At 45.7% G+C, this 144,179-nt stretch overlaps 1 protein-coding gene across 1 annotated transcript; it reads left to right on the top strand.

The window, feature by feature from the left end:
• The first annotated feature begins 5,540 nt into the window (after window positions 1-5,540).
• On the top strand, window positions 5,541-113,613 carry CYRIA (CYFIP related Rac1 interactor A). Its single transcript, XM_060027069.1, has 12 exons — window positions 5,541-5,654; window positions 54,756-54,907; window positions 86,182-86,261; window positions 98,027-98,148; window positions 99,351-99,456; window positions 101,293-101,429; window positions 102,107-102,184; window positions 102,349-102,465; window positions 102,556-102,635; window positions 104,052-104,178; window positions 108,133-108,203; window positions 110,303-113,613. Exons 3-12 carry the CDS (start codon window positions 86,192-86,194, stop codon window positions 110,364-110,366), a joined length of 972 nt encoding a protein of 323 aa, XP_059883052.1. The 5' UTR covers window positions 5,541-5,654; window positions 54,756-54,907; window positions 86,182-86,191; the 3' UTR covers window positions 110,367-113,613.
• The last annotated feature ends 30,566 nt before the right edge of the window (window positions 113,614-144,179 follow it).

A 144,179-nucleotide genomic window follows, 5' to 3' on the forward strand; every position in this document is an offset into this window, starting at 1 on the left:
AAAAGAAGCTATTTGTAAAGAAAAGGGAAATCTGGTTGTCCAAGGAATTCAAGGCTGGGTCCTAAACTGTAATCCATGACACCTATGTTTTATTTTCATGGCTGTGGCCAGGACTCAGCTGATGCCTTGAACAAGTTCCCCCAAGCTTTCATTTCCCCGGCTATAAAATGTGTATAGTCAGAAGTGACCCCTACTTAACTGTTTGTGATGCTGCACAGATGACTCGGCTATGCCTATAAAATGCTCTCAGCCTTTGCTCAAAGGCCCTCTTACACGTGTCATTACTTTGTTTGTGGTGATTTTGGAGATGGTGTGAGCTTTGCAGGGTGACGTTGAGTCCCCTAGACGGGCTGACTCATTTGGTCAAAGGTGCCAAAAGTTGATGCAATCAGCAATTTCTGGATTTACCTGGTCAGTTAAAGATACAGATCAACTGACCTATGGAAGAGTATCAAAGGGTTTGGACTTAGAAGAGAATGGAAGTCATTATATCCTTGCAAATCAGAGAAGTAAAAGAGAATGAAAGCAGAAATAAGTTTATAATGCAAATAATTAAAATCACTTCTAAAATTTGCTAGCTGGGTTAACCAGGCACTGCTAGGTACTCATTCATTGTCTGCACTTTCATTGTCTCATTCATGCGTCTATCTGGCACCCAGTAGACACCCAGTAAGTATCAGTTGCATAAACAATCCTTTACGGTAAGTCCTGCCATCCCCCCCGCCCCATGTTATATACGTGAGAAACAAGGAAGAGGGAAGTTCTGCCCAAAGTCATGGTGCCGTAAGTGGAGGAGAAGAGAGCAGATTTAAACCTGACCTCACTGCAAAACTCCTGCATGGCCCTCGTGCCTCCCTGCCTCCAGGTGTCCATTTTCTTTCCCTATTATCACTCTGTATTTCACCTCTGTGCTCCCTTTCAGTTTCTGAACTATGTAATTTTTCTCCATTCTTGACCATCATTTGACACTATTTTTCCAGACCCTGAGAATTTATTGTTCCTCCTCATTTTGTGGGGGATGGGTGGATGGTGTTGTTTATAACATTTTACGCATCTTAGAAGTCAGTATCTGTATCATCCAGATATGCCACACGTGAGGGCTCCGCTTCATTTGGAATGTTCCTTGCATTTGAAAGCAGGACTATTCTCAAGTAACTGACAGGAACCTAATCAGGTCCTTGACATTCATATGGGAGAAGACTCGAGACGTTTTGCTGCTTTGTTAATAGAAGTTTATAAATGGTTGGGAAAATCTCTAAAGAAATGGACTGAATGTTTCAGTCCTTCAACTGGCATTTATTATGCATCGATTTTTTTATGTATCAGGAGCTCTTTGAGGTGCTGGAAAGATACAAAGACCAATAAGACAGAGATTCTGGATGCAGAGTTTATAGTCTAGCCTGGAGACACATACAGCCTACGTTCATTATTTGTGGATTCTGTATTTGTGAATTTCCCGACTTGCTGATCTCAAAATCACTACTCTTGGTACTTCTGTGTCATTTGTCAACATGCACGAAGCAGCGAAAGTTTGAGTCACCAAGGAGCGTGTTCCTAGCTGAGGTTGACTAAGGCAAAGTTCTGCCTTCTTATTTCAGCTCTCATACTGTAAACAAGTGCTCTTTTTGTGGTCTATGTAGTACCATGTTTTTCACATTTTTGTGCTTTTTGTTGGTAATTTCATGGTCTAAAATGGTCCCCAAGCAGAGCGCTCAAGTGCTGTCTAGTGTTCCTAAGTGTGAGGCTGTGATGTGCCTTACAGAGAAAATATGTGTGTTAGACAAGCTTCATTCAAGCATGAGTTACAGTGCTGTTGGCTGTGAGTTCAATGAATGAATCTACAGTATATATTAAATAGATGTTTTTAAGCAGAAACACACATAAAACAAGGTTATATACCGATGAGTTGATGAAAATGTTATCACCAGAAGCTCACAGGAACCTAACCTTGAATTTCCCCTAGGAGCAATGGTTCGGTATTTGCTAGGTCAGAGTTTGTGGTGACTTCATAGAACATAGTTACTGGGAATAACAGAAATCAACCACATATAAATTTATCAGATCCACACAGCTTTATGAGTGATATGATAAAGGTATGAATGCAATATCATGAGAGCCAGCAAGAAAGAACATTTGACTTGGCCTTGGAGAGTTGAAGGAGGCATTATAGAGGGGTTGCTTTAGAGCCAGGATTGTAAAACTGAATAGAAGCTCAGTGAATGAACCAGGATGGAAGGTCATTTAAGGCAGAGGAGAACCATGTGCAAAGAAAGGGAGGTCTGAAAGAGCCTAACACACTCAGTGATTTAAAAAGTGATGAATTCAACTGTGTTAAGTCATAGGCTCCAATTCAGCCACAGGCAAGGATTTTCAGCCATTACCAAGTTTCTCTACGTAGCTTGGGCTGTGACGTTTTGCAACAAGGAAGTGTGCAGTGTGTCAGCCATGAAAATTGGCCCAATATTCATCATCAAATCTACTATGCTCCCTCTGAAGTCTAGGCCACGTTTCTGTAGAAACCTTTAGTTACATAAAGGAACCCTGGCCTGTAATTGGCAAGAAAACCCACCAGCTTTGGAAGCCATTATAGTAATGCCAAAGGGCAAGCACTGTAGAATTCCTGGGGAACCAAGTGAAGTGGAAGGGCAAAATGAGACTCCTTCCCGTGGAGTAGCAAGCAGAGAGAACTGTAGGGGTTCAGCCTCCACTCGAAGTCCTCATCTATGAATCAACCCACCAACCACCAAGTCTGAAATGAGCACTTACTGTATGGCCAGCATTATTCAAGGCACTAGGAGGCAACACACACACACACACGCACACACGCACACAACTATTCTTTCTTTCACAGCTACAAAGAGTTGACATCATCCCTCACATCAACCTTCTGAGGTAAGTCTTATTAGTATAATTTTAGAGATGAGAAAACTGAAACTCTAAAGGCCTAAGTAACTTGGGTTCACACAGCTAGTGAGTGACAGAATCAGAATTTATGCTCAGCTTTGACTCCAAATAAAATGGGGGTTTTATCTGTGTCTCAGATAAGGTCCTTGTCCTCAAGAAACTTGCATATGTGATGAATTGAGGAGTAAGTGGCTCAGATTGTCAACTTTATAGGAATTCAGAAGAAAGAAGTGTGAGCCTGTACTCCACCACTGTCCTGAAGGCATCATTAGCATTGGAACCAGTGGTCTTTAGTAGCTGGAGATGGAGGAGGGAGACATCCGAGGTACGTTTATATTTATACACATGAGCAAAGGTTCAGAAGCAGAAATGTCTTTCGAAGGAAGAAGAGGAGCTATGCTGCGAAAGGGAAATCTAATTTGTCCAGGGATTTAGAAGGAATGTTCCACCTGTCCTAGGATCTCAGTGGATGGAGAGGAGCCCTGGATGGGATCAGCCCTTGTTGTTTTGTCTCCAGAGGGGATGCCCATCATTTGCAACCTTATTGTTCATTCAGTAAATATTATTGTGTACCAGTTTGTGCCAAGTATCATTCTCAGCACTGCAGATGCTTCAGAGAATGCGTTTCCAAATGTGAAGGAGCGGAACCTGGTGCATGGAGAGCGGCGCTCAGCCCCTGGTTCATGATGGTAGTTCTCTCCTGATCATTCTCACTGCTGCCTCCTTTTCTTCCCCCAGCCCCCTACCAGTCTCTTTACTTGTGGCTCCAGTCAAGGCTGTCTGGGCCCCGGGAGCTCCCAGGGTCAAGTGCAGCCTTCTCAGGCTGCTGTTCAGGGGCTCTACTCTCAGCCTCACTTTGTCCAGCCCTTGGTACTGTGACCACACCGGACCTCTTCCCACCTGAGCGCCTCCTTTGTCCCTCCACCTGGAGTGCCGTTGACCCCATTTCCTGCCTACTGAAGTCTTATCATCCCTCAAGGTTCAGCTTAAAAGGATCTGAATCCAATTTTCCCCAATCACAATGAACTCCTTCTTGTCCTGAGCCCACAGAGCAAATACCTCTATCTTAGCCTGTTTCCTATTCTGCCTTGTCATAAACTGGGCTGGCAACCAGTCTGTCTACTCCTCAGGCCAGGGACATGTGTCCTGATTCCATCGTTTAGCACTGTGCCTGACACTTTGTCCAAGCTCAAGACATCTCTTTAAAACAATAAATACATGACAAGGATGTCCTTGAAATTAGAACAGTTGGGTTTAAATTTAGTTTAATTAAGACATTAAGGTTCATTTTAAAAAATGTATATTGTGAATAAAAACCACTGAAATTTAGTCTCAACCTACTTGCCCCCTCATTGACAGTTTAATTTCACTGTCATCTTTATCATGTATGGTGGTGTAGCAAGAAGGATTTTTCCACAGAGCCACCCAAAGTAAAAATGGATCGTCTTTGCGGGGATTCACAACAGGGTCTGGTCCAGGTACCGGCACCTTGATTGACACAAATAAAAAATGGGGACGTGTTCATTCTGACCCGAAAGACCCCTACCCATTGGGAGACTGTTTCATTCTAACTAGACCATGCCCTCCTGGCCCTTGTCTGAATTCTTGCCAAAACTCAGAGCATGAGCTGTGCTGAGCAGCTCATGGAAGCTCTTCAGACTGATTGTCAGAGTCTGGAGGAGGCTGGGTTGGCACATCAAGTCCTGCAGGGGACCCTGGAACTCAGAAAGTAAAAGGACTTGGCCAAGGTCTCCTAAAGCTTTCTGCACTCCAGGACCTGGGCGCCTTATGTTGCAACCCGCACATTCCTGCAGCAACTGACACAGCCCCCAGCATATGGCTTGGCCCATTGTAGGGGTTTGATAAAGTTTCATGATTGACTGGGAAAGGAAGCAGAAGAGGCCTGGGCCTCTGGAAGGGCCCCCTCAACAGGAGCTCTGACTCACAACCTGTTTGGCACTGCGCAGCCCTCTCTGGTTTCCTGAATCTCTCTCTCTAATGGCAGATGTTTTAAAACAATGATCATGACAACGACACTGTAATCCCCTACTTTCCCTTGCCTCATAGAATTTTTTCAAGTGTTTTTGCAGACTTGCTCTTAAGGGTAATTACATTTTTTGGACTAAGTATTTGCAAAAACTTCTTTTGGTGGTCCCATCAGATAACGGCGGCCCCCAGGGCTGGGAATCTGTTAATAGTACGTGCGGGGAGGACAGGGCAGAAAGCTGGGATCAGGAGTCAGACTAATTAGGGAGTGGGGTGGAGCTTGGGACGGCTTGACTGGGTGCATGAGCAGTAATGTGAGGGCGGGTGTGCGTCCAGGGGTGGATCAAAGGGCCTTTCTCCCGTCTTTTTTTTTTTTTTAGAGGAAGAGTGGGTACGGAGGGATTCCGTGTGTAGAAGCAGCAGGGGCACATCCGGGCTTCCTCCTGGAGGGCAAAGCCAGCGGCCAAGGCCTAGAAAAGGGCAGGGGTTTCTGCGTGCGGAGATGGTCTGCGCAAGGGATCTGGCGCGGGTCTGCGGACCCTGCCTGGAGACGGCGGGGGTGGGGCTCCCCGGGGGCCGGGGCGGGGCGGCCGCAGCCGGCGGGGCTGGAGGCGGGGCTGGAGGCGGGGCGGGGCGAGGCGGGGCGGGGCGGGGCTGCGGGGCCGTCTCGCAGGCTGCGGCGGCCGCGGGAGAGGCGTCCACAGCGGTGGCGGCTGGGGCAGCGGCAGACCGGCGGCCGAGCAGGGCGGCGGCGGCGGCACGGGGTGAGCGGGGCGCGGGCCCGGCGGGGACGCGGCGGGGAGCGCGGCCGGGGGCCTGCAGGGAAGCGGGCTCGGGAGGCACCCGGCGAGCACTGCCATCCTTCCCCAGCTCCGGACGCAGCCTTCGGGGGAGGGCGGGAGGGAGAGCCGAGGACCCAGTCCCTTAGCCCTTCTCCAGAGATCGCCGTCCAGATGTCCGACTAGGCGCCCCACTGCCCCTTCTCCCGAGGACAGCCTCCTGCTTGTGTTCCAGGTCACCTCCCTCGCCCCTCAGCCACTCAACCTCCTCCCCCAACCCCCAACGCCAGGTATCTTCAGCTCCAAAGCCATTCTCCCAGGAGACCCCCGATTTTGCTTCCCCATGCCCACCACCAGAGGCCCGGCTCCCCAGCACTCTCTACAGCCCCAGAGGCAGAGATGACCCCCGTCCCTAGGGCCTGCACACCTGGACTCTAATGCTGCCACCTGCCAGGGACTCTTCCTAGCCAGCCAGCCAGCTGCTGTGCACCGCACCCAGGCCTCCTTGCCATCACTCTCCTCCATCTCAGAATCCCAGTCTGAAGAAAGGGACTTGACGGATCCTGAGCTTTGGGAACAATTTGACCCACTTCCCAAAAGGCTGATTCCGGGCCAGCCCGGCTGTTTGGTGGAGACACCTGTCTTGCCTGCCAGCCGAAGGACCGACCGGTCTCTGGCAAGACGGGCCAGCGGGTCCCTGGGTCCTCCTCCAAGCTGTCCTGACTTGCTGACGAGTGACCCCAGAGACCAGGACCAAGAGCTTTGTCATTTAAGACCTCCAGGTCTCTTTGCTGACCCCACCCCCAGTTCCCCAGAATTCCGCCCCTGCTGGTGGGAGTGCAGGGTCCACCATCCTGGCCCTGGCCTCCCCTCCCATGCCCTTGTTTCCCGGCTGCCTGCTCCCGGGGGAACCCAGGGCAGAGTAGTGGAGCTGGGATTCAGGGCCTCGGTCTCCCCCCCCAGCCCTCTGGCCTTCCTTCCTTTCCCTGTTAGAAACTTTTCCCCTCTTTTGCTGGTCACCATCACTCCGGTTGGGCCTGGGCCATCTGCACAGTGCTGTGTCCCCAGGGCACAGAAAGCTGGGCTGGGACCACGGAGGGCTGGGACGTGTGCTGGGCCAGCACGAGGAGGGTGGCTGCTAGCCAGGTCGGGCTGGGCGTCTGGGCCCGGGGGCCAGAGCTTTAGGGTGGGTCGTTGGCTTTCACTGAGCCCCAAAGGGGGTCTGAGGGCTTGCTTTGCTGTGAAGAGAGAGGGCAGAGCAGGGGCTGTTTTTCCTGCCTGCTTCTGTCTTGTGTTGCTATGGTGACAGTTTTGCCTCTCTTCCTTCTTCTGACTCTTCTGGGAGCTGGTTTTTATTGGTCTGTTGTTCTGTCTTTTATGGCTCTAATTTCTCCTTTCTATTTGCTCTGAAATAAACAGTCATAAACATGGGCGCTGGGCCCAGGCTGGGGGCTGGCAGAACGTCACCTCTTCCTGGCCCCAGGCTCCTGTGAGAGGAGAGTCGGGGAAAGAGGTGGGGACAGACCTGGCCACACTCCCTCCTGCCCCCAGCTCTGGGAGGGCGGCAGAGGCATCACAGTCTCAGGCACACAGTGGGTAGCCCGCTGCCTCGGTGCTAATAATAGACCCAAGTGTGATGCAGAAGCCCGTTGATGTTGATTTCCTTTCATCTTCAAGGCAGCTCTGTGGGGTAGGGGCCGTCCCCACTCTGCAGATGACAAAACTAAGCTCAAAGTGAGCTATTTCCCTCAGGTCACTCTGCTTTTAGCACATCGTCCGTGCTGAGATTTTGTTGAATGCATGGAAAAGTGATGGAGCTGGCGTGCAAAAGCCCAGCTCGCTGCCTGGCCACCCCGAGGGCTTCCAGGTCCTGCTCCCAGAGGACCAACAGAGCTCCCCCAAACCCATGTGCTGGGAGACTCATTGAAGGGTTTTCCCCCGTTTCCCCACTGGAGTCCCATGGAGGCCACTGCCAGAGAGCGGCCTGTCAGGTCCCTCGCACACCTTTGACCCCACTGTTGGGGACTCAAGTTGGGAGGAGAGTCAAGGCACTTGTGACTTCCTGTTTTTGCTCAGCACCCAGAAGCGTTCAGTTTGCTTTTACTCTCAGGGCTTAAATGCAGCCGGGTGAGCCGGGGACACTGAGAACCCAGGAGACCTTCCCAAGTCAGCCCTGGGCGAGGAGTTCAGAGCTGTCCGGCCCTGGGTCACCGGCGGTCAGCTGTCAGCGACACCCTCCAGAGAAGCTGCCCCCCTTTTCCCTTTTATTTTTCCCTTCACTACACACTCTTTTCTTTCCCATCCCTCCCCTTTCTCCCTTCACATTGCCAGTGCTCTAGGCCTGTTAGTAATGAGCTGGAAAAGCACCGTGGTAGCATGAAAAAACCAGGGAGTCAGCAGCCTCATTGTCCAATTCCAGCCCTGGGGCAGTCAGTTCACTCACATGGGCCTCAGTTTCAACCTTTCAAATGGGGTTGATAGCATCTGTCTGAATGGTTACATTTGCTTGTTTTTGTAGGATTGAATGGAGTAGTTTACAGGGATTGCTTTACAAAGTTGAAAGCCTGAAGGGCGCATAATGTTCTTCTCCTGTTGGGAGGTGTCAGTGTTAAAGAGACCCCAGACCACCGCCCAGAGATCAAGAACTGATTTAGGAATAATTAAGCTATAAAATCTCAGGAGTGGAGGCATGCTCTAGTCATCTTGTCCAGAGTTGATGCTGAATCAATCCATTTCTTTCTTTATGCACCTTCCATTAACTGAGCATCTACTCTGTACCAAATACACTTTGGGGAACTGGGGATTTAAAAAACATGAACACTATTCCTGCTTTCAAAGAATGTAGTCTGGGGGTAAAGACAGTCATGAAAAGAGATCCTTATGACACCTTCGAAGAAGTGGTGTGATCGGGAAAAAGGCAGGGAGATGTGAAGCCCAGAGATGGTGACTTGACTAGCCACCCACCCCTTTATGGTTGAATCAGGCAGCCTGTACTTTGCGGCTGAAATACAGCTCTCTTAGCACCGCCCACCTGGCAAGCCCTCGGTCAGGCCCTCGCAGCGATGGATGGGTGATGACTCCCGAGCCCCTCAGTTCTGTGAGCAGTGTCGGGGGAGAGAGGCATGTGGCAGGAGCCAGCCCTGCTTTCCTTGCTGAGTCTTTTTTTTTTTTTTTTTTTTAATTTATTGGCTGCGTCGGGTCTTCGTTGCTGCTCACGGGCTTTCTCTAGTTGCAGCAAGCAGGGGCTGCTCTTCATTGCAGTGCGCGGGCTTCTCATTGAAGTGGCTTCTCTGGTTGCAGAGCACAGGCTCTAGGCGCAGGGGCTTCAGTAGTTGTGGCATGCGGGCTCTAGAGCACAGGCTCAGTAGTTGTGGTGCGCGGGCTTAGTTGCTCCGCGCAGCACGTGGGATCTTCCCGGACCAGAGCTCGTACCCATGACCCCTGCATTGGCATGTGGGTTCCCATCCACTGCGCCACCAGGGAAGCCCCCTTGCTGAGTCTTCACTCATCCACTTATAGTAGCCTCTGGCTCCTATTTCATCTTGGTCAAAATCCTTTCGCAAAGGCTACATGAATTACCTGACAAGGCAACATGGTGTTTGGGAAGAAAGCGGACTTTGGGAACCAGCCATGAGCTCAAACTGTACTACTACTGTGTCCTAAGTGTGGGATCCTGAGGGAGTATCTAACCTGTCTGAGCCTCAGTTCTTGTACCTGTAAAATGGCAATAATGAGACTTGCCTTCTAGGAAGTGAATGATCTTATGTATTTATAGGGTCTGGCATGGGGCCCACTTCACACTTGCTGTTATTTAGTTATACTGATTAGGAAAGAGTTCTCAGTTACTGGGCCTCTGGGTCCTCTTAGAACCATGGTGGGGCGCTCTTTGGACTAATTCTGGCCTTCAGAGATCCATTCATTATCTGGGAAGGTTAAAGATCGCCCACGCTCAGGTTCTAAGCACTGCTGGTTAATCTTTGAGTTATCTCTCACCAGATAAAACAGTGTTCTACAACATGGCGATACTGCAAATCAGCAACACTTTGATTTCCTCAAAGGGGAACAAATTTGAAATGGCAACAAACAGGCTGAGTTTCAAAAACATGTTACTCTGAGAATACTTTAATTTGATGTAATCCCACTTGCTTATTTTTGCTTTTGTTTTCTTTGCTTTTGGTGTCAAATCCAAAAAAATCATTGCCAAGACCTACATCAAGGAGATTACCACCTGCGTCTTCTTCTAGAAGTTTTATGGGTTTAGGTCTTGCATTCAGTCTATGTTTTGAGTTACTTTTTGTGTATGGTGTAAGATAGTGGCCCAGTTTGGTTCTTTTGCACGTGGCTGTTGTTTTCCCAACACCATTTATTGAAGAGACTGACCTTTCCCCATTGCATGTTCTGGCTCCTCTGTCAGACAATACTTTAACATGAATGCTTCACATTTTTTATTCTGGGCATGTTTAGCTTCCTGTTCTTTTTTTAAGTTACCCTATCTATGGATAGACATTTTCTCAAACCATCACTGCAACTCTGTGACATTGGTATTATCATGCCCTTTTGACAGTAAAGGAAACGGGGAAAGGTCCCTTGCACAGAGTCTGGCGGCTAGCAAGTGGCAGGGCCAGAATTTAAAACTGGGCCCGACTTGCTCTTCATGCTGGCGTACACAGCCTTGTCGTCTCCTTGGCTGGCACGTCAGTGATTTAAAATAATTGCGTTTGGAGTATGCAAGCAGATTCTAACGGCGGTGGAACCGGTCAGGGCTGTGACTCGGACCCACAGTAAATATTTAGAGACTTTATTAGGGTTTTGTTCTCAGCACAGCATGAACGAGGCTTTCGGCAGTTGACTGAGGCTTGGTTCCTAGAAGTGGTGAAGAGAAGAGGAGTTTGGCGTGTCCTAGTTCAGAAAACATGTTTGGTGATGCTCAAAGTAGCTTCCTTTGCCCAAGAATGGGTTGCTAGTTTGTCGCTGAAATAAATTCAGTTGATCTTAGAACTGAACGTATGAACGGAAAGCATGACAGGTGCACCCCAGGGATCTAGGAACAGAAGCAAGAAGGTCAGAAAATGTGGGTCAGTGGCCCTACAGATGCAGGGGTGGTTGGGATTCCGTCTGTCAGTGTAAGTCATGTCTAGGAAGATGGAGGTAGAAAAGCGATTACAGAATGGCTCACTCCTAGCCTTTCCTGGGTCATTTAGAAGCCGAATTTCCCTGGTCTGAGAACCCATTGTCCTGAAAACAGTGCCATGTTTGCCAGCAACACGCTTACCTGGTCCAGCTTAGCTCTGCAGACAGATCCGTTTCTATTGGCAGTTATCTCAGGGCCTGAGTCTGGTGTCCGCTTATTTAATGACTTCATTGAATGAAACTGGGGATATGGGGATATATGTATACGTATAGCTGATTCACTTTGTTATACAGCAGAAACTAACACACCACTGTAAAGCAATTATACTCCACTAAAGATGTTAAAAATATAAATAAACTGGGGAAACGGGATGCCCCCAAAGAGCTGAATTGCAGTTTTATGATGGATCAAGCATAAAAATAAGATCATTCACTCATTTGCTTAGCAAATGTGTACGGGACAGGCTCCTGCCTTGTGCTGAGCTAGATGGAACGCAGCGATCGAGATGGCTTTGTCCCTGGCCTCAGATAGCTCTCACTCCAGGCAGGAAACACACACCTAAAATGGAGCTTGGAGAGTGTCGGGGAGAGCGGGGAGGAAGGGGGAAGTCATTGTTTCACCTCTTACGGCAACACCGCCCCCTCCCTCCCCATGGGTGTTGTCTGTGGTGCACCTGAATCGCACCTGACACGTTGCAGGGAGAGGAAGCCTGAAAGAGAAAAGTACAAGCCTGGACGGCGAAAAGCAGGCTCTGCTCTCAGCCCTGCCCTCGCTGCCTGCGTGGGGGAGGAGGGACAGGCACGGTGGTCCCCCCACCGCCCCGGTTTTAGGTACCCACGGTCAACTTCGGTCTGAAAATATTAAGTGGAAAAGTCCAAAAATAAACAACTCAACAGTTCTTTCTCTGTTTTTTGCGGTACGCGGGCCTCTCACTGTTGTGGCCTCTCCCGTTGCGGAGCGCAGGCTCAGCGGCCGCGGCTCACGGGCCCAGCCGCTCCGCGGCATGTGGGATCCTCCCGGACCGGGGCACGAACCCGCGTCCCCTTCATCGGCAGGCGGACTCTCAACCACTGCACCACCAGGGAAGCCCAACTCATCCGTTTTAAATTGTGCACCGTTCTGAGGAGCGTGATGAAATCGAGCACCCTCCCGCTCCGTCCCCCCTGGGATGTGAATCATCCCTTTGTCCAGCGCACCCCTCCTGTGAGTCACTTAGTACCCATCTTGGTTATCAGATAGACTGTGGCCGTATCACGTTGCTTGGGTTCAAGGAACCGTTGTTTTACTTAATAATGGGCAAGAGTAGTGATGCTGGCAATTCGGATGCGCCGAAGAGAAGCAGTACGAAAGGAAGCAGTGCTTCCTTTCAGTGAAAAGGTGAGAATTCTCAACGTAATAAAGAAAGAAAAACATCTTTGCTGAGGTTGGTAAGATCTAGAGTAAGAGGTTCATGCTGGTTTTGCTGTGACACCTCGTACGGCAAAAGTCACGGCTACATAAGGAGTGTTTAGTGAAGATGGAAAAGACATTAAATTTATCTAATAAGATACTTTGAGAGAGAGGCCACATTTACGTAACTTTTATTACAGCATATTGTTATAATGGGTCTATTTTTTATTAGTTACTGGTGTTATCTCTGTGCCTAATTTATAAAGTAAACTTCATCATAGGCATGTGTGTATAGGAAAAACCATAGTACATGTAAGGTTCAGTACTATCTGTAGTTTCCACTGGCGGTCCCGGAACATATTCCCTGAGGATCAGAGGAGACCACTGTACTTCACTTTCACTGTAGGTAATACGGGAAGGTTGGATTTGGTAACTTAGAAGCGTGCTTCCAACACCTAGCAGATGATTCTAATAAACCCTTGGGCTTCTGTCCCAAAGTGACAGGTGAAGAAGCAAAACCTGGCAGCCTTAGTCAGCAAGGTTTCAGAGACAGAGCTGGGATGGGGAGAGCCGAGGGTGTTTTCAAAAAACAGAGAAACCTTGCGCCCCCTCGTAGAAAGGGAGCCAAGTCTGATTGAGCATCCGAATAAATAGTTGAAAGTCAAGGCTATCGACAAAAGGGAGAGCCAGGAGGGATGCAGGAGCTCAGCAGCGGTGGGAAGGACCGTCACCAGCTCACTCCCACGTTCCAGGATCACCACCGCCTGGGATGTGGAGGGTTGACCTCAGAGATGCTTTGGTCACTGCAGAATGCCCTTCTGTTTTAAGTTAATGTCTGTTTTAAAAAATCATTTGGTTTGATGATTTCCGGGTTTTAGAATAAATTAAAATGCATAATCGTTTTAGGACCGTGAGGAACAGTGCCAGACACACAACTATCTCAACACAGCGTCAAGCTGTCTCATTCCCAGTGGCATCCAAACTCAGGCTCTTCCAGTAGCAACGGTGAGGCCGGATGCCTGGCACCTGGAGTAGAGAGACAGAGAAAACCCACTCGAGGCAGCCTGGGCTTTCGCAAGTTACGCCATCTCTTTGAGTCTTGTGTTTCCTTGTGTAAAATGTGGGTGGCAGCAAAACCTTCTGAATAATGAGCATTTAATATCCACTTTTAGCAATCCCCTAAAGAGCTTTAAAAAACAGATATTCCCATTCTGTGGATGGGGAAACTGAGGTCCACAGGTGTTAAGAAACTTGCATAATGTCACATCATGAGGAAGGTTGCACAGCTGGCACCTGAAACCATGTCTGTGTGCTTTCAAAGCGTGGTCTCTCCTTACCACCCACCCTAGGAAGGAGAGGATGCCAACGCTTTGAGATCCAGAGAGGTGACATGTGCACCTAGAAGTTCCGTGAGACCATCCCAGGGCTGCAGGGTGAGTGCATCTGAAGCCCACAGACCTGGCTGGAACCCTGGCTTTTCCCTTGGGCAGATGTCTTAGGCTTACTGAGTTTTCTAATTTTTGAACTGAAGTTAATAATATTTGTGACCCAGGAATATTGCAAAGAATACAGGCATACCTCATTTTGCTGCACTTCACAGATATTGCGTTTTTTTACAAATTGAAAGTTTGTGGCAAGCCTCAGTCGATCAAGTCTGAGCCATTTTTCCAACAGAATTTGCTCACTTCATGTCTCCGTGTCACATGTTGGTAATTCTGGCAATATTTCAAGCTCTTTCATTTTTATTATATTTGTTTTGGTCATCTGTGATCAATGATCTTTGATGTGACTGCTATAACTTGCTGAAGGCTCAGATGATGGTTAGCATTTTTTAGCAATTAAATTTAAATTTTAAAAATTAAGGTACGTACATTTTTAGACACAGTGCTCTTGCACACTTAATAGTCTACAGTTTAGTGTAAACATAACTTTTATATGCACTGGGAAACCAATTCATGTGACTCGCTTTATTGCGGTGATCTGAAAACGAACCCACATGATCTCCGAGGTGTGCCCGTAAATGAATTAAACATTGTCAGTCTCCCTTTTTGCCTGATCTTTTAAGAAAACGTGTTTGAAAAGTTCTCGATCTACTTCCTTGAGGCTCCTTTTTATTTGTTGTTTTAAGTTGGAAACAACAGGGAACTTCTTTCTCTGACAGACGCATTCCGGAATTGCCCCGACAAAGCCCCCCAAATCCACTCTTCTGGACCTATACTTCTAGCTCGTAAGCCTTCATTTTAAACTTGAAATGAACCTGGCCGTGTTGCTTACTGGAGTGTAATAAGGATAAGAATTCCAGTCGGCATCCAGCATTGCACCTACTGTATGATCCGTCTCCCATCCTGTCTTTCCTATAGTTTGTAAATGCACGTGTATGTTTTTTTTCCCCTGAACTGTTGAGGTTTGAAACCTGCGCCCTTGAGTACTTTCAGAAGTAATCAATGGAGCCGTAAGCTATTTTCTGACATTCCCTTATTTGCAATTCCAAAATCCAAAATGCTCTGAAAATGCAGTGGTTGTTTTTTTTTCATATCTCATCTGGAGGCAAAAGCTGGCCTGATGGTACCTGAGACTATTTTTAGTTTGTATTTATCCCACTCAGGATGAACAAGTTTTTCATCAGAAGGATGAGTGCTCCAGACTGGGGGTACGTATAACATGCTATTATCTGTACTCTATTACCTTTCTAAAATCTGAAAAATTCTGAATTTGGAAGCACATCTGAGCAAGGAGTTTCAAAGAAGCATTTGTGAATCTCCCTTTCTAAAAGCCCAAAGGAACTCACAGCACCCCTGGGATTGGGGCGTTGGGGAGGCACCAGAGGGACCCTCCAATGTCTACCTGATACCAAATGCTGTGGTGACATGATTCATCGTGTACTCATCAGAAGCCTTCATGGCCAGTTTTCTATTTCCTCAATTTAAATAATAGGAAATAAATGAGCAGGCTTGGCACAAAAACAAAACAAAAACAACAATAACAAAACCTTTTAAAAGCGTGGGTTCCAAAGTTTCATTGGGACAAAGTAGTTTTTAAAAAATTCCATAGAACTAAAATAAGCTGGGAATTTTTGATCTAGCATGGCTTATAATCGAGTTTCACAACTGGCCTTTGGGGGGAAGATAGAAGGGAATTTTGAAATCCTACTCATCATTTTAGCCTTGGGAGGAGGAAGCAGGGCTTGGAGAGCGAGCAGGAGGAAGTAAAAAGGCCCGAGTAGGAGTGAGAAGGTCTTGGTTCTTATCTTGGGTCTGTTCTTGACTTGTTGAGTGATTTGGGCATGTTGCCTCCCTTCTCTGGGCTCTAGGAACTCCGTTTTGAAGTCATTTAATTCTTTCTGTCTCTCTCTGGAGTCTAGGAGTAGAGGCTGGGGCCCCCAAAGCGAGTGAAAAGCACTGAGCTGCCCCCCTGGCTGCATTCTCGCAGCGTCCATCCATCTGGCCTCCAGCCAGACTGGAGGGAGGTGAACAGCTTCCTCGTGCTCTTCGTTGGTCTCCCCCAGGTCTTTCCTTTCTCCTGCTCTCACAGCACGACCCTCTGACACTGTAGGCTGGTTTGTGTGGGATTCACTTTGTCCCCAGCACCTCCCCTGATGCCCAGGGAGGGCTCACGGGATGTTTAACCGAGCACTGCAGGTGAAACTGCCCCGCTGGTGATGGCCAGCGCCGAGGGTTGCACTGGGGCTATGGTCAAGGCCATGCTGGGCACTGCTGAGGGGGTGTTGGGAAGGAGAGTGGCAGTTCCCAGTTGCAGAGCACAGGACCAGTGCAAGTTCTGCCCATGGAGATGGAATAGGTCCCCGCAATGGCCTGTGTGGGCGAGGGGTTGGCATGTAGCGCATTGAGGTAAAGGGCGTTGGGGACTCATCTACCTCCCTCTCATTTTCTCCCTCCCTCCCTCCCTTCCTTCCTTCCTTCCTTCCTTCCTTCCTCCTGCCCTCCCTCTCTCTCTCTCTCTCTCTCTCTCTCTCTCTCTCTCTCTCTCTTTCTTTCTCTTTGGAATTTACTCTTAACCTATCATAATTCTGACTTTTGCCGGGTTGAAAGTTTCTGGAGAATCTAACGAGGTTTAAAAAGTTGGTGATTCTGTCTGTCTCAGAGCCCCTGCCCTGCCCACCCAGGAGATGCTCACTTAGCAGTTACCCACGATAGGAACCGGGCCCCTGACCTTGGATGGGGGTTTGCACGATGGAGAAATGACCTTGACTTTTAGGGTCCTGAAGCCCTTCAGTTCGCACAGACTGTGGGATCCACCGGGCAGCTGTAAATCTGGTTGACAACAGGGCACACTGAGAGGAGGGCACCTCTGGGGGTGGCTCGTCCTTATAAATTAGCGAGGCCTGGCCTCCTGTGTGTGCGCGTGTGAGTGTGAGTGTATGCCTGCTATGGGGGTGCGTGAGCGTGCACGATGTGTGGTGTGTGCGCGGCATAGGTTGTGTATGTGTGAGCAGGTGTGAGTGCGTGGATTCCCGGGTCCTTACAGATCCTGGGAGGCGCTACCAAGGCCCGGGCCTGGCGTTGTCCGGTCGCGGCTCCCTGCAGCCCGACCCGCGGCCTCTGTGTGGCTCCAAATGGAACTGACCACCTAGCGGCTCCCTAGGGCCTGAAGGACCTTTAATCTTTCAGAGACCAGTGACCACCGACAAAGGCAATTCGGAGGTTAACTGGCAGGAAACAACTAAATTATGTTTTCTTAGGGAGAAATATCTAATCCTTCTGCTTTGGAAACCCAGAACCCTGTCAAAGCTGATTTTATACATATTTGAAAAGACACAAGTCATTTGAGCATGAGACTTTAACAGTAAAGATAAACAAGAGAAAAGCCTAATATGGGTTTTAAAAAATACAGGACTAGGGATACGGTCAGTTTCATTTGACAGCCGGGTGGAGGAAGGTAGGAAAGGATTATGAAAGCGAAAAGGAATGGAAGGAGAAAGAGAAACACAGAAGAGAAACCGTTTGAGCTGCCTTCGCCCTGTGACAGGCGCCGGGCCCGTCTCCTCGTCCCGACTCTTCCAGGCCAAACCCAGGCCGGGCTTAGCAGAGTCGGCAGGCTGGAGGGGAGGGAAGCGGATGGATAGAAGAAGGGGGCTGAGGATCCTTGCACTGTTTGCTTACTAAGCTCCTGAGATCAAGAAGACTTCTCGGGGTGGCGGACAGCACCCTGTCCAGGGAGTCCCCTGGGAGCTGAGGTCTCTCACTGACCCACCTAACCTTCTGTAATCCCGTCCCTCTCTGCGCCTCAGTTTCTTGGCCTGCAGTTGCTGTGGCCGAGAACTCTCTTGTCCGTGTGTGCAAATCGGGGGCTTCCTCCCACGTAACTGGGGGCGAGCGTGCAAGTTCCTGCTGGTGGGGATGAAATGCTCTGTGCATCTCCCCTATTGTTTCCTCCTTTTAAACCACCTGTGTGTGAAGTCCCCTTTCACGCTGTCCACTCAGTAATCTGCTAGTAAGGCTGTGGGTTGTACAGATATATCTGTTCCACCTCAAATTCAGGAAATGATTTGAGTAGCTCCTATCAGCTAAAATAGCAACAGTGTGCTCGCGATTTCGTAGTATGTGCGCTTGAGTTGTTTTTTTCTACATAGTTATTTCCAGGTTACCCAATACCGACACGGCCCCTGATTTTTCAAAGTGTACCATATTTTCAGTTGTGTTCATGACACTGAATTGTGATCTGCAGCATGCTTTTAATACCTGTCAGTTCTCTTTTGCTAGTCTGTTTGTACACATCCCTCACCCTACAGACAACCTTGCAAGGTAGATATATTTCTCTCTCTTTTGCAGATAAAGACTGAAGCTAAGACAGTTTTAAAAACTTGCTTTAAGGACATAGGATTGCAAATGGGGCACCAGGATTTTGAGTCAAGTCTGTCTGGCTCTCAAAGCCCTACAGTTTCCCACACCACATAGTTCCCACTGCTTCCAGCCCACAGTTTTATTTTTTTTAGGAAAATCAAATCTTTTTTTTTTTCCTGCCATGGTTCTACTTAAGCCTCAGAAAATGCAATCATAGCTGGAGTTCTTCGCCTCCTTGCAGAGTGGAGTCCCATGGTTCTCCCTCCCATAATGTAAACTTCATGCAAATAATATATTCCACATAACACACTTTTGCCATGCACTCCTCAAGTGCCACACACTGTTCTAGAAACTTTCATGTTTCATTGAATGGGAGATGTTATGGACTTTATTTTATAGAGGTCAAAACTAAGTCTCAGGGCTTCCCTGGTGGCGCAGTGGTTGAGAGTCCGCCTGCCGATGCAGGGGACACGGGTTCGTGCCCCGGTCTGGGAAGATCTCACATGCCGCGGAGCGGCTGGGCCCGTGAGCCATGGCCGCTGAGCCTGCGCGTCCGGAGCCTGTACTCCGCAACGGGAGAAGCCACAGCAGTGAGAAGCCCGCGTACCGAAAAAAAAAAAAAAAAAACAAGTCTCAGAGAGAGGTAATTTTTTACCTGAAGACAGCACATGGAAGGTTGTGGCTTGCTTTGTGAATTAACAATTCAGAATATGGTTCTTTCGGGGGCTTGGGATTTCACCTTTGGCTGAGGACCGAAGCACCCCTTGTTGAATCATGAAATGGAGTCCAACTGACCCACCCAGCTCTCAGCCTCATTGTCTCTGCTGCGGTCAGAACCCGATCTGGTGGTTGTGGAGAAAGGCATGGTTCCTCTTGTATTTTCCCATCTTGCATCAGCCTGTACCATCCTTGGCTTAGTTGAGCTGGCCCCAGCTCCTGTTCTAGTTCCACGGCTCATCACAGACTTACCAATGTTATGCATTAGCTTCATATTACAGAAGAGACCGCGGTAATGCGATTTACCCAGGATCACACACGAGCTATGCATGCTCTTTCCAAGATGCTCTTTCCTTACCAAGACAGATTCTCTGAGATTTACTTCTGGTGTTACATTCTCCTGGAAACCTCCCCCAACTCCCCATCAGATTCATCCATCCGTCCATTCTTTCGTCCATCCATCCATCATCCAGCCACTTATTCAACAAATATTTATGGAGCACCCCGAATGAGTCACTTCTCTGGGTCAGTATCTGGAGAGTCAGCAGTGAACCAAACAGACAAACTCCCTGCCCCCGTGGAGGTTATAATCTATCAGGGAAAGATGGACCATAGACATATAAGCAAGTAAAATGGAGATGATGTTAGACATCACATGTTGATGAAGGAAGATGAGGCAGAGATGGGTGTACAGAGTGAGGGGTGTGGGGACAGGGTCTGGGGGGAAAGAGTTGCTCCTTTAGGTTGGGTGGTCAGGGAAGTCCTCAGAGAGGATGACAGTGGGGGAAAGGCCTGCAGGGAGTGAGAGGGTGAACCACACAGCTCGCTGGGGGAAACGTGTTCCAGGCGGAGAGTCGGCAAGTGCAAAACCTCAAAACCTGGCCCGGGGAGAGCAGCACGGAGGCCAGGGCTGTGGTTGAGTGGACAGGTGGCAGGTGGGGAGGTCGGGGACACAGCCAAGGGCTGGCCAGGGACTTCGGTGCTCTCCTGCTGCCCCTTCTGACTGAGAACCTTTGCTGTATGTCTGCAGTCTCCTTTTCCACTGGTCTGTCCTCACACTGGCCTGTGCACCCTGGAGGGAAGGCCTCACATACCCTTAGTTTTCACATCCCCAGCACCTCGCGCCAGGCCTGGAGTAGCAGGAGAGTGCAGCATTTATGATAACTCTGCTCCTTATTTTTTTCTTTTTATTTAAGTTTAAAACTTCTTTTATTGAAGTATAGTTGATTTGCAATGTTATGTTAGTTTCTGCTCTACAGCAAAGTGATTCAATTATACATATATACATTCTTTTTTTAATATATTCTTTTCCATTTTCTTTTTTTTTTTTAAGCCAAGAATGTTAATGAGGGGCTTCCCTGGTGGCGCAGTGGTTGAGAGTCCGCCTGCCGATGCAGGGGTTCGTGCCCCGGCTGGGGAGGATCCCACATGCCGCGGAGTGGCTGGGCCCGTGAGCCATGGCTGCTGGGCCTGCATGTCCGGAGCCTGTGCTCCGCAACGGGAGAGGCCGCGGCAGTGAGAGGCCCGCGTACCGCAAAAAAAAAAAAAAAAAAAAAAATGTTAATGAAAGTTTATTTGTGATTCTTTTGATAACATGGGGAGTTTGAAGGCATGCCACTTCTAAACTCCAATTAGCAAGTTCCTTTTTGGACAACCTTCAAAGGGTTGCTAGGGAAAGAATGAGGGGCCAGGAAAAAGCTGGAAGTGGAAGCTGTGGCGAGGAGGGTGTTAAGTGGAGGAAGAGGGCTTCACCAGAAAGCCTGGGATTAGGGGGGCTGCCAGGACCCCTGCTGGGGACCAGTGTTTACAAAGGGTGGCCAAGGCTGGAGCAAGGAGCTCTCGGGAAACCCTCAGAGTGTGTCGGGAGTCCAGCCAGGACTTTCCACTCACCACTTTGCTGACTCAGAGGGACCTGGAAGGCCTTGTCTCTAGAGACCTTTCAGGAAAGAAAAGAGCATTCTCCCTGCTGGGGAGTTTCCCTCACAGAGCTGAATACTGGTCTCAGAGGACTGGGCTTCTTCTGAGGCAGGGAAAGAACCTAGGAAATGCAGATCAGCTAAAACGGGGGTGAGAAGAGGGCTGAGCAGACACACTTGACCTCCGTGTGACTCGTCAAGGTCAGGGACCTCCTCTGGCTGTCAGCTCCCACCTTCACATCTGCTCCCAGTCCCAATCCTGCATCCTCAGGACAAATGGAGGCTCACACCTTCTGTGCCAACTCAGAGCAGTTGGTCCAAGTAGCTCAGTAGGGTCGGAGCCCTGGGGGAAGGGGTAGCGATTAGTGGATACTGAGGCTGGAAAACATTCTGAAGTCCTTGGGAAGCCATTAGGGCATTTCAACGAGGCAGTGATGAAACTGGGTTCCCAGCCAGAGGTATGTGTGTGTCAGAGTGTGTCTGACATAGTTATAAAATGATGGAGTGTCCGTCATGGAGAGATGGGGAGGGAAGCAATTCCTTTTCCACTGGTGTGTCAGGTGATGGGTTGGTTTAAAAATTAAAAAAAAGAAAAAGCAAAGATTTGTCTTGCCATTACTGAACAACTCTCTCGACGATGGGCTGTGCACAGGTACCGAGCTGGATGCTTGTATAGACACAGCAGATCAACACAGCCCTTATGAAAAACCATACTTCAGAGCACATGGGATAAGATCCCTTGAATGACCTGGCTGCAAATGCATGTTGCAAAGATTTAAAGGTGGGGAAATAAAAAGTCACAGTACCTGATTTTTAAAGGATGGCGAGTTACTTCTGTACCTGCCAATGATCTGTGTAAAGCAAGTGACAGTCTCTCTGGACCTTCGTCTCCTCACCCACCAATGGACTTGATCTTCAGCCCTCCCAGGGATATTAGAACACAGCAAGCTTTGCCAACACGTAAAAAGCTCTGTACGAATTGCAAGGTGTTGCTTACATGGCCGTGAGGGACTTCTGTTAGCAATGTGGTACCTACCCGTGAGAGGTCTGGATGAAGTCTAACATTCATTCACAACTTAATTTTTCTAAACTTTGCTTCTCCTGGTATGTCTCTGACTGCCTGTTTGGGCTTTCTTCCAGCTTTCAGAATTGTTTTTCCTGATTTTTTTATTAGTGTCTGGTTTCTGCAGTTCAGTGGAATGCTTTAAAAATGTATACGTGTGTTTACCTAAACACTATGGGGCCGATGGTTTTCTTTGGCTGATATTACACTAATGGAAGAAAAAGGCCAGGATAGTTGCTCAGGATATGAAAGGCCTTGGGTGCTGTATGAAAACAGCATCTGTGGGTAAGATAGGAGGAGGGTGTCAGAAGTTGGCCTTGCATGGGTCAGGGTAGGAAACCGGCAGTGTGAATTACCATGAAAAAGCACGCAGGGTGCCAGCTCTGTCAGACCCCCCCCACCCCACAAAAAATAGCTGTTGAAAATTGAGCTGTCTCGTGAAAAGATCAGCTGCTGCAGAATGTAGAATGCTTTCCTTATATGTCAACAAGCTGGGACAGAGCTTTGAGCCAGCCTGAAATGTGTCTAAATAAATGATTAAGGTGACTCACTCATTCGCATTGAAAGGAGCTTTTTTAAAAAGTGAAAGTAAGAGGGAAAGAAGGGAATAAAGCAGAGGCAAAGAACAATAGGATTTGAATTTAAAACAATAGGAACGAGAAAATTGAATTAGTCACTTATGTCAGATCCTGTGAGCCTCTGTCCTGAATGAATACCTCCCCATAAAGGTTTTAAGGTCAGGGTCTCTTTATGTTTGAATTTCCTGGTGAAATAACACACCATTCCCTGGGCAGGTTCCAGGCCTGTGATGGGCATTCTGGGGATATTTGTCACGTAGCTGCTGCAGAGCTACACTGTCCAGCTCAGGAAGCCTTCCTACAGCCAGGGAACAGCCTCTCAGCCACCGGCAGAAGGTCTGAGGCTAGGATCCCTGTCAGTTCAACGGAGATGGAAGCCCTGCCCTTCAGTTCTGCATTTATTTTATTAAGTGTCTCAAGTACTTTTGCTACATCATCCCTGATACCAGGAACTGACCCAGAGACCAGTGAAATCTTTATGATTGGCTAGCGTTTGAATTGATCTGTAGTTTGCAAAAAAAAAAAAAAAAGAGAGATTTTTACCCTAAAGATGAGCCAGTCTTGTTTTTAATTATAATCAGGTATGATAAAGTATATAGTTTTGTTTCCATGGCTTTCATCTCTTTGCTGTTTGATTCTGGACCATCACTTAACCGCTCTTAGGTCTTCGGGACCTTAGTCATGGAATGGATGTGATTCCTTCTTTGCTGACCTCAACATAATATCTGTGAATATGAAATGACTTAATATGGCGTCAGGTGGTGTATTAGTCAGTTTTGCCGCAGTAAGAAATAACCCCCAAATTTCAGTGGTTGGTAGCAATAAGTCTCTCACTTATGTCACATGTCAGGGGCTTCATGGTACTGCCCCACATTTCTTTTTTTTTTTTTTTTGCGGTACGCGGGCCTCTCACTGTTGTGGCCTCTCTCGTTGCGGAGCACAGGCTCCGGGCACGCAGGCTCAATGGCCATGGCTCACGGGCCCAGCCGCTCCGCGGCATGTGGGATCTTCCCGGACCGGGGCATGAACCCGTGTCCCCTGCATCTTCAGGCAGACTCTCAACCACTGCGCCACCAGGGAAGCCCCCCACATTTCTTATTCTGAGACCTGGGCTGAAGGGGCAGCTGCTTCTTGGAAAGTGTCCTCCTCATGACAGGGAAGAGAGTGACCGAGGTGGCAGAAACTTGAGCTGCTTCTTGAAACTTCTGCTTTATTCTACTCACATTCCATTTGCTAAACAGGGCCAATGGCCAAGTCCTATATCAATTGTGACCGCCTGCCACGGGAGGGGAGGAGGTACATACAAGTCACATGGCAGCCAGAAATATATTCTTGTTACAACCCATATACTGTAAACATGTTAAACAGGATGTGAATGTTCTTAGTAAAATAATATTTGATGGCCTAGTAGGAACTGAGCTCATATCTGATGTTGATATTTAAGTCAACTAGACTACACTGCACCAGCCAACATTCAATTACATTGGAACGTAGCTTCTCCAGGATGGAAGAAATTTGGGGTCATTTGCCTACGCTAGGGGTAAAACCTAGCAGTGTACCTGGCAAATAGTAGGCATTGGATCCATGCTGGCTGTTCTGAGTAACTCCATGAGGTCACAGCTGCTCCAGTGCTCTGGGAGCCCAAGAGTCAAATAGAATTAAGGTTTCCAGTCTGTTTAAGATGGGAACATTTGACAAAGCATGTATTTTAACTGTATGCTAGATAAACAGGTTTATCAATTTAGTTCTTAAATTCAAATATAATTACATTTCTGAAGCCTTTTTGCCCCTCACACTGGAACTCATATCATGACATCAAAGAACTCTCAGGGTGCAAACGTAACTCAGGGTCCCCAGTATTGTTGATGATCACCGTACTTGTGAGGGACAGTAATAACCGCACTTTTGACTGTTGTTGTGTCTCTCTTTGGAGCTTTCCAAAACATTTTATTTTGTTGTTGTTATTGTACCTTCCTGTCTTGCTGGGAGCAATGGTAGTCTCTTAAATTTAAAGAAACAAAAACCAAGGCACGAAAATGTGAGGGCAGGGCCAGAGGCCAAGCAGGAGGCGTGGACCACCACTCCTCCCCTCCACAGCTGTGTGACCTTGAGCTAGTTACTCAGCCTCTCTGTGCCTCGTTCACATCTGCAAAATACGGATGGTAATAACTCCATCTTCCTCCTGGAGGTGCTGTGACAATTTAATGGGGTGATGCCTGTGGTGTGTTCGGAGCCACGCTTGGCACACAGTGGGGGCTCAGGATCCGTCTTCGTTGTTAGCTCTGGGCACAGGAGGGAGAGCGGCGCGCAAAGAGCAGCCGTCTGCTCCTCGGGCACCGTCCTCCGTGTCGCTGGTCTTTGAGAAGGGAGAGCACAGGTAGCGGGGAGGCCTTGGATTGAGGCCGGGGTGTGGGACTCCAGGGATGGTGAGAAGGAAGGGACATGGCCGCGCTCCTGTCCTGATGTGGTGCAGAGAGTGGAAAAGTCTTCAGGGCCCTTGCCCCTGCTGTACCTGAGCCTGAGTGGTCAGGGGCCCGCTGGGCTTCCTGGTGGGCAGGACTTCTCGTCAGTTCCAGTCAGGGGCCTCAACCTGCTGCGGTGCTGACTCAGGCAGGAACTTCCCAAAGCAATGCTCACTGGAGACACAAGGGACATTCATAGGGACGTTTGTCCGGGGCCCCTGATCGTGTCTCGCTGACGCCGTGCCGGGCCAGCCTGTCGAAGGCATGGGGTCTCTATGCATGAAATGCAGCTCAGGAAACACACTGCAAGCCAATCGCAGGCAAGAGGGGACCCACCGGACCCCAGGGGGCGGTTAAAACACAGGTGAGCGCCCACACAGCAGGCGGCGCTTCTCACGTGTATAACATCCTCTGGGGGTCCTGGCAAACCATCATCGTCTATTTTCCCCTCAGACCTCGAGAAGGCACCTTGTGAGAGGCCAGTGTAAACTGCATTTTTAACTTGCAAATAATGAAACGTCGTTTTGCTTTTTATTCTGTAATTGAAATTTACCTTTTCTCTAATGCCTTTAATGTAAATAATTTCATCCTGAGTGTCCAGGAATTTCACAATCCACTTCAGCATCTAACCCTTTCGTCACCAGCATTAACAGGTTTTCGCAAGACAAAACAGCTCGTTTAGAATGCTGTGTTCTAGTAATAATGGGGAAAATATAGGCCTTATTGACATCTTAATCGTTTTCCTTTCTGGGCGTTAGTGGGGGAAGACGTTCTGTGTGCAGCTCCGATATGTGTCATTCAAGTTAAAGGACATGGATTTTCGGTTTCCCACCTGCATGGTCTCCCTTACTCTTCCTAGAAAGCACACCTTATTACTTATGCCCATTTTATGGAAGAGGAAACTAAGGCTCAGGGCCTCATAGGAGCACTTGGCTCAGGTTATGATAACTGGTAAATGGAGCGGCCAGGACTTGAACCCAGGTGTGTCTGACTCAGAGCATGTGTTTTCGGCACCACATAGGATAGTGGTCAGTTGTGTGATGACTGGACCAAGCTTTCTGAGGACACATTATCTCCCTGGCTGCTTAGGCCAAGGAGGGTGAGGATGTGTGTTTATGAAAACCTTTCCAGTGTGGCTCCAAGTGCTTGTGTGAGGGTGGTCCTCGTGCTCAGGAGAGGTGGTCCCCCGTACAGAGGCCCTCTGCACCCAGCCGTGGAGAGCAAGGAGAGCTCAGCGTTAATTAAGCCAGCTGGGGCTCCCCAGTGGGTGAGTTCCTCCCATCCACACCGTGTCATCAGCTTCCATCCAAGACTGAACACCTTGCTTTTGTACTTCTGCACATGTGCGGTGGCAGCGGGCCGTGATGACTGAGCCTGACTCCTTCAGTCCCTCATTCCATTCTGTCAGCAGACATTTATTGAGCACCTACTATGTTGCTGGACTGAACAGTACAAAGGCCCTGCTGTTAGCTTGCATGCATGCATACACACACACACACACACACACACACACACACACACACACACACACACACACACACACACACACACACACACACACTGTTAGGCGGTGGTGAGAGTTACGAGGAGAAGTAAATCCGGGTAAAGGGGGTAGAGAGTGAAGAGGTTCATGTTGATATGGGTGGTTCAGAGAAGGCAGTCTGATTAGCAGATGCCTGAGAGAAGTGGGAGGGGAGGCACATCCACACCTGCAGGAAGAGCGTGGATCGTACAGGCAGAAGAAAGGGAAAGGGGGGCCACCCCGAGGTGAGAGTGTGCTTTGCCTCATCAGAGAAAAGAGCCTGCGGTCTGTCTGGGAGAATAAGTGAAGCGGGCAGCGGGGAGGGGTGAGGTGGAGGCCAGACTGCATCCGTAGGGCCTTGTAGGATGATGGGTTTTTAACGGGAGGCAGGAAGCTGACAGTTACTGACACCCATTGTGCACTAACCTCTGAGCTGCCTCTAAGCTTTATAATAACGTGACAAGAGTATCTGGTACTGGTGTTACAGGTGAGAAAACTGAGATGCTTACTTACCTGCAATCAGGCAGCTCACAAATGTCAGAACCAGCGTTTAGACAAGGCCTTTCGGATTTCAGAGCACATCCCAGACCTACTTCAGATTTAGACATTTGTTAATGATTTATGACATTTGACATTTATTTAGACATTTGTGAATGTATTCGAATATATGTGTTCATTTCTCTGCTTCATATCAACTGTGATGACACAGGAAGGCTCAATGTCTAGTCACTCATTTACGTTAATACATTTAATAACTATAAAACATCTGTTTGGAAGGGAAATTGTACCAGATGTAATTTCATTTCTTGAGCAAATTAGCATGCCATGTTACCTGGTATGTGTTAGTTCTCCAGAAAAACAGGACCAATCGATGTATATTATATATAAATGTATAATATATATCTCCAAGAAGTCCGAGACCTGCAGTCTAAAGGTTGGAGACCCAGAAGAGCCGATGGTATAGTTCTAGTCTGAGTCCAAAGGCCTGAGAACCAGGGGAGTTGATGATGCAAGTCAGAAGGCAGGAGGAAAGCAATGCACAGCTCAGAGACAGAGAGTGGATTCTCCTCTGCTCAGTCTCCTGCTCCATCCAGGCCTTTAATGGATTGGATGAGGCGCACCCACACTGGAGAGGGCAGTCTGCTTTACTCAGCCTACAGAATCAGATGCGCATCTCAGCCAGAAACGTCCTCAAAGACACACCCAGGATAATGTTTAACCAAATATTTGGGCACTCTGTCATCCAGCACGTTGACACACAATATTAACCATCACAGAGACCATTTTTAAAAATATAAAACCAATGAAAGAAAACGGAACATTACAATGAGGAGGCTTCAGCACTTTATGTGCCTTACTTGGTCTTCAAGGGAGGCCAGAGCTCACCTGCCAGGGCTATGCCCAGAGCCCTAGCCCCCCTTGCATAGACCAGTTTGGCTTCTGCTTTTAGCCATTTCAAAACCTCTCCATTTTCAGGGCCATACTCAAGCTCTGCGTGATAGGTTGACCAGACAAGCAGGATTCTTTGACATCATCTAGACTAGGGATTTTCAAAATGTTCTGTTTCATAGCCACATGGGAAATGGTAATATTTGTACAGCACAAATTTTAAAGGATGGATGAGGAAATGGATGAAGCTGCTTGTGGCCCCAGGGGCGTGGCCTGGCCACCCTAAGCCCATCAGCTGTCCCCCTAGACTAAGGACGTAAATTAGCACGTGTTTGCCACATGGTTGGATCTGTTTTACAGATGGGAATACTGGCACCCAGGAAGGGAGAAACCAGAGCTCCCCGGTTACTACTTGAGACCTTCTTGCACACTAGTGACTGCACTCCATGGCCTTCCTTGCCATTTCAGTCACTCCAGATTTCTGAATTATCCATCAACCATTTGTTACAAATTGTCAGGGACAGCTGACTTGTGTATGTGTATATAGACGACTTCTTCCCAACTGGGTTATTAATTATCTAGAGACAGGGTTTTTGTCATGTTCTCTTTCTTTTCTTATACCCTCCAAATAACCAAGCATAATGGCTTGGACTTTTCTATGTATTAAAGTATAAATAAACCGTCCTCCATCCTTATCCTTCAAAATAAACTGTGACATCCTGTTCCGTTGAGTATCCATTCTTCCAGAAAGCATTTCCGAATGTCCCTGGCTGTAAATAATGTCTGCCTTCTCTGACCCTCCAGAGCATTTTCTTTGTGATGTCTTAGAGCTTTCACTAGTTTCTCTCTCCCGTTAGAGTTGTTGGTGCATGTATTCCAATCTCCCTTTCCAATAATATAGACCACTTTGAAGTCAGAAGTACATGTGGTTCAAGTAACAGAGTAGCATTTACTTAACAGGCATTCAATTCAGATTCAGTGTTGCTCCAGGGCCTGTGACATATCAGATGCTGTGCTAGGTCTGTAAGACAGGAGCTCGTGTAAATTTCAGCAGCCATGTGACGTGGGGGTGGCGCTTAGCTTCATTTTACTATATGAAGAAACTGAGACTCCAAGAGAGGAGGTGCCTGTTTTAAGACTGTTTAAGTTGAAGCCAAGGCCCCGGGCTCCAAATCCCACACGCTTTGCACCACCCAGAACATGTCCTTGCTCACCTCAGCTAATGTTTGTTGAATAGATATACAAGCCAAGAAGAGGGAAGTTCATTAGTTTAGAGGCTCATAAATGCCGGGCATAAGGCTTGTGTGATTTTTCTTAGTGGCCGTAAGAGTACCCTCGTCCTGGAAAACAAATGAAAGGAATGTTGGTTCTCATGAATGTGTTCCACTCTCCTGCCAGTGGCCCCCAGAACATTTGCAAGTTCAGTTGAAATATGACTTTCAGATGAAAGAATGTTCTGGCCCAGGTCTTCCTGCCTTGATTTCTACCACAGTGAAAATGGGAATTGATACTTTTTCATTCAGCTGTTAATCAGCTTCCTTGATAATCAGTTTCTTTGGTAGATGAGGTGAATCTGGTCAGCTGCGACCTCCAGGAGGCTTAGTGGCTGTGTGTGTGTGTGTGTGTGTGTGTGTATGGGTATCAGGACTTCTTCAGCCCCGTTAATTCCTGACTCTGTTCAGAGCCCAGAAGCCCCTAATCGTGCTTCTGAGTTTGGTATGGCAAGTGTCTTCACAAACATCAGCGAAGAAAACATGCCTCGAGGAAGCTTCTGTTGGACAACAGTAGTTAAGCCACAGCATCTGCTGGACAGAGGCATCTTGAATAGCAGGAAAAGCCCCATCTCCCTGGGGGACATGGCAGGGAGCCCCCGGAGAGGAAATGGTCATCCAAGGCTACAACTCAGTGAGGTCAGTCTTCCAAGGGGCTTACCAGTCCTCACGTGACCTGCTGGTGTGGTAATTCCCTTTTTACAGATGCAAACACTGAGGCTTCTGTGACTCAGCCCATCCACTAAAAGGACTCCTTGTAGAGTAGAGCCTTTCTGATTCCAGCCTTAACCTCCCTGGATGGCAGGGTGGACACCACGCCCAAGTGCTTCACACCAGCTCTCCACCCTGGATCAAATCCCAGCAACAGAGTAGAGATGCTGAGATGCCAGCACAGGGTCAAGAAGATGTACATTAGCGCCCTTTCCCACTTCCAGGTCTGCATGTACAGTAAGTCCCCTACATGCAAAGGGATTCCGTTCTGAGAACACTTTCGTAAGTCCGATTTGTCCGTAAGTCCAACAGAGTTAGCCTAGGTACCCAACTCACACAATCGGCTATAGAGTACCGTACTCTAATAGGTTTATAACACTTTTCACACAAATAATACATAAAAACAAACAAACACAAAAAATAAAGAAAACAGTTTTAATCTTACAGTACATACCTTGAAAAGTACAGTAGTCCCAGCTACATCATGCTATTCTGCTTGTTTCCAGACATCCTGGGCTTGAAATAAAGACACTGCACTACTGTACTCTGTACAGTACTGTACAGTAAAGTACACAAAAACACAACCCCTGGTAGAGGATGTACTTACGTGATTGGACATGTGAACGCACATTCGCATCTTTGAAAGTTTAAAACGGGAAGGTTCATATGTAGAGGACTTACTGTAGATGAACTTGACTTCTAGGCACTGAATCCTTCTTGAATGTCTGCTGGAAACCAGGCCCTGGGTAAGGCGCTGGGTGGAAGTGAGGGCTGGTGTATTTTCTGCCTTGAGGACAAGTCTCAAGGCGCATTCCATTCTTTCTCAGAATATATTCTTACATCGTGGAACTGGTCCTGGCAGGAGACAGTCAGAAGGCATTTATTCATGTCTTCATTCATTGAACAAATAATTTTAAAACACTTACTATGCCTGGGTGGGCACAGAGGGTATGACAGGGAGCAGAATTGACATGGGCCTGGCCCTGAACGTGTACTTACAGGATGTCTAATTATGGGTGAAAATGGATAGAACCAGGGCTAATGTCTTTGTAATATTTTAGCGGGAAAAAAAGTGAGAAATAACGTGTAATGTAAATAAAATTGTACAGGGGGTGTTTCTACACAATTATTTACCAACTTTCGTGTCTTCCATTTCCATTTTGATTGTATGTCTTTTTCACAAAGAAAACATAGCTGTCCACTGAAGTCCCTTGAAAACGTTCTTGGCTGGTACAGACAAGCTGAAAACTGCTCAAGTCCGGCTTCTTTCATGGTTTTGCATCCCGCAGGCAGGCTTTTGCGACACCGTTGCGTCTGAAGGGGTTGAAGAAGGTTCTCTCTATCTCTAGGGCCTTGCTCCTCCAGTCACCCTACCTACAGATGCCTTTCAGCTGTGGTTGCCTTTCTTTGAGGCTAAATGCTACTTATTGTTTAAGCTACAGTTCAGAGGTCATCAGCTAAAGTCATTCGTTCATGCATTTGACAAATATTTGTTGAATGCCTACTTTGTGCCGTGCATTGCTCTAGGCACTGGGCATATGAGACATTAGTGAGAAAAAGCAGATAATAAAGTTATTATAACTCAGGCAAAGGTAATAAAATAATGTTTATTGCTTTCTAGTTTACTAGGAGGTCAAAAGAGCATGGGACAAAATGAAGCAGAGTAAGGGGGTACATTTGGATGTGTGCTGGATATATTTTAAGGGTAAGGCCAAAAGAATTTCCTGAAGGATTTGATGTGGGATATGAAATAAAGAGGAGGCTAAGATGACTCAATATTTTGTGCTAAGAAACTGGAAGGCTGGAATTGTCATTAGCTGAGATGAGAAACACTGTGGATGAAGTAGGATTGGCAGCAGAGACGAGGGAGGAGTTCAGTTTGGGGCCACTTGAAGTTTGAGTTCGGCATCCAAGTGTGGGTTTTGAGCAGGCTGTGATTAGCGCAAGCAAGGGAGAGTTCAAAGCTGGAAATAGGCATTTGAGATTTATGAAAACATAGGTGATATTACAGCTGTGAACCCGGGTGAGATCACCGAAGGTGTAAGTCCTGATAGGGAAGAGAGAGACGGAAGATCTGAGCCCTAAGGAATGCCGATGCCAAGAGTTTTGGAAAAAAAGAAAAGGAACCAGCTAAGGAGACTGGGAGGGAGCAGACATTAACTAGGAGGAAAAATCAGAGACTGTGCTCTCCTAAGACTCTCTAGAAGGGATGAGGACTCAATTCTGCACAATTGCTGATGGTCTAGTAAAGACGGAGACTGAGAATTGACCATTGGATTTATCATGATGGAGGTCATTAACATCATCCACCTCTGACCCCGGCCCACCCAGCTTGCCTCCCCTGCATACCTTAGGGTCCTTCAATGATGCGTGTCTACACTGCACTCATTTGATCTCTTTAGATAGCTGTGCTCCCACAAAAGAGCCAGACGTCTGCAATCCTGCAGCCTTCCTCTCCACATGTGAGTCACTTATTTAACATAAATGAGCATCTCCTATGTGCCAGGACCGATCGAGATAGGATAAACCTGCTAAGTCAATCGAGCAGTCCTCTGCCCTCCTCTTACAGCCTAAGGAGTGAAGCAACACTTACAGAATCTGTTTTCTTCGCAAAAGAATGCGATTGACATGGTAAAATGATGGGAGGTCAGAGGACAGAGAAATTTTCCCTGGGGGTCAAGTTGGAGACCACGGTGAAAGTAGCCTTTGAATTTGGTCTTGAAGGATGAATAGGATTCAGGAGATGGAATAGAGAGAAAACTATTTTAGACAGAGGGAGATGTAAGCGCAAGGGCATGCAGGTGGGACAGCTGGAAAGGTGACACTGAGCTGGAGGGTAGGGTGTGGGAAGGAGAAAAAGCAGGTGAGGCTAGAATTTTGGCCGGGACCTACTGAAGAAGGCCTCAAAAATTAGAAGCTGGGCTTTGTTTCTTAGTCAATGGAGAAATCGTTAAAGGTTTCTGAGCCATGGAGTGACGCAATGATAGCTGTGCTGCTTCAGGAAGAGTCATCTGGCTGCATGTGCAAAACCATCCAACAGAAAGATAATAAGCACCTAAATCAGGGCAGCAGCAGTGGGAAGAGGGGGCAGGGGGCGACGTGAGACACCACAGACGTGGAATCCCCAGGACCTAGTGTTGGAGACTGCAGGGTGCATGGACTCTGGGCCCTCCCTAGAGACCGCTAAGCCTCTGCAAGTGCAGTGGCCTCGGCGATCACTGTGCTTATCACCTCCACCCCCATCCTCTTCCGAGCTGTGCGGTGCTCGAGCTCTGCCTCATTAATGAGATGAAGCTCACTTATTTTTGGAACTCTGTGATTCACACGGTTTCTGAAGAGACAAAAGAACTCTGTGCATTTCAGGACTCTCCACTGCACGGTGCCCACTTGAAAGAGGTCACTGTGGACGTATGAGCAGTGCGAGCTCTGGCGAGGGCCCATCCAGGTCACCTCCAGCCTCCAATCTTTGATCTATTGCATCTGATCTGATCAGATGCATACAGCATTTTCAGGAATTGTCGAGCAGAAGCAGTTTCCAAAGCCTCAAGAGGATGGGGCTTCCCTGGCAGTCCAGTGGTTAAGCACTCTGCGCTCCCACTGCAGGGGACAGGCGAGGGTTCGATCCCCGGTCTGGGAACTAAGATCCCCACATACAGTGCGGCACAACCAAAAAATAAAGAAAGATTAAAAAAGAAAAGCCTAGAGAAGGTAATCCACAGTGCCACCCTCACCAGCAGTGCCCTAGGAAATGCCAAGCGACCAGATGGGGTCCAGGCAGCCTGCCTGCTCCTTTTCCCCGGAAAATCCAGCCACGGGAGCATGGCCTTTGCACCAGAGGGTGGAAACCCTCCCTCTGCCCTGCGACTCTTTTAGCATCAGCTCGAGTGCGCTGAGACATGGCAGGTAATGGTGCCCAGGGGGATCGTCGCTGAGTTTGATGAGGTTGGAACCCCAGGCTATAGGGGAAGGGCCTGGCCCGCAGCCAGTCACAGGATCCCAATTCATGTGGCGGCGTAGGGGGAGCAGCCTTTGTGGCAAGGCTGGCTTCCTCCTGAATCTGCCCATAAAAGGATAAAAGTGCTGCTATCTAGTCGGCATTGGGTAGCATTGCTGATGATAAATTTTTTTAAAGTGTGGATTTTTTCTCCCTTTTCGCAAGGATTGTGTGTGTGTGTGTGTGTGTGTGCCTGCGTGCGCTCTTTCACACAGTTTGCAGCCTGTCTGTATGTGTTAACAGATGGATTCAGCCTCATCTTTATCTAGTGTTACAGAAGATAAAACTGAAACTGGATGATATGCTGCCTCTTCTATTTAAGAGAAAAAAAAAAAAAAAAAAGCTCTTTAAGGGAAGCCCTTATGGTAGAAAAGAGTCGTCCAAAATATGGTCTGGCTTTACTCAAAAGGCGAAGCACAGCTGAACCATTTAAAAGTGATTTTTCTCTTTCTCCCTGCCCTCCACCTGACGGATCCAAAATATATGATCTCTGTGTCAGAAGTAGGCCAAGCTTTAAGGCTATCATGAATTATATATCAAGAGACATCATTACCCAGGAGTCTTGAACAAATGCCCCATGGTTTAAATTTTATAGACTTTTTTCCCCCAGTAGCAGCGATTTCTCTTGCTGCATTCCTCCTGAGATGGAAAAAGCAAGTGTTTTACAAAACGCAGGACGCGACGTTATGCTAATAAAGGTAATCGTGGACCGGTTGGAAACGACTCCCCTCTGAAGGAAGCTTTTCTCCCGCTACGCACCGGCCCTGGCTCCAGGTACTGGGGCGGGCAGTCTGCTTTGTCTTTGTCTTGCCTGATTTCAGTAGCAGTCAGACATCCCAAGAGCCAGGGCTGATGGAGAGGAGAAACAAATCAACTGGGCGGTTCTCTGCCCACCTTTTATGGCAAGGACTTGCCATTTCATCTGAATAGCAAATATGCTCTACCCACCTATGTATTCTCTAGGATTCAAGCAGGGCTTTGTGAAAATAATTATTTTATCTCAAAATGGGAACATTAACTGGATAAATAAGACAGGTGGGTGTTTGGTGTTTAGTTTTTTGCCTCCTTATATCTGTCCTGCGAATCGGAAAGTGAGTCCTGAACACGGGCGCCCAGTGCAAGCTGCTGCCTGGATGCGGCGTGGTGCAGGGCCTTCCAGACGAGAATACCTGCGGCTGCAGGAAGTGATCTCCTCTGCTCTGTGTGCCGTGATCTCCTCCCAGGTCATTCTTCTGGGGTGCATGTTTTCATATTAGAGTGCCTTGAGAGAAGCCAGCGATCATTCTTCATATAGGCTTCTCATCTTTTTTTAATCTTTAATAGACCTTTTATTAAATATCTCATTCATATAACACTTCTGGGATGTGGAGCACATCATGTTTTCCCCATTTTAGAGATAAAATAATTGACAGCCAGGATGGAATAATATGTATGCTCACACACACACACACACACACACACAGAGATACGACATAAGATACAAACCTGACAACAGCACCCTGTCTCTGCCAAGTAGTGAAAGGGGAACACTGTGATCCAGCTCCCATTTGGAGGATGGATTCGTTTACGAGGCTTTGCTGGCCGCCTGTGGTCCAGCTCAGCCCTGGCCTCCAGGTTCAGTCCAGGCTTCCCTCCCACCTGACCCATCATTTTCTCACAGTCCGGCCATACCCAGCTAACATAGTTCCTTACATCAGGAATGCCATCACTCCTGTCCATTTTTACTGCCTTGTGACCTCTGCCCTCCTTCCCCACACTCTCCTTCTCATATCCCCCATTAGCCTGGCTAAGTCCTGTGTGGATTCCAGACTTAGCTCAGACATTGACCCCTCCACGAAGCCTTAACCGACCAGATCCCTACCACATGGGTGGAGTTAGATGCCCATCGTTGGTGCTTCCACCTCAGCCTGTGCTTCCCGTTACGGCAACAGCCAAACTGATTTCTAATTGTTGTTTCATGTGTTTATCTTTTCTGGTAGCTCATGAGCTACCAGAAAACACAAGGGAGGTGCCGCACTGTATCCTCAGAATCTTCGTCCCTGAAATGGAAGAAATACAGGAACCTAGTGATAGGCTGCAGGGTGGGCCTCAGTGGGATCCTTCCTCCTCATTGCTGTCCGTCTGTCTGGATGCACCCCAAACAAGGGTTCAACCCGCCAGGTAGGGTTTTATCCTACCTGGTTTTGTCCTGTGTGTCACTCAGGTGTGTGGCTGCATTCAGACCCCAAGATGAGGTCACGATGGCCATCTTACTTACCACCTCCACTGACCCAGGCCCTTGACACCACATCTAGAAATATTGACCATTTTAGTATGAGAAAAAGTCAAGCTTGCCATCCAATAATTCTGGAGATTATTAGTAATTATTATTATTATTAAATAAAATATATTTATATTATGTATTATTATTATTAAAACATAATAATATATGTAAGTAATGTAGCAAAATGATTTTGCCATTCCTGAAGAAGTTATCGTATTGTTGCTTTCAATATTAGGACTTGATAATGAAAAAGAAAAGAATTTGTTTAAGGCAAGAGCATCAGAATCAAAGGGATTCACTAGCTGCTTGGGCGTCAGCACTTTCTTTACTCCTCCTAGCCTGGGTCCCCTTACCTCCATTGTGGGCAGAATAAGACCCGTGTTTTCGGGTCATGGACATGAAGAATGAATGAGAGGTGAGGATCGAAGGGGCCAAGTTCATCCAATGATGGAGCCAGGTTCTCACCAAGTAGTTACTTTAGAAATTTCTTCCCCTGAAGCTGTCTTACATCCATCCTGTGGCCCCAGGTCCTACCTGGATTGTAACTAGCTTATTCCTGAGCTCCAAATGAGCTTTAAGGTTTAGAGTTCAGAGACCTGAACAAAAAAGAGTCACTGAGCGCTCAGAAAACTACACTCGACTAAGAGTCAGTAAGAAACTCCACAGCAGGTCTGGGCAGTGTGCCCCTTCCCCTGGCCCAGGGGCCCACATCCCTGAAGCAGAGTAGGGGAGGAGAGGCAGGCGCTCAGGTGGCCTCCAGCTCCGGCATCCTGTGAGTCTAATTTGTAGTTGAGTGAGTTGTCATCATTCATAGACCAGGAGGGGCAAAATTACCCTCATTAGTCTGCTCACAGGTCTGGTGCCAGAGAAGCTGCTGGCTTCTGCTGCATCTAGAATTAGCTCTGAACCCTTGGGCTTTTAACTAAAGGGCTTTGTGAGTCAGATGGTTTACGGTCAGGGAGACACGGAGGGAGGTCCTGTCCTGTCATCTACTCCCTGAGAAATGGACTGCCTCTCCCAGTCCAGTGCAGGGCCGGGGGGCTGAGAGTCTCACGGGGGGGTCTTCCAGGAAAGGCTTGTGGCGAAGCTTCGCCCCACAGCCCTGCTGACTCCAGGCCCCAGAGGCGTGGGACAGTCGGTGGGTGGCGTGTCATCGCTTTTTCCTCGTGTCTGGGCCGTGCCAACCTGGTTCCCTGTGGTTGCCGCAGTGCCTGGAGTGTTTCTTAACCAACACCATTTCCACTTCGGGTGGTTTGTGCTAAATGCATTTGCAGTCCCAAGTGGTGCAGGGAGAAAAGGATTGTCTAAAAAAACAGTGGTTTCTGAATGTGTGGAAAGCAAGACTGCCTGCTGTGTGTTTTTAACAATTGACTCCCCAGAGAGGGTTTGAAAACCTCACCTTTCAAGATTTTTCAGCTCATATTAGAAAGTGACTTAAATAAAATTGCTCTCTGACCGCTGCTGCTGTGATTGCCAGGCCAGTGATGATTTGTCTGACCCGAGTCCCCAGGGCTGGGATTTCACACCATTTCTTCACATCTCCCTCCCAGAGGAGGTGAAATCCCTCTTGTCAGTTTCTTCTACCTGGAGTCACTGTGAGGGGGAGTGTGCCCACACCGGAGTGTGGATCTGCTAGAGAGAGTACATTGTGGTTCCAGCTAGACTCATTGCTTTTCCCACAAACCATTACTGAGCACCTGCTCTGTGCCAGGCACCGTGTTAGTGCAGGAACTCTGTTGCATCCTTGTGCTGTCGCCCTGCAGCACATGTCACAGTGTTCTGCACCCACTGACCGTCCAGGGTTCCTGCGAATTGACCCAAGTTGCCTTTAGTTCTCTCCCGGATGCTGTTGTGTTCAGGGAACTTGAACGGGCCACCGTGTTGCAATATCTTTGGATCAGGGCTTCTCAACCTTGGCACTGCTGACATTTGGGGCAGAAGAAGTCTTTGTTGTGGGGCTTCTCCTGTGCGATGTAGGATGTTTAGCAGCATCCCTGGCCTCTACACATGAGGTGCTAGTAGCAGCACCCACACTCCAGTTGTGACAACCAAAAATGTCCGCAGACATTGCCAAATATGTCCTCATAGCTTTACATTTACCAAAATGCCCTTACGTCCACTGTCCTACTTTATAAAATCGTACGTCAGGAAAGCAAGGATTTTTTGCTCCCCTTTTACAGTTAAGGTCATTGAGGGCCAGGAAGGGAAGATACTTGCCCAGGTCAGACAGTGAGTCGGGGGTACAGCTATGGCTACAGTTTAAATCCCCCATCATCCCAACTCTGGCTTCTCACGGATCCATTGAGTGGTGGCTGGTAAATGTTTAATAACTGATTCTCTGGGAAAAACGAAAACAAAACAAACCTGACTAGGAGTGTTTGCCAATTTCCATGGTGTAAACATTCCCACGTGGCTGGTTTCTAATTACAAGACCTCACTGAATATGAAGTTGGGAAGACATACGTATAATTGGCTCTGGTGGGCTGGTGCCAGCTGGCTCCAGGCTCCCATTGGTTCCATGCGTGCTTCTGTCCAAATATTAGTCTTGCTCTCTTCTGGACCTTGTTCTTCTACCCTTTCCCCCATAAACACACACAATTATTACTAGGAAGTGTGATAGAGGAAGCATTAGCCTGGTTAGGGTTTTTGATCACGTCTTTGGATAAGTATAGAACAGTTAGAGTGGAATTTTCTCCCTCTTCTGTTAAAGGAACATCCAGTTTTCACAGTCTTTCCATCTAAGGAGTTGCAGGAGCTCATCAGTAGGGTCGCCTGGACAGAATGAACTCTTTGGAGCTAAGTGCTACTGTTCGGCACCAGACATATTGAGCGTAAGGTGCTTTGAGGTACAATGTAGTAATGGCCACTGGGCTATGGGATATACCATTCTGGAACATCAAAGTCAGATCTTGGCTGGCGTTTTAGTCCAGATATGAGCTGTGACTTCTGTTAGCCTCAGTTTCCACAGCTTTGAAAATGTCGTCATCCCTGTTGTTGTAAAGAACAAATGAACTATCTTATGTCTGAGTCTCAGATGCCTACTCTCCCACTTGGTTGGTGGGTGGATTGGCTGACTGCCATAATATTGTAAGCTTATCAAGACTAAGGACTTCGTTGGTCTTGATTTTTTTCACCTTGGCCATGGTTCAATGGCATTTGCTCCTAGCCATCTTCTCTGTGGTCCAGCATTAGACCTGGGAGAACCTGGGACTGTGGGAGGAACCCTCAGCTGAGTTCTTGTCCCACTTTTGGTACCACCTCATTCTATAACCTCAGGAGTATTTCGGGGTGACTGGAGTGTGGGCAGCCTCAGGGGAGGGGTGGGAGTATGCTGTGGCATTTGGATTTGACCTTAGAAGTGGTGGGAAGTGCTTGCAGAGTTTTAAGCAGGGAAGACACATCATCAGATGTGCTTTAGAGAGCTCTTCCTGCAGAGCATGGGGACAGAGTCCAGGCAGGATGAAGCCAGTTAGGAGGTTGATGGAAGAGTCCAGTCAAAAAGTGATGAAGCAACCCACTGGCACTAAACGCTGAGTGGTGCAGACAGAAAGTGCTATGAGAGTTCAGACAAAAGAGAGGTCAGTGTGGACTGGGTATCAGTGTGGACTGGGTATCAGAAGAGTATCAGAGAAGACTTCATGGAGGAGGTGAGGCCACTGCTGCTTGGATGGATTGTAGAAAGGATGGAGGTATATGAAGGGGTAAGTCTAGGCTGCGGAACAGGGCAAGAAAACACAAAGCTGCAGTAAACCACACTGGGCTTAAATTGAGAGCTTATATAAGGATGGTTCTCAATCAGTGTGGACGTGTTTGTGGAGAGACCTGAACACTGGGCTTAGGAATATGGGTTTTGTTGGATATTAGTGGGTCTTACAGAGGAAGTGCATTTTCCTGTAGTCGGTTTCTATGAGGATCTCATCCCAGGCATTTTTCTGTCCGCAGTTCCCACTTCTCTTTTCCCCATCGCAAGGTATAGGGACCCCAGGACCCTGATGGGGGTGTGTGTGTGCATTCGCCCCCTGCATCCCTGTGCCACTGGAAAAGGCAGAATCCCTTTGCATCTTGACGATGAATGTTGATCAAATGACTCCTAATTTGCCTGGCAGCAGGGGGCCCAGGAACCGGAGCAGCTGTGCTATTGTCTGAGGATCCCCAGTGTTTGTCTGCCTGGGCCAGAGTGACCCTCGTCTTGTCATCAGTGCAGATAAGCCGGCTGCCAGCTGTCACCACAGGTAGTTCTCAGTCGCTCTTCCCCACGTTGACTGGGCCCCTCTCCTCTTACTGCGAATAATGGAAGGCGCTTGTTTTCTCCCATCGCTGCTTTGTGAAGGTGTGTCTGGCTCTGTCCTGGAAGGTAAAGGCTGACTAGCCTTGTCGCGTCCGAGAGAAATGAGATTTGTACTTTCTGTGACGTTTTAGAAAACAGAGTTTGCTGGGAAGTGGCATGAGCTAAATATCATTATCTCTGAGGCTCACATGAGGAAATTGAGGCTCAGAGGGGTAAAGTGACTCACCCAAGGTTGCACAGCAGGAATCGGTGGGGTGAAAACTAGAACCTGCTGGATTTGACCTGGGGTGTCTGCAGGAGGGCCTCCACTTGCACGGTGCTTTTAGCAGAGGCCTGGCTTGTCGGAAAATCACTCTCTCAAAGGGCAGTATATATCACAGGCTGAGCTCTTCCAGAAACGCTCCACTGAAGGACTGTTCTAGACGTTGAGAGCCCCAAGTTCCAAAGACCATTTCATTCATGATACAGGGGGCGGTGAGTGATGTGCCCCGGGTCTGAGAGAGATTTAGGGTCAGAGCAGAAACTGGAGCCCAGATCTCCTGCTTCTTGACCTCCAGTGCCTCGCCTCCCACCGAGCCTTGTGGCGTGAGCAGGGTCTCTAGAATACCCAACGCAAGCCACTTAACACCCAGCACAAGCTGATGGCCAGGGGCTGCTGGGAGTTCACAGGTGGTTTGTGGTCCTTGGGTGGTATTTGCCGTGTGAGACCCTCATGGCTTTGGGGTGCATGAGTGCCGCCACTATTTGCACGAGGTGCTGGAGTGCACCAGAGTCCTTGGGAACTTGGCCAACAAATCCCTCCAGCCAGACTGCCTCTCAGGCTGTGCTCAGTGCAGTATGGCCATGGTACCATTTCTTAGTTACTTCCAGGCAGCACTGACCTTGAACTTCCATAACAATCATTGACTCTGACAGCCCAAGTCAGTTTTGTCCCACTTATTTAGGGGGCCAGTTGTATTTGCTGAAGTTCAGTTAGGTGCCAGGTACTGCACTGGTCACTTTTAATCTTGGGTGACCCAGATGCCTGCAAGGGAGTGATCGTTCCCATTGTAGAGACAGGGCAGCCAAGGCTCCAAGAAGTTACAGTTCACGACTGTTGGGCGCGAGACCCCAGGCTCTTTCCACAGCCCCATCCTCCTACTGACACTTACAAAAGCATCTGATAGACTAGCTTGCTGTCTGATGTCACAAAAAGCATGGACGCAGGGAAAGTCCACCATAGCCTGACACCAGCCTATTTCTGCTGTATCTCTGCTGCCTCTCCCTCCCTCCCCAGCCACACTGAGCCGTTCGCTGCCCTCAGGGGAGCTGACTCGTACCAGTTCAACCACCAGTATTTGTCATCTGTGCAGGGCTTCGGGCCTATTACAATAGCTTGTGAAAATCAGTAAGAGGTGGGCCCCTCCTCTTAAGGACCTTTCCATCCAATGGCAGAGATAATGCATGAACATAAATAGCTATGGTACTGTAGAAGCAAAGGCTCGTTTGATCTTCAGAGTAGCCCAAAGAGGCTTGCTGGTGCATAGGGCTGTAAGTCTGCATTGAGCGGACTTTGCATCTGAAGATCAGAGAGAAGTAGTGAGGGACTAAAGGTCACACAGCCCAGCCAAGGCCAAGTTCAGCGTACACCAAGGTTTCCTTGACCCACCATAAAGCATTCGTGCTACATCAAGGCATCCAGGCTTGTGTCACCTGTGATGGTCATGCACGCAAACCTGTCAAGTTGTGCCCTTTTCCCTCCAGAAAAGCGACACTCCTGTAGTTGTGATGGTCCCATCACCCTCATCCTCTGTTGCCCCCGACGGTCTAGGATTGCCTGAGCCCAGGCTCACTCACTGTCTGTCTGTAGGCTGCTTCCTGCTCCGTTCTTGGCTTCGCACCCTGGGCCGCTAGCATGAGAGGCCACATGCTGAGGAAGAAAAAACAGGAGTCAGTTGGGAGAAGTATGTTCTGGTCCTGGCTTTTCCACCTACTTGCTGGGTGGCGGTGCCTTACCACCCCCAGGTTTCAGGTGTCCCCCGAATAGCATTCATAATAATAATAGTAATAACAATAATAATGACAGCAGTAGTGGGTTGAATAGTGGTCCCCAAAAAGATAAGTCAATGCCCTAACCCCCAACAACCTGTGAATGTGGCCTAATTTGGAAAAAAAAAAAGGTCTTCCTCATTACCAAAAACTATCACTGGCAAAATCTTCTATGCAAAAGAAGTAAAGAGGGTGGCTGGCTGTGTTGTTGCAGGGTCAGAGCCCTGAGCCCCTTCAGGGGTGTCTGGACTCCCCATCATCACGAAGCTTCCCTGAGCTGTCAGAAAGTCGCAGGACCAGAAGTCCTGGGACGCCACTGATTAAATAAATGCAGGAGACACCTCTTCAGAGAGTGGACTAACGCCTGTTGCTTTCTTGTTAGCATTTCACTTTACTTGTATTAATGCGTGAGTTTGATTCAAGACTGATTTCCTGGTTTCAAAAGAAGAGCAGATTCTTTTTCCTCTCTACCAGCGATTCTTAAAAAGGCAGATTCTTAAGAAACAAAAAGCAAGCTTTAAGTGCAGCCTCCATCCTCCCCAGGCCTGTGGGATCAAAGGGGAGATCCCTGGCCAGAGGACTACAGCCCCACACCCTCTGGGGCTGGGGGAGGTCAGTGCCTGCTGGGAATGGAGACAGGCCACCTGTCCCAGCCGCGTGCTGCCCCCCGAGGAAGCGGGGTCTTGCGTCCTGTCAGTGGACGACAGTTTCTCCAGAGGGCTGGGCAGCCAGCTCACACTGGTTGCCTGTCCCATTACCTTAGGCCACAGGAGATGGGGGAGCCACCAGGCCCTCAGGGTTGGGGGACTGGCTGATGATCAGAACAGCTGCACATTCAGGTTCTGGGCACAAGGGCACAGGACACCCAGCAGTCCTTTCAAAATATATCGCCAAACTGGTCACACCCTTGCTTCCTGAACCATAGCATGCCTGCTTTAGGATCAGCTCGCGTAAGGCCTGCCAGTCCAGTGGGCCTAGAAGACGTTCTGGCGAGCAGAGGGAGAGTGAATTGTTGCCAGGGAGTGTTTGGGTGGATTGAAAAGCAGGGGATCGTTCAGGAGATTTTCCCACCAACACAGCGAGACGTAAAAGAACTCAGCCCGGGACTGTGGGTTATAGCAGGATGACCCTGTGTCCTCGTGTGCCTGGGACAGGCCTGGTTTATGCCTTGTCCCGGCAGCATTAGTAATAGACCCTTCTCACTCTCGGGAGTACCCAGGTTTGGATGATAAATCTCACGGTCACCTTAATTGTGTGTAACCATGTGTGTGCACTTAGTGTAGTTGAAGTGTGGATAACATAGTTAAGTTTAAAGACCTGTACCTGTGTGCTTTAACAGCTCAGAAGTGGCTGTGGGTTAGACCATCAGTCATGGGCAGAGCCTGTCACCATTTCACGGCACATGTGGCTTAGAGGTGACACCATGGGCCAAAATGTCAGACAGCAGTTCAAATGCTTCCTCCTAGCTAACTAGCTTTTTGACCTTTAAGATATTATTTAGCTTATCTCAACTATAAATTAGGAATAATGTTACGGCCCTCACAGAGTTGATGTTTACTGAGTAACCCATGTAAAGCCTCTAGTTCATTTCCTGATGCATGACAGGCTCCAACAAATGGTGGTTGCCATGACGATGATGCTGGTGATGATGATGCTGACGCCAATGAGGTCATGACTGTTATTATTGCGGCTCTAGTCTCCCTGTCTGTGAAATGCTGAGGGGTGATCCCTGTCCTGCCCTGCTCTCTGGGCCTCTGTGAGGCTGAACTCACCCAGCATCCCCAGAACCGGGTGGCCCTGGGAGTGTGTGCACTCACCGTTTGTGGTGGGGTCTCTCGGCAGGATCTTGCTAGCCAGCCTGCCCAGTGGGTCCCGCCCTCTGTGACATGGGAGCTGGGTTCCCAAAACATCATCCCTTCCACCCACCCTGATGACTCTCCCATCTTGGGCCCTCCCTCCATCCCCTCCCCAGCCCACTCCACTTACCCCTCCCATGGGTGATGCTGTGTCAGCACGAAGGCCAGGAAGTCATTTACTGGTGCTGGCTGAGACCGGGGGGCTGCCACCCAAAAAGGGCTGGGGACCAGAATCCTGGTTCTGCCTGTTCAGCACCTTTCAATCAATATTTCCCGCCTGGAGACTTTCCTCCTTTCCTCTGCCTTTGGAATGAAGGTGTTATCTGTTCCTAGTGCCCTTCCTTTATCCCTGTTTCTTTCCACTGATTGACTGTTGTGCATGACTCTCCCTTTCTTTCCTTCTTTCTTTTTTTTTAATGTAACTGCTTTGAGATGGAGTGTTAAGCACATAGCGGTTAAGAGCAGGAACCTGGAGCCAGACTGCAGGAATTCAAATCTTGGCTCTGCCACTCAAAAGCCAGATCCCTTGGGCAAGTGCCTCAGTTTCCTCGTCTGTAAAAGTGGGCAAGAATAACGCCTATCTGTCTCGTGTGGCTGCTGAGAGGTTTCAGGGAGTCACCAGGTGTCCAGCATTAAATGATGCCTGATGCACCACAGGTCCCTAAAGAACAGGAGTCATATTTGTTATCTAAAAACCTACCCGTTTGGGAGAGACCTTCAAGATGGTAGAGGACTGAGACGTGGAGATCACCTTCCTCCCCACAAATACATCAGAAATACATCTATATGTGGAACAACTCCTACAGAACACCTATTAAGTGCTGGCAGAAGACTTCAAACTTCCCAAAAGATATATATATATTTTTCCTTTTTCTCTTTTTGTGAGTGTGAATGTGTATGCTTCTTTGTGTGGTTTTGTCTGTATAGCTTTGCTTTTACCATTTGTCCTAGGGTCTGTCTATCCCTTTTTGGTTTTTTTTAGTATAGTTTTTAGCGCTTGTTATCATTGGTGGATTTGTTTTTTGGTTTGGTTGTTCTCTTCTTTCTTTCTTTTTTTTTTTATTACTTTTAATTTTTTTATTTTTAATAATTTAAAAAAATTTTTTATTTTAACAACTTTTAAATTTTCTTTCTTTCTTTCTCTCTCTCTCTCTCTCTCTCTCTCTCTCTCTCTCACTATCTTTCTTTCATTTGTTTGTTCTTTCTTTTCTTCTCCCTTTTCTTCTGAGCCATGTGGCTGATGGGATCTTGGTGCTCCAGCCAGGTGTCAGGCCTGTGCCTCTGAGGTGGGAGAGCCGAAGTTAGGACATTGGTCCACCAGAGACCTCCTGGCCCCATGTAATATTCAAATGGCGAAAGCTCTCCCAGAGCTCTCCATCTCAATGCTAAGACCCAGCTCCACTCAACAACCAGCAAGCTACAGTGCTGGACACCCTATGCCAAACAACTAGCAAGACAGGAACACAACCCCACCCATTAGCAGAGAGGCTGCCCAAAATCATAATAATGTCAAAGACACCCCAAAACACACCATCGGACGTGGCCCTGCCCACCAGAAAGACAAGATCCAGCTTCATCCACCAGAACACAGGCACCAGTCCCCTCCACCAGGAAGCCTACACAACCCACTGAACCAACCTTAGCCACTGGGGGCAGACACCAAAAACAACAGGAACTACGAACCTGCAGCCTGCAAAAAGAAGACCCCAAACACAGTAAGTAAAGCAAAATGAGAAGACAGAGAAGTACACAGCAGATGAAGGAGCAAGGTAAAAACCCGCTAGACCAAACAAATGAAGAGGAAATAGGCAGTTTACCTGAAAAAGAATTCAGAGTAATGATAGTAAAGATGATCCAAAATCTTGGAAATAGAATAGAGAAAATACAAGAAACGTTTAACAAGGACCTAGAAGAAATAAAGAGCAAACAAACAATGATGAACAACACAATAAATGAAATTAAAAGTTCTCTATAAGGAATCAATAGCAGAAGAACGGATAAGTGACCTGGAAGATAAAATAGTGGAAATAACTACTGCAGAGCAGAATAAAGAAAAAAGAATGAAAAGAACTGAGGACAGTCTTATAGACCTCTGGAACAACATTAAATGCACCAACATTCGAATTATAAGGGTCCCAGAAGAAGAATAGAAAAAGAAAGGGACTGAGAAAATATTTGAAGAGATTATAGTTGAAAACTTCCCTAATATGGGAAAGGAAATAGTCAATCAAGTCCAGATAGCACAGAGAGTCCCATACAGGATAAATCCAAGGAGAAACACACCAAGACATATATTAATCAAGCTATCAAAATTTAAACACAAAGAAAAAATATTAAAAGCAGCAAGGGAAAAAAAACAAATAACATACAATGGAATCCCCATAATGTTAACTGCTGATCTTTCAGCAGAAATTCTGCAAGACAGAAGGGAGTGGCAGGACATATTTAAAGTAATGAAAGGGGAAAAACCTACAGCCAATATTACTTTACCCAGCAAGGATCTCATTCAGATTCTACGGAGAAATTAAAACGTTTACAGACAAGCAAGAGTTAACAAAATTCAGCACCACCAAACCAGCTTTACAACAACAGCTAAAGGAAACACAAGAGAAGGAAAAGGCCTACAATAACAAACTCAAAACAATTAAGAAAATGGTAATAGGAACATACAGATCAATAACTACCTTAAGGTAGGATTAAATGCTCCAACCAAAAGACAGACTGGCTGAATGGATACAAAAAGAAGACCCATGAATATGCTGTTTACAAGAGACCCACTTCAGACCTAGGGACACATACAGACTGAAAGAGAGGGGATGGAAAAAGATATTCCATGCAAATGGAAATCAGAAGAAAGCTGGAGTAGCAATTCTCATATCAGACAAAATAGACTTTAAAATAAAGACTATTACAAGAGACAAGGACACTACATAATGATCAAGGGATCAATCCAAGAAAAAGATATAACAATTGTAAGTATTTATGCACCCAGAGGAGCACCTCAATACATAACGCAAATGCTAACAGCCATAAAAAGGGAAATCGGGCTTCCCTGGTGGCGCAGTGGTTGAGAGTCCGCCTGCTGATGCAGGGGACACGGGTTCGTGCCCCGGTCCGGGAAGATCCCACATGCCGCGGAGCGGCTGGGCCCGTGAGCCATGGCCACTGAGCCTGCGCGTCCGGAACCTGTGCTCCGCAACGCGAGAGGCCACAACAGTGAGAGGCCCGCGTACAAAAAAAAAAAAAAAAAAAGGGAAATCAACAGTAACACAATCATCATAGGGGATTTTTAACACCCCACTTTCACCAATGGATAGATCATCCAAAATGAAAGTAAATAAGGAAACACAGGCTTTTTTTTTTTTTTTTTTTTTGCAGTACGTGGGCCTCTCACTGTTGTGGCCTCTCCTGTTGCAGAGCACAGGCTCCGGACGCTCGGGCTCAGCGGCCATGGCTCACGGGCCCAGCTGCTCCGTGGCATGTGAGATCCTCCCGGACCGGGGCATGAACCCCTGTCCCCTGCATCAGCAGGTGGACTCTCAACCACTGTGCCACCATGGAAGCCCTGGAAACACAGACTTTAAATGATACATTAAACAAGATGGACTTAATTGATATTTATAGGAAATTCCATTCAAAATCAACAGAATACACTTTCTTCTTAAGTGCTCATGGAACATTCTCCAGGAGAGATCATATCTTGGGTCACAAATCAAGCCTTGATAAATTTAAGAAAATTGAAATTGTATCAAGTATCTTTTCTGACCACGACGCTATGAGACTAGATATCAATTACAGGAAAAGATCTGTAAAAAATACAAACACATGGAGGCTAAACAATACACTACTAAGTAACCAAGAGATCACTGAAGAAATCAAAGGGGAAATCAAAAAATACCTAGAAACAAATGACAATGAAAACACGACGACTCAAAACCTATGGGATGCAGGAAAAGCAGTTCTAAGAGGGAAGATTATAGCAATACAATCCTACCTCAAGAAACAAGAAACATCTCAAATAAACAACCTAACCTTACACCTAAAGCAATTAGAGAAAGAAGAACAAAAAAACGCCAAAGTTAGCAGAAGGAAAGAAATCATAAAGATCAGATCAGAAGTAAATGAAAAAGAAATGAAGGAAACGATAGCAAAGATCAATAAAAGTATAAGGTGGTTCTTTGAGAAGATAAACAAAATTGATAAACTATTAGCCAGACTCATCAAGAAAAAAAGAGAAAAGACTCAAATCAATAGAATTAGAAATGAAAAAGGAGAAGTAGCAACTGACATGCAGAAATACAAAGGATCATGAGAGATTATTACAAGCAACTATATGCAAATAAAATGGACAACCAGGAAGAAATGGACAAATTCTTAGAAAACCACAACCTTCAGAGACTGAACCAGGAAGAAATAGAAAATATAAACAAACCAGTCACAAGCACTGAAATTGAGACTGTGATTAAAAGTCTTCCGCAAACAAAAGCCCAGGACCAGATGGTTTCACAGGCAAATCCTATCAAACATTTAGAGAAGAGCTAACACCTATCCTTCTCAAACTCTTCCAAACTATAGCAGAGGGAGGAACACTCCCAAACTCATTCTATGAGGCCACCATCACCCTGATACCAAAACCAGACAAAGATGTCACAAAGAAAGAAAACTACAGGCCAATATCACTGATGAACATAGATGCAAAAATCCTCAACAAAATACTAGCAAACAGAATCCAACAGCACATTAAAAGGATCGTACACCATGATCAAGTGGAGTTTTTCCCTGAAATGGAAGGATTCTTCAATATATGCAAATCAATCAATGTGATACACCATATTAACAAATTGAAAGATAAAACCATATGATCATCTCAATAGATGCAGAAAAACTTTCCACAAAATTCAACACCCATTTATGGTAAAAAACCTTCCAGAAAGTAGGCATAGAGGGAACTTACCTCAACATAATGATGGCCATATATGACAAACCCACAGCCAACATCATTCTCAGTGGTGAAAAACTGAAACCATTTCCTCTAAGATCAGGAACAAGACAAGGTTGTCCACTCTCACCATTATTACTCAACATAGTTTTGGAAGTTTTAGCCACAGCAATCAGAAAAGATAAAGAAATAAAAGGAATCTGAATCAGAAAAGAAGTAAAGCTGTCACTGTTTGCAGATGACATGATACTATACATAGAGAATCCTAAAGATGCTACCAGAAAACTACTAGAGCTAATCAATGAAGTTGGTAAAGTAGCAGGATACAAAATTAATGCACAGTAATCTCTTGCATTCCTATACACTAATGATGAAAAATCTGAAAGAGAAATTAAGGAAACACTCCCATTTACCACTGCAACCAAAAGAATAAAATACCTAGGAATAAGCCTACCTAAGGAGAAAAAAGACCTGTATGCAGAAAACTGTAAGATACTGATGAAAGAAATTAAAGATGTTACAAACAGATGGTGAGATATACCATGTTCTTGGATTGGAAGAGTCAACATTGTGAAAATGACTATACTACCCAAAGCAATCTACAGATTCAATGCAATCCCTTTTAAACTACCAATGGCATTTTTCACAGAACTAGAACAAAAAATTTCACAACTTGTATGGAAACACAAAAGACCCCGAATAGCCAAATCAGTCTTGAGAAAGAAAAACAGAGCTGGAGGGATCAGCCTACCAGACTATACTACAAACCTACAGTAATCAAGACAGTATGGTACTGGCACAAGAACAGAAATATAGATCAATGGAACAGGATAGAAAGCCCAGAGATAAATCCACGCACATATGGCCATCTTATTTTTGATTAAGGAGGCAAGAATATACAATGGAGAAAAGACAGCCTCTTCAATAAGTTGTCTGGCAAAACTGGACAACTACATGTAAAAGAATGAAATTAGAACACTCCCTGACACCATACACAAAAATAAACTAAAATGGATTAAAGACCTAAATGTAAGGCCAAACACTATAAAACTCTTAAAGGAGAGAACATAGGCAGAACAGTCTATGACATAAATCACAGCAAGATCCTTTTTGACCCACCTCCTAGAGAAATGGAAATAAAAAAATAAAATAAACAAATTGGACCTAATGAAACTTAAAAGGCTTTCCACAGCAAAGGAAACCATAAAAAGAATGGGAGAAAATATTTGCAAGTGAAGCAACTGACAAAGGATTAATCTCCAAAATTTACAAGCAACTCATGCAGCTCAATATCAAGAAAACAAACAACCCAATCCAAAAATGGGCAGAAGACCTAAATAGACATTTCTCCAAAGAAGGTACACAGATTGCCAACACATGAAAGGCTGCTCAACATCACTAATCATTAGAGAAATGCAAATCAAAACTACAGTGAGGTATCGCTTCACACCGGTCAGAAAGGCCATCATCAAAAAATATACAAACAATAAATGCTGGAGAGCGTGTGGAGAGAAGGGAACCTTCTTGCACTGTTGGTGGGAATGTAAATTGATACAGCCACTATGGAGAGCAGAATGGAGGGTCCTTAAAAAAATAAAAATAGAACTACCATACAACCCAGCAATCCCACTACTGGGCATATACCCTGAGAAAACCATAATTCAAGAAGAGTCATGTACCACAATGTTCACTGCGGCTCTATTTACAATAGCCAGGACATGGAAGCAACCTAAGTGTCTATTGACAGAGGAATAGATAAAGAAGATGTGGCACATATATACAATGGAATATTACTCAGCCATAAAAAGAAACGAAATTGAGTTATTTGTACTGAGGTGGATGGACCTAGAGTCTGTCATACAGAGTGAAGTAAGTCAGAAAGAGAGAGACAAATAGCGTATGCTAACACATATATATGGAATCTAAAAAAAAAAAAGATGGTTCTGAAGAGCCTTGGGGCAGGGCAGGAATAAAGACGCAGGCATAGAGAATGGACTTGAGGACATGGGGAGGGGGAAGGGTAAGCTGGGAAGAAGCGAGAGAGTGGCATGGACATGTATACACTACCAAATGTAAAATAGATAGATAGTGGGAAGCAGCTGCATAGTACTGGGAGATCAGCTCGGTGCTCTGTGACCACCTAGAGGGGTGGGATAGGGAGGGTGGGAGGGAGACGCAAGAGGGAGGAGATATGGGGATATATGTATAGCCGATTCACTTTGTTATGAAGCAGAAACTAACACACCATTGTAAAGCAATTATACTCTAATAAAGATATTAAAAAACAAACAAACAAACAAAAAACCTACCCGTTTGTAATTCTTCTCATTGGCCAGGACTCCTGGTGCTGTGGGAGAGGCCATAATGAGGTTCCCTGACTTGGGATAGGCTCCGCTGCTGGTTAACTTGGGGCTTGAACAAGCAGGCTCCCACCCGGGCTTTAGATTCCGTGTCTGCTCAGCCTGGAGGGCAGGAGGGTGGTCTTCCAGGCCCTCCAGTCCCCTCACCATCTGTTTGCATCGCCTTCTCTCAGTTTGCCCCTCGCCCAGCCCTGCCACTTCCAGAACCATGCAAAAGCAGAAGACACACAGCTGTTGTCAGCTGTGAATGGGGCGTGGGGGGTAAGGGGAGCACAGGAGGTAGTGGTAAGGTCACAGGTCACTGGACTGGAGGTCAGCAGATGGCTGTTCTAGTTTCGGTTCTGTTGTGTGACCTGGGAGAAGTCATTTTATGTCTAGATTTCAGCTTCCCCATTTTTAAAATGTGCTAATGACCCCATGCTTTGTCCCTCTCTTAAAATGACCCAAGAAGAGAAGAAGCTGAAAAGTGTTTCTGGCTGCCAGGTGTGCACCTCCTGACGGTCCCAGGTGGTGTCAGTCTCCTTCATGAAGCAGAGGGACGCTGGCAGCATCTCTGGTCATTCATAACCACTGGCGATGGAAGCGGACTTGTGGATGTTGTGTGAGGTTGGGCTTCTGGTGGGGACCTAGACGGGGGATGTAAGTGTCTTTCCCTACTCGATCTCTGTCCTCCCTGAGGGACCTCTGGCCTGTGAGTGACTCACACAGGAAACCACCAGCCATCTCTTCAAAAAGCTTGGAATCCTCTCAAGGATAGGCTTACTTTTTATTGCTCTGTGTTTATTTGGATGGTGGGGGGAGTAGTTTAGAGAGTCAAGGACAGATCCCTGGAGCGAGCTCCTCCATGGTAGGGTCTCCGTGATTGAATCCGTAAGATGGCAGGAGGTGGGACCTGGTGAGGGCTGGGTTAGGATCCAAAGTATCTAAATGCTGGTCCGTGGACCAGAGCCAGTTGGTGACATAAAACTCTCCAGAAGCTTGGCCCCTACTCCAGGTTGGGATGGTACTTTTTGCTTTTTAGCTTCTCCAGTTGCACAGCCAGTTTGGGGAACCACTGGAGTGGGTGGAATTGGTATCTGAGGGCTTGCCTGTTAGGGGGCTCTGTGTCCCCTGCCCACCTGCTAGTACACATCGGGAAACTGTACAGTATTATTAGTATTTGTGTTACAGTGTGATTGGATTATTTTTAGGGTTGTCTATTTGTGTGGTTGTTCAGCTTACCAGGTGACTGCCAGCCTTCGTGATGAGCATGGGGAGCTGGGGAACTTTTGTAGTGTCTATAATTAAGTAGAGTGGACAGAATGGTAGGGAAAGATTCTGGAAGTATCTTATAAGAGTCACGGTCTGGAGGAGGCTCATCGTTCTGCTGGCCTGACCCTCTTAGTTTTGCGGTAGAAGAAAGCGGGATTCTTCCTGGCCCACTGGGGGAATCAAGTCCTAATCAAATACACTGAAAATGGGTTATAATTTTGAGGGCATTTGAGAAGGAAAGTGGTGGGGATGGGATAGCGCCCCTGATGCCTGATCACCTCGAAAGCTTTTCTTTTTCCAGGCCCTTCTATGACTCATCTGGCCTCAGCTACAGCCAAGAGGTCAGAGAGGTGGTCTCACCTGGGGATTCTTTTTTAGAAATTCACCTTCTCCAGTATCTACACTCAGGTGCCCCTGGGAAACAGCACCTGTGGCAGGCACCCTTTTCCTCAGGCTGTGCTCTGATGGGAATTCACAGGCACAACCCCAAATTCAGAGGAAACAAACTCCTCTCTGCCACTACCACTGTGACCTGATTTCCCAAAATGCAGGGCTCAGAAATCACTTTCTCATCAGGCTAAAGTCGCTGTGTTTTCTCTATCATTTCCTTCCCTTCCCCCCAACTTCCTGTTTTCTCTTCCTCTTTTCTCCATCCCCACCCCATCTCTCCAGCCCTGTCCCATAACAGGAACAGAGACCGAGCATTGATCATCACGATTTCCTGATGGGCCCTCTGGTTGCTCAGAGCCAGGGCTGGCCTGGCTTCTCTGGGGCACATGAGCCCTGGCTGGCAGAATACAGGAAGCCAGGGCCTTTAGAGCCTCCTGTCTGAATGAGAATCTAACGAGAATAACCCTTCACGTCCTTGCAACGTTAACACCTGCCAAAGAACTTTCTCCTGCCTTCCAGCTAACACACTGGAAAAATAAGACAACTAGTGTTTTGGCCTAATAGCTCTAGTCCAGTTTAGATGGACAAAACATCGATTTGGGAGTTAGATATGAGTTCATGCCTGGTTCTGCACCGATCTCCCTTTATGACTCTTCAGGGCACTCTAGTTCTCTCTAGCTCGGTTCCCTAACCCTTTGGAAAAATGGAGTTCCTGGTACCTTTAGCAGAATTTTTGAGGACAAATTAGGAAAATGTAAGGTTCACCTGATGTGCCTGTTAGATATTATTTGCTTAACAAATGTGAGATCCCTTCTTTGGTTTTGGTTTTCGGCCCAGAGGAGTGGCTGTTCAAATGTTTGGTGTTCAGAAAAATCACATAATAAAACAACAAGGTCCTACTGTGTAGCACAGGGAACTATATTCAATATCCTGTAATAAACCATAATGGAAAAGAATCTGAAAAAGAACATATATGTGTGTGTGTGTGCATGTATAACTGAATCACTTTGCTGTACACCAGAAAGGAATACAACATTGTAAATCAACTAGACTTTAATAAAAAAAAACAAGAAAAATCACATAATAAATGATACTCATGGGAGGAAAATCCATGTCTGTTCCTGTGTTTTCATGAAACATGGAGAGACAGACAGACAGAAAGAGACAGAGAGATAGAGACAGAGACAGAGAGAGACCAGGAGACCTAGAGGCTGGGTGCACATACATCTATCATTAAAGAACCAAGTCCACCCACTGCTGTGCCCACAGGTCCCACTATTCCATAACAATATTTTTCTAATGAGAAAAAGGGAGAATCCTCCCAACCCCATGCCTGAGGTGGACAGTTTTACTCAGTTAGCTCCCAGGAGTAAAACTACAGAAACAGCAATGTGGAGAAAAGTGCCACCTCTCGTCTTGAAAGTCCGTTAAATAAAAGAAAAGACTTCTATTCAGGGTCAGTGACCACTTGTTTGAGAAGCCAGCCCGATCATTGGCTGCTTTTTTAAGAAATTCCAGAGACCAGAGAGTCAGAGACACATTCTAATCTGGAATCTCATCCCAAGCGGCTGAGTGAAGCTCTTTTCTTCTCTGAGCCTCAGTTTCCTCAACTACAGAAGCATTAGACAAGGTTATTGCATTTCTTCCAGCCCTAGGAATCTGTGATTCCGGGACTCTCTCTGCTCTCCTTAAAAGAATGTATTATGATGAGAGGAGAAGAGGAAACGGCCTCTCCTTAGTAACGTCACTTGCATTCCCTTTCTGCAGGTTATCACTCACCAAGGACAGAGAAACCACAGGACTCTGGAGGACCACAGCCCTGATTTAGGGAGCCAGACTTGTCTTGGCCAAACAGCTGCTCATCTGGTTCGTTCCATCAGCCTGGATTGGTGAATCTGAGTCACAAGGGAGATCTCCAGGTAAGAATCAACTGTCTCTGCTTATGGCCAGCAGCACGGTGATGACCGACATTGTAGTGCAGAGAATCTGCGGTATGCAGGCTTACAGGATACCTGCAAGTATTGAGGATGGTCCTTCCACCAGATTTGTCATCTCTGATTGGAAGCCATGCTTCCTAACACCACATACATGTATAAGGGAAAAAACCAAAAAGCAAAAAAAAAAAACAAGGACATAATGAAGAATTGATGTGCACTTCAAAGTAGCTGTAATTTTGAAGTGCTTAAATGTCCCTGGGTTTTATAACTGCCTTCTGAGTGGGAGCTGTTGCTATCTTGAGTCTTTTTAGTGTTTAGGCAGGAAACAGTCGCTTGGAACTACATGCAGGGGGAGAGCAGATTAGAGTTGTTGCTGGAGGTCGCTTTGTCCCTGCAGAATGCATCTGAGGGCTTCTTTCTGGCCATCCAGACTGAGACCAGCAGGGAGAGAAGTAGCCCACCTGGCGTGGAATTTAGGTCTCATGCCGGAAGTCTGGCTGGCATCTCACTGCAACGTTTTTAGGGGTAAGTGCAGCTGGGTTTAGAGGTAAATTGGGCACTGCGGTGCACCAGCCTCAGATCACCACGCCCCTTGCCCTCTTCCCTCACCGCCAGCACGTTGGTTCTCTCCCTCTTTCACCTTCTCCCAGTTATGGGCACTTTTCTTCTTATCTGGAAGGAGAGGGCCACACCTACTTGAACTTCATCGTTGAACTTGGACCTCACATGGGCTGACATCCCTCTCCAGTGACTCAAGGTCTGCTGATTTCAGCTCCTTGGACTTTGTTGTATTAGCACATCTCCTCTAAGCTGGTCCAGGGCGCCCACACATCCAAGGTCAGGAGTCACGAAGGAAGTGACAGTACACTGAGATGATGTCACACCTGTTACTCTTTCAGCGGTTGCTGCTGTGACCTGCTCTCCTCTCCTAAAGCTCTTCTTTTGCATTTAGATATCCTGATTTTCCCTCAAAACTAAAACCAGAAGCATTTCATAAAGTTGAGAAGGTAAGACCAGGTGATTTCTCAGGTATTTTCCAATTCTCATTTCCTGGGATTATTTTATCCCAGACTTGGTCCTTAGACCAGATTCTCATTCTTGAGGGGAACAGATTTATCTTGTGCTCCCTTCCTTTCTTCCTCTTATGGTTTCTTTCTCCAGAGGAGTCCCTGAGCTGTAGCATACTTCAGAGGAAGGAGAAGAGCTTTTTTTTTTTTTTTTTTTTTTTTTGGTATGTGGGCCTCTCACCGTTGTGGCCTCTCCCGTTGCGGAGCACAGGCTCCGGACGCACAGGCTCAGCGGCCATGGCTCATGGGCCCAGCCGCTCCGCGGCATGTGGGATCTTCCCGGACCGGGGCACGAACCCGTGTCCCCTGCATCTGCAGGCGGACTCTCAACCACTGCGCCACCAGGGAAGCCCAGAGCTGTTAATCTTGATTTCAGAGTTCCTCTTCAATAGCAGCCCGCCCTCACCTCGCCTTGGCCAGATCGCCCTCTGTGGTTCGGCCATTTGAAGGTTTGCCCTGTTACATCCAACCTCAGGTCTCACCACCCTCCCGGCCTGTTGAGTCCATCCTTTGTCCCATCGGATAGTAGCTGAAAACTAACTCACCCCCAGCAGCCTTTTCACTTCAAACCAGTGTACTTCCAAGACCCAGAGGAATGTCCTCACAGCTGGGGCCAGCTGATTCGGGAGCAGGTGTCCTGGCTCCTCAGCGAGACAGTTAGGTTTCGAGCATGTGTTCGTCCAGGCCCACAGCACTGGCTCTCTTCCGTGACTGTGGACTGTTAGCTCTTGTGGGGCATTCATTTATCCAGCCATCCGTGCATTCCACAAATCTGTATGGAGCATGTCCTATGCAGCAGGGGTATTCTTGGTGTTAGGGGTCCACACGAAACAAAACAAAGCAAAAAACAAACAAAATTCCTGTTCTCTTCAAGCTTGCATTCTAGTGGGATCAGGGGAGTGTCAATAAATAAATAAGCGTATATTATACCAGGTAGTATTAAGTGTTATGGAAAAAATAAAGCAGAAATAATGATAATAAAGCCAAGTCAGAGTGAGAGGAAGTCGGGGGAACAGGCATTGCTGTTTTAGGCAGGATACCAGGGAAGGCCCCCCTGATTGGGTGTCATTGGAGCAGGACCCGAACAAAGCGAGGGAGGGAGGCTTGAAGGAAAAAGGGAACAAAGGCTCTCAGGTGGGAATGTTCTTGGGCTTCAAGGAACTGCAAGAGGATTGGAGCGGAAGGAACGAGGGACAGTGGAAGGAGGTGAGGGCAGAGAGAAGTGGTCAGATGGTGCAGGCCTCATGAGCCACCGTGAAGACTTGGGCTTGTGTGTTCTGGTTGGCTTTTCCAGAGAATCCTGTACCCTTCCTCCCTCTTCCCCAGAGAGTCTCAAAGGCTTCATCCCTAAAACATCCTGAAATAGAAATAAAGATGGATGTTCTTGACCAGTAGAGTATTTGCCATTCATTCCAAAACCCGTATTGGATACTGGGTACCGACACTCTGGAGGTAAATGAGACTTGGCCGCCCTGTCCTAGGAGCCCGTGGCCCGGCACTGGTTCAAGGCTGCTTGGAGAAGATGCATGCATAAATCAGGTCCCAGTGAGCAGTTGTCCTAATTTGGTCATTGTGATACCAATTTGCTAGAGTAGGAATTTCCCCTGGGACCTCCCACAGGTCACTGGTACGAGTTCTCTTGGAATTCATCCACCTAGACTATTGCCAAGTCTGGCCTTCTGGGTAGAGGGAGGACCAATCCATTCAACAAACATGTGAGTGCCTATTCTGTATCAGCGCCAGTGCTAGACACCAGGGAAAAGGATGCTGAGATTCAGCTCCTGCCCTCAAGTTGTTTATGGTTTCACTAGGAGGCCTGCTAGTGACTAGACAGCACCCCAGTTATCAGTGTTCTGATCAGAGTGGGTGTGAGGGACCAAGAGGTGGGGCGCTTGAGGTAGGGAGCTCCCCGTCCTTGGAAGCATGTGAGCAGAGTGAGGGGCAGAGCCGGGGAAGCTTCCTGGGGACACGCTGTCTCCACTCCATCCTAGAGATGAGGGGTGGTCTGCTAGGTGAATATCGGGGAGGGTGAGAAACTTCAGGGAAGGTCTCCAGGTAGAGGAGAAGCATACACGAGGGCTGCCTCTTGGAGGGACTCGCTGTGGCTGTGCAGGTGAGGTGAGGTGAGTCAGAGAGGGACTCACTCAGAGACGGAAGCCGGGAGGATTAACCAGGGACCTTGAGTGTCGAGCTGAGAGAGTTGAGTCCATTCTGAGGACAGCTCAGAGCTGGTAACAGAGCTTTAAGCAAAGATGGATGGCACTTGCAGTCTTACAAAGCGAAGGGCCGAATTTTATTTGACCCCCTGTTCTCTAAAGTGCATATTTTATATCTACTCCCTGTAATATTATAAGATAACAGTTTCCTCAGCTGTAAAATGGGTTCACACAGATCAGCCGGATGGGAGGTTGTGAGGGTAGATACATGGCCTTTCCCCCCCCCAGGGCCCTGGGGAGTGGTAAGTGCTGACAGCACTTCACATGCAACTTGTTGCACAAATTACTGGTGAATGGTTAGAACAGGAGCCTTTTTTCTGATGAGAGAAAGTGGCTGGCAACAGTCCATGCTATTCTAGTAGAAATGATGGCATTTAGATCTTGATCTGTTTTTTTCTGGTCAGAAAACAGATACCCATTTCTGAAACCTTCTCTCTGCTGAACACTAAAATAAGAGTGTTCTCTTTAAAATGTGCACATTCATTAAACAGATAATACCTGAGCCCTCACCGTGCCCCAGACACTGTGCTAGGCCTGGAAGCATCAAGACAAATCAAGCCCAGTCAGCCCCTTGAGGAGTTCATAAGCTCATGACGAAGACAGAGGAGCCAACAGTCATGGGAGCAGGTGGTGGGCAAGAGCCCCGGCATGAACAAAGTGACGTGGGTGCAGAGAGGGAGCCTGCCCTCTGCCCAGGCAAGTCAGGGAAGGCTTCCAACAGGGGCCATGTGAGCTGGGCACTAAAGGATGAGTAGGAGTTGGGATCTGGGAGAGAGTACAGAACAACACTGTCGTCAACTCAGTTCTCTGTGATGGTGGTGGGGAGGAAATAGCCAGAGGCATCGTCATGCACAGATAATGCCTCAGCTCTGCTTTTAAAACTCCGCCAGTCGCCATCCTCCCACCTCGTTCCCAGCGGTGACTGAAAATAATGAAATTGACTAATTTGAGTTCATCTCTTCTCCGACGCTATGGAGGTGTTAGTGAGCAGAATAGGATAAGGGGTGGGGGGCCAGAAAAGAAGTAGAAAGAGGAGAAGGAGGAATCCATTTCCATCATCCAGAAACACTGATTGAACAGCATAGCTGTCTGGTGGCAAAATTCAACTTTACAGAGACCTGGGTCTGCTTCTTCGCAGTGGAAACTACAAGAGGTTTTTAAAACTGTATCTGTCCTTCTACCTGTCTCTTAGAAAAAAAATATATAGGTGTGTATATATGTGTGTGTGTGTGTGTGTGTGTGTGTGTGTGTGTGTGTGATGTATATGCACGTTCTCATGTGTATATGGCATGATATATATGTAAGTGCGTCTATACATGTATATGCCCATTTATATTATATAGAATTTATTCTAACCTAGCACAGAGCCTGGTGCCCATGACCTCCAGTCACACTTGCTGGTTGGAGATGGATGTGTGGTTTAGAACTGACCTTGCTGACCTGCACACATCCCCAGATGTGCCAGAGTCTCTAAAGGTCATGGCATTGGATGCTCACAGGCACAGCAGAAGGGAGTCTTGGTGTCAGCTACAGAAGGGGAGCCTGCAGCTCAGAATGACGAAGCATCTTGCCCAAGGCCCACAGCTATTAGGTGGTCAGGATTCAAACCCTCTTCTAACTGTCCCTCTTCCACTGTATATGCCATGCGTCACCCTATCTATAAATGGGTGAAGCTTCCAGTAAACCAAGGAGGAGATTCTACAACTAAGACTTGCCCTTGGAAGGGTCCCTCAACTAGGGCTTCAAACTGCAGAGCTGGGAGGGCCAGTGGCAACTCACCAGAGTCAGGGATGCACGTGTCCGGAAATGCTCTGTGGATCCCTCCAGCGCTGGCAAGCACTCTATAGCTCGGCCTGCAGGGGAGGGAGAAGGGAGGAAAGAAGGAAGGCAGGGAGGGAGGGATGGAATGACAGGCATCAGGGTTAACTTGGGTTCTAGTCCAGGCCTGGCACTGACTCACCTTTGACCTTGGACACCCCTTCCCTTCCCGTCATCGCTAGGAGGGTGTTGGGCTTGATTGTCCAACTTCCATTTCTGAACTCGTCCCCAAGGAGAGTCCTTGAATCCTGCTGACTCCCCACGTCGTGCCGGGGGACCCCAGTGTAGGACTCGAATTTGCATCATCACCACCAGGAAGCTCTCAAAGGTGAGAAACCAAGGCCCTCACCTCCTCATGGACGGCCGGGCCTCCACCAGCCCTGGAAACAGAACAGCTGAGCCAGTACAGAGTAAAAGGATGGCTCGGCAGTACCTCATCCTCCCAGCCTTCTGCTGGGAGCCCCCGGTGTAGCTGCTGCCCTTGTTCAATCCCCTCTTCCAGCCCTCCGGCCTCCTTGCAGCTCTGTCTTCCAACCCAGAGAAGGGTTGGAAAAGAGGAGAATCAGCTTGGAGTGTTGGGCTCCGCCCTGATGGCAAGCTTCCTTTCTCTCTTGGGGACCTTTAAGCTGCCAGTCCAGGAGTCCCAGGAGGGAGACTGCCCCTGACCTGGAGAGCAGGAAGGAAGCCGGGGGTCAGGAGCACGCTGCACACTGGCAGAGAGAAGAGTCCTGCAGAATCGTTCATGTGACCGCAGGCTTGGCCATCAGTGCCCCGCAGGACCCCTTTCCCCACGTGTCAGCTCTTTCCGCCCTGACCCGGCTGCTAGCCAAGCAAGGAGGGCAACGGCAATCTACCAATTTTCTTCAGTTACCATAACGTGGATACAAGGAGCTGGACATGTGATGACATTTGCAAAGGCCCATGTCCCTAGTTCTAAGGGAGGCCACATGGCATGGTGTACATCAGAGTGGGCTTTGGGTGAGATTTGCTTTCACTGGGGTTGTCGTGAGATGCTGTGTCCTGCCGTGGTTAGTAGCACAGACTGCAGCTGGACAGCCCGGGCTGGGACCCTCCTCTGCTGCTTCCAGCTGGTGAGCTCGGGCTGACCGGACGTCTCATCCAGCTTGTCCTCATCTGCAGAACGAGAGCCCACAGGACCTGCCACACGAGGCTGCTGTGATCAGGGATGTGAGTTCATGCGCGTAAGGGTGCAGAGTGGTACCTGGCCTATAGTCAGGGCTCAGTGAGTGTTCGCCCATTTTATTTTGATCTAAAGCCTCTAGAATCGAATATTCTAGTCCGTTTCTGGGCTGTGCTGTGGGTTCAATCGTTTACTGGCTGTTTATTAAGCATCTCCTGGGTGCAGAACTCGTCCTAGATGATGGCATTTCAAAGCCGGAGTCGGCAACATGATAAACACAGTGAGACATCACTCCTTCTTTGCCATTGGGACAAGTGAAGCCTTGTAGGAGACCAGAGGCTGGAGAGTTCCCTGAGCCAGGCGGCTTCTCAGAGGAGCTGGGGGCCTGGAGTGAAGTGGGGGGGGATGGAGGCCTGAGCCGAGGGCTGGACAGTGGGTTGACAGGAGGAGGGAGGAGTTGACTAAGGATGATTAGGGAGGGGGTCCATTCTGAGTGGGAGACTGGGGGAAGAGCTAAGGAGGGTGGAATTCTTGAGAGTGGTTTTCTGGTGTTGGTGTGGGCGGTAGGCTCTGCTTGAAGCCTTTCTGGTGTGAAATGCCTGGGGCCCCCAGGTGGAGATCCATCCCCTTTGCCCAGCTTCGGTGTCAGTTGAGGAAGAGGGCTCAGCATACGCCAGCAAAGGGCCCCCATCGCACAGGATGGAGCAGGGCCCCTCTGCTCCCCGCAGAGCGAGCACAGGCCCCTCTGTGTGCGGCCCGAGAGCCCTGGCCGGGCCTCCTCCTTGAAGGGCCTGACAAAGACTGGCTTGTTCTCCCCTGACATCAGACCTCGCCCTCAGGATTTCTCTGTTCTTCTGGGGCAAGATCTCACACAGTGATAATAGAGTGAACGGGAAGAGGGAGGAATCAAGTGAAAGCTGTCTCAGGCGTCACCATGCCAACCCGCTCCCCTGGCTGAGGGTAGGAAGAGGGCGCCTGCCGCGTGTGCCCTGCGCATCTTCCAGGTCACACCCCGGCAGGGACAGCCCTGAGCTGCGGGCGTTCTGGTTGGAGCCGAACGGGAGCTGCTTGTATTGGTTCCGAGAGATGCTAGCTGCCTGGTCAGTGACGGACAAAATATTAGTGAGTCACATTACTTAATTGCTGCATACAATGGGTGGATTGTTTTCTGTGTGTGTGTGTGTGTGTGTGTGTGTGTGTGTGTGTGTGTGTGTTTTAGCTTAAGTAAGTATTTCATTTAAACACCTGGGTTTTCTATTTTAACAAAGATTTATAGTGAGTTCTGCCTTGGAAGTTTCATGAAAGCTTACTGTTTAGCGGGATCTGTGAGATCACCTGCTCTTGAGTCTGTCTGACCCTCTTTTCAGATGAGTGAACGGAACCCGGGAGGATGGGAGGCAGGAGTAAAGCTTTTGTAGGCACCCAGGATTCGGACCCTGTGTGACAAGTACTCAGCATGAGACCCCTAGTGAGGGCTTACTCTGCTATCCCTGCTTACTCTTTGAGCTTTGACTTGTGCCAGATGGGGTCAATACAGGAACTCACTCGTAAAACAAAATGAATATGAAACCAGTCCAACGGGAACCGCTAGTTTCATTTATCTTAAAATAATCAATCCTAAAACAACCGTTTACTTGTGAGATACAGGAAGAAAAGGGGATTTGACACCGGAACTTCACATCCTTAGTCCAGTGCAGTGGTTCTCAAGCTCATGGCCAGGGCCATAGGCTAGTAAGTGAAAGGGGAGCCCGTGTCTCCACTGTCTCTTCAGTGTGTTTCCCACACTCCATACTCCACTTCATCAAATGACCTGGGATTGCTTTCTTTAGCTGGGTTCTCAGCTGGTAGGAACTGCGGAGCAGTCCCAGACCTGGTGCTTGAGTAACAATGTGCTGTCTTCAAGTGGAAGTTAGAAGTAGCCTGAACAGTACTTGATCTGTCTGTGAGGACTGAGAGCCCTCTAGCAGATGCAGGGCACAGCTTTCAAATTTAGTCATTTGTGGCCACAGACACCAGCCAGGGAACCCCGGCTGCAGGGTAAAGTTTAAACCAGGGTAGTGCACGGTTGAGTCATCAAGAGCACGGCCGGGTTTGAACATCAGTCTGGAGATAAACTTGGGAAGGTTGTTTGTTTGGTTTAACTGTGGTCTTGCTGGATCCATCCAAACAGGGAAGTTCCACTGTGACTCTGCTGCCTTCTCTGTGTATGTTGAGTTTCCTGCAGGGGCATCCTCTGCGAAAGCAGTGCTGTACTTCTGCACGTCTCTCTGTCTATAAATACAGGGTGGGGTTACCGATCGCTGACGGAGATCTCCCGCTCTCCTAGTTTACACTTCCAGAGTGTTTTCCGGATCCAAAATATAATTTTAAGTGGACATTTCACCAAAATGAGCTGTCGTCATTCATTTTGATAAGCTTGGATAAGATTTCAGCATTTTCTTTCTTTCTTTTATTCTTTACATTTTGCAACTGAAGTCAGGTTGATTCAGCCACCAGACAGATGTTTCCCTGGTTGGAACACGTGATTTAAGACATTAGGGGAAGAGGCAGGGGAAGATGATTACTAAGCCAACTGGCTGAATCTATTAATTTTTCTTTCCCAAATGTCATGGCTCCGTTTCCAGCAAAGTGGTCAAGATCAATGCTGTTGAAATGACCTTGAAGAGGAATGAAGTGAGTTAGTGTGTTAAGTAAGCACTGGGTACCACAGCTGCGAATTTGAACCCTTTTTACTACTAAGAATAAATATATTCAGGGCATTGAAATGGATCCCCCTGCTTTGTCCCTTTTCCAAACTTCTGCTTTTGTACTAAGTACCTACCCTGACCAGGTCTGGCGTTTTTAACGTGAGATGAGCACGCCCCTTAGTGGAGAAAGTACTTAACTGCAAGCTCTTAACATTTGCCCAAAGAAAAGCTCTCGGTTTTTACAGAAATATATCGCTTTAGTAACTCTTAAAGCCAAACTACTCGTCTACGTTGGAGGGTTATCGTGAGAATTAAATGAGATAATTTGTGGGCAGCACTTAAAATGGCACTGAGTGCAGGAATGACAGTCAGCAGCTGCTATTATCACGCTTATCTGAGAATGAGGATTTGGGAAGCAGGGGGTCGAGGGACGTCATTTTTGGAGTCTTCAGGATTTCAGCTTCAGCGCCCTCTGTGCCCACACTGTTACGTAGTAGGAAAGGTGAGTGAAGAGTAGTGGACAGGATTTACCCGGGGCAGGACCCACTGCCCCGCGGCGGAGAGCAGTGCCGGCCACTTCAGAATACAGGCCTCCCCACCGGGCAGGGATTTGGATTGAAAAGAGCTTCCACGCAATGCGATTCCACCTGCACCTGACGGGGAGGCACTGTTCCTTTGCCACGCCTGTCCCTGACCTTGGACTTCTCCCGGCTCAGCCTCCGGACGCTCAGAAGTCTCCACAGGCCACCCTTTGTGAAAATGACTCCTAGCGGCGGGAGATGTCTTTTTCAGAAGTTAACGTGGGCATCGTTGAGGCCGTATTTTGCTTTTCTGATGACTCGAGTTTTCTTTCTTTTAATTGGCAAGCATAGGATGAGACTCCTACGAGTCTGTTTCTTCATGCGCCTGAAGCTGGTTACATCTTTATCAAACGGGATGTGAAAGTGGGGAAACGATTTGTCTTCCCTCTCTCCTTTCTTTCTTCCTTCATCCCTTTCTTCCTTCCTTTCATTCCTCCTTCTCTCTGACTTTTTCCTCCTCTCCCACCAGCCCCTCCTCTTTCCTTCCCTCTTGCTCTAAGTGGATGATTGACAAGAGGTCCTTGGGTCTAGATTTGGGCATCCACGCCATCTCTGGTCCACTCACTTTTTCATTTATTCGGAAACATATTCCCTGAACAGCCTACTCTGGATTCAAACAATCCAGTCCCAGTTCCGGTGCTGGGGGTATTCATCCTTTAAGAGGAGAGGCAGGCAGGTAAGCAGGGGTGACAGGACCATGGGGAGGTGCTGAGAGAGGGCTCCCGGGGCCGTGGGGAGAGGAGCGGAGGGCAGCGCATCCCCCCAGGACTGGCACCGGGAGCACGGCAGGCCCCAGGCTGGTGGTGGATGTAAGTTTGCCTGGCAGAGAACCACCTTTATAATGGGTTTAAAAGCCACCTAGGAGGGGCTTCCCTGGTGGCGCAGTGGTTGAGAGTCCGCCTGCCGATGCAGGGGACACGGGTTCGTGCCCTGGTCTGGGAGGATCCCACATGCCGCGGAGCGGCCGGGCCCGTGAGCCATGGCCGCTGAGCCTGCGCGTCCGGAGCCTGTGCTCCGCAACGGGAGAGGCCACAATAGTGAGAGGCCCGCGTACTGCAAAAAAAAAAAAAAAAGCCACCTAAGAAAACCGGGTCCCACCACTGCATCATAACCAGGAGACTGGGATCTGCCGACAGGTCTCAGGGCCAGGCCTGTGACAGCTGTCCCTCCAAAGGCCTCTCAACTCCAGCCACCGAGAGTGTGATCTCAGCTGTGGGGGACCTGGGGTTCCCTTCGTCCCAGCCCCAGGCCTCACTGACAGTTTCTCCCTGGCCTCCTTCCCACTCCACAGCCCCCTCCTGCATGAAGCCCTCCCAGATCCTTCCGGCCGGAGGATTCCTCTCCTCTTTTCCACCCTCTTCCCAGATACCAGTCCTCACTAGAATCTTCCACTCGTTACAGCTGGCTTTAAACATAGCCTCTCACCCTCACTGGATGGTGCAGGGACCGTAGCTCTAGTTTCTAAACAGAGCAAATGTTCACGCAGTTGCCCCTTTGACCACGCACCCACTTTCCTGGACTCTGTCAAGGACTGTGCTGGGTGTGGAGGCCGGACCAACGATTAAGACCTGCGTCGAGGAAGCTGAGCAGACACATATGAATATTATATTTTTGTTAGAAGTATATACAGGATACACGGGGTGTATATATTAGGACCATAAGAAGGAAGAGGCCAGTTCTAACTTGGGAGCTCGTGGCAAGGGAGAGGAGGGGTGTTGGATTTGGGTGGAGGTGGGGATCAACTGAATCAAATCACACATAAAGGGAAATGTAGGTGGATAGATCACCCGGCGGAGCCAACAGACTTTTGCCAACTAAACAGAATCTTCAGTGTTACTGGTAATTTCTAGAAATGTTGTAAGAATTTATGACTTATTTCAACTGAATGCTGCCATTTCCTGGGCAAAGTAAGTAGACTTCCAAAGCCTTGGGAGTCAACAGCATCATTTCACCATCTCTTGGAATTGTTTTGAAAGCCAGTGGACGTAGCTTTGGTGTTTGCCAATTATCCCTAACCTAGTGCCTTAATGTTACAATTATATTATTATCGTAACTGCAGTGAGATCTGATTTGGGCTCTGAGGGCTGGGACTGTGGCGGCTTTTCCATTGCTTCTGGAATTCCAGAGGAAAAGAGTCTGAATTAGAGAACGTCATATTAGACCTCTGAATACACGGGATAGATGAAACCTGGCCGCCCAAGCGTTGCCTAATACAGGTGCTTTGGGACCCGCTTTATCAAATATATGAAAATTAGTTGTAGTTAGCCTGTCTGCGTATTTCATGATGTTTGCTGCTTCGGAAGTACAAAAGGGCTCGAGAACAATTTCTCTTTAGTAGTTTAAGTGTTCTACCTGATTTCTGAATTACTGCTTTTTCACGGAGGTAAACTCTGGAGTACTCCCTGAGTGCAGCAGTGGCCAATTTTGAGATAGCATGGTGCTGGGAATCTATCACCACCGTCCTTCCCAAATAGCTGGAAATCCAAAGGGCTTCAAGGAACAAGCCAGGGATGCTCTGTGCAAGTGCTGTCAAGGCGCAGTTCTGTTTCTTAAATGGAAATCTCATCCCATTTCTAATTACCTTAGCTCCTGGTGTGGCCTTAGGTTGCCTGAATACATTTCTGGAAATTGTTGGACATTCTCATTGCATTAAAACCTCAGGATGTTGGAACGAAGAGGAGTTTCCCAGGTCATCTAGCCAGTCCTGGTGGGTTACAGATGTGATAAGGATGAGACTCAGATGGAGGGAGTGACCTTCTCCAAGGTCTTGTAGCAAACAAGTGGCTGAAAACAGATGGGGACAAGAGACAGTGACTCCCGTGCATTTGGTGGCATTGCAGAGGCCTTGCAGTCGCGGTAGCTTCCATGACCTTCAGGCCCCAGGGTTACATAACAACTGCCTGACCCGCCCCAGGCACCGAGCTGCATTTCTGCCCTGGAGTTTCCTTGCTTCTGCTTTCTGAATTCAAAGTTCCTATATAATCAGTCTTCAGTAGATTCTCCTGACCGTCTCTCCCTCTACTTTCCCCCCAAAACACACTTTCTATTTTAGAGGTTCGTGCTGTACCTCATTAGGGCCAGGCTCACTGACCATGCACTTTCCCATCCCGTGAAAGGACTACTTCTCCCCTTTTCTTACCCAAATAAGAGTGTCTGACCAAAATAACAGATGGCCTGAGAGCCTCTCCTCCCACGGGCCTGGAGGAAGAATCTCATGTTTGGATGGAAGAGAAGCTCCAGGGGATCATGGGAGTCATGTTTATGAACAGATGACTTCATTCATTCCACCTGTATTTATGGAATTCCTACTGTGTGTCAGGCCCTAGTCTGGGATCTGGGGGTATATATGTTAATGGCGATAGAGATTCAAAAGAAAAATAAAGACAGTGAGTGGGGAGTAGGGTGAAGTGTGATGTTGGAGAGGGTGGTTAGGTTGGGCTCCGCTGAAAAGTAAACCCTGGACAGAGGCCTAAAGAAAAACCATGCAGATATATTGGGGGAAAGCATTCTAGGACTAAGGACTAGCAACGGTCCTGTGGCAGAAACACATGTGATAAGTTCAAGAATGAAGAAGGAGGAGAGGCCAGAAGCCGTGAGTAGCCCAGCGATGGAGGGGAGTTGTACGAGATGAACTACCTTGGGGTAACATCACCTCGGGCCTTGTTGACTGTGATAAGAATCTTGTATTTTACTCTAAGTGACACAGGAAACCATTGAAGGGATTTAACCAGAGGAGTGACATGCTGAAACTTTTGAAACATCATTAGAGCTGCCAGATAGGTAATTGACTGAGTGATTGGGAACTGGGGAATCTGTTTAGGAAGTGAGTATGATAGTGTTGGCAAGAGATGAGATGCCTTGTGGGTATCTAGGCCTCCATGTCCGAGAAACGATCAAATTCAAGCTGCGTCCTGAAAGGAGAGCTGAAGGTTTGTTAGCTTAGATATGGGGTGTGAGAGAAAGGAAAGCCGAGGATGACACTGACGTTTTTAGTCGGAGTGTCTGGAAACATGGAATTGCCATTTACAGAGAGAAGAAAGACTGAGGAAGGGGCAGATTTCTAGGAAAAAAGAACAAAACTTGAATTTTGGATATGTGAAGTGTGAGGTGTCTATTAGAAGTCAAGCAGTCAGTGGGATAAATGAGTCTGGAGTTCAAGTGAGGGGAACAAGAAGACAGTTATAAATTTGGAAGTCATCAGCATACATCCTCTAAGATGGTATTTAATAGATATTAATAGTTGTGTCAGAAAGGGGACTCGGGGAGGGGGAAGGATAAGCTGGGACAAAGTGAGAGAGTGGCATGGACGTATATACACTACCAAACGTAAAATAGATAGCTAGTGGGAAGCAGGCGCATAGCTTTGTGACCACCTAGAGGGCTGGGATAGGGAGGGTGGGAGGGAGGGAGACGCAAGAGGGAGGGGATATGGGGATACATGTGTATGTATAGCTGATTCACTTCGTTACACAGCAGAGACTAACACACCATTGTAAAGCAATTATACTCCAATAAAGCCATTAAAAAAAAATACTGCCTGCACTCAAGTCATGTCTGTATATTTCTGTGTGCATCTCTTGTTGATGGTTTTGAGTTTCATGTATCTTCTTGGCCATGTTAGAAATAAAAAGTTAATTTTCAAAAAAAAGAAAGGGAGGGCTGGGACTGCGGCGGCTTCTCAGTTGCTTCCGGAATGCCACAGAGCACCTCCACCTTCTTCATGGCCAGGAGGACAGAACTAAGACCAGTGAGTGGAACAAGAAAATGAGAGTAGTGATCGTGACCATGGCCACTACCATTTATGCCTCTGGCTCCTTACATGTGTGGTGTCGTTGTCTCTACAAACCAGCCTTGAAGAGGTTGAATTCATCTCTGTTTTACTCATATTGAAATTCGGACTCTGGGAGGTTAAGTAAATGTTGTTAAATACGTTGATTGAGACCACCCAGCTAATAAATAGCTAAGCTGTGATCCAAACCCAAGTTCATGTTCTTGTTGCTATGCTAAACATCACAGCTCAGTTTAAGAAGTTCAATAGGGTGGTCTTTCTTTTATCTCTGAGAAAGACAGCTTAGCTGAGAATGTTTGCTAGCTCACCCTCCACCTTCAGCTGAGCCTGTCCTGAAGGTCGGGCGTTTCAGATGCTGGGTGGAATACTGCATGTCGGGGCTGCCCTTGCCGACACAGAACACGCACTGTAAAGCAAGAGAGAACAATTTGAAAAAAGGAGATGACACAGGAAGATAAAGTCATACATGCGCTCTGAACACTGGCTACAGTTGAAGCCAAGACTTTACCCATAGGTGCTGGTTGATTTCCTTTCCTAGTTTCAGAGGGCAGATGACAAACCCCACCCTACGGGAGACAGGTGGAGAAGGGGAATACGGGGATTGATTCCACACTGGCCGAGGGGCAGGCCCTGGGCGGTGTAGCTGTCATCTCCTTCAGGGCTTGCCGCAAACAAATGAGTGCTGGGGGTTCCACCTAGGAAAGTAAGACCTGAGGGGTGACATGGCTCGTCCAAGGACCTGCGGCCAACACATGTTACAGGCTTTCCAGACCCCAGAGCTCAAGCCTGTTGCACCGCTTTCCTTTAGAAGGGGAAGGAGAGAGGAGGCTGGGATGCTGAGAGCGGCTGCCGTTATCCTCCGCCCATCCCCGCCTGCGGTCTGGAGACGGCCGGCAGAGGGCGCCGCGCCCCTGGCTCTCGCAGCCCGCGGCCCGAAGCCATGTTGAATGAGCAAATGTCTGCAGCCGCCTCCGCGAGATGGAAATGTCTCCCTGGCAGGAAATCCGCGAGGAGCACCGCGGGGTTGTGCAAACAGCCTCACAATGTCCGCTTGTGTGTGTGCACTCGGCTTCGCCCGCGTCGCCCACAATGCTCTGTTTTTTTTGGATAATGGGCCTCTGTGGACCCATAGGGCTTGTCATGCAAAGGGAGTGACCTGTGTTTGTCATAAATGGGCTCTTGTATGATTAATAGCCACGCGAACGCGCCCGCAGTAGCCGCGCGGCACCGGCTTCACCTCTTCGCCGAGGCGGTGGTCTCAGTCGCTTTCCTCCCTCGCTCCAAAGCGGCCGTGCAGAATTTATTGCTAAAAGGGAAATGACTTGTTTGCATTGTGGTTGCGAGACAGGAGGTGCAGAAAACTAGCATTCGTTGCTGGAGGCTGACTGCGTGCCAGATATTATACTAGGTGCTTTCCCTGCATAATTTTATTTACTCACTAACGACACTGCTAAGGAAGTATTATGATTCGCATTTCACAGACGAGGAAAACCCAAATTCAGAAGAGTAGACTTACCCAAGGTCTCCTCAGCCTGTGCTGTTGCCACTAAAGAACTCCTTTTCTCCTTCAGCGTGGTCCACGGTCCACACACTTGGAAATGCCTCCCTCATCCTTCCTGGCTGTCCATACACTCAATTAGCGATTTTAAAATAAATGAGGGATTTCCATTCTTGGGTGTCAGTGTGTGTGTTGTACCTCCTGGAATTATATGCAAAAACATGTGGGTCTGTTCATGGGTGCGTTTTTCTAAGAAGGCCGATATTCATCGGATTCTCAAGGTCATCTATGATCATAAAACAACAAGAATATCTCTATTTTGGGAAATGTTTATTTTCTCCAACCTATTTCTCTTCCCAACGACCCTTCCTCTGTTCGGCTTGTTTGCAGTTGACAATCTTCCTGTCATTGCTATGCAGTGACTGCTTACCGAATCTTCCATTCCGTTTCAGTGGCCATCAGTGCTGGACTGGACTGCGTGCTGGACCTGTGCTTGGAGCTTGGCTGGGGAGGGGTGGGGGGTAGTTGAAATGGGTAACCTTCTGGAAATGAAGAAGACATAGCCCTTTAAAGAATCCACAGTAAGGAAGAAAGGTTGTTCATTCAGCCTGGGGCTCAGGGAGGAGGTTTCTGGAAGGAAGTGCAATCTGATTTGGGCCCTGAAAGATAGGCCATCCAGAGGCAGAGGAGAGGGGGAGGGCATTCCAAGCAAAGGGAGCAGCATATGAGCACAAAAACAGAAGCAAGAACCAGGCCAGAGCTGTTGGCACGGTCCATACGCTGGTGTGACCAAAGCACAGAGTGTTCACAGGAGCTGAAACTTGAAAGAGAGCTTCGGGTCAGGTTCTAGGACCATGTGAAAAATTGCACCCATCTTAATTTGACAGCCAGCTTGGGGAGCGTTTACACTGAAACATGCCTTTTTCCTTCCACCCAGCAGCTCCACATCGCGCTGGGCCGGGGAGTTGCCTCAGAAAGGCAGGAGAGCCGGCCTCCCAGGCACTCAGCACACTCCCCCGCCCCCCGCCGCCTTTCCTGTCCCAGCTTACAGTGACGGTCTTCAGTGCTTGCTTGGGGTTCACGCTAGGGGTTTTATTTTAAAGCGTTCCTTTGGTTTGCGATTAAGCGTACTTTGAAATCAAGGCATTTGCTCCTTTCAGAAACTGGAGACCAAAGCAAAGCCCCTCCTGCCTCTGAGATTTCAAGGGATGTTTTCCGCCCTTTGGCCGACCTTGACACTTGAGATGTAATGGACCGCGCCAACCTCCCTTGGCTTCAAATTCTTTAGGTTTTCAGTATGTGAAATGGCTTTTGGTGGTCTTTTTGGTACTTCTGTAATTTTGACATCCCCCCCCCCCCAAATAACTTTGAACTGGGAAGTAATATACCTAATGCTTTGACACCTCCATCAATTCCAAAGCCTCCTTTGTTGCACAGGTGGACCTCCGTTTAAGAAAACTCAGTGTCTGGAAACCTAGACTTACAAATCAAGTCAGTCCCTGGCACTGGGGCAGGTGGGGTTCTTCAGGGGGCTTTCGCTTCCCAGAAGTACTGCATCTGCGGGCACTGTGCCTCCCGGTGCCTTGACCTGTGAGGTCATATTTCACCACTTGACAGTGACCTCTGGAGGCAGAGAGACCTCAGGCACAGATGTGTGGAACAGCTGCCGGGGACCGAGAGCCAGGCAGGGACGGGGGGTGGGGGGGGGCGGGGAAGCCTTTTTCTTTTTTCTCCTCTCTCTTTTTTTTTTCGGTTATATTGTGAGATAACATATAGAAGAGATTTAATTCACCAGCATTCACTTTACACAGGACATTTCCTGTAACGTGCGCTCAGAGTCTCCTGTGTGATCCGAGGTGCTCGGGGTATCTGGTGTTGGATTGGGGGAGGCGAGAGAGAGCCCAAGATAATGGCTGGAGACTGCAGCCAGGAGAAGGGCTTAGAGAGAAGTCACGGCCAGGGGAGACGTGGAAGGTACCTGGATAGAGTTTGGTGAGACACCAGGTCTAAGAGGGGGCAGCAGGTGCAGAAATCTCGGGGGACACAGGTTTCTGGCTCATAATTTAATGGACGATGATGCCTTTCTGTGAACAAAGAAGGAGGAGGACATTTGGGAAGGGCGGAACTTAAGGCCATTAAGATCTTCCCCAAATTGCTATGCTTGCAGGAAATTCACTTAGAGTTACCGGCCAGGAGTTGAGGAGGGAGGTCCAGTTTGGGGCTAGAGCGGGACGGGGAGACAAGGTGTGAAGAACGAGCATTGGAGACAGACACTTAAAGGTTAGATGGAGGAAGCGGAGACTTAAGAAGGACCGTTCAGAGAGATGAGGGGGCAGTAAGGAGGCGCTCCAGCATCTCGGCGGGGGAGGGCTTGGCCAGCAGCACGCAGGGCAAGATTCCTCTGCAGCCCCTCACTCAGAGCAAAGAGGACCCCGGCTTCTGTCGGTTGAAATACCCGAGAATCAATTCTGGAAGAAGGAGATCTGTAATCCAAGAGAAACGAGAGTCTGTCTAATCTAAATCACTGATGGTCAGAACAGCCCAAACTTTGGGCGACTTCTCCGTGTTCCCTTTCAGGTTCTAGACTGAAGCGAAGCCATCGGAGACAGGTGGAATAAACAGCTTTCCCAACACTGCTCCGTAAGCGGAAGGCACTTCCAAGACTGCTGCCCTGCAGGGGTCACTCTCCCTTTGAAATCGGGCAGAAGTGGCCTGGGTGGGCTGTGACGGTCAGCCCTCCTTCTAGGGAAGGGGCAACCTTATCAAGCAGTTTCCTCCTCACCGTGTTCTTGATGTCACAAGTGGAAGGGAACAAATTCACTAATGATTTCCCAGCGGTGGGCTGGTCCAGAACAAAGTCCCAGTTTGATGGTTTCCATATTCACTGGTATTGGAAATTGGGGCGGGGGGCACATTGACTTTCATTCCCTAAAAAAGAATCTAATTTCACTCTCATTTCTTGTGGAGACTTTTTGCTGCTGTAATATTGATGTTTATGGGGAAATTAGCTGTGATGAGGTAATAGTCTATTTTAGAAAACTGAACTCAGATATTGAAAGGACTATTTTAAACCTGCACTTAATCGTTCAGCTCTGTAATGGTCTCTCGGTATTTTTTTGAGAATTCCCATGGACTGTCTTACAACTCGACTCTAGCAGCTTGTATTCCACCGGGAACACCCAGCCCTTTTGAGGGACACCGTGGTATTAATGATGGATGAGGGTATTCAAGGCATTTTCCCATTTGAGTGCCATTACTTGTAGTGTTAAAACGTTTTGAAAACACATTTTAGCCATTAACTCATATTTATTGTCAGATGAAAGTGCTTAATAGACTCACTCTAGTTTCCCTCCTTCGTCTTGGAATGAAATCATCTGTTGGACTCTTGGCACGACTTTCGGCAACGGAACAGAGAACCTTATGACTTCATTGCAGAAGCGGCAGCTGGGGCAGGGAATTCCAGCCCAGCCCAACTATCTAAAATCGCTCACCTGGTTTTGCTCCCGGAATTTATAGGCTGAGCTACTTCATTCCATCCATGAATTTCCCGCGCCCCCCCACCGGCAAAGAAAAGCAGGTGCTTCTGTCATTTAAGGAACGTACCCTTCCTTTTGTTGAGAAGTAGTTTTTTAAGCCACCTATTTTGTATCTGATACATTACAGGCTGATGGTCAACCGGTTTTGCTTATCATTGTAAGCAATCAAGGAGTATAAATGAGGTATGATGGGTTGTATGATTACTAGGAGAAAGCGTCTCTGGGTAGTGTGAATACCAGACGTATCAGGGTTGTACTCTCCCTGCTCGGACAGCTCCCTGGTTGGTTCATGGGAGGCAAGCCAGAGGGGTCACTTGCTTTTGGGGGACGGTGTGGGGAGCCTGCAAGCCTCTTTCGTCGCTGACAGCAGCGGCCAACCTGGCTGCCATCAGGATTTCTCCAAATCTGAACCTTGTTGATCAGGTTGAAGGGCAGATTGTCTGAATAGCCCTCCTACAATCACATCCAGTCGCCAGAAACACTCCTGAAGCCAGAACTGGACTTCTTTCCTCCACTCTGTTGGGGAAATCTCAGGGCTCCATTGTAGTTAGGAGATCAGACTTATCATAAAACTAAATGAGACACAGGCCACAGTGTGCAGCTGGAGGCGCCAGCTTCAGAGCAGAGACCAGCAGCTCTGCTCCCAAGCTGGGCCTAGTAACTGACCAGGGTAGTGACTCCTAGACTTTGGAATTTCATAAAACGGTAAAATATCAAAATAAACTTCGGGGACTTAGGATGCAGCTATCACTATCATTTTGTAAAATAAATAAAAGACACTGCAGCATAGAGATGTTTGCATAACTCTAGCAGAAATGCAAGGCTCATGCCATAGCCTTAATTTCTCATTTTGCCTTGGACTGGTTGATGCTTTGGTACCACTGGACAGAACAATCTTAAGGATTTCTTTGCCAGTGCTAACTGGGTACCAGGCCCTGTGCTAAGTGCTGGGAATACAAGGAGGTGTAAAAACAGCCCTGCCCAAGAAGACCTTATATTCAGAGATGGGGGGAAAGTGTGTAATTATGGTCCACACTGTAGGCACGAACACACAGTAAACACAGCAAGTTAGGTGAGCAAAGAGAAGCCGAGCTTACCCAAGGGAGTGGGTTTTGTTTTATTTGAGGTAGAGTCAAAGAGGAGGGAAGATTTAGGGGGATTCTTCTGAAGGTCCTGATTTCCAAACTCATACTTGAAAGGAGGTTCTGGGGAGACAACGGCCGAGAGCCAGTGCTTAGAGTTCAGATGGAATTGACTTCCAGACCCAGCTCTGCCACTTGTGGGCTTGAGAAACTTTTAAAACCTCTAAGATTATTTCTTTATCTCTAAAGTTGGGATGAGAAGAGTTCCTACCTCATAAGGCGGTTGTGAAAATTAAAATATGATAATACATGAAAAGCTCTCATCCCTATGGCCTGCAGATCATTACAAAATGTTAGCTGTCATTTTAATTGTAAACAGAAGGAGCAACATGTGCAAGGGCCCTGAGGCAACAAAGAGCAGGCTGCTTTAGAGAAGTGTAGGGTGTGATGAGCGGAGGGCCCAGGGGTGCAGAGGAAGAGAGGGGACAGAGGAGACGGCCAGGGGCTGGAGGCCAGGTTTTCTGGATCCAGTGCACACACTGGTATGTGCTACATCCTGTGGGCCCTGGAGAGCCGTGGAAGCATATTAAGCAAGGAAGTCACATTGTTACTTTTGTAACAATGAAAACGAATGGGCAGGAGACAAAACTGGAATCAGGAGGGTCAGTTTGGGGGCTCTTTGCAGGGTGCCGGAAGCTCTGCTGAGGGTCTGAATTAGGATAATCATGGTAGGGAAGGAGAGAAGTGCACACAGTGTTATGAACCACCAGTGGGGATGTCCTGTTTAACACGCTGTTTAGCTCGTTCTAGGGAGACCCTACTACCGTGGAGCAGAAACCCTCCACTGGCGGTGACACATCGCACCTTATGTTTTTTTTTATTATTATTACTTAAGAAATCTTTATTGGAGTATAATTGCTTCACAATACCGTGTTAGTTTCTGTTGCACAACAAAGCAAATCAGCCATATGCATACCTATGTCCCCACGTCCCCTGCCTCTTGAGCCTCCCTCCCGCCCCCCCACGTCCCCTGCCTCTTGAGCCTCCCTCCCGCCCTCCCTATCCCATCCCTCTAGGTCATCGCAAAGCTCCTAGCCGATCTCCCTGTGCTGTGCTGCTGCTTCCCACCAGCCAACTATTTTACATTCGGCAGTGTGTATATGTCGATGCTACTCTCACTCCGCCCCACCTTCACCCTCCCGCCCCATGTCATCAAGTCCATTCTCTATGTCTACCTCTTTATTACTGCCCTGCAGCTAGGTTCATCAGTACCATTTTTCTTTTCTTAGATTCCATATATATGCGTTAGCATACGGTATTTGTTTTTCTCTTTCTGACCTACTTCATTCTGTATGACAGACTCTAAGTCCATGCACCTCACTACAAATATCGCAATTTCGTTTCTTTTTATGGCTGAGTAATATTCCATTGTATATATGTGCCACATCTTCTTTATCCATTCATCTGTCGATGGACATTTAGGTTGGTTCCATGTCCTGGCTGTTATAAATAGTGCTGCAATGAACATTGTGGTGCATGTCTCTTTCTGAACTATGGTTTGCTCAGGGTATATGCCCAGTAGTGGGATTGCTAGGAAAACTGGACAGCTACACGTAAAGGAAGGAAATCAGAGCCCTACCTAACACCACACACAAAAATAAACTCCAAATGGATTAAAGACTTAAATGTAAGATCAGACACTATAAAACTTTTAGAGGAAAACATAGGAAAAACACTCTTTGACATAAACCACAGCAAGATCTTTTTTGACCCACCTCCTAGAGTAACAGAAATAAAAACAAAAATAAACAAATGGGACTTAATTAAACTTAAACGCTTCTGCACAGCAAAGTAAACCATAAACAAGACAATAAAACGACCCTCAGAATGGGAGAAAATATTTGCAAAGGAAACAACAGGCAAAGGATTAATCTCCAAAATATATAAACGGCTCATGGAGCTCAATATCAAAAAACCAAACAATCCAGTTAAAAAACGGGTGGAAGACCTAAATAGACATTTCACCAAGAAAGACATACAGGTGGCCAAGAGGCACATGAAAAGATGCTCAGCATCACTAATCATTAGAGAAATGCAAATCGAAACTACAATGAGGTATCACCTCACACAGGTCAGAATAGCCATCATCAGAAAATCTACAAACAACAAATGCTGGAGAGGGTGTAGAGAAAAGGGAACGTTCTTGCCCTGTTGGTGGGAATGTAAATTGATACAGCCACTATGGAGAACAGTATGGAGGGTCCTTAAAAAACTAAAAATAGAACTACCATATGCATCTTACGTTTTTTAAAAAATTTATGTATTTTATTTATTTATTTTTGGCTGCGTTGGGTCTTCATTGCTGCGCGCGGGCTTTCTCTAGGTGCGGCAAGCGGGTGTACTCTTCGTTGTGGTGCACAGGCTTCTCATTGTGGTGGCTTCTGTTGTTGCAGAGCATGGGCTCTAGGCACACGGGCTTCAGTAGTGTGGCACGTGGGCTCGGTAGTTGTGGCTCACGGGCTCTAGAGTGCAGTCTCAGTAGTTGTGGCACATGGGCTTAGTTGCTCAGCGGCACGTGGGATCTTCCCGGACCAGGGCTCAAACCCATGTCCCTTGCATCGGCAGGCAGATTCTCAACCACTGTGCCACAGGGAAGCCCCAACCTTATGTTTTAATGTCTTTTAAAAAATGAATTTGTCCCATTTACTTTTTGTGTTAATGGACAGAGCAAGAGATTGACAGCCAGGACACCTTCTTTCTGGCTCCTTCTTTGGCCCTAATGTATTTTGGGTCCTTGGACAAGTGCTTTTTTGTAAATAAGAGCTTTAAAAAGATGACCCCAGTTCTAATATGGAATGTATTCTGAGGACATTTGGGAAGACCCTGGGAAGGACAATTACTATACCTGACCCACATGTTCTGATCTGTAAAATGGGTCCAATATCACATTCCCTACCTTTGACACATGCTTATGTTGAGGATGAATGAGGCCAGACACATCTTTGACAAAGATGTGATGTTATATAAATATACATCATTGTTGTATTCGTGATTGGTCTGGGGCTTATATGCTAACTATGTTGCAGAAAAATATTAGGCTCAACCAGGACTTAAGTCTCTGATTTCTAAAGTCTTTGTACAGCGATGCTAAACATTTTAGATTCTGAAAGGTATTGTCTCATTCAGAGTGCTAAGAAAACCCATCCCTTCTGTAAAGGCATTGAGTATTTATCATCTTAGACCTTAAGAAAAATATTAGCAATAGAACCATGTGGGGCTGCTGTTCTATTTTTTCTCACTTTCTGTTCTGTATTGATAAAAGGTGGTATTGGCTTAGAAAGTGTCCTTTCCGATAGTTATAGCTACAAAAGAAATTTTCTAAGTGCTTGTTCTCTAATCATGAAAATTGGGCATGGAAATCTTGTTGTACACAGGCAAAGGTCAGAATTCACAATGCCCACACCCTGGGCCTGAGTCCTTTGTTATGTCTTACTTAGAGTAAACAAATAAATTTCCTCACCAACTATGGCCACATCTTTTCAAAGTCACTTCTAGTTGATTTTATTTGGTTTTACACTCTGGGAATACAACTAATCTTATTATTTTTTTTCTTCCAAACAAGAACCGAGTTCTAAATAGGAAAAAAAAAAAATGTGCATGTGCATGTCTGTGTGTGTGTGTGTGTGTGTGTGTGTGTGTGTGTGTGTGCAGCGCACTTTTATCCCCTTCTCTTTTTTGGAACTGAAATGTTAGCAGAGGACGATTTCTTTAGGAGGGTCATCATTTTCTACTGAGCAGCCTTAGAGCCAGCTCCCATGGAAGTGGTTTTGAGCTCAGAGCCAAGAAAGTAGTCATAGAAAATACCATGCATACATCCCAAATCGTCACCCCTGGGAGATGAGAGCCTCCCTTGGCAGGGACATGCGGGCAGTCTTTAAAGGCACTATTAACACTCCTACAGTGACTAGAGAAACGCCCTCTTTCTAGGCAATTTGGAAAAACATATGAAAGGATCCATTCCAAAATTGTAGTGCTATACATGAACCTTGAGGAATAAGCCTTCTGTATTGGGAAGGCTTCACCAGTCACCCAACTAGTGTCTTTTGTTCCCTTCTCACTCTAGATCCCCCAGCTGGAGGCGTCCTCTCTGCCAATACAAATTCCCAGGGTCCTTCATGGCTGCGTGGAGTTCACTTCTTCTATGACGCTAAGTTTTCTGGGAGATTCCACCCCACATGGTTTTCTGTCTTCTCTAAATTCCTAGAGAAATATGTCTTTCACTGTCCATGCCTTGGGGGGCTACTAGTGTAGAGCAGGCTGCTTTGGAATCTAACAGAAACTATAGACTCTCTCCCCAGAGAAAGGAGCATATATGTACAATAATACATTATCTAGCATGCACTTTCCACAGACCACGGACTCTCAGAGTCCCCAAACAGGGGCCTCCTAGGGGTCTGGAATCCCAGGTCTCCTCCTGTGGGGAAAAGAGCATGGACTTTGAGTTCCTAGATGTTCAAGCTCTATCTTTTATTTTCCTGTAGTCTTCAGAAAGATGCTTAACCAACTAAATTTCTTCTTCTTCCAATACATGACGAGAATTATAACTACCTGAAGGATTGCTGTAAGGTTTGAGTGAACTTAAGTGTGTGAAAGCTCCAAGCACAGTGCCTGGCACACAGTGGACCCTCAATAAAATGTGCATGTTCTTGTCCCTCTCATATATCATCATCATCTTCAACATCACCATCATCCCTCTGGTTGGTACTTACTGTGTATCGGGTACATACTACTACTTTCACATTCAGTTAACGTTTTTGAGCCCTTACCACTTACCAGAAGCTTGTTATGTGCTTCCAGGTCGATTACATTCTTAATTTGAACTTGTGCTGTCTCCCTAAATAGGATGTGTATCTCTTGAGCACTGTAGCCATGGCTTCTGTCATTGAAAACCCCACTCCCACAGGCCGCAGGTATTCAGGGTGTTCAACCAGTGATTGACTACTTCCCTCGGGGCAATTATCCAAGGTGGTGTTTTTATTAGAAAACCAAAGGGAAAAGAAGAAACTTCCCATCAAACTGTTACCAGATTCCCTTTAGGGAGGATAGGAGTTTGATTTTTCCTTTTATTTAGATAGATCACTGTCACCAAGAGAGTCAGTGTCGAGGAAGATAAACCAGGTCTCCTGGGACCTGAGTGGGCAGTGATCCTGACCTACCCCCTCTTTTGACTGTTGGAAAATCTGTGTTGCCCCTTTGCCCTTTAGCATTTCATTCCTTTTCAGTAGAGATATTTCATGAGTCCCTTTGGCGGGATTTTCTTCATTAGATATTTGTGCTATATGCTATATTTATGAAAAGGGGTAAACGTAGACACAACCATTTGGTTAAAAATTGAAGTTTTTGATGATTTTTTTGAGTATTTATTAAAAGGGTGATCTCCTTACTGCTATTTTCCAAAGCATTTGTTTCTGCTTGGGATTTTCGTGTGGGAAATGGGAATTAACTTTCATAGAGTTATCTGAAGACCCCAGCCTCTAACTGTCACACACTTATATAAATATTGTTCTCTTGAAAATTTAGTTTTCTTTCATAAAGATTTGTATTTTTAAAATTAGCTTCTGTATTTCATTTTAATACCTTTAAGTTTTCTCATTCCTAAACAACATATCTTCCTCTTAGATATATTTTGAAGATAAAGTAAGTAAAGGTATCTAAAATACAGTCTTCGGCATGTAGGAAAATCTCTTGCGGTGCCAGCTATTCATACCTTTAAATATTTACCTGATTATAGCTTGACATTAAAGCAGTTTACATAAACAGTCATGGATTTTGGGAGACCAAACCTGAAATATCAAGAAACACGCAACTTGTATGATTCTGGGGATGTAATACTTCTTTGATTCCATGAATAACTTAAACCATGAAATGAGTTGTAATGCTGAATAATTACAGCTAATATTTACGCAGTATTTTATAGTATTTTACGCAGCGGTTTTACGCTCATTTCAATAGTCTTTGTGAGAATCTCATGTAGAAGAGATATTATACTATTGTTGTTGTAGATGAAGAACCGAGACTCAGAGCTACGATGACTTGCTCTAGCATCATGGGGGAGTGAGACAGGGCTTCATATTCGTGCAGCTCTTTCAAACTCTTCTCTAGGAGCTCGTCATTTACCACTTACACGATGCATCTTCTGATAATATCAGTAGGCCACATTTTTATCTTAGCCTCCTCTGTGCTACAGATCCTCCAGACTGTGTCTTAATCTTTATCAGTAAGTCCCAACCTGCAATGCTCTGGGAGAACAACCCCAGCGCATAGCCAAAGCCGTCATGGCAGACGCCCACACACCTTCACTCTGGTAGAGAAGAGACAGTCCTGGAGAACCCGGTCATGGAGGAAGACAGGTATCTCTAAGAGCAAAAGGCCATCCAGAGTGGCCACAGACGGAAAGAGGACCACCTTCCAATGCCAGTCTCCAAAGCAGGAAACATCCCAAGTAAGAGCCAGAAAGAAAGTTTGCAAGGCCCATCGCCTCATGAGTACTTATCCAACTGGCATCTCCCCTCTGTCTTCATCTGAGAGACCAAATCTTGTAATCTTCCCTTGCTCTGCCCCTACCAGACCCTCCTGGAGGGGGTGAATTCAGATCTCACAACACTCACAGGCACCACTGCAAACTATCACGTGTCCCAGGGAGGTTTCACTTTGAGATGATCTCTGAAGTTGTCAAGGGAGACATTGTGTGTGTGTGTGTGTGTGTGTGTGTGTGTGTGTGTGAAAATAAGCCTAAACTTTATAATATAGACAGCATACTAGTTTTAAATAATAAACATGCTTTGTAAATTATTGCTTGAGCTCCCTTAGGCCTGGAATCCTTCTTAGCACCCTCCTTTATGAATTCTATTCCTAGTATTTTAGTACTTTCACATCTGTATTTTTTGCTGTACTTCTCTCTTCCTTCACATTGGTTCTCCATCTCCTCCTTTATTATTGGGGAGACCTTTCCTATCCCTTGAACTTAATAAGCAGCTTCTTTACCTGTAGAAACTGCCTAGAATCATCACCTGCTGGATTGCCGTATTCTCTCTGATATGAGCTCCCAATCCATAGTGGAGAGTGGCAAGGATCTGGCAAGTTCCTTGGGGCTGACCCAGCAGCAGGTCACATTAGGAGTATAGGCATGGAGTTACCAGACAGAACATGGAAACCAGAGTCCCCGGCTTCCCTAAATACAGTCCTGGACTGCCAGCCAGGCTTCCCTCCCTGCCTTTTAGCTGTGAAAACACTGCTGTGCCCATGGGAGCTCTAAGAGGATATTTCTCTTCGTCTCAACTCTCTCTTAGCCAGATCACTATTTCATTTAAAAAAAAAAAAAGCTGTACTTCTCCAGTGTCACCAGTTTGTCTTTATTTTCTGAACACCAAATCTTGAAAGAGACTTTTTTTTCCCTTCGCTTTGGCACTCAGAAGCTTAGATCCTAATTGATCTCCAGCAGATGTGAAGATCTTACTGCCTGGATGACCTATAGTTCATGTACTACCTGCCTCTCTACCTTCATCTTATGATTCTCCTTTTATTTTCCTCTTCCCCTCACTTTCATTATGTAAGCATTTGCATTTTCTAATAGTGTATAATAACTTATCTGAAATTCTGTTTTTTTTTTTTTTTTTTTTGCTGTACGTGGGCCTCTCACTGTTATGGCCTGTCTCGCTGTGGAGCACAGGCTCCGGACGCGCAGGCTTAGTGGCCATGGCTCATGGGCCCAGCTGTTCCGTGGCATGTGGGATCCTCCCGGAACGGGGCACGAACCCGTGTCCCCTGCATCGGCAGTCGGACTCCCAACCACTGCGCCACCAGGGAAGCCCTATCTTAAATTCTTTTATTGAACAAGATCAAATATTAAAAAATAATCCTCACGTGATTAACTAAGCCATCTCATTAGTAACATGGTTCATAGAAATGTGTTTTGTACTCACTTAGGAGCTGTTTGAAAAGATTGGAGAGGCTCTGTCATGAAGAATGTAGCTGGGGGTGTAGTAAAAGCTCTTTGGGTGAGGGTCTTCCCAAGTGGAGCCCGAGGTCTAATAAAAAACAACCATGGTCTCTACCCAGTGCCCATCTGTGTGATGCTAACTCACATTGCAGACCTTGAACCAGAATATACTTCCATGAATTCTTGTCCCATTGGAGGGGAGTGATAAGCATCATTTTTTTTTTTCCATGAAGGAGATGAACTATTTCTGTGTTTATTCAAGGAGCTTGTATTGAAATGCATGTCTTCTAGGTTCCATGGGACTGGACTTGACCCCTAATACTACATAATATCCCATAATTATCAGTTATTGTTCCAGACAGTTCCTGTTTGGGATGTGAGACATCTAGAGTACATCTAGAATATTTCCAGTTAGTTGACCTGGGTTGTTGTTAGAATCATGCTTCAAAATATTGGGCTGCATCAGCCAACCAGCTTAAGTCACGTTTTGAACAGAACTCTGCAGCCAGCTAGTATCTGGATGTATTTCCACGTGTGTTTATTTCAGTCTGTTACTAATTTTAAAGGCTTAATGTATTTCCCACCCAGGCACTCTGACAGTAAAATCCTACACAAGTCAGACTTTTAGCAGGAAGCTAAATCCATTCAGGTCTCTTGTGACATGTTAATAGCACAAAGCTAGGGAAATTAAGAATATTTAACTTCCATTAAGGCATTTTATATGAAAGTCAGGGCTGCTACTAAACAGTAGAATCATCTTCCTACACGAAGTGCCTCGGGGTCTAAGCTGGAATATTGTTCATTAAATTGGAAACAAACAGATTATTTCCTAGAGACCCAGGAGGATTTGCGAATGTTGCCCAGTGGCAGGGATGGACTAGACCAGTTCTGAGTGTTAATCTGGCAGAACCTGCCTCATACAGGGCTTTGCTCAAAAATACCGTAAAAGAAAATGTGCATAAAGGCAAGGGAGGAAGAAAATGACAGAAAGAAGAGGGACGACCCTTTTGGAAGAGAGAAGCATGGTGTTTGCCTCCTATTGTGTGTGTGTGTGTGTGTGTGTGTGTGTGTCTGTGTGTGTGTACATGTCATACGTGCCCACACATTCATATATTCCAAGATAGGCAAGGTCTAAGAGGTATCTATTCCAACCTTCTGCCCAACTCATTTTTATAATATTTTTCAGGAGTAATATACCATATTTCCACTTAAACACCACCAGTGACAGGAAACACTATTTCACAGGGCAAATCACCCAATATGCTGACAACCCTAATGGTTAGAAATTTTTTCACAGCACTGAATGAAGGTCTTCCTCATTATTTCCTCATTGGTTCTGGTTCTCTTCCCTAGAGCCACATATAACCGACCTCATTCGTTTTCCATAAGAGAATTCTAAGTAAGTATTTGAAGGCTGTTAAGATAATTATCATGATGATGATGGTGGTAATTATCATGTAATGTGCCTTGAGCACTTCCTATAAGTACGGTGCTAAACACTTTATTTTTATTAATATTCATGATTGATGAAATAGATACATTTCAAAAATTCTTTTTACAGATGAGAAAACTGAGGCTTAGAGAGTAAAGTACCTTGCCTCGGATAACAGGGCTAACAGGAAACAGAGCTAGGATTGCAAACAGCCCTCCCTGAGCAGACTCTTTTCTACCTTCACGTTAGTGACTTATACCGTGAATGATGTCTGCAACTATATGAGTTATTTTCTCAGAAGGGGGGATTATGGAGACCAGATTATACCACCTTCTGCACTTAAGGGAACTGCTTGCTATGTATTTTCATGCACAACATCATCCTTTTCGTATATTCCTCTTTCACCACATCTTTCTTAGAGTGGCTTATCTTTTTAAATGCCTATAGCAACATAAATATTGTCAGAAGCCATGTGGATAGAAAATTACGTCCCTGCAGTTCCCTTTTACTGGTCCAGTGATTTTTCAAGTTGATCCTTCACAAGCTGAGGTGTCTGAATCATGAGTTAGAAAAATGCCTTCCAAAGAGCACAGTACCCAGCATCAAATCACGGCTCCGTAAATATGTGTAGAATAAATGAATGGACAACGGCCTCCTTAAGAAGACGGTTGAATGTCTAGAGCTGAGAGCAGTAGAAATTGTGCTATTTACTTAAATAATAACTACATTTCCCCTATTTTTTCAGGTTGGGATTGCAGATATGTAACAAATTTGTATTTCTCTGTAGACTTGATTCACCCTTGCAAATGCCTCAGGCTGCAGTTTCATTGAGAAAACTTTTTGGTTATTATACCTTTCCGTTTCTACACTTCATGAAGTACCTAATTTCGTTACCATTGAAATGTCAAATTGCAAGAGCCTCTGACTTGCCTGGGAAACATGACCTCCTGTACAGGCTAAGAGGGGTTCCTGGGAGTATAAATCTGTTTTCTGAACTCTTTTCCTCAGGAACTTTAAGAAACTTACCTTTTTGGATAGGTATTTTAATAATGCCCTCTCTGTTCTGCTTGTCCATTGACATGGTATGTTCCCACATCAATGGAACAGAAACAAAGCGAAGCTGAAATATTAACCGTAAGGATTCAGGGGATTAGTGAAGGGGAAAGGGAAGAAATTTGTAGAATATACGTAAACTCTGCCTCCTATGACTAAAATACCTAATTCTTTGAATAAAAAATAGTTGCTAAGTTATCACTCATCACCTGGTATAAAGATACTTTCTATTGGGCCTTCTGATGTAGTTATAGGGGTTCAGTGGTATTTATGCAAGTTATTAAAAAATGTCCAATCTTTTAAGAAGCTTGATTTTTATATTGCTAATGATATTTGGTTTTGTGTTGCCTCTCCTAGGTTTGCTGGGATGGGAAACCTGCTCAAAGTCCTTACCAGGGAAATTGAAAACTACCCACATTTTTTCCTGGATTTTGAAAGTAAGTTCCAAAACTTAAAAGATTATGATGAAAACTTTTCACTTTCTTTATAGCTTGTTGATAGGGAAGCTATAAGATAAAGATTGTGTGTGATACTTAAACCACATCCAAATGTCACTCTGCATTTCTCTGAGTCTTCAAAGATCATTTCCTTCTTTCTTTTCATACATTTTAAAAACACCCCAAAGAATATCTTTTTAATACGCCCAGGCTTTTCTTTGATTTTAGAAGCAAACAGTTATTGTAGGTCTAACATAAATCATCAATGTGTATTTTCCTAATAATTTTCAAGGTTTTTTATGTCATATTCCAAAGAAAAATAGTATACATAGTAATTGACACAGATTAATATAGAACAGATATCACTAGACGTGAAAGAAAAAGTGATATATACAAGAAATGAGGCTTACAGATTTTGTATTTTTGAGTCATCGCTATTCTTTTATATTATTTGATAATTCAAAACTGTTTCAGGAGTTTAAGATATAACTTTCATTTGAAAGTTTATTTTTCTTTTGTCAAAAACTTTTAATTTTTTCCTAAGGCAAAATGGCTTATGAATCATGACTAAATACATACAGAGATTCTTTCTTATCTTGTTATTTTTTGATTGACTGTATTTATAACTGAAAGACACATTCATGTTTAATCAACTGGGCTCACATTTCTACACTCACTCTTGTGTTCTCCTCTTTTTGAATTGCAGGTCCACAATGCTAAGCATAGTTAAATGTCCTTTGTCCAGTAGTCATCTGTTCCAAACTTTAATCTGCTTTAAACTGTAATATTTCAAGTATTTTATTTATATTAAAAATAAGTTGGAACTTCCTTACATATACATTAAACCTTCTAACAGAGATTTTCTAAGTAAATGCTAGAAGACCCTTCTAAGATACAGCAAACCGAATGATGAAAGCTCCTTGGATGTATCTTTTTAAAATCTTTGGTATGTCTAAAATACCTACTTGAAAAGGAAAAGTGTCCCCAAAGCTCTTGCATTCTGAAAAAGATTTTTACTGTAGATTATATTCAACGAAAGAGATCTCACTTCTGATTTAACTCGGTTTGCTGTTGTTCTTGATATTTGACTGGGTTTGTCTGGATTTGATTGGGTGTGGTTGGTTTTGGTTGGGCTTGGTTGGGTTTGGTTGGGTGTGGTTGGTTTTGGTTGGGTTTGGTTGGGCTTGGTTGGATTTGGTTGGGCTTGGTTGGGTTTGGTTGGGTTTTGGTTGGACTTGGTTGGATTTGGTTGGGCTTGGTTGGGTTTGGCTGGGTTTGGTTGGGTTTGGTAAGAGGTACAGCTGGGAACTCAAGAGCCAGATTGATTTGATACTTCAAAAAGAATGGGCTTTTTTTACTTGTGTGACTTTTGCTACTCCTCTGTAATATACATATATCTTTGTTGTTGTTGTTACAGGAAGATTTATTAATAACTTTAAAGAATTGTTACAAAATAAATTACCCATTATTCCAACACCCTAATTTTACTACTTGCATTTTTAATTGACCCCTTCCACTTCTTGTCAAATGCACTTTACACTGTTTCATTCAGCATGCACAGAGGCCCAAATGGTGGTAAAACACCCCATTCACTCACAACTTCAGGGACATATAAACACCTAGGGGAGTTACATGCCTGTTCTTTTTTGGAAGCCCTAAAGTCCACATGCATGTGTGTGTGCTTCTCACAACAACTACCAGAGTGACCCCATTTGCCTATTTCGCTGTTCTTGAATTTTGGCTTTCCATGCTTCCACGTAGAATAGGGTTGAGTCCTTTGTCAAGTCTAATATCAAAATCCTTTAAAGTGATAAAAGTAAAATCTACAGGAATTTAAAGCAGTAGTTTTCAACTGATGTTCTCTGGAGCAGCAGTGTTCTGAGGTGACATCTCAGCGGATCTCCTTCCCCACCACCATAGCAAAGGGGCTTCACTTCCTCTCTGCTACAACCCAAGGACTCTGATCTGCTCAGTCTTGTACCTTGGACATTTTCTTAATATGTTATTTACGGGAAGGTCATGGTGGCTGAAGAGAACATTTAAATATCTTGAATTTTGATAACAGCTTATGGTACCAAAATTCCATTTGTAGATATACTATAATTTCTCTAAGAGGGGGAAGTGTGGAATGGATTTCCATGTCTGGTGGCTCACTACTAGGACTAGAACTATAGTATTTAAGGAAAATGTAAAACTATAAATTTATAGAAGTATATAAAATCTTGTTTATTTCCCCCTCAAGACCAAGAAGAGTAACATTATTTCACTGAGACTGAGAAGATAAATCACTGGGCTGAAGTCTCACAGGGAATGATTGGGGAACTGAGATGGGAACACAGATGTCTTTGGCTTTCTTCCTCTGCTTTGATTCCCTTAAGTGCTCATCACAGACAGCTTCCAGGAAGTGCTGCAGCCATCATTCTGTTCCTGCTTAGAGAGAGAAGTCTTAATCATCTACAAACTAAGATGTCTCATGAAAAAAAAAATTGGTTTCTTGATCCTGCAAATCGTATTTCCTAAAGTTGGCTTTCAAGAAAAAAGGGTGATGGACTGGAAGGGTGGGGAAGATGGGCTGTGGTCATGATTTTTCCTTGAGTATATAGATTTCAGCTCAGTACAGTAGCAGTATACTGAGAATGGTTATGAGCCTTCGTGTAAGCCACAGTGCCATCAGGGAGACAGAGCTAGACAAGAGCAGCCTTTGCCTAATGAAGCCCCAGGCAGGTGTGGAGGACAATACAGGCACACAGTTCAAGATAAAGTAAAGTAAGGGGCTTAGGAGAGGCACGGTGTGGCCTGGGAGTAGAGGGAGAAAGCATACATCAAGTTTCAGGAAATGGATGACTACAGAAGGGATTGGGGAAGTCTTCTTGCAAAGGTGGCATTTGGAATGGACTTAAAACAATGAGTGTTTTTTCTACAGATCTAGAAGACTTTTCCAAAGAGAATAGTTGAAATCCCTGAGGGAAAACTAGAGCAGGCAAGAGCTTGAGGGGATGGGAACTTCAGGTGTGCTTATACTTAAAGGGAGTTGAGTAGTTAGAGGATCCAGGAGAGAAAGGCCACACTGAGGAGGAACCTCATCTTACTCAGTTGAGATTCCTGATGGCAGGGCTTGGACCCCACCCAGTTTGGCGACCCAGCACTCAGCCCGCATTGAGCCTGGACTGTTGGACAGTGAATGAGCCTGAGTAACAGATGCTGGCCATGTGAAGAAACAGAATAGAACAGGCTAGATCAGGCAGCCAGGAGACACGGACATTCAAGTAGGAGGGAGTGTAAATGGATTCAAATGCTAAGAGTGGTCAAGAAGGAAAAAGCTTGAAAAGGGGATGACAGATTGGGCAGTTAACTGCCCAACAGATTCAGGATTTATCACTTTGAGTACAGAGACTGGATTACAAAAGAGTTAAGGAGGAAGAAGTAGAAGGAGGAAGGAAGGCTGAACAGTATATGGCAACAACTCAAAGGCCTTTGGCACCTCTACTTTGAATGTTGAATATTGTTTTTGAAGTCACTGATGGAATATAATTGAACTGGGTCAAATAGATATAATTAGGTTGGGTCAAAATATAATACAAAATTAGACACATCTGTCCTTAGGTTTTCCAGTTGTGTGGATCTGATTTAAATTTTTTGCCCTTTGCAGAGGGTTTTACAGTTTATGGTCACATTTCTACACAATCACTTAACGTCTTTTTATTGTTGTTTTTCATCCCACTACTGTTTTCTTTCCATGAACAGAAGTTTTGCATTTGATGAAGTGTTATTTTTTTCCTTTTTTACTAAGTTCATGCTGTATCTTCTTTAAGAAATCATGCCTATTCCACGGTCATAAAGATATCCTACTACATTTCCTTATGAAAGTTTTAGAATCTTAAGCTTTACATTAGGTCAATGGTCAATCCTTAACTAATTTTTGTGTGTGTTATGAGAGAGGTGTTGGGTTTATTTTTTTTTCATGTGATATAAAATTATTCTAGCGCAGGGAGATTGCTTTAGTGCCCTTATCATAATTTAGTCAACTATAATATGTATCGGGCTACTTCTGGACCTTTTATTCTCTCTCATTGCTTGATTGATCCCTTTCACCAATGAATACCAAAACGTAACAACTAATAAATCTTAAAGCAGGAAGAGTAAGTCCTTCAACTTTGTTCTTTCTCAAGATGTTTTGAGTATTCTAGCTCCTTTACTTTTCTAAATAATTTTATTTATCTTTTATAAGCCTTTAATGTCTACAGAAAATCTTGCTGGGATATTGATTATAATTACATAAAATCTAGGGATCGATTTGGAGAGAATTGACATCTAGGTAGTATTGATTCCTCCCACCTATGAATATGGTCTATCTTTTCATTTGTTTAGATATTCTTTAATTTCATTCAGCAGTGTTTTATAGTTTTTCGAGGTCCCACATATCTTTTGTTAAATATACCTTCAAGCCTGCCATATTTTGACCATAACAGCTTTCTTGTGCTTAGTGTTTGCAATGGTATATATTTCCCCATTCTGTCTGCCTTTATCTTTATAGCATGTTTCTCATAAACAACACATAGTTGGCCCAGTGTTTTTCATCCAAGCTGATAATATCTACCTTTTTATTGGCATGTTCAGCCCATGTACATTTAATTACTGTTCGTATTTGAGTGTATCTTGGTGTTGTTTCCATTTGTTCCATTTCTGCTCTTGGTGTCTCAATGTTTTCCTGCCTTTCGATTAAATCAAATAATTTTTAGTATTCTCTTTTGTCTTTTATGTTGACGTTTTAGTTATGCTTCTTGGTGCTTACTTTAGAGATTATTATATACATCTTTAACTTATTGCCATCTGTCTTCAAAGTGTATTCTTTACATCATGAAGAATTTAAGAAACTTATCACGGTACACATCCAATCACCACCCTTCCACCCTTTGTGCTCTTGCTGTATGTTTTGCTTCTATGTACATATGTTATAAACTCCTCATTACAATATCTTTTTTTAACTTTAAACTTGCAATAGTCTCTTAAACGTGTATATGTTTGTATTTGTAATCTTAATAGATCTTTTATATTTTCTCACACATTTTCTTATTCCAGTGTTCTCCATTCCTTCTGACATAACTAGGTCTCTTTGGTATTATTTCACTTCCCTGTGGAAAGGATTTGGATGGCATCTTGTGCTTATATCGTACATGACTTATTCAGTATCTGGCATAGGCCTGGGCATGAAGTATAAGCTTAGGAATTTTGATTTCTTCTGCAGAACATCTCCTGCATCCTAGCATTAGGAAGGACCAGCAGAAGTGGGGGTGATGTCTTAGTGGAGCAGAGAGGCATGGGGGGAAAGACATAGAGCACATAAATATAGGAACATTAGAAGAACATGAACTTTTTTTCAAGGAGTATATAACTTTATTGGGGAGATCAGATGCAAACACATTGGAGAGACAGTAGGGCAGGTAGCAGAGAAGTCTGTAATAGAGCAAGTGATGGGCTGGCCAAAAGAAGTACAGGTTCTAGGCTGGGCCGAAGATGTGTTTCTTAGAACATAGCAACTGAAAAATGATTTTCTTATAAGAAAAACCAACCTTTATGAGCATAATAGGAATGCCAAAAACAATAATGGTGGTTGGTGGGGAAGGAGGTGGGGTTAAGAGGGAAATTCTAAAGCTTCCAAACCACTGTCCTCTCAGGAAGGCTCTGAATATTTTGACCTGTTAGGACTACAGTCTCCTACTCTTTAAAGCAAGGGAGGGGGCGCTGTCAGAGTAGGTGATCATCTGGGCTTTCTTTGTTGACTCAGGCCACTTCCTGCTGCTACTGATCTCTTCTTTCATCTCTCCCTCTCCGGTACCCTCACATCTGCTGAGGTTGTTCACAGGAGGCTAGATAATCTTAGAAGAGTAAAGGAGGAAAATAAAGAATGTTTTTGGTCACTTTACAAATGAAACAACACAAACAAAGAGCAAAGGAACAGAACAGACCGGGGAAGGAATTTGTTTATGCCATCGTAGGGATTCATTCACAAAGATTCTTGCAGTTTCTGGCACTTTTGCTTTTTAAGCGCTTTTCATCTGTCAACATCCTCATTACGATCCTACATGTCATAGACCCCACAGGAACATACAGGGAGGAGACGGGGCTCTTGTTAGCTTCCCTCCCTTTACCGAGAATTAATATGAGACCCAGAGAGATTAATAGGGTTTCCCTGAGGTCTCATGTTTAGTGAGTGGTAAAACTGATGGTAGGATCTGGGTCTCCAAAGCTACATCCTTGGAACTCCCCCTTCCCCCATGACATCACAGGGATCTCACAGCACGTGAATGAAATAAACAGGCCCTCGAGTATCTTAACCCTCCCTGTTCTTTGCAGTCCCTCATCTGATTGTTCCTTGGGAAGGGGCTCTGGCATGTGATGGCTAACGCTCCTGTACAAATAAATACGTCAACCAGTCACACTTACTTACATCTTCCACTGGACCTTCACAATTTTACGTTGTTTCTGTAAGCGGTTAGTATTGTGCTATAAATCATTTCCATTTTGCATGCCCAAATTTTAATATTAGATAGTTATGTTTCTTAGTTTATCCTGAAGGGGCGAGGTGTGGAGAAGTGAGGAAGTGGGTGGGGAGGAAGGGCCATAGATTTAATTTATGGCTTTGGCAAACTCTTTCTGCTGTACCTTTCTTCTGTGTTTACACAACAACCAGTGGGGTACAGAGATAGGGATGTATCCTATTGATGAAATGCCAGGGCTTCCTTCCAAGCCAAAGACATCTCCAAATAAATGGTGTCTTCTTCTCACATTATCTTTGGTTAACTTGTTTGATTCTCTGTCAGCTTTTCCACACAGTACTGAATAGGTTGTTAGGAAAAGGTGTGTGGGTTCCCGGTGCTTGTAGAGACAGGGCTCGTCCTTGGCTGATTTGCAGAGATAAGAACCCTTTGATTTGACAGCCCTGCTCTGGGTTGAACCCTGCTGCCTTGCCCTGGGGTATGTTCACCAAAGATGTCCGTTCCTGACAAACAAAGCCCATGGCCACCTTCCTCTCCATCAGCACAGTGGAATGCCAAGCATTCTGCTTTCAGTAAATACCACAATCCTCCACTGTGAAACCTCTACCTGACCCTGGTGACTCCAAAATGCTGGCAGGGAATATCCACTGTCACTAGCAAATTGAGCCAAAGGAGGATAAATAGATCCCCTATAAACAGAATGAATCCTGTTTAACTTTCTTAATTGATAAGACGGTACTTTTCCATTAAAAATTCTAGGCACTTGGAATTCAGCAAGTTCTTAACAATAAATATATGTGCTCAAGGTCACAGTGCACATGATACATTTTCATACTTCCTACAATAGCGAGTCCGGAATAGGGGGTTTAAATCATCCCCCGGGGAAAAGCCTGGATAGGCTCGTTCCAGGGCTCCTAGAATTGTTGGTTTCTGAAATTGCCGGTGTAAATCACAGGGGTTTTTAACAGCTTCATCGTGAGACAGGAACAGCCCAGCTTTCTGTAACCATCCTCCTTAATTTTGATGAAATAACTGGTGATGATTAGAAATTTAGAATGTGATTCTTAGAAAAAATATCACCAAATAATTCACTGACTGCAACTGGAAATAATGCCCCATTTCCATCATTAATATTATTGCTGTGCATTTGTGTGTGCCTGTGTGTGTGTATACCTTTGACTTAAGGTCAATCTTTGTGTTAAAAATAGAAAAACAAAACCCATAATTCAGAGTTCCTGTTCACTCAGCAAATGCTTTAGGAGGTTGCTGACAGGTTAAATATAGTAACCTTTTCAATCACTAATTCTTCAAGGTCTTTTCCAAGATGTCTCTCCTTGACATCCGAAGAGACAGTACATTTTAAAAACATGGTGACCAACTGAATCTGAATCTGGAGAATGCCAAAAGTATAGACCCCAAAGCCTCTCAAAGGACTACTCCAAAATGATAACAGCCTTAGAATTGGGAGAATAAACATTAAACGCAGTTTTTCACTCATCAAATATTCTATTAATGTGTTAACCACACTGAGGAAACGTTGACGCTGTAGATAAATGATGGAAGATTTAAAAACACAATGTTCATGAAGATGTGACCAGCCAATCTGATTGTAGGTGAGTGCTTATTATCTTCATGGTAATAGAGAGACAGGCAGCACTGTTAGAGAGACAAGACAGAAGAGAGGATCTAGAAGTCATAGGATCTTCATTTCTTTTGCTGCTTCCCACAGCCCACGTTCTCTGTCACCTGGTCAATTTCCTCATTTATTCATTGAGTCATGACATGTTTAGTGAGTGTCTCCAGTGGGTAGGGCATATGGGAGCACTAAGGACAAGAATACAGACCCTGTCTCCAGAGATCTCAGAATTCAAAGCCAAGCAGAAAAACCATCACAAAACGATGTGAGAAGTATATTTAAATCATATGTTTCAACTATTCAGCACATTTTTCTACCAGCATCTACTGCGTGCCAGGCACTGTGTTAGGTCCTGGAGATACGATATCAAATGAAACAAGTAAGGCCTGAGTCTTACAGGCTCAGAGATCAGATTCTCACTAATGAGTCCTAAGTGTCTGATCATGTAGCTGGGGGATCAAAGTGGGATGAATCATGAACTTAGGGATTTGGGCCAATACCAAATGTCACTTAGGGTTACACAGTCCTTTTCCCATTTGAAAAAAGAAGAAGACAGACAGATTAGGGCTTCTTCCAGTTGGGACTCTCTGCCTCAGAAGTTGATGCCACTTGTGATTTGAGTCCCCTGAGACTCTTAGAGCTGCCTGGCCCAGAAGACAGGGACTGTGCTGCTGGCCCCAAGGGCTTAATTATTAGCTGGAAGAAAAGGTGACTTAAGTTCCTTGACAGAGGAGAGCGGAAAAAACTAGGGCTTGCAATAAGCCTAGCAAATTATGGAAGAAAATGAGCCAGTGCATTTCTAAGTCAGAATCATTCCCAAAGAAGGACTGATGACTTGGATTTCTCCCACCCCTCCCTACCCCATCCCTGTCGAACGGGTCCACAGGGGAAACATTTCCAATAGGACACTAGGATATCTGCCAAAAGAAATGTTTTCCCAGAGAGGGAGGCTGGGGACTGAGGGTCCTGTTTCACAGATCACTCTGGCTAGCAGGAGGGAGTTACTGCAGGCCGGAAGTGATTCACCATAGCCCCCAACTCTGCCACCTCTGGGAGAGAAGTGGTGTCGTCCTCCATGTCACTCGTCCAGCTCTTTGTGGTCACATTAACGTCAGTGTGAATTTGTATTAGAAAGTGTCACTTCGCCTGGGATGGAGAGATGCTTGCCTGTCTGTGGCCAGTACCACTTTTAGGCCACTCTCCTGGAAACTGTCTTACTTTTGAAGCACTTAAGAAAGGCCTCTGTTTTAAAAACTGAGTTTGAAATCTTTCTCCTTTGGTGTTTCAGTAAGCATCAAAAGAATGGGGGCTTTTTGTTTTTGTTTTTCCAATGCTCCTCTTCTAGACCACTTGGCTTTAATTCTGTTTTGTTTAAAACTTATCAAGTGGTGACTTGCTAAGATGGAGTCATATGACAGCCAAGATTAGGAGCCTTTTCTGTTCTCCAAGTGCCTTCCTCTCCCATACTTCTTTGTATTGATATTCAAATAGACTTACCTCTCAGAATCTTGGTCCCAGACTCTCTTTTCCTTTTCCTTCTCAAATATAAATCTCTATAGGAAATTGTCTTTGTGTTTAGCTTGTGAGTTTTCGATACATTCATCCAAAGGCGAAAGGATTTGAGTCAAGAGTATTTGATTTTTTGTTCTCTAGGATCTTTGCATTTTTGTCATATGCTTTCTTCCCTGACTTTCTTCTTACTTGGGAATTGCCAGCCTTACCCTGGAATTCTGTTCATTGAAACGTGTCCCTCGGTTACAGGCTTCCTAGCTTGTGGGTTTTAGTTTCTGTTTAAGATGCCATATTGCTTTTAGAAAAGTTTGGGAAAACAGGAAAAGATGAAATATATAGTATATTGTTACAAACATTTTACCTGAGACAACTTACCAGGTGTTTGGGGGAAGCAGGAGAAGGATAGCGAAGGATAAAGGGGAAACATGTTTCTTTCTCTTCTCTGCTTCCCAGGCTGGATTCAACAATGTAACCTGGCAGGTCCCTTTCCTCTTTCAAGTCCAGCCATTCTTGGGCCACCTGCTAAGTCTTCCTCCTGCTTTTCATGGGCGCCCTCCCTTGGGGCTTCCAGCCAGCCAGCTCCAGTCCCAGCCCTTACATGGAGCAGTTTCCGCTTCTCCCAGACCACACTCATCTCTCCCTTCTCTGCACCCTGGTGCACGTGTACTTTAGGCCCTCCTCATCCGCTAGTTGAAATCCGTCTCATTTGTAGAAGGAACAGGTTGCAGGGTTTCTGAGTAACCTCTGAGGGCCTATGATTTCTTTTCTTTTAAAGAGAATTACTATGCACTGGTGAATTTCACCCTTCATTTCCCAGGTAACTCCACCAATTTCTTAGGCCTTAGCAGGATCTGAGAAATAAAATGATCTAAAAATCTCCATGGGCATCACTTCTGGGAGGTCTGGCCTTGCATTAGTATAGGTCCAGCAGATGGTGACTGAAGCAGGAGCAACCACATCTGGCCCACTTCTACTCTGATACTCAGCCTTTCTGAAGACCCAGTTGGCATGGTCAATGCCTCACTTAAAAATCACCTATTTTATGAATTCTGTTTTTTCTGACCCCCACCAAGATTAGTCAAAACTGGGATTTGATCTGGGTAATGTTCGACCAGGTATGACTCCATCCCACCTTTCTTTAGTGAGGTCCGCTGGGAGAATTCAGAGCCTTAGGACTTGGATTTTTGAAAACAGATTTTTAGGAGATGACATCTATCCCCTTTCTCTGTTAGCAGTGCCTTCGTTTCAGATGGAGATTAATTTCCTGACTAGCCTGGGCAAGAAACCTATTTTGTAGGCATTGTGAGATAAATAACACCCGATCTTTACCACCATTCACCTTCCACCCACTAGCCCCCCACAAAATACTCCTGCAGACAAGAGCAAACACTGGCTCCAGGAATGTAAACAGGTAGGAATTCACTGAGGGGCTCAGGGGACGTTTCTGTGGCTGTTTGAATGCATTCTTCATTATTTAAGCTTAAATGTGTTACTTATTTTTGTGGATAAATTTCACGGTTAATACCAAAGATGAACAGTACAGGAGCCTTTAAAACTCCTGGCACTCCTTGAGTTCATGTTCAAAGAGAAACCCCAAAGCTTTCTACAGATCATTGTGTTCCAGAAAGATACATCTCTGTCATGGCTCTGAAGGATTCATTATCTAATATATTAAGCTTTTGTAGTATGGAAATATAAGGGAGACTATTTTCCTATCTATACTCAGATTCACAGACTTTCAATCATAACAGAAATATTCAATAGCTTCTATTAAAAGTGGATCCCAAAAGATAATGTTGATTCTTCCTATCACCCACTGTACCACTTGGCACGTAGTAGGTGTGCAAAAAACGTGACCCATATAAATAAAGGAGTGCCTGCGATGATTCCAACACGCTTTGCTTAATGTGTGTGAAATATTGATGACTATTTTGAACTGAGTAATGGGCAGAATTTCTGTTCGTTTTCCTTTCTTAGCACCTTGTTATGTTAAAGAGTAAATACTAAGCCTGCAGGAGTTAAAATAGGATTGTCTAGCAGGTAGAACTGAATGCCGAGCCTCTTCTCAGGTGGTTTATAAACACAAGCCCTCTGTGTCTTTTGGTTTCCCATCTGCTTAGATGCCCAGCCCACAGAAGGAGAGAGGGAAATATGGAACCAGATCAGCGCCGTCCTCCAGGATTCCGAGAGCATCCTCGCAGACCTGCAGGCTTACAAGGGCGCGGGGCCAGAGATCCGAGACGTATGCCAATAATAATACTGAGCTGACAGCACCCTTGGTGGAGAAAGGAAACCCATGCACGCACACACACAGCAAGATTAAGTAATAGCCCTAGTGTTTCCTAGCGTACTAGGAAGAACAAGGAGGGTAATGTGTCCTTAAAAAATGTATGAATGGTCCTTTTGATTCTAGTACGCTGATCTGAGCACACAGTGCTGTAGACTGTGTAAAGTGTCAGCCATTCTCTTCTCCAGCATACATTTGATATTGCAGGACTCACATTTAAACAATAATTTGTCCCTGTGTTACTTCATGTAAGGGAAACATACATATGAAATCTACGAACAATTGAAATAGGATTCGTAGTCTGGGTTTATATGAACTTTACAAAACTTTGTAATAATTTTGGCAGGTTCTGCTAGTATCATAAACAAGAGTCATAAAAGATCTCGTTTTAAGTAGTCTGCTCGTCGGTCATCTTGAAATGACATGTGAGATTTTAAAAATAAATGCAGGGAAAACAAAACAACAAACAAAACAAAACAAATTGTCAGTGTGACTTCTGAGACTCCATAATGCCTTCAAGGCAAGAAACTTCACACTCCTTTTGTTTGAAATAATTAGTTTTGTGGAAGTATCAGCACACACACGTACTGCCACCACCATTTTCTAAAAACAAAACAAACCATAACAACAAAAACAACAAAAACACTGCTAGCGTCATAATCCTCCAGCTGCTGAAACCCAGACAAAACAGCATTTCGAAGAAACTAGCCTATTAAGAGGTTATTTTTCTACTTAGGGGTCACCGTTTAATTTAGGTAATGTAGGTACCATCACAGACCGGCAGGAATGTAATACATATTATAAAGAAAGGAAAGTACCGCAGAATCTGCATTTCCCAATGAGCACTAGCTCTACTTTGAGAAGAATCAAACGGTGATGGAGGAGGACTGAATTGCTTCCAATTAAACATGCATTTGTTTTGCATTGAAGATAAGAGAAACAAGTAAGATGACGCGGTGTCTAGGGCTAAACTCGCCATCCTAATTGAGCATCTTGGACGACACTCCGATGAACTGATGTCCATTGAGGAAATACACATTAGCAAAGTACAGCAGGAATCGTATCTTTTAAACTCAAATTCTTTCTCAATCTCAAGTCGTTTTGATGGGCAGCTTACTGCTTGTTTTTAAACAGACAATTCCATAATGTTTTGGCAGGCCATTCAAAATCCCAATGACATTCAGCTTCAGGAAAAAGCGTGGAATGCAGTGTGTCCTTTGGTCGTGAGGCTAAAGAGATTTTATGAGTTTTCTATCAGGCTAGGTGAGTATGCGTTTACGGTTTTCATGTCTTACGTGTGAAATTCTGTTACGGCGTTTGAGAAAGCAGCAGGAAAGGTTCAGGGCATTGGAAACTACCCCAGGTCCATCACTGTGCATCGTCAGAGGCCACTTGTACAAAAACACCTGCCATGTCTATTTCTGTCAATCCACTTCAGAGTTTCTTCCCCTGCATTTATTGGTGCATTTAGAGTGTCTTTACTAGTGGGTGTCCCTTTGGTTTTGTTCTCAGCTACGTCTGACTCTTAACAGGTTTACCATGTCTGATCACATTTCCGAAGGACAGAGAAAATACAGGTTACCTGCTAACCCAAAAAGAAGTTGGTTGGCTGGACTCATGTGTTAAGTTTAATATAGTAAAATACAAGAAAGACAAACATAACATTCTATCCTTAAGCTTAAAAGAATCTGTGCAGGCACAGGATGGCTTTGCAGGAGCAAGAAGAAAATCAAGTCTGGTTGACAGTAGGCTCTACGTGACCACCGATATGATACAACCCCTCCCCGAACAGTAAAACTGTCTGAGGTTTCCCTGGTTAATATAATACATCTAGAACGAGGAAGCGTGTGGTCATGTTTTACTCTACTTCTGCCATAAGTGAGCGCCACATTTTAAGAGTTAAACAGAGAAACTGAAGTACGCTGGGGGAATAATAGCCATGATGTTGAGAGAACTTGAAGCTAAGACTCAAAGGAAATAGTTCAATGAACTGAACCAGTTTTTCAAGAAGAGGGAGCTTCTGAAGACACTCAGGTTGAAGACGAATCGATTTCTCTGTTTCTTCCAAGTGTGTGTCTAGACCCAATGAACTGAAATCCTAAGGAGCCAACACTCAGCTCAGCAGACAGGAAAAATCCACCCATCAGAGCATTCCAAGGTCAAGCGAGCTGCCTCAGAAGACAGTTTGTTCCCACAGACAGAAAATGCTAGTGGTGTCCTTGGAAAGAAACTGTAAAAGGACTCTAGGGATGATAGAGCAGGTGCAGTGAACTCTTCTGTAAAGAGCCAGCTAATAAATATTTTAGGCTTGTGGGCCATCCTATGTTATTTGCAACCACTCAGCCCTGCCATTGCAGCACAAAAGTAGCCACAGTCAATCCCTAGGGGAATGAAAATAAAGCATGGCTGTGTTTTGATAAAACTTTATTTGCAAAAATTGACTGTGGGCCAGATTTAGCCTGTGGGCCATAGTTTTCCTACCCCTGCTCTAGAGGATTGGTTAAGTGACTTGGTACTAGGAGAAATACGTGGAAGGAAAAACTGGAAGGAAGTTTTAGAAACAGAGAAGTGGGAGCAATGAGACTCTTTTCAGGACAGTAATGGAGGTAGATATGGCAGTGGGTTTGTAGAAAAATATTCCTGGGATTTGATGAGAGTGTAAATGCAGAGAAGAGCTGGAATGACCCAGAAGCCTCTCCCTGCAAAGCAGGTTATTTACCCCACGCAATCAGGGCCACCTCATCTCATCCTGGCTTCTGAATGGCTATCTCGTGCACATGCTCCAAAGTCACCTCTTTGTGGTTTTCTAACAGTGTGAGGAATTGGGATGACAGAACATGTGAGGGTCCGGCTGAGCTCTGGGAGACATTTACAAGACTGTGTGGCCCCGGGGCTCTTCTCCAGTGGAGGCGGAGCATGGGGGGTTCCTTTTCTTCCTTACCTACCCATGTCACATCTCACACAGTTCTGGGGGGAAAGGTGGAGTGGAAAGACTCAAGCAGGTTATCTCTGAGAATGTCAACTGGGGCTTCAAATTGTGCTTTTTGAAAAGATCTCTGCGGGCCACCTCAAATATGTCTGTATCCCTTTGACTTCCAGAAAAAGCTCTTCAGAGTTTATTGGAATCTCTGACCTGTCCACCCTACACACCAACGCAACACCTGGAGCGGCAGCAGGCCCTGGCAAAGGAGTTTGCGGAAATTCTGCATTTCACCCTCCGATTCGATGAACTGAAGGTTAGGCCGCGTGCACTTGGACAATTTAACAAATTCTTACTGAGCACCTAGAGGTGTCCAGGTGCCCTGCAGTGCTGTGGGGCAAGAGAGATGAGTGAGCTGTAGCTCCTTCCCTAGAGAGGCGTGTCATGTGGTGAGAATTTGAACTCCTTGTGGTCAAAGTGATTGAAGATGGTGGTTTCTACATGGAAATTCAAAATCTGCCCAATGCAACCAGAAAAAACCATTTCAAATGTCTCTTCCTCTTTGGGAACAAGTATACTTTCCCTGAAATCTAGCCTAGGGTAAAACCAGGGCATATTTTTTTATTATTATTATTTTTTTTTTTTTTTTTGCGGTACGCGGGCCTCTCACTATTGTGGCCTCTCCCGTTGCGGAGCACGGGCTCCGGACGCGCAGGCTCAGTGGCCATGGCTCACGGGCCCAGCCATTCCGCGGCATGTGGGATCTTCCCGGACCGGGGCATGAACCCGTGTCCCCTGCATCGGCAGGCGGACTCTCAACCACTGCGTCACCAGGGAAGCCCCGAGTATTTATTTTTAACCGGAAGTTGCTTTGACTCTTGGGTAACAAAGAGAAGTCCTGGTATCTGTGCGGAATCTGGTGTCCAGGCTTCTGATGCATGTCCTGCACCTGATGCTGAGAGATGACCTGCTTTCCTCCCTTCTGAATTTCAGATGAGGAACCCGGCTATTCAGAATGACTTCAGCTACTACAGAAGGACCATCAGTCGTAACCGCATCAACAACATGCATGTGAGTCCCTGGAACTCCCAGGTTGACACACGCATGCTCCAGGCATCGGGAGGGGCACAGGGAGAAGACAGAGCCTTTGTCTGTAATTCCATTTCCAGAGGACACTGTTTTGAGATGTTGACCATCTCTTTATCAACCGCATCCTCTCGTCTTCTTTTCATCAGCTAGACATTGAGAACGAAGTCAACAATGAGATGGCCAACCGAATGTCCCTCTTCTATGCAGAAGCCACGCCCATGCTGAAAACCCTCAGCAACGCGACCATGCACTTTGTCTCCGAAGTAAGCGATGTCGAGCAACGAGGTGCCTTTTGCCCGATTGCATGTAAAAGCTACTAACAGGGCTAATACCCATTTGTGTCTCCCGTTTAGAACAAAACGCTGCCAATAGAGAATACCACAGACTGCCTCAGTACGATGACGAGCGTTTGTAAAGTCATGCTGGAAACTCCGTAAGTTAAATCAGAGGTGTATTCGTGGTCAAGAGTTCACCTGTCTCTGTGATGATGGTGACGGTGGTGACAACATCTCACATGTGGGTCAGCATATTAACATCTACTTCTATATTAACTGAATTAATTTCATAAAGAATTCTGGGTGCGAGGTGTAGTATCCCCATTTTAGAGCTGAGGAAGATGAGGCGTAAATTGATTAACTGACTTCTTCCCAAAGATTGCATAGCTTGTTAGATGGCAGACTCAAACGTCAAATCAAAGATGCAGAAGTTGTATAAGGATCAAATGGAAGATTGGGTTAAATGACTGGGTATGTTATAAATATATTGGAGAAAGGATTTGAGGGAAGATATAGAACCAAGAGTGGAAGTGGTAAGGCTATTGCAAAAATGATAATGAAGATCTCTCTTTCTCTCTCTCTCTCTCTCTCTCTCTCTCTCTCGTGCATGCAACAGTTTCCTTGCACTTAAATTACTTACTAGATTTAAAAAATGGTTGAGTTTTTTGAGGTTGAGGCAGTATGGTAATGAGAAAACCTACACTCCAATGTCAGGGTTCCACTTATTCCACGTATGTCTGTAGCCCCTTTTGTGCCCATAAACAAGTGGTCTGACCTGCCTGGACCTTGGTTTCCTCATCTGCTGAGGTTCCCATAATACCATCTATGATGCAGAGAGTTTGGGAGGCCCAGAGGCATCAAGAGTGCCTTATAAAATTTGGTGCTCTGTTCAAATGTAAGGTGGTGTTAATTTCAGATAGTTCACTTATATTTAAGATTTATTCCAAGATGGAAATAGTAATCATCATCACTGTGGGGACAAACCGTAATGAAGTAGATGTTAAGAAAGCCTCTAGAATTGGCTTGAATTACCTGAATCATCAGTGACCCTGTCAAGGTAGGTGAACAAAATTCAAACTCCACAGATACTCTCAGCCCAATGAATGGTATGTAATTTCTGGAAGGTACCTTTGCCAATGTAATTCAATCTGCAGCCTGTATCTTTACAAAGGAAGTTACCCAGACTGGAGACACGGTAGCTGCTCTATAGAAATGAACTTGATTCGTTTTCTCCATAATGAAGCCGTTATTCTCTATAATCTAGGACAGCCAGAGAGACCTGCTATAAAATATTCAGGATTGATGGGCGGGGGACTTATGTACGTGACGAGCTGGCTCGCTGAGGGCAGAAGAGAATTTACTGCCCTCTAATTTACCTTGTTTTCACAATGGTCAGATAGACTCAAGGAGAATTACCATCGCTGGTTTCTTTAAGAGCTTATTAACCTGGTTCTGCACGTCTGGAATTGTTCTCCAGGGAGGATAGGAGGAGACTGAAGTAGCCATTTGTGGAGCCAGAGATGAACGTGCTCTGTCGCGGAGGTAATATCTCTGCCACTTGTCCTCTCTTCCAGGGAGTACAGGAGTAGGTTTACAAGCGAAGAAACGCTGATGTTCTGCATGAGGGTGATGGTGGGGGTCATCATCCTCTACGACCACGTCCACCCCGTGGGAGCTTTCTGCAAGACATCCAAGATCGATGTAAGAATAGTTACGAACTGTGATTTCCCAATAAGAGCTCATAAATGTTGTCAAACAGACCTTGCTTCCCTCTCTCCCTCCCCTCCACACTCCCTACCCCCCGCCCCCGGAGTGGACTCTCCCAGATGCAGGCCCCATCGTGGCAGCTCTCCTCGTAGCAAGAAGTCCAGTCCTGTTCATATGTGTGCAGCAAACACATCCAACCTCAGAGACACAGAGGAATGTGGAGGTGCTGATTCCCTCAGCCTGTAGAGGAGCTGAGAGGCAAACAGTCCCCTAGCTGCAGGCTGCCCCTTCAGCTTACCCAGTGTGCCATGTAAACATATATTATATGTTATATGTGTCTCATCCTAGATTACAAGGCACCGCGGTCAAATCCCGCACAACGTTCCAGCTTCCTCTCCCACCATCCCTGCAGGTGGCTCTGCCTGATTCCCGTGCCTTTTCTTGTCCTTGGAATACGCTTGAGCCCTTTTCTCTGCCCAGAGTGCCCTCCCTCTTCTCTGATGGGGGGATTCTTTTAAGACACTCCTCACATGTCACCTCGTTTGGAGCACATCTCCTATGTCCCTCATGGAGCAGAGCCTTGCTTCTCCTCCGGGCCCAGAGCGCCTACCATTTTGGGTTTTCTGACTCCCTCGTGGACTCTGAGTTTGTTGACAAGGGCAGAGACCAAGATCTGTATACCTAATGTCTGCTTCATTGCCTGGCAGTGTCCTCGGTACATACAGCACGGCGCTCAATAGATACTCCATATAGCTTTTGCTGAATGAATGGATATGATTGGAAAACAAATGATTGTGGTGTGCAGGTGATTTCCTGTTGATTGTGGGATAAAACAGGCTCCTCTCAGCCCAGTGTTTGCCTGCAGTGACACCCAGTAGCGTATCCCTGTATTAATTGAAAGTCTTTTCAGTACGGAATAGGACCTCTTGGTACCGACTGATTCTGCCGCGGCTCAGTCAGGGCGTGCGCACTCTATGCTCGTTCATCCGTACAGAACAGCATCTCTGATGCTCTAGTTCTGTGCAGACAGAAGGTCCATGTGCCCAGAGGGGCCGTGAATCTAAAGATTGCAAGAAAATATATCCATTAATAATGCAACTTGGAGTACTCATTTTGAGGTTCTGGCTCCCTAGCATAGCTAGCCATGGTTCTTCAGAGAGTCTTCATTATTTTTAACGTAATTATTTCTATTTATCAAGAAAATAAATACTTACATAACTTATATTTGGGGAAAATACAGGAAATCAAAATACAGAAAATTGGGACTTCCCTGGTGCCCCAGTGGTTAAGACTCCATGCTTCTACTGCAGGGGGAGCGGGTTCGATCCCTGGTCAGGGAACTAAGACCCCGCACGCTGCACGGGGCAGGCAAAAAAAACAAACGAACCCAAAACACAGAAAATTACATTTATCAGTGGTAACCTCACCATGGATAGATGACCACCATCAATATGTATGTCACATATATATGTCCCTTCATTCTGTATAGACGTTTGTGTGTGTATATACTTAACAGATTAACACCCTGCCATAATTTCTATTTTTAGAAATAATTAAATAGATAATTAAATAATTAATTATTTAGAAAGAATTAATTTCAGAAATAAAAATAATTTCTATTTTTATGCTATAGATTAAGTATAAATAGCTCTGTTAGTAACCCGTGAATATCATTTGAATATGGATTGAATTTATTACCTAGTACTCATAGGACATTCTCATTTACCACTGTCCTTTGTTAACTTGTCACAGAGTCAGTAATTAAAAATACACTGGGTACCATTATGTCCTGTAGCCCTAACCTTTAAAAAGCTTGTCCTTGCTTGTTATTTACTAAGTCTTTCTGCTGAGGCTATGAACGTTATATTAGATCTATCCCTACCCAGTCTTGATGACGTCCATTTGTTCACGTATGTCTCACTAAGAAGGTTTTCTCGTAGAAGATTGTATGTGTCTCTAGGAAAGTTTCAGGTTTACGGAGCACAACATGTACATGATGGGCCATTTTTCTTTGATGACATAAGGGTTTCTTTCCAGATACCAGTCTGCTTCTAAGCCAGCAGCTACTCGCACTGTTTTATAAATCCTTAGGGTATCCGCATCAACTGTGAAAAAGCAAATATTGAAATAGATCCTGTTACCTGCACTTACAAAGAATGTGTTCTATAGTCCAAAATGGAGGTCCTGAGCTCTAGAAACCCAGGTGAGGGAGAAACTCATTCTGCATAGAGGCAGAGGCAGAGGGTGACGTTTCAGGTGGGTCTTGAGGATTTTTACCAAATGGACAGGGAGAAGGAAGAGTACTCCAGGCGGAGGGAATCATCAGAGCAAAGTCATCGAGGCCCAGAGGGTTATGCATCATTTAGAGAACTGATGCTAATCGTGGGTGTCAGGAAAACAGGCTGGAGTGACATGACATTTTCAACTGATTTCCTTAAACTTGTATGGAATGATCCAATACAGAATCACCCCTAAACCGTGGTCCCCAGCCCAAGCCTCACCCAGAATTCCAGACATCCCCTCCTTTGGACACCTGAGGCATGGCCGGCCTCAAATCAAAGGTTATCCTTTCCCCCACAGACCTGCTTCTCCTCCTCCCGGGTTCCTGTCTCAGGTATTTCACCTTCCTTCAACTCAGTCTCAAAGCCAGAAACCTGGAATTGTCCCTCAGAACCTAGGAACTGTCTTCTTCCCTCTTCACCTTCACGCCTTCTCCATCACCGCGTCCTGTGACCTGGACCTCAGATGCATCCTCCCGTCTTGCCCTGACCCTCCGTGCCCACTGCTGCTCTCACACCCTCCCCCTCAGGGACTCCCACTGGCCCTCCCATCTCCAGTCGTGCTTCCTCCGATCCCTTTCAGTATGAATCACATTACTAGATTGTTTAACACCTATCACGGGTGTTTTCCACAGGTAAAGGCCCCCAACTCCCGAACATGCTGTTAAACCCACATTGAATCTGGCCCTGACTACACCTCTGGCTGCATCCTGTTATTCACACTCAAGGCTTTCATCAGCCTGAAATAGAACTCGAAATTCCCAGAGTATCCACTGCTCTTCTGCCTCTTCTCTCATCTATGGCCTCGTTCCTCCTTGGGCACTTTTACAAGAACACATATCACAGGATGATAATGAGCTATTTGTCTCTCTTCTCCCACTGGACTATGAGCTCTTTCGGGAGAGGGACCAGATCTCTTCATTCTGAGCTTGACCCCATCCTGCACCTATGACAGGCATCTCTGATCGACCACGACATTCTTTCTGGATAAGCCTAAACATGCCCCCAAATGATTCTCAACCCTGGGCTTCTGGCTGCCCCCATCAATCCAACAGCGTTTATCAGGGCTTTAGGAAAAAACTTGCAACATACAAGAACATTTTTATAAGCGACCTTTATAAAAGAGGCCCTTAGTACAGTATACCCAAATCAGTGCATGAACATCTGAGCTTAAAATGAGTGATGGTGTTCTTTCCAGATTCTTCCTTCGCAAAAAAAAAAAAAAAAAGAAAAAAAGAAAAAATTTGTTAAGTTGTTGAGTTTACCAGTCAAACAGCTGAAGGAGGAAAAGCATTCTGGGCAGAGAGATGACATAAAACGATCAGGTTTGCAATTCATTCAGTCAGTCTCAACTGAGCACAGGCTAGAGGAGGAGCTCTCCCCTTGGCTGTGGAGTCCAAGACAAGAAAATCAAAATCAGGTCGTTGTCCCCAGAAGTCAGACACATAGAATGTTCGATTGCAGTATAATATGAAGACTGGCACAGAACCTTCTAGAAGCCCAGAGAAACAACTCACTGGCCTGAGGGGGTAGGAAGGTGTGTTGGACATTTCTGAGTTTGATTTCTATGGGAAGAAATAATGTGATATTATTATGAACAGATGTTGTGATGGACAGGTACTACGATGGAATTACTGGGGTATTAACAAACTCTCGTGCTTTCTTCTAGATGAAAGGCTGTATAAAGGTGTTGAAGGAACAGGCCCCAGACAGTGTGGAGGGGCTGCTGAACGCCCTCAGGTGAGCCTCAGCCCTGTGGGGCAGCCAACCCTTCCAAACCATTGCAAATGTAGGTGCTGTTTGGGTCCGAGGGCTAGAACGCCAGGCTTAACCCCTTTGCATCTGTTAATACATGTCATCTTCCCAACTGCCCGTTGAGGTCAGCCCCATTTTTATCATCCCCTTTTTACAGATGGAAGAAACTGAAATTTAGAGAAGTCAACTCACTTGGCAAAAGTCACACAGCAGATGTCTGAGGCAGGATCTAAACCCAGGCCTGGGTGACCCCGCAGGTCAAAGGCCTAACGCCCAGCCACAGTGCTTTGTGGTTGGTGGGGACTTGCAGAAGAAGAAGCTTCCCCGGTCTCACTTCCCCCTGCACCTGTGGTTCCCAAACCTGGCTGCACAGGAGAATTATGTGGGTAGCTTTTGAAAACACTGCTGCTCAGGGTCCCATCCAGGTCAAATGAGTTCGAATCGCTGGGCTAGGGCCTCAGGCATCCATTTTGTGTTTGTGGGTTTGCTCTGAAGGTCCCTGGGTGAGTCGTACGTGCAGCTGCCAAAGCTGAGAACCGTGCTGTCCCCTGTCTGGATGCCCTTGTAGCTGGCGAGCGTTCCTGACATCTCCTCACTGCTAACGCGTCATGCCCGCGCACCTGCTCTCTTCCCGAGGACACGTGCGCTTAATCCACTTCAGGGGAGGTATTCTTGTTTCTTAGCTGTGACATATCCACAGGAGTTTGCTGAATTATGACAGTCGGGACTGTAATCTGGAAAGTTTATGGTCCCTGCTGTCTCATTCATCTGGATGATTCATCATCACCATTCGACTAATTTCCCTCAGTTCCTCTCAACTTCATGCATGTAGTCAATGTTCAGTAAGTATAAGTGAGATGGAGCAGTGATCCTCTACGCACGTACAACACACAGGTTTCCTGCTCTCATTTAATCATCACAAGTCAGAGTGATAAGATCTGTTACCCCATCTAATAAATGAAGAAACCGAGATGCACATGAAATGCATAATTACACACTGAGGCTAATCCTTTTTCATGAAGTTGCTAAGTCATCATTTCAGAAGAGATGTAGCTTTAACCCAAGAGCCTTCCAGATTCTGTGGGTAAACCGAGGTTTTCTCCATTGGTGCCCATTTCACAAAAGGCTGGCTTTCCACACTCAGTAAGAAGACTTTGGCTTCTGTTGTCTGTTTGTTTGTTTTGCTTTCCAGCATCATTCAATCAAGCAGAGCTTCGAGAGCAGGGCACTGCGGTAGGCTGTGAGTTCCATCTGAACCTCGGCATTTGGTGTCTCTTGTAGACACTGTGAGGAAGTCAAAGAACACAGGTTTTTGAGGCAGGCAGACCTGGATCCAAATCAGAAATCACAAACTGTTTACAAATCATACATCATTGTATTTGTCATCTGGAATGGGTCTTTTAACGTCTCCAAATCTCAGTTTGCACATCTGTAAAATGGAGGCAATAACCTGTCCTACAAAGAGTTAGTGTGAGTGGAAAACTTCCATGGAGTGCTTGGGACGCGGTCAAGATTTTATTACATGTTACTTGTCTTTTCCTTTCTTTTCATGAACTATTTCTACACCAGTTAATGTGAGGAGACAAACTACACCACTTTTCTTCAGTGTATGGACCTGCCATCGTGCCCCCTTGTGGTGGCAAGGAGGACAAGTATTCCCATAAAAGTAGAAAACCCTAACAGTTTAAGTGTTGGGTAATGTTGTTATATGCAAACCCATATTTTAATATTTGTGTCTCAGCGGGGGTGGCCTAGATGGCCAAGATCCTGCGCTCAAGCACGTGAAGTCTGCCTCCCTGGAAAATGAGATCGCTTGTGTCTCCTCCGTGAAATTATTTGATTAGGTGGAAGATCTACTTGTTTAATAACCATAACATAAAACCCTTTGGAAGGAAGGATCAAGTATTAAATCTCAGACTTCTCTGGGCATTGAAGTGTGGCTCTTTGTCTAAAGAACCAATGCCAAGTTTGATTTCTAAATGTCAGTTATGTCTCCCAAGGTAAAGATGAGCTGGAGAGTCACGATCGAAGCTTTCTCAGAGTGCTGTTTGCACACTGACCGCCATCATTTTCTCTCCATCCAGGTTCACTACAAAACACTTGAATGATGAATCGACTTCCAAACAGATTCGAGCCATGCTTCAGTAAAGCTTTGCTCAGTGAAGAGGATCTTTGAACTGACCTCAGAAGATGTATATGTTTACATAATTTAATACAGATTGATGTTAATACTCGTGTATTTACATAACCGTTTCCTTCTTGTCCCTGAAATATATGGACCTTAATTGGTATCCCGACTGACTCAACCCAGCAGAGCATAAATTGACTGGAGAGCCTTATCTTCGATGGCTGAAAGGAAAACCGCTTCTCCAAAAGGAAAATTTTGGAGACATTGATCTTTGCTACTGGAGTTCCTCACACCTTTAACAACCAGAAATTCCTAATAGCTTGTGGTCATGTTTTAATTCTAGATGTGTAATCTCTCTGGGAAGTATAGTTATAGAAACACGAAGTATTTGATTTCCTGGGTCAGCTCAACTACAAGAAACACAGCTGTTATCCTGACAGAGAGAGAGGGATCCCAGAAAAGACAAATGCACGTGGAGACACAAAGCCAAGTGTTTGGAATTCAGCACACCCCCTCTCTTTCCTCAGCGCAGCACACGTGCAACTTTTTTGTTGCATGTATTTTATCTAGCAGCATACTCTCTTCCTGTTTTGATTTATACCCCCTAATGTTCCCTTTCCATTTTGCAAGAGGAAAAATCAGTGTGTTTGCATCAGTTCATGGGAGGGAAGCAAGGATAGATAGATGTGCTGTTGTGGATGGGTTGGTGGCTGTCGTGGAAGTGGGGCACAGGTGGGGAGGAAGGGCACCCAGGCGACAGGACAGTCATCTCTCTGCTTCAACCTTCTGTCTCCAGGGACAGGGAAATGGAGCTCTGGCTAAAATTGTGGGTAAGGTTGCTAACATTCCTGTTGTCTGTGGAGCACTGTGTACACACCCCCTCCTAATAGGAGCCCCGTCCTCTGGGGACCATCCATGTGGCAGCAGAGACCTAGACACTTAATTAGTTACCAGAAAACTAGAGGAACTTAGAGGGGAGATTTTCGTTTTCTGGTTATCTAATATTTAAATGGCAGCTCCTTTATGACCCAACTGCTAGCTTGTTGCAACGTATAAACTCTGGTTTGAGTACCTGGATTAAGTCCTCGCCCTGTTGATTCACAGAGTGATCTTGGGAAATTCACTTAAGTTCTCTGTGTCTCACTTTCCTCATCTATAAAATGGGCAAATAAAACAGATAATCTCCAGTAGTCCTACAAGACTATGAGCCACTAAAAAGACTGACTCTCACATCCTTCCTTTGTAAGTAGAGTCCAGTAAGCATCACCCCACCTTGTCTTGATGCTTAGCAGTATGACAAGGGTCATTGTGTCTGCAGACAGAGCCTAGAATGGAATCTTGGAAATCTTCTATTCTGGTCTCCAAGTGGAAAAATGAGACAGAGGATGAAGTCTAACAGAATCACCCCCATGTAGGACTAGAACCCAGGATGCCTCGTTCCTGACTCCACGCCCTTTCTTTTTCACCACGTGGCCTATGCATACATACTATGGGGGTGATACTGGACGCTCTTAAATAACCCCTCGGCCTGAACCATATAATTGCCTATTTCTGATGGAAGGAAAGAGTTGCCCAGGGAATGGTAATTCCCAAAGTTGGGTCTGGTTATATCAGGGTTTGGTGTCATTCACAATGTCCCAAGGAATGAGCTGTCACACCATTACTTTCCTGACTTTGGTGGCCAGCTGGCATGCCCTTGAGTCCTCCAAGAAGAGGGGAGACATACTTTGGTTTTGTGTATGTTTCACAAAGAAATCCATTCAAGTGACAGAACAGATTACCCAGCCTGTATCTAAATGTCAGTCAACAAGGAGAGGAAAGGCCCTTTTCCTTGGAGCTTTTCCAGCTGAACAAGTACAGCTGCTTGGATGAGGGTCCTCTCATCAGAACAGAAATGCACTAGATGGCTTTCAAGACCTTTCCAAACCTAGGCATTCTAAAACCCTAGAGGAAGCCAGCAATTAGGATAACACTGGGTAAACAAATTCATTAAATATTCAGCTTAAGAAATGTTCTTTTACTTGGCAGGCCCATGTTATCTTTGGGAAACAACTGTCGAGACTAGAAGTATAGATGCACTCAATGTTTGTCGTCACTGGGTTTACTTTCCTCCCATATCAGGGAAGGAGATGAAGTCTTGGAGAGCGGAAAGGACTTGCAGAGTAAATAGTTGAGCACGTTTATAATTTTTAATTAGACTTTCTATCAAATGGGACCAAACATAGGGGAGAGGCTGCCGGTCTGCCCCGATTTAGCCAAACCACCTTGTTTCAAAGCCAAGATTCACTAGCACGTGGATTCTCAAACGCCCAGGACCTGAACTATTGCCTCTGACTATCAGGGGGACGGTTAACTGAATGTCTGTGATCACTAACAGGTGATGGGCCTTGGGTCCACTCCGGAGCTACTGTGGGAGACAAATTCTTTTAACAGACCGTCCACCAGGCATCAGACATCTTTGAAAAATCACAGCCTTTTGTGCTGCATGCACGTGTCCACAGCCTGTGAGTGGTTCAGGGGAAAGTGCTAGCCACAGTGTCCATGTCCATGTTAACTATATTTCATATTTCATGTCTCATCGTTTTCAAATAAAAGTGTTTTCCATTACTCAGATATTTATTTTGGGGCAAGCAACAAGGTGAAAATTACATTTCTCAGATGCACTGCTACTTTGGCATTATAACTTTGTTCTTGGAAACCTTTTATGTGCCACTAGGAATTAGGAAAACAAAGTGACAATGAATGTTTTGAATTGTGGTGGCCCATTGGGGCTGGAGTATTAATTAACAACCAGAAAGGGAATCCTGGATACTATCCTTTAACTATTAGTTAATATCATGCTTCATCGGTGTTTGCTCCTAGCCATCACCATTGTATCCAGTTATTAATGGTAAACTGAGGTTTTTATTACATCATCACATTTAAATAACAGTAATTTCATGCTTTCTCAAAAGAAAAATGAAGCTCTCTCAATCTTGGAATCTAATGGTGCAGTAGACATCAGAAACTTCTCATTCAATCTTGTATCCCAGACAGATACAAATTTTTCTAGATGTTAATAATAAACATTGGAATTTTATCTTCAAGAAACAAAAACTTTGGAACCCAGTTTCCCCACTACATCTATAAAGGCTGCTGCATACACAAAGCTGTTTAAAAGTTGTTGTATATTGTTTGCTGAAGTCCCTGTAATTTTTTTTGCCTGCTTTGCCTCTTTTTGTACAGAAGTTTTGAGTGTGAAATGAAAATTAAAGTTTGGTACATATATTTAAAAATACACCTCTTTTATATGATGTTCAAGGTTAAGTGGGTAGGAAGCACATGATCACAGATACTTACTAAACATAGATATTTGCTAAACACCTGCTCTGCGGACCAGGAAATCACACCAGCTGCCCTTCACCTCTCTATGCCTCAATTACTTCATATACCCAAAATCTGAAATACCCAAAATGAACTAGTCTTGGTACCAGCTGTATTTATTCATTTCAGCAAAGACCCCCATTATTTTTTTAAAAAGGCATAAAATACGGAGATACGTGACTGATATCTAGAGTTGCATGAGACTTACTTATTCAAGGATGCGAAGAAATATAAGAGCATGTATTTGCTCTTTTATTTTTTTCTCTTGAGTACAGTAGCACTTTATGGATTTGGCAAAATTAGCAAATAGCCTATTCCACAAAAGTTCATTTTTCAGGCAACGTAAACTCTAAAGCAATTCTCTTAGCTATTAAACACTGAAACTTTTCTAGAGCATTACTTTTAATCCCTGAACCTTTCAAGCTAATCACCTGAGACCTAAGTGTGTGTGCTCTCAGTGGGCTAGAGTCCCCAGTAGAGACCTTCCATGATACCATATACAAAACACAAAGGGAAATGAATAGGAATGGTAAATTTTCTGTAAATTGACACAAAGTATAAACGGACAAAAGCTGGAAAGAGAGAAAATGAAAGGGGCTTTTGAGAGAGAGAGGAGAGAGAGAGAAGAAGGGGAGAGAGAGACCCTAATTAAATAAGTGATGAGAGTCAAAAGACATGAAAAAGAAATGAGTAAGCATAAGTGTGTCAAGAGGAGCACAGCTGGTGCGGAACTGAGTATCCTTCATACCAACCAGAAATTTGGTGGTTAATCAGAGTTCTCTTGGAAGGATGGTAAAGAAGAGCTCAGATGGCACATTCCTGAAACCTGGTGAATATTTGCAACCTGTAGTCACCCCTGATTTCGTGCTTTAAGTTAGCAGCAAGCAGACAGAATTTCTAGATGTTTGCTGTTTGAAAGGTGTGTAGGATAATTAGTCAACACAATGTAAATGACCAATTAAATAATACTGTATAATGTTGATTAATTGATTTAAACTAGTCATATTCATTAAGCACATTAATCTATCGAACACCAGAATCCTGGTTGCTACTAGTAACCTCCACCCTGACTGAGTACATCCTACATGTACCTCTTAGTAAACAGAATGGTCTTGGCCATTCTGTCTGCTCCAGCTCACAGGTCAAACTCCAAAGAAGGGAATTTTTCTGCCCTGGTCACATCAGGTTCCTGCGACTGCATTTTTATTACTCTAGCTCTTCCCTTGCCTGATGTCCCAGAATTTAGTTTAGAAAGTGCCTTTTAGGCTGAAAGTTCTTGTAAACTCAAAATAGTCTTTTCTCTACAAGATCTTCCAGTTTTCACTATCAAATTGCATATTTCCAGATTCCTCTTTCTCTCTGCCTGCACTTTCTGTTCATTTTAAATTGTCCTTGTTTGCCCCATAACAGGCTTTTTCTCAAGTCAGAAGCTATATTTTATTAACATTCCTAAGCCACCCAAGAGCTATAGTTGTCAATGTTGTGACTCGAGGACTGGTAGTTCTAAAAGGCTTCTTACACCTTGAAGAAGCTTGTCTCTAGAAAATATCAAAAGTACTTGGAGGAGGCTATAAAATTATCTCCCTCCAAATTTCAATAGATTTGAAAGGATTTTTTTATTCCTTTTGTGTGATAGAAATAATGCTATCACTATGGGTAGAAGTTATAAAGGTGGTGGTGTTACATGTGAATATGGGTGGGGAGGATGAAAGGATAGGGAGCTCTAGGCTGAACCGGGTGAGTATTTACTGTCTCCAAAATGTTGCATGGGCATTTCCACTCCCGTGATGCTGTCTTTAATGCAAACCCTCTTCCTCACTGTCTATCTGAAGTTTACTTGGGCTTCAAGTAAACTTGATGATCCACTTCCTCCATGAAGCTTTACCTAACTAACCCAGTCCATGCTAATCCTCTCCTTTTGCCTCCTAATGCATTTAATGTATTTGATGTTAAATATAGGCCACTGCACAGTACTTTAAATCATGTGTTTGGTTTGCCCATTAGATTTGTAAGTTCCTGTGGGCAGAAAATGTGACCTACAGAGTGTCAAGATCAACATAGGCCAGTGGCCAATAGGAGCTACCTGCAGAGAGAAAATTTCAGGGTCCTGACACTTGAGTGTGCCGAAATGAGACCCTGATGATTAATTTCTACAGCTCACAGCCATCCGCAGCCACAAACTACCAACTCCTCTGACTGGTCAACTTCATTCGTGGAGGAAATGTTTACCTACCTGTCAGGGTATTTTTAGCCTCTGTGGACACAAGAGTTTGCAGCTTGCAGCAGATCTGCCAGGAGTCCAACTGAGAAATCAAGCTGTTGTCTTGATCACAAGTCAGTGTCAGCTAGTTCTGGCAAGGGCAGACATGCTAGTTGGATGAAGTTTTGCTTGGTCTGGTGCTAGGCTGCTACTCCATCAGAGAGTTGACCTTGAGGCAGAGGCAGAAACGCAAGTGAAGCAATTTCCAATAACTTGACCAATCAATTCAGCACCTTGGACAGCAATCTAGGCCTGTCGCCCTGACCGTCCACCGCCACGTACCCTGGAATCCATAAGTCCTATGCGTTGGTTCAACTTTGTCTCTAGAACGCTGGTTATCAAGACAATATGTTCCTTATAAAATTAAAGTTTCACGGTAGCTGGAAAAGCATTTTTCTTTGTATTGGGACTTCTGAATATCACATAAGATGGGCAGGAAGTAGTTTAGGAAAGGCCCGTATATCATCTTGCATTTTCATATTCACAATATTTTAAAATTCAAACTCATAAAAATAAATCTCTCCTCTTCTTTACCCCTATTCCTCCAGATGATTATTAAGACCTAATAAATATCCTTTTTAAAGAGCTCTCAAAATCTGTCAAATTCTCCTCAGTTCATTTTGCTTTATTTACTCCAAGCTTTACCATCTCTGCTTTAGAAGGTCACTCAGCCTCTACTTTCTCCCTCCTCTAGTCCATTCTGCATACAGCTAACACATCTTTCTGTGACATATGTTTGACAATGTTGTGCCGTACTATTGCCTTTAGCAAGTTCCCTGAACTATGGTCTCGGAGATGTTAATTGGTGTTCCATGAAAAGAAAATCAGTTTTCAAGTACTTGTGAAACAGGTTAAACAGATTATTTTATTTACTTATTCTTTTTTCTACTAGAATTTTTTATTCATTGTAAATCTCCACAGGAGGCTAGAGCATATGATATGTAGCAATTCTTAAATGTATTTGTCTACAGAATTCATATTTCACAGAACATCTATGATTTCTCATGGACATTAGCATTCTGCAGAAACGCTGCTTAATCAAACCTAACAACTTAATTTTCCCATCTCGCTTACCTTCTATCAAGCATGCATCCCATTTTTCCATGCTATAAAAAACATTCACAGTTTTCTGATATAACATCTATTTTCTTCATATTTATAACATTGCTAATAACATTGTTCCTTCTGCCTGAAATTCTACTTCCCCTAACTTGTCTTGTGAAATCCTGTTCATCCTTTAAGACATTGCTCAAATGGCTCTTCTTCTTTGACTCTTTCCATGCTTTACCCAAACGAAGTTAGTTACTCTTTCCTGCATGTTACCATGTTCCCATCTCCATTATACCATTCTCAGATTTAGGTGGTACCATAGAGATTAGTGGTGAACAGCTGTGCTTAGGTCTCATTTTTTTTCTTGCCCAAATATGTCATAGAAATAGTAATCCACATCTGAGACTTCTTTAAAAGAATCTTTGTTTTTCAATCAACTCTGTAATTTAAAAAATAATAATTATGTACCATTTGAAGATCTAACACTAGTCACTTAAGAAACCATCTCAACTGACATTTTTAGGCAGGTATTCTCAGTAAGTAGTGTTGAATTTTTCCATATTTGTGAGGTTTGTTCATGTGGTCTATACATTTCTTTTTCTTTTTTTTTTTTTCGGTACGTGGGCCTCTCACTGTTGTGGCCTCTCCCGTTGCGGAGCACAGGCTCCAGACGCGCAGGCTCAGCGGCTATGGCTCACGGGCCCAGCCGCTCCGCAGCATGTGGGATCTTCCCGGACCAGGGCACGAGCCCGTGTCCCCTGCATCGGCAGGCGGACTCTCAACCACTGCGCCACCAGGGAAGCCCTATACATTTCTTTTGATTTAAGTAGTTTACATTTTCATAGAAAATGGTACATTTTATCCACATTTAAAAATAGCAAAACCTTCTAGAAATTATTCATTATTTTATTATTTTCTCTTTACCTGTGGTTACATCTACTTCCTTAGAATTAACATTTTTGAATTTGTGTTTCTTTTTTTTTTACCTTGACCAGACAAAAACATAATTTATCTGTTCATGTTTGTATATACATGTATGCACACGTGCATGTGTGTGTATGTTGTAAGAAGTAGCTATTGAAGAGCAGTTCATGATTTAAGAGAGGGAAGGTACTCAAAGTCCAAACAGCAGCCTAGGTTTTCATTCAGGTCACGTAACTTACTAAATGTGTAATCTTGGGCAACTTTATTTGTGCCTCAATTTTATCATCTGTGAAATTATGTTAATTATAAAAATGTGACAAAGGGCCTTGCACCTAGTGACCAATCGTTAGTCATATTTATTGTCTATTGTAGTAATTTTTTATCTTCATTATTTCCCACTTTGTTAAAGTTCCTTATTGTATTTTTTACCTTTCTTATTTCTTATTTTTATAATGTCTTATGTGGAATATTTAGTGTTTTTTTTTTTTCCTCTGTTCATGAAAAAACTCTTTTAGGAAATGCATTTTTCTAAGATAACACCTTTAGCTTCACCTCATTATCATTTTTACTAGGTTATTTTATACTCTGAGTGTAATTTTTCTTCCATTTATGCATAATATAGGCATAATTTTAAATATCTAAAGAGTTAAGGATTTTGTTGGGCTTTGTACTCCAGTTTTTGTCATTAATGTTAGTAGTATTGTATCATGATCAGAATGTGTGACCTATACCATTGCTATCATTTTGGAATTAATCAAGGTTTTCTCTGTAGCCTGATATCTTTGTTTGAATTCCCCCCAGAAGCAGAGCCTAATGCTAGGACTTAGTCACAAGTAGTTTATTTAGGAGATGAACCCAGGGAGCAGGGGCAGGAGAACAGAGAGAAAGAGACAGGGCAGGAGGAGGACCTAATAACAGATGCGCCGTTAAGCAAGTTACTTCTGAGGGCAAGAAGGGCCCAGTCCTTCTGAAAACTCTCTAAGGAGCTGTACAGAAACTCCTAAATATCATCTCCTCGAAGGCTGGATGCTGGAGCACCCATGCACAGTTTGCCAGCCCCCTGGGCTGCACTTGTGAATGGACTGAGCAACCTTCCTTCATTTCAGAGAAAGCCGGGAAACAGAAAAGTGGAGAGAGAAAGTCCAGCCTCCGGCAGGCCACTGACAGTGCGTATGGGAACTGCCTACTGAAGCCGCCCCTGGCATCTTGGATAGGCCTCGGGGATCTGGTGTGGGAACCCATCTTGTACATTACACACAAAATCATCTCCATCCATTTGTAAAGTGTGCCAATGATAAGGTTTTTTTTTTTTAAGGCTCTTCGGGGTATAATTTCCAGCCTTTGCTTCTAAATTTGTATCAAAGAGTAGCTCAGTACTTCACAAGGCAGACAATGCTATTCAGGAATATGAGATCGTGTTACCATTACAAAAGACACAGAGATGCAGAGGTGTAGAACCTTCTTATTTATCAGACGGTAAATAATAGCTCATATTTATTTGACTAAGAGTTTCTTTATGTCAAAGTGTAACTTGAAGAGTAAATAACTCTCTCATGCAGATGAAGAACAGAATAGATGCAATCTGAAATCATTAGCATTAATAGTTTACTGGAAGTGTATTTTTTTCCTTTTATTACCAATAATAACACAAATTTTATAGAGTAACTTCTTATCTAGATAGAAATAATAACCCTGTAGGAAATTATATGTGTAATACTTTATGGTGGGAGGAGAAAACGTGAATGCCTCTTTTTAATTAAGAGACTTGGAATTTTTTCTTTGGTTTCAATATAACTTGTTTTTATACCTTATACTACTTCTGAAAAATCATCCCAAAGGATTTTGGATTGTCCCATGATATGATAAAGTCAGCATAAAATTAATTGTGGCAAGTAGAGCACACACATTTATAAAAGCAGAAAGGGGAGCTAAGTAGAGTGTATAAAGAACAGCTAAAAATATTTAGGACAGATGCTGGCTTAACACTGCTACTGGTAATTTGCGATCTTATGTAACATAAGATGTTACAGATGGTAGGAATTATGGATATGAAAGGTCTCACTCTGACAGACTTTGCCAGTGTTTTTAATAAATGTCCCCTTCTAGCCTTAGACAGAGTTGGGCTGTTTGAGAAGCAGCCATGCATAGTATGTTGATTTAAACTACCTGTTATTAGCTCATTTTGTAACCTCAAGATAACTAAACTGTACCTGTGGAATTATAGTTTCACATGTACAGTTTTTTCAAAGGGGTGTCAAATTAGCATCTCTGAATTCTTGTGGTGATAAGTGAAGATCATTGACCCAGGGATAAAAGGGAGGAAGTTCTCTATGAAAATATCCTTTATTTATTGCCCAGAACTCGGTCCCCCTTTTCTTTTTTTATTTGTCACTTACTGACTTACTTACATTGAGTATAAAACCCATGTGCTAATTGCCAGTGATATGGTTATGAAAGTCAGAAAATTCACATTCTACTGGGGGGACATAAATATGATTCAATTCGATAAGTATTATGATACAGATAAACAGAAAGTCACGTGACAGGAAGGACATGGGAAACCTAACCTAGCCTGGTTGCGGGGAAGTCAAGGAGGTTATCTTGGCAAAGGCAGCTGAGCTTTGAAGACTCAAAGGGCTTTGATACCCCCCAGAGGGGCAAGGGATAGAGGGCAACTGTTTCAGATAGAAATAGCATCACGTGCAAAGGCAAGAGGCCATAACACCATCAGGGGCTTTATATGGATGGGGCATATGGGTTCTGTTTTTCCTGGAGGTGGGAGATAAAAGATGGAAACCCAACGAGAGGTGAGGCCAAACAAGAAAGTGAAAGGCTATGAGGGTGATAGGAAGATATGGAAAGACTTTAAACTGAAACATGACACGGTCAAATTTCTGCCTTTCAGAGATTATTCTGACTGATGTGTGGGAGCGTGGCTTGGAAACTATAGACTGAAGAGAGAAAACCAGCAATGAGCAGTAAGGGTACAAATAAATATAATCGCTTATGCATTGTACCAGGAGCTAGACCGTAAGTTAATTGTGCATATTAACCTCTCTACACGATCCCTACCATTTAATAAATCCCATTTTTACAGAGGAGAAAATTGAGGCACAAAGAAGTAAAGTAAATGCTCCAGGTTCTCAGAGCTGTAAGTGGCAGGTCTGGGATTCTAAACCAGGCAGCCGAGTTCCAGAGTTCACGCTGTCAATCACTGTGCTACAGAAACTTGCCCGATTATGGGCTCTCACTGTGTGTATGTATAGGTAGTGGGTTCAGCACTTAGCATACTTTATCCCAATTACTCTTCACAGCAATAGCTGAGGGTAGGTGATAGTACTATCCCCATTTTACAGATGAGAAAACTGAGGCACAGGGAGGTTGGATAAGTTTCCCAAGGGCACACAGCTAATAAAGATCAGATGGAAGATTAGGACCCAAGCTGTCTCATTCCAGAGCCTGTGCCTTTAATTGCCGTGGTCCTCCGCATCAGCAGGTGATTGCTGGAGTTCCATAGCGGCTCTAACTATTGAAGCAGAAACTTACCTGATATAAAGCGCTCGTGGATGTTAGAAACTGAAGGACTCAGAATGAATTAAAATCAGTCTGCCAAGATCGGAATCTCTTTACTTCTTTTGACGTGACTGGACTTGCTGATTTCCCTGACTAAAATCTTCCTCACTAGGTACTGAGCTTTTTGAAGAAAGGGACCCTAATTTGTTTATCCACATATTCCAGATACATATTAAATAGGAGATAAGCAAATTAATTAATGCAACCCAACCCGAAAATGTTTCGTCGTAGGCAAAGAGGTCTTTGAAAAAAAAATGTATGTCTAACCGTTAAGGATGTTACAGGGCAGACTTTTTCACAGAGAGAACATCAGTATTGTACCATCCATGTGGTAGCTACTAACCACATGTAACTACTTAAATTTAAATTAGGTAAAATTAAGTAAATTTTAAAATTTAGTTCCTCAGTCTTACTAGCCACATTTCAAATGTTCGGTAGCCACATGTAATGACTACTGTAGTGACACAGAGAGAGAGAGCATTTCCATCATGGCAGAAAGTTCTATTGAAGAGGAATTACATGGCTGAAAGTTCTATGGAAGAGGGCTTGCAAGCTCCCCAGTCCTTGAAACGTCAGTGTCAAAACCTCCTGGACAATTTTCTGCAATGCGCTTTTCTGGCTTCTATTTCAGACGTACTGAATCAGAATTTCTTTGCAAGAAGCCAAGAAATCCTCATTTTCCATATGCATCGATATGATTTATTTTAAGAAACACTGATTTAGACCTTTGGATTTCCATATTTTTACCTAAAAACCCCTTTGTTCAAATAAAAACTTAACTAGAATCCCAGCCGGTAAACAAGCATACGTCGCGCTTGTTGACACGGTGGAGGTGATGGGTCGGGACACCTACCTGAGCAGGTGTGATCTCTGCCTGATCTCTGTGAAGCACTATAGAACAAAGACACTGAACTTCACACTTTGAAAACTACTGGTTCAGAGGTTATGGAAGCTTCCCAGGAGCTCTATGGTTCTGACTCCCTGAAGAATGGGAATATAGATTGTGAAAATGGACTTTTATCAGGGCCATCTCCCTAGCGCCTGTGATCCATAAACTGGGCCTGGAAACGTGGGCAATATTTTGAACATGGGTGTCTGCACAGCTAATATGTATGAAGGTTTAAAGGTTGAAGCGTCCTGCAGGAAGCCAGGCTCAGTGATAAATCGCCATGGTGTAGATGAGAAGTGAGAGATTGGGTCACACTGCTTCTCCATCAGCGTGTGTGGCTCTCATCAGCTTGTGGGGTTCTTCTCTACATGCTAGCTTTTGCCAGTTGCTATGGCCCTAAGTAAAGTCAAAGTTGGATCTTGGGCCTTGGGGACTCCACAGTCTAGGGACTGATGTGTTTCAGAGCTAGAGAAGACACAGCTTCATGAGGTGGTGAGGGGATATAAATGGAGGGTTGAGAAATGATGATGTCAGTCAATCTCTGAAGACTAGATCTAGATCCAGGATCGATTTCAGCTCAGGTGGTGTGCATGACTATCACTCAATCAAAGTAGAGGTGTGATGGGAGGGGAAAGGGAATCCTTTACCAAGTGGATCTGGACACACCAGCTGGTTAACACAGCCCATGACCTAAGGTCGGAATAATGCCACCTGCTGGGTCCTTGGGGTTGGTCCACCTTTTCACCCGGGGCCGATGTTATTGCATTTGCCTACAGCAAGTCCTGTGCTGGGACTTCTATCAGTTAATGGAGTTTCTAAACTCACTTTGAGATCTGTGAGGAATGAGTGCCATGCAGTCGTGGGAGAGACAGGCATCCAATTGTCCTCATTCTTTCACCCCATGTTCAATTTAACACAGTCACTGGCATCTACACTGAGCAGTTCCCCCAGTGAGGACAGATAATGACTGTAATTCTGCCATTAAAGCAAGATCCTTGCAGATGAAATGTTTTATCCCTAATAAAGTGCAAGTGCTTTTGGTCCCCAGTGTTTCTTCCTCTGAATGAGCCCTGGTTGAGCATTGACAATCATCTGTGCATGTAGGTATGTTTACTGAGTCTCACGCATTGCCGTGGGTCCTTCCGGCTCTGACATTTGACAGCTCGTGTGTTGCAGTAACTATAGTGAGGGCATGGAATGAATGAATGTTGTGTGAATGAATGAATGAGCAAAACACAGACAGAGTGTTATTCTTTTGAACCGTTTTTATTTTCAGGGTTTCATTTGTAAACGACAGAGAAACCATATTTATTTAACTTTATCAGGATGACACTCCATTAAATTAAGAAATTTTAATTAACTAATGAAGATTTCATTGTCTACTCTTCTTATGTTCACATCAGGGTAGGCCATTTTGATGACAACGTTCATAGCTGCAATTAAATATTTCTAATAGATTTAGTGAAAATTTTCAAATAATAAGGCATATTTCATCTTCATTTTCTTACTCATGGCATATCCAATTTAGCCTTGTGGCAGTCACCCAGCTCTCTGTGTCTTCTCTTGTTTCTTTCTACAGGTCTGTGCTTTACTTAAGAGAAAAGCTTGAGATACTGACCAATCAGGGTTGTTAACATTCATGAATTTAGCAATGGATCCATGAACAAGGGAAGCCCTCCTTTCCCTGCTGTGGTCTGTGGAGTCTGGCAATCCCAAGTGACTGCCTCACCTGTGTATCTCACAGCTTGACCAGCATAAATCCAGAGGGCGACAGCTTGGCCTGTGTCCCTGGGTGCTATGCCGTTCAGAACGCCTTTTCATGGCACTCCTAGGAATGGGCCATTCTGCTGATGCCTACACACCCCAGTGGTGGGGAGCTTATCCCTCCAAAGGAACACTGCTCAATTAGCTCTTTGACATTGATTTTTAATGCATTCTTTATATTCAACTAAAATAGATCTTGGTTTTACCTTACATTCACTTGATTCTGGATCTACTTTTTCGATCTTCCTTCATTATTCAAACATTTATTTACTCTCCATTACAGTCCTTTGGAAGGAAGGGAATGGGTAGAAACTGAAACCAAGCAAAGTGTGTTTACCCCCAGTTCCCAGAGGTCCGGAGACACTGACTAAGCCCTGTCTACATTTCTCTTCTTCCCCCCATTTCTTCGGCTCTCCTTCATGCGCCGTGTTGTCCAGCTCCTTCACTTCCCGGTCCTTCTCCTTCAGTTTGTGATGGTGACCAACCTACTGGTGAAGGCTAGATCCCTGCCTGCTCTCTGCTGTCTCCAACGCAACATGCCTATATCAGGAACTGCCTTCAATATCAAAGATATAAATCAGATCATCCCAGACAAGAATGGTAGGAGAATCTCCTTGTGGGGAAGGTCAGCTAGACTTTCTGACCCCACCTGGCCCACTGAGTGACTCTCCCATTGCGCTGATTCGACTGTCTCCAGCTGGAGAGCAGCTCAGCTTCCAGAGAGAAGATCCAGCATCCGACCGTAACAGGTTTTAAACACACCCCAATCTGGAGCCAGATACAACGCATATCCTCCTCTTGGCCATGCACCTTGCCCTGGGAGGGTTATAGTTCCTTTAGCAGCACTTTTGACTAACCAACCATGACAAATGGTCAGAAGGTTAAAGTAAGACAATACCGTGGACATCAACATCCAAAAGGCAGAACGAAGAAAGTCCACTGATTTTTTTTTTTCCGTGCTGATGATACGTGGGTAACCTCTTCTGAGAGGTCTACTGTATCTTGTCAAAATCCAGTTACTGTGATTGTCAGCCATTGGTATGAGTGTCGGCCACACTTCTAGGGTAGGAGCAGCATCTCTCCTAAAAAGAGCAGACTTTCCATCCAGCCACCTCAGGAAAGAGGTCTATTCCTCAGACAAGAAACTAGAATCAACAAGGAGGCTAACACGCAGCTGTGGTGATTCCTACTCTTCAGAGCCCGGATGCTCTTGGATCAGACAGTGATGATAGTAAATGCCCGGATGTATGGGCTCCGGGAGGAAAGTGTAAAGTTCATGCCTAACGTGTTAGGATCTGGAAAGGAGGCATTACAGCCCTGGGCACAGGTTGAAGATGCTGAGCTCAGGGGGTGTGCTTTACACATTAGGAGTCAGTGCCCCGTTGGGGCCTTGAGTTGCCCTAAGCATCTGTGGGATAATTGTTGAGCTCCACAGATCTCATGAGCCCTGGTCCGTGGCCACACTTTCAGTCTTGATCTAAAAACCTGCCTCTCGCTCTCACTTACCACTATTCTCCTGGGCTCCTCAAACCTAGGCATCTCCAGCTCCCAGAAAAGCCCTTTCCTTCCTTCCACGGAACAGTCCTCCAGCCTGTAAGAGTTTCTCTTCCCCGAGCGCCACAGTTCTGACTGTTTATGCTGCTTATTTTCCTGCTGTTTCAAGGTGGCTGCCTTCCTGAGAGATTATTTTTGATTCGTTTTCACATGGATCTATGTGGTTTTTTTCCCAAGCAGAGTCATGGACTTTTGCAGGGTGGAGATGAGACCAGAAATTCTCTGTATCTCTTCACTGTACAAACCCCACCTCTCCTGCCGGCTCACAGCTCCCAAGTGAGCTGTTAGAGCCACCCCTGGATGCATGAGTTAACATGTTATGTGGAGCTTCTAGTAATACCAATGAATTTGGTCCAATCTATTGTTATAGTCTACCCTCCCTGGCTGAACGCCCATAAAATCCATTCTTACTCACGTTCCCCAAGTTTCTGCCAATATAGTAGCACAATTTCCATTCTTCTGGGTGTAAGCTATTTCCACCTGGGCCTTAATAGGTACTTATCTCTGGAGCATAAAATGATGTGACTCTAACTGTGGGTCTGTTGGCAACAGAGGGCGATTGTGGTAGATCTTAAAGAGACTGATTGTCCACTATTAAGTCATCTACCCCAGGTAGAATTAAATAATAAGGTTTTCAGGTACAGGAATGTGGGTCTAACTCCGGTGTACAGGAGAACAAGCTAATTTCGGTGCCAAGGGAAATCCAGAGTGATTTGGAAGCTTAAGATTGTCAGTTTCATCTGCGGCCAACCAGATGTTCTCAATCCTAGTTTTAGTCTCCTAATCTTTCCTAATAAGTGTCCTCGCTTTCGCATGAGAAACTTGGCAAGACTCTGAATTCAACTGTTATTGTAACTCAGTAACTTGCGGAATAAATTTTTTGTTGATTTTTTTCCACCATATCAGCCCTGAAGCTGTAAGAAATGAGAACATATTTTAGGACCGTCTTGGAAACTCTCTGCTCCTCAATCTGTGATTTGAGCTGACAGTGAAAGGACTAGCGTTTGTCACTTTCTTTCAGTAATGGCTCAAGTGCACTTTGAAGACCCCTCCCACACCACAGTCCCATTGTCATCATTACTGCCGCAAAGGCCACGGGCTTCCAAGGCATGTCTTCCGTTGGCACTTTATCACCTTCAACCACAGGCGACAGCTGGACTAATGGCGATGCCATTGCATGCCATGGATTGCTAGCACCTCATTTCCTATTGGCAAAAAATAGCACTACGCTCGAGTTCAGAGACACAACCAAGCCAATCCCTGAATCCCAACTTTGTGTGTCTATCTCCTGAGACCATTCCCGATAACAATTCTGTCTCAGTCAAGGTTGAATCAGGAGAGAGATGGCATACAGTTATTTGAACAGAAAAAAATATAAGGAATTATTAACTATAACAGTTATAATTAATCTATAAAGGAGTAAAGAGTACTGTAAAGAATTCCCTAAGGTTGACGGAGAGCACCTACGGAAGAAATAAACTTGGAAGGCAGAGGCCCTCTCCAAGGATGGGCGTCACCTCGTTGGGGAAGGTGCCGTTTATCCTCTGCTGGATGGCAGGGAAGTTCACTGTGTTACCCCATGTCAACGCTGGTCCACAGACACTAGGCTGCGGCTGGTGAGTAGGGAACTTCAGCTGAAAGTGGCCGAAAGGAAATACCCCGTCTAGGAACAGGTAGGTTGAGACAGATGGGTGGGGACCCACAACCATGAATGGCAAGCTGGGAACCTACTGTGTGCGGGCCAGGCTGGGAAGCTGGCCACTGGACTGCCTGGGGGACTCAGTGGGGCTCTGCCCACGGAGCTACCACTGAAAATCAAAGGGAAATTGTCCGTAGAGGTACAACCGAAACTTGCCGGGAGTAAGCACTGGTGAATGTCCCCGAATGTGATGCTGGCAGCAGAATGACAGGAGCAAGAAGCAGCACAGCAGCAAGAGGAGGAGCCCCTTCCTTCTGAGGTGTCTCCTGAGCGCCCTGTACCGAGAGAGCTAAATGCTGTGTGAACTGGCAAAGAGAAAATACGTACAGGGTCCTTCCCCATTATCACAGAGCAAGCAATGAAAGGTGCTTGGGAGCTGAGAGGTGATAAGTTGACATTTGGCACAATAACGTAAATTATTATGACAGTAATTAATATTTTATACGGTCTTTACATTTTGCTAAGTCATCTTTGTATTTATCACCTTATTGCATCCTTCCAATTACTAATTTCACTTAAAGGATAATAGGTTTGAGGTTCAAAGACAATGACTTATCCAGAGTCCCACAGCTAGTAAACGGCAGAGTTCAAATGAGATTTTGGATGCAGCATGAAGTCTTCCTACTAAACTTCTTGCCTCCCCCTGGGGGGAGCTAGAAGGAAGAAAGAATCCATTGATCATTTCAGGACACCAATATTCATTGAACATCGACTACACGCCAGGCACTGGGTCAGGTACTGGATATGCAGAGTAGACATCCAGTCTCTGCTGTAATGGGCTCACGGTCTAGAACAGGTTAGCAAACTTCATCTTAAAAGATAAATATAGATAAAAATATTTCAGGTTTTGCAAGGTGAAGAAGCAAAATCAAAGATACTCTGCAGGTGCTTACATAGCCATTTACAATGTAAAACTCTTTTTTTTAACTCGTAGGCCATGTGGGTTGTAATTAAAAGTTTATGACAGTAATAGAGAGTTTGTAGATCCCTGGTCTAAATAAAGAGATAGATTTAAAAAATACATGTCTGAGTGCAAAGGGTAAGAAGGGCACAAAGGGAAAGAAATGGTTCTATGAGAGAAGTACGGAGATGTTGGGGGAGATAAGACTGAGGAGCATGGAAGTTGTGTCTGAGGAAAGCTGTTTGGACCAGGATCAGAAGGGTGAAGTGTGGGGTGTGGGACATTCTGGGCAGACGTAACAGCCCCTAGGTGCGGGGAGAACTTGATGCATTCAAGAACTGGTCACACACACACACACACACAGACCCCCAGAAAGGGAGAGGAAGGTGGAGATTAAAGAGGAAGTTGGGGGCCAGGTCATCAGATCATCCCAGAATCCAGGGGCTTGTGAAGAGGCAAGCCAGGAGGTAGTCAGGCCTGGGAGCAATAAATCGAAATGAAAGAGGAAGAGGGGAGGGGAGCAAACGCAAGGGCAGAGCACGATTCAGCAACCACGGGGTGTGTGTGTGTGTGTGTGTGTGTGTGTGTGTGTGTGTGTGTGTGTGTGTGTGTGTGTGTGTGTGTGTGTGTGTGTGTGTGTGTGTGTGTGTGTGTGTGTGTGTGTGTGTGTGTGTGTGTGTGTGTGTGTGTGTGTGTGTGTGTGGCGGGGGGGGGAGCCCTCCTTCAGGAAAGGCCCGCCTCTCGAACTCCCAGCCCTCACCAGCACACATGCCTTTCAGGTCTGTACTCAGATGCATGCAAAGAGAATTCAAACCATCTTTCCATGTCATCATTTAATCTGTTGCCCCAGGCCTGAGAGAAAGGGTAGGAAAGTAGGCTGACCACCTCCCCCTCCAGAAGCTGGGGCAGTTCAGGGTCCTGTTAAGGCCATGGAGCAGGAAGCAGGAATCCTGGTGTTTCACCTTTGCATCTGGGCTCGGAGTTAATAGGTCCCAGAGACCCACTGGTTGGAGTCAAGAGCACAGGCTCTGGTGTGGGACGCTCTAGGCTCAAATCAAGCCTCTATCATCCTCCGGCGACGTAACCTTGCTCATGTAACTGAACTTCTCTGAGTCTCACTCAGCCCCCTCATCCCCAGGATGGGCATCACTCTGGTATCTAACTGGTGGGGTTGCTGTGAGTGGTAAGTGGGTTTTGTGAAGGCTTAGAACAGTGCAGAGCACGTAGAAAGCACTCGGTAAATATCCGCTATACTAGCTGGGTCTTCTTTGGATCGTCCTCAGCGGTATGATACAAACCAGACAGAAATTATTATCCCATTTTACAGTCAGTCAGTAGGCTGGAGGCACAATAAAGCCAAGTCTCTTGCCTAAGATCACGGGGCAGAGCTGGCCCTCAAGCTCATGCCATCTGAGCTCTGGCCTAAGACCCAACCCCGTTAATACCATACCTCAGTGGAGTTACCTTGGGCAAGTCACTGCCACCTTGTGGGCCTCAGTTTATCCAACAGTAAGATAATGGGCACAAAGACTGCTGTGTTATTGCGAAGTTGTCTTCCTGATCTGACCATCGTTATGCCTACAATCCAATCCGGGAGCTTTGCCGTTTTGGAAGTAACTGAGGTTCTGCCTGTGCATGGTTCCCGGTTTGCCTGGGGGTGGGAGGTGCCGGGTGGGATCATGCCCAGCCTTCTAAGTATCACTCCTTTCCCAGGCAAGGCCCGTGTCAGCTGCCAGCTGTCATTCTGTGCTCCGAATGTTCCCTTGTCACATAAAATTCTCTTTCTGACACTGTTTCCCTTTAGAAAGAAAGTAAATCATAACTTTTCATTTAAGCATTTCTGCTTCTAGTCAGACCTGCTTTAGCCTGAAGTTGAAAAAGAGTATGTTTGGATGGCTCACGTTTCAACTCGGTCTAATAGATATTTGCTTAAGGGGGAAAAAGGTTGAAGAAAAAAGGGAAATGTCAAAACGGAATAATAAAATGGTCTATAAACAGAAGCAGGTTTTCTGCGATACGTTACCCCGATAAACCCGATAATGGTTCCCAAATGCACTGTCCTGGGTTGAAGCCAGCCCGGGCGGCGGGGGGTTCTGGGTTATTTTTAATTTTACTGTAGCCAAACCATGACCTCATCCCGAAGGAATTCTCTCCCACCAAAGAGCTGTATCGAGTTATTTGTCGACCGAAATTCACTTGAATGTGGATTCATCGGAAACATGTGTGACCACAGAAGCAGCCGAGAGGGAAATCTGGGAAGAAGTGGGATTTTCAAGGAAACCCTTCTCTTTGTTTTAATGAAACAAGCTGGTCCTTCTGGGGCCTCAGGCCTTTGATAGCGTGAGCCCTGAGCCTGCTGTTCTCTGCGACGGCTCTGTACCCTCAGCAGCCCCAGAGCAGACACCGCCCCCCCCCGCCATGTCCCCAGCAGTTCATCACCCACCAGGCAGGCCCTGGGACAGCCACCCCTCACCCCTTGAGAAGCACTCAGGTCTCGGGCAGGAGCCTTGGCCAATACCCCCATAACTTAAAGAGAGCGAGTGCATAACTATGGCCTCTAATAATAATAATAGCCACCCTTTATCAAACCCCTACTAATGGACATCGCACTGTTTTGCATATATCATCTCTCACCCTCACAACAAATGTAGGAAGCATGAGGCTTCTCCATTTCATGGATGAAAAAACTGAGGCTTAGAGAGGTTAACTCCCTACGAGCACCTGCTTATTCCGTGGCTTAATCAAATTTCCAGCCCAAGCTCGTTTTATCTCAAGCTTCTGCTCTAGTTACAAAGCTTCTGCAAACAGTTGTCACCAAACATAGGTTTGTGTACCTGACACACAGTGAGGCCAACAAAATGAAATGGCAGAGTCTGGAGCAGAGAAAGGGTTATTGCAGGACCAAGCAAGGAGAAGGGGTGGCTCATGTTCGGAAAAAAACCCAACTCCCTGAAGGTTTTCAGGGAGAAGTTTTTGTAGGCAAAATTTGGGGTGAGGGCTGCAGGATGTGTGACTTTCTTCTGACTGGTTGGCGGTGAGGTAACAGGGTTGTGCTCCAAGGATCTTGTGCTCAACTTGAAGTTGCCATCCTCCACCTGGGTGGGGGGCCTTAGTTCCTGCAGAAGAACTCAAAGGTATTATGTATATTCCCTGAGAAGAAACCAGGATCCTGCTTTAATCGCTGCACTATAGTTTCTTAATTATTCCTCCTTTGTTTCTGTGTTCCCTCCCTTCCCTGATTAGCAACTGTTTGACTCTGCTCTTTGGAACTCAGGGAAGGTCTAGGAGGCTGAAGGCTTTATCGTATAATTAAGAAACAGGGGACACGGAAAGGCTTTCGTACCCGGGAGGGCCTCACAAGGTCCTGCTCGGTTTCAAAGTCTTCAAGAGATTTGGAGGAGAGAAAGATGCCCTCGTATTGGAAGATCAGGGAAGGCTTCCTGTAGGAAGTGGCATTTGAGCTAGGTGTGACAGGTAGTATTGGGGCAAAAAGAGATACATTCTAGACAGGATGAAAGTCACCAAAGAAAGCGGGAGGCATTGGGAAAGCGAACTGAATCCTGGAGGGTGTAAAGAACCTGCTTTGACTCCCAAAAGAGAAGAGGGAGAAATGAGATGGGAAATGTCCCATGGCGCTGCATCATGGAGGTCACCTGGTTTTCAGATGCCTGGACGTGCTTGACCCAGAAAGATATGGAAAGTCACTGGCAAGTTTTTAAAAAGAAATTGTCATGAGCTGTCATGTAGAAGGGATGGCATGGGAGATTCAGGGAGATCAAAGAAATGGCTGGACGGAGGCAGAGCCCATGAGATGGAAAAGGAGGAACAGAAAAAGAATCTAGAGAATTTAGGATCATTTTTGGGGGGGAAGAGAGAGGGAAAAATCCAGGATGAACGTCAGGTCTCTGGTATGAGTGAGTGACTGGGTCAGGGGGCGGGATCATTTACAAAATAGGAGTGAGTTTGTAGGCAAAACAAATGCATCTTGCTTTTGAACATGTTCAGCCTGAGTTATGTTATTTCTGTCACCCCCAGCTCCCGTGTGGGGGGACTCAGTCGCGTCCCTCTCTGTTTCCCTCAGGCTCCTGGCACAAGCCTCAGTGCATAGAATGCGCTCAGGGAAAAGCACTGAAGTGACAGATTTGTCCAATCACCCCCTTCCCTGTGGCTGAGCAGACTTGACCCATCAACACAGCTGGGTTTGACCACGCTCAACATTCAGATTGGACAGACAGTAGAAGCGCCACGTCAGCAGCTGAAACCAGTCTCTAAATCTAGACAGAACAAGAGGAACAACTTTCTGAGATGTTACATGGCGGCATTTGGGGTAGGAAAAGATCTGGTATCAGCATAGGAACTTGCGTTTTGCCATTCCCAGCATGGAGATGGACCCTTGCTACCAAGAAGCCATCCTGGCCAAAAATTCCAAAGGACCGGGAAGAAAAGCCTGCTCAGAGCAGATGGGAGATAGAATCATCTGCTCTGGTTTTCAATCAAGTTCTTTTTCCTGTGCAACCTTGCAGGCAACTGATTATTCTACTGCCTTCTCAGGAACAGAGACTCTGATAGATACTAGGGAGAAGCGTTTCCTGCAAGACCAAAGAACAATAATCTATGTGTCTGGGAGCATCCGAATTTTGCCTAGTGTCTTTTAAAGCTATCATCATAAATAGTGCATTGTTAATCAACTATACTCCAATGAAAATAAACAGTTAAAAAAATAGCGCATGTATCATGGAAGGCTTGGAAAACAAAGGAAGGTGCCCCCAAGATGCCCCATATCTACCCATGGCAGAGCGGTGCATGTCCAAAAACATCCTCTGTGCTGAGAGAAAGCCCGAGGGCTTGACAATGTGTGCCCCCGGGCACTGTCCCTGTCTTCCTATATCTCCCATCTCAGCCATGCAGGGTCCTTCTGTCCCTTCCCTGTCATCCCTTCAGAACTTGCTCCCTGGAGGGTGTCTGGAGAAGGTGCCACACTGGAGTGCAAAAGATGCGCAGCCCTAGAGGATCCAGGGAGGGGGACGCGCATTCCCTTCCATCTGGTCTGTGTCAGGTCCCAGACATAAACAGTGAGAACGTGGTGGGGTCGAAAGTGTGGCAGAACTTAGCCTGGTGAAAGGTGGCTGCAGACGGACAGAAATGGCCAGTGTACTCACAGTTGAGAAGACTTCTCCAGGAGGGTGAGGGCAATTACGCTGTGTCTTAAGCGATGAGGAAATGTTTACCCGGTAAATACAGCAAGGGAGGATCTACTTTCAAAAGTGCTAACACCCTTCCATTTGATTAGCCCATGGGTTAAACTGTACTTTTAAAGTCAGAGGATTTGTAAATTGCATGCACCTCTCCCCTGTTGCCTGATAAGGACAGCAGTGCCCCTATAGCATGACCTCAAATTCTTTTCCTTACTGTCCACTCCAGCCTTGGACACCCCAAAGGTGTTCCCCTCATTGTACAGAGGCAACAACTGAGCTCTGGGCTCAGTTTCATTACCTTGAAAGACTACAGCTTCCGAGGTTCCAGCTCACTGATGGCCTCTGATTTGTCTTTCGGGCGTCCCTCCATGAAGCAGCCGCTAGATCCAGACCTGGGACCTTCACGTGGCACTGGGTGGAATTGGGTAGAATTACCTGTGACGTGTCACCCATTCCTCTAGCCTGCCAGTTCCTTCATGGTGGGACTTGTTCATTTCTCTATTGAAAAGATTAAAAAAAAAAAAAAGGCAAAAAGCTGGAGTAAACAAACGTTTGTTGAACTTAAAGTAACTGAACCTTAACAAGGATGAAGAGTGAAACAGCAACAGTCCCCAGATGGTCTGTGTTCTGTTAGCATGTGAAGAACCCCCAGACATGTGGTTGGCTTCTGCATATTCCATCCAGATGTTTGGCTTCAGGTAGAAGCAGACGAGGAAATCCTTAATGAAGAGACTAGTGTTTCTGAACATGTCCAAACTCCAGACCGCCCTGCTGTCTCCTGTGCTGAGGCTGCAGGGAACGCAGCATTCTGAAATAGACTGCACGTCAAGGGCACTGAATTGGGATTGCAAGAAAAGAGTGAAGGGGTGGCAGTGCACAGCACCCCCAGACGTACACCCGAGGTGATGGAGGGTGAGCGAAGGGCCACATGGCTGGAGTGGGTGTGCGTGCGGATAGTGACCAGAGAGCTAAGAGCCGTCCTGGGGCAGGGCAAGATCCAGTGACCTGCCAGGTCATCATAAGGATTGGGGCTTCCACCCTGAGCGAAATGATGAGTCGCTGTAGAATTCTGAGCAGGGAAGCGACATACTTTAAATTGCATTTCAAAAAGAGCATTCTGAAACTAACAACATTTTAAGTTAACTATACTTCAATTTTTAAAAATGGTTACAAAAAAGGGGCGCTCTGACTTTTTTTGAGACTGGCCCACGAGGTGGGCAGGAGGAAAGGAGAGAATGGAGAGAGGAGTTAGCGGGCTACCGCGGTCAACCAGAGAAGAGGTGGCAGTGGCTGGGACCAGGGGAAGTGTGGTGGCGGTGCCGAGGGATGGGCAGATTCCGGCTGTATGTTTCTGTCTACTTCCCAACTGCCTGGCCTCTGACTTCAGGCAAGTGTCTGTCCAAGAAAGCTGCCCTCTGCAAGGTATGGTAACATTTGCTTATTCTCAATAAATGAATGAATGAGTAAACAAGCAACAAACAAATGAACCAGATCTGGAGGATCTAAATACCGGTTCTCAGAGAAATCCTTCCAGATATCTCACAGTGGCCTTAACCCGCCACTGTGAGGGACATAGACGCTCAAAGAACAGAAGCTGTGAATTACACCCCTACCTGTGGTATGGGACCGGAAGAGCTTTTTATTTTTTATTTTTTTTTTGCGGTACGCAGGCCTCTCACTGTTGTGGCCTCTCCCATTGCGGAGCACAGGCTCCGGACGCGCAGGCTCAGCGGCCATGGCTCACGGGCCCAGCCGCTCCGCGGCACGCGGGATCTTCCCGGACCAGGGCACGAACCCGTGTCCCCTGCATCGGCAGGTGGACTCCCAACCACTGCGCCACCAGGGAAGCCCCAGAAGCGCTATTTTTGAAGAGAAAGGAAGAGCTGTTTGATTGGTGGATTTCTTTTTCTTTTCTTTCTTTTTTTTTGATGCCTTTTCCAATTTGTGCAAAAGAAATCACCAGAGGGGATAAAAGTGGGAATGTTGGTCCTCCTGGATGGCATTTAAAAGAGACGCCAGTACCTCTAAGGAATGCAGATGGCAGTGAAGGACCAGGAAGGCTGGCTGACCAGCACAAAAACCACCACTGGTCAGTTTCCTGGAGGAAATGGACAGGCACAGGGGTCTCACAGGCAGAGGGGTAGGCGGGGAGGAGCTGATCTCAGTACAGTCCCCAGGTGAGCTCAGTCTGTCCTGTCCGCTTCCCACACTCGGGTGCATGTGAAGCGCTCTCTTTCCTCCTCCACGAAGCTGACTTCTGGTGGTGTGGGTACTTCATCTGGTCCAGAGCATAGAAAGTCTCCATCCCCACTCTCTGCTTCAAACCTCACAGCTCCCTGTCAGGCAGGAGTCATTATCTTCATTTTACAAAAGAAATGGAAACCCAGAGTTTTGAAGTGACATAGGCATGATCATGATGGTAAACCAAGTTAAAGAGACCCCAGCCTGCCTGTCACCTCGGAGCCTTCCCTCTTCAAAATTGTCTGGACCTCCCAGCAGGGCTGCAGACTCATCTGGATGAGGGGCTCATGAGGGCCCTTGGATGGTTGGATATGAGTACAATGCAATGGGAAGGTCCAAGTGCTGAACCCCTTAGCCCCTGGGGTACCAGGGCCAAACAGTGATTCCCTACCACAGCAGTAGAAAGCGGGTGGCCTGCTTTCTCACCTGCTTCCCTTTCTGAAGACTAGAGCTTTAGCGACTTAAACAAGCCATTTTGATGACTATATAACTTCTAGAAGAATGGCTCTTAACCTTGGCTACACAATGAGAATCACTAGGGCAACTTAAGAAAAAAAGACTAGGGCTTCCCTGGTGGCGCAGTGTTTGGGAGTCCGCCTGCCGATGCAGGGGACACGGGTTCGTGCCCTGGTCCGGGAAGATCCCACCTGCCGCGGAGTGGCTGGGACCATGAGCCATGGCCACTGAGCCTGCCTGTCTGGAGCCTGTGCTCCACAACGGGAGAGGCCACAGCAGTGAGAGGCCAGCATACCGCAAAAAAAAAAAAAAAAAAAAAAAAGACTAATGTCTGGATTTATTCCTAAAGTTTCTCATTTAATTGGTCTGGGACATTCTAGTGAGGAATTATGGTGAAGAACCATTCCTCTCATAAGTCATCTTTCAGGATCTACACACCATGCTGTCTGAGTAAGAGTTAAGATCACTGAGATCCTTAATTATTGCATGTATTCATTAAACTATTATAAATAATATAATGCTGACATCTAAAACTACAACAGTTCTTCCACCATCTTGGTTTCTTTTGGTAACGTGAATTTCGAGGAAGAAAATTAGCTGATTGAATTAGAATCAGCAGATTGAAAAGAAAGAACAATTTTAAAGTTCTTGATACCTATTGATAAATTGTACTTAGAAAGTGTGTACCAACTTGTGTTCCTTTATTTTTTTATACAAATGCCTATGTCCTGTGTCGAATCATTATCTTGCACACCAAAAACTAACACAATGTTGTATGTCCATTATATATCAATTCAAAAAAGAAGAAGAAATGCCTATATACAATCTCCAAATCACCAGAGCTTTTCAATAATTGAATGGGCTTCTTTGGAAGGTAGTGAGCTTCTTGTTACTGGAGGCAATCAAGTGTATCTAAAGAGCACTTTGCTGAGCGTAACTGATATGCAGCCACTCCGTGGGTTTGGGGAGAAAGTGCAGGACACAGAAAGCATCTCTGCTCTATCCCGCCTGTGGTCCTGGCTAATTATGACCGCAGGGAGATACTAGAGCCACAGGACCGCTTTCAGGCAATTGGTGGGCTGATCTAGGGTGGGAAGGCAGGTTTACAATGTAAAATGCTCACAAATAGCTGGAGCAGGGATGGTGCGCAGGAGACGCTAACGGAACAAAGCTGGAGTCCGTGCCTATGAGAATAGCAACAATCAGGACGAGGGTGATGAAATGGGGAGGGTGATCGTCACCTTCCAAGGGACTTCTCTAGGCTTGCATTGTCTTTCAGAAAGGAGCATCAGCCTGTCTTTCAGGTGGTTTTACAGTTGACATATATTTAGAGGGGGAAAAATACCAACCTGAAATAATTCTAAAATGCGTTGTCCGTCTCTTCAAAACAGGGAGCACGAGATGGCAGGAAAAGCAAGGTGTGTGGAGTCAGACAGATCTGGCTTTGAACCAGTGCTCCTCCAAATAGACCCTGTGGACTGTCTACAAGATGCCTGGCTTCCCCAAGCCTCAGTAAAATGATGCTCATAATGTCGTTGTCTCCGGGTCTCTGCAATAACTAAAATGTTAATTTGTATGCAAAGCACCTAGGGTAGGACTTGGCACATAGTTTACAATCAATAAGAGGTATCCATTATTACATTATTAATTAAAACATACTTACACCCTTCACTTTATACAGAGGTAATTAAATGGTGCGAATGATGGAGATCATGATAATTATAATAACAATTATAAGAGCAACCACCTATTAAGGGCTGATGAGCTAGACGTTGTATAAATATAACCCCTTGTATCTACCTGACACTTTATAGTTGTCTAAGCAGCTTTACCTTCATCAAAAAAAAAAAGCAAATTAACCAAAGTTTATAGAGTATATATTACAAATACAAAGTAGGTGGACTACATATTATAAATGAAGAATCAAGAAGTTCTAATGATTTTTTTGAGGACATTGAGAGATAAATGTTGCTTTTAGTAAGATCAGGTAAACAGAATCCCACTCTAGTTCCTATCATTCAAAGTATTCTTATAGCAAATGCTTCTGTGATATATTTCCATTCCTTCTAGATCATCATTTTAAGCATTTAAGATTATTTGAATTTTTTTGATAAGGTTCACCTATTCATGCTTTAATTCCATCTTTCCAACTTTTGGAATAAGATCTGATGTTGAAGACACTGTTGGAGCTCTCGGCATGTCCAGTTTCTGGGTCCTCCCCCTATGCTCCAGGAAGTTTCCTTACTGACTCCAGACTCTTGGCAAATCCCTGGAGCCTGGGCATTTTCATGTCTGTGGTAGGGAGAGACCAAGAGCCTGCTTCCCAGGCCAGGTTCTGTTTACACTTCCTTGATCAGGGATAATGATGTGTTTACAGGAGACATTCTGTCTTCATTAAACTCACTTCTGGACAATCAATAGAGGGACTAAGATGATGGGCACGTGTCCATCTGTGGCTCATACATCCTGCCTCGCCCAGGAGGGACCAGGGCTCAGTTAGTATGTTAGGTTGTCATACTAACAACCTAGAATCAAGACATCAAACTTTCTACCTGAATTAAGGAAGGATGACCCTTCCCCAAGGAAACATGAATATAGGCTCAATAAATGAATTGCCAATTATTCTTCTCTGATTCCTGACACCCAGCCTGGGACAGGCCCTGTCTAGTGTATTTCATATACAGTTGAATCTGCCTTTCATCCCCATTAAAAAATCATATTTGAAGATGTTTAATAAACAAACTAGTGACATTTCTGTAATTAACTTAGGTGCTTATCTTTGCAGCCTCGATATAAAGAAGCAACCATGAACCTTAATTGCCTGATGTACCTTATAAACTACAAGGTTCGTGCTTTAATTTGAGATTTAGATCAGAACAAGAAGTAAGTCAGAAAGAGAAAAACAAATACCGTATGTTAACACATATATATGGAATCAAAAAAAAAAATGGTTCTGAAGAACCTAGGGGCAGGACAGCAATAAAGATGCAGACAGATGTAGAGAATGGACTTGAGGACACGGGGAAGGGGAAGGGGAAGCTGGGACGAAGTGAGAGAGTGGCGTGGACATATATACACTACCAAACGTAAAATAGCTAGCTAGTGGGAAGCAGCTGCATAGCACAGGGAGATCAGCTTGGTGCTCTGTGACCACCTAGAGGGGTGGGATAGGGAGGGTGGGAGGGAGGGAGACGCAAGAGGGAAGAGATACGAGGATATATGTATACATATAGCTGATTCACTTTATTGTAAAGTAGAAACTAACACACCATTGTAAAGCAATTATACTCCAATAAAGATGTTAACAAAAAAAGAATTTACACTTGTCTTTCCTTTAAAAAAATGTGGAATATTTTTAGTTAGCTACATATAACATTTTGAAAGCCTCATGTTTGAAGATACCTTAAAGTGCAAGGTTAGAAAACTTGTGTCCAATACAGTTCATTTATGAATAATCATTAGTTCTCATTAGATTCTTTGGTTCACTCTACTTTCTGCAAGCTAAAGGATAGTTCTTCCTTCTAATTTGCCTGAAATCTCTTTATTTTCTGGCTAATGCATAAGCTCAACCCTTGTACAGACGAAGGTCTGCGAAACAAATTTTAAAAAAGATGTTTGGAGGGCTGGGTGACCTAGCACTGAGTGAGCAACCTGTGGTCGCCCTCAACCCCACCTGGGTATAGTCTCCAGGTAGGTCAGAGTCTAGAAGGCCCCAAAGGTCAATGGCAAGAACTGCAGCCATGGACAAGGTGGTAGCTTTTATTGCTGAGCAGCCATCTTAAGTCTGGACCAAAAGGGTTGCCTTACAGGGAACAACTAATAGGCCTCTTTTGATCTGGAAGTTAACAAAGGCCTGGTCCACTCATTGGCAACCAGGACTGAGAGACTCCTATGTTCAGTGAAACTCAGACAGAACAATGGCAACTGGGGTTCTGTGCCCGCTGGGCCCAAAGCTTTACACCAAAGCTTCCAGAGGAAGGCCCCTTGGGGCTTCGGAACAAACCCCGGGCCTAGATACAGATACTGAAATTTCAGCACACAGACATGAACAATGCAACTAGCCTCAAGCAGCAAAGGTCAAGAAACAAAGACATTTGTTAGCTTCTGGGAACCGGAAATGACACTCTGGTTCGAAGAATGGTGGCTAAGATCACTCGAATGGTAAGAAATAGAGTCGGGATTTTCATTTCAGTTTTTATGACTCCAACCCTGAGTCCCTTCCCCCTTTGCCGCAATCTATAGTCAAAGGCAAGTGGGTGAGGGCAGTGGGGAAAGTGGGTTCTTGCTGAGCCTGTTCCCAGAAGTCTTGTCTCCTTTGAAATGGTACTAAAATATCACTCTTTTCCCTCCACAAAGAAAGAGTTGGAAAGCAGCCTCACCTGCAAGGTTAACGACCTTCTTAGTGCTTCACTCCCGGCCAGGAGAAGCAACAGGAATGAACACCTCCCTGTTACAAGATCTGAATCCCATTTCTGGCTCCACTACCAGCCAAGTGACCCTGATCAGGACATTTCACCTACCTGGGGCCCAGCACTTTATTCACAAGTTAGTAAAATTAATTTGTACCCTATGTACTTTTCAGTGATAATATCTTTAAAAGACAATAACTGGAGAGAGTGATGCTGAATCAAAGAAGCTCTATGATACATGTCATCTCTTTGTTCTAATCCCAGCTCCATCAACACCTCTGTGTGGCCACAGGAAATCATCTCCCCTCCGCAAGCCCCAGTCTTTTAACCTGTACCGTGGATTGAGCGATCCAAGCGCCTGGCTGGGACTCATTTAGCTCTGATAGTTTATGACCCTTCGTCTCTGCTGGGTCTTGGTTTCTTGGCAAGACCCAGCACATTTTGCCCATTCACCCCACAGTGAGATGGACACCCTCCAAAGAAGAGATTGGACAAGTTCCCCCATTGGACCTGTCAGTGCACAGAGGCGGAAGGTCCAGGGTCACATCAGATTCACTGGGCTACCCTACTGTGCTGGCGCAGGTCTGACTAAGGGCACCATTTTGGTCTATCTGATCAGCCAGTGTGATGTGATGACAATCAGAGACCACAGACTTCACTCGGGGATCAGAGAGAAAAAAGAAGTCCCATTGGTTGCAATGTACTTTTACTAGAGTTTGGGAGGAATGGGGTAGGACAGGGATCTGTCCTTTAAATAGTATTAGCAATAAAAATACCAGATATCCGATAGGCTGCAAGTGTGAGTCACCTTTGAGATGCCTAAATACCCTCAGCAGAAAGAATAATAATGGAAAAAAATCCAGGTTTTAGGGACAGGCAGACATGGATTTGAACGCCAGCTCTCCCACTAACTATGTGACCTCGTGCAAAGCATTCAGCCTGGCGGCCTTGCAGCTCCCCCGTGTGCCGTGGCAGGGTGTCTGGAGAAGCTGAGCTCATTATTTGTACATTTGTTTCTTTATGGTGGTGAGAGGAATGGCAGGTCATCTCATTTAGATGGCCCGGCAGATCTTCTCTGCTCAGTCAGTGAAGCAGCTGCCTTTGGTTAGGTAACAAAATAAATTGTCATCCACTGCTCTGGGGGGAGAAGGGAGTTATGGGACATTTTCTGGCCTTGTTTAACAAAGCCGGTTTTTCAAAAACTTCGGTTAGTAAAGTGAATCAATGGGAAAGCAATGTGCACATTTTCACAGGGGCCGAGGAATTTTCTAGAAAGGAAAAGTCTGGGCTCTTAACCCTTCTTTGGAGGTTTTCTGTTATTGGATCATCTCTGGAAGAATGAGGTCACACCTGCCTCTATCCACTGTCAAGAGGGTAGAGGGGTCCAGATGGACCAGACTCAAGCTAGGTGCCTTGCGAGGAAAAGGCGGGACCCTGCACTGCATGTGGCTGAAGATGGACGGTAACCCCTACAGACCCGGCTTGGTGGCCCAGAAAGTGGCATTTCATCACAATGACTGAGAGTGTGAGTAGAAACTGTAAAAGCTGTAACCTTGCGAGCACTGGGCTGGGGCAGGATGCAGATGGGAAGGGCACCATAGAAACAGTGGACAGCAACTCGTCAGTCTGTCAAGGACCGGTTTTCTGCTGAGGTCCACTATGGTACGGACTTAACTCCAACTCTCTCTTACTGGCATCTGGAAGGAGGAACGATCCCCCTGGCCTGGCTAAGACCTAAAGCTCCTTGATACGCTGGTGGACAGCTGGAGATGGGGTAGGCATTGGCCTCAAGAGGGAAATAGAGACCTTCCCACTAAATTGGGCAAATGGACTTGGGAGATTAACTGGAAAAATGAGAAATATGTGACTGTATCCGCTCCTAAACTGATGAAATCGTTCCTACCAGTCACATGTGCAATGGGGTTAATGAACCTGCCTGGACAGATGTGTCAGGGGACTTGGCCAGTGTGTCAGCTGGGTCTGGCAGAGCGCCTGGCGCACAGCAGATCCTCAACCGACATCTGCGACAAGAAGGCCCTGGAGTGACTATAGGGGGCAGGAAGGGGTAAAGTGCTGTCACCTCAACGGTGTTTCTAGAAAACTCCTCTCTCATTGTCAGCATTGTGCTGGGGTAGGAGTGGGGAAGGCAGGGCAGAAAATGAACAGTCCAGAACTTCCAGAGGTCCCAGTGCCTGGACAACAAGGCTCACACCCAGGCCACGGCTCTGAGAAAGGGCACATCGCTGTGAGGTACATGTCAGGCTCTTGAGTTGTAAGAGATACACTCTCTGGTCACCTGAAGTGACAGGGATTGTTCAGAGCTGATGGGAGTTGGGAAGCCTGTACAAATGACAGGGCCCGGTAGTTCCCAGGGAGGCCTGGGCTACCCTGCACATCAGAAAAAACCTGGCCTCACAGGAGAGGCGTCAAAATCCATTCATAAGTCCTGCACCTGCTTTTGTCAGCCACAGGCTATAGTCAGGACACCTTTGAGAATAAGGTATACAGGGATGTCAGAGGAGCCAGGCATAGTGGGCTGTGGCCTCAGGAAGACAGGATGGGCTCCAGGAAGCTTTGGGGAGAAGGTTCCCACACAGGCCAGAGAGGTCACGTGCCTTGGCCAAGATCACACAGGAAGTAGCCGGCAGAAGACAAGGAACGAGCAACAGAAGCTTTCCCGTCGTAGCCGCAGATATCAGGGGAAACCGCCCCCGCGCCCTGAGATGCAGTAGAGGAGGTCAATGCACACATCTGGGGCTCAGATGAGCCTGCCTTTGATTCTTGGTTCTGCTCCGGCCTGCTGTGCCCTTTGGGGTTACTCAACCTCTCAGAGCCTCAGCTTCCCTCCTTGCCTGACAGTGGCTGTCGGGATGATCAAACGCGATCAGGGGAGTGAAATGGCATCACACCTTTGGGCGCTCCCAAAGGGGTGGGCCTGATTATCACCTCTACCCCAGGTAGGGGAACTGAGGCCTCGCTGGGGCAGCGACTTGCCCGAGGCGCGCGGTGATCCACGGCTGCCGGCGGAGCGCTCTTCCCCCTTTCCGGGCGCCACCTGTGCGACCCCGATCGCCCCTAGATGGTGCTGGTGCACCGGGCAGCGCGCGGCCGCCCCGCCTGCAGGCAAGCTCAGCTGCTGCCGCAGACGCGCCGGGACAAAGGAAGAGCCGGCGGGGGCGCGGCGACCCGGGGCCCGCAGGGACCCCTGCAATGCGGAGCTCCGGTTTCCTCGAAGAGGGAGGCGCGACTCGAGCCCGGACCGGGCGAGACGGAGCGGGCGGGGCTGGGGAGGGGGGTGGGTGGGAAATCGGGGCTGCTCCAGTCCTCCCACCAGCCCCCCCCGCCCGCCTGTCACCCACCCCTGCAGGGAAGCAGGTGAATTGAGCTGGCCAGGGGGTCTTTGGAGAGCAGTGACATGAGCCCCTCCTTCATGCAAGGCCTTGGCGGTGGCTGCGTTTTGGAAAGCCCCGCTTCGTGCCACTCGCCATCCCTTCATGCCTCTGGCTGCCACCCGTTCATTGATTATTGAGCCACAGATTCTGGACTGCAAAGGAC

The sequence above is a fragment of the Delphinus delphis genome, chromosome 12, assembly GCF_949987515.2.
Source record: "Delphinus delphis chromosome 12, mDelDel1.2, whole genome shotgun sequence".
Lineage (NCBI taxonomy): Eukaryota > Metazoa > Chordata > Mammalia > Artiodactyla > Delphinidae > Delphinus > Delphinus delphis.

Coding starts and splice junctions, on each gene's coding strand:
- CYRIA (XM_060027069.1), top strand. CDS start 86,192: ATGGGAAACCTGCTCAAAGTCCTTACCAGGGAAATTGAAAACTACCCA. Junction 102,466..102,555: donor CCATGCACTTTGTCTCCGAA/GTAAGCGATGTC, acceptor TCTCCCGTTTAG/AACAAAACGCTGCCAATAGA. Junction 108,204..110,302: donor GGGCTGCTGAACGCCCTCAG/GTGAGCCTCAGC, acceptor CTCTCCATCCAG/GTTCACTACAAAACACTTGA.